This window comes from Trachypithecus francoisi, unplaced genomic scaffold (genome assembly GCF_009764315.1).
Source record: "Trachypithecus francoisi isolate TF-2019V2 unplaced genomic scaffold, Tfra_2.0 Lachesis_group10, whole genome shotgun sequence".
Lineage (NCBI taxonomy): Eukaryota > Metazoa > Chordata > Mammalia > Primates > Cercopithecidae > Trachypithecus > Trachypithecus francoisi.
In genome coordinates, this window is record NW_022681455.1 from 3,581,211 (window position 1) to 3,725,389 (window position 144,179).

A 144,179-nucleotide genomic window follows, 5' to 3' on the forward strand; every position below is an offset into this window, starting at 1 on the left:
AATAGACAAAAATAATTTTCTTTTTTCTTTTTTTTTTTTTTGAGACGGACTCTGGCTCTGTCGCCCAGGCTGGAGTGCAGTGGCCAGATCTCAGCCCACTGCAAGCTCCGCCTTCCGGGTTTACGCCATTCTCCTGCTTCAGCCTCCTGAGTAGCTGGGACTACAGGCGCCTGCCACCTCGCCCGGCTAGTTTTTTGTAATTTTTAGTAGAGACGGGGTTTCACCATGTTAGCCAGGATGGTCTCGATCTCCTGACCTCGTGATCCGCCCGTCTCGGCCTCCCAAAGTGCTGGGATTACAGGTTTGAGCCACTGCGCCTGGCCAAAAAATAATTTTCTAATAACGATGATGACGAAAGAAGCTGTGAAGTGAGTGTTAGAACTTCTGACTACTTCTAACTATTGGTCCTGCCCAGCCACTGATTAACTCCAATCATACAGTCTCAAACTGCTCACTTGACGTTTCTTTGCCTCCATTTGCCTTTCTATGAAATGGGAATTTAAAACAAAAATTAAAAAGCCCACGACTGTTGTGAGGACAAATAAAATGGTACATGGCAGAAAGTGTGCAGTAAACACCTTTGAGGACTTGCATTGTATCAATGTCGGTAACAGATACAGAGGAGACCAGCCGTTTCGGGTTGTAAATCCAGCTGATGCACGAGTTCATTGCGGGAGGCTACATAATAGAATGTGCCAATGGAGAACAAAGAGGAGCTCTCTGGGTCACCTGCCCATCTTCCAAGCCTGGTTTAGAATTACAAAGGTGTAGCCAAGAAGGAGCCCTGTTGTAGGTAAGAGCTTTGGAAACCAGATACTTCAATCTGATTAATAAGAGTAAATAATGAGAACAAAAGACTTCATGAAACCCAAGGCCTTTTCTTCCAAGGGGGTGTTGGGGTGTCCTGTTTATTTTTCTTCGGAGGTGGTTTTGTTTGGATTTAGATTTTTTTTTAAGTTTGCTGTATTCTCCCTGGCCCTCAAAGTGAACCGCAAGACAATGCAAAAGCCCAGAGGCATCCCTCCAGGTCTCCCTCTGTGACCTACTCATCTGGCATCTTGACAGCACAATAGGGAACTCAGTGCTGCTATAGTCGGAAAAATAAGATTAACTTCTAGAGCCAGGAGGTCAGCAGTGAGCGTGGGGTGGGAGAGGAGATGCTCGCCCCAGGGCTCCCTAACCCCACAGGTTCCATTATTTGTAACCCCCACTCCTACCCCACCTACTTTACCTCCCCAGCCCCTAAAGGGAGAGCTAAAGAGGGTTTTTTTTTTTAATCACTATCTGTGCTTGCAAAGAGTATGGAGCCTCATGTGATTGACAAGCTGTTCACAGGAGCACCATGATTTGCATGTTGAGTTCTGCCTCACCAGTTGTTCTAGACACGGTAAGATAGTTCAGAGAGCATCCCGCAAAACTGCAGCTCTTGGCCTGGCACGGTGGCTCAAGCCTGTAATCCCAGCACTTTGGGAGGCCGAGGCAGGCAGATCACGAGGTCAAGACATCAAGACCATCCTGGCCAACATGGTGAGACCCTGTCTCTACTAAAAATACAAAAATTAGCTGGGTGTGGTGATGCGCGCCTGTAGTCCCAGCTACTTGAGAGGCTGAGGCAGGTGAATCGCTTGAACCTGGGAGGCAGAGGTTGCGGTGAGCGGAGATCGCTCCACTGCACTCCAGTCTGGCGACGGAGCAAGACTCAGTCTCAAAAAAAAAAAAAAAAAAAAACACCCTGCAGCTCTTCTCTGTTTCTCTTCAAAACAAAAGGGATGGGACCTCAGAGTCCTGAATGTTTTCAGATACAGTAACTGATTGGATCCCCACAGCAGCCCAGGGGGACAGGGAGGAGATCCTTGTTTCTTAGCAGATTCAAGAAACAAGCCTCCAAGAGGCTCTGGAGAGGCCTGGGTGGAGGGCTAGTCCCACACCAAGGCCCTGCTTGGCCAGGCTCCTGCACATCCACTCACTGGTCCGGCCCGGGTTCCAGCACACTGGTGTTCACGGTTTCCAGCGGCCCTGTGCCTTCCCTGGAGACCAGCTCACAGGCCCTTGGTGCCGAATGCCTGCCACTCCTGCCCTGGGCTGCTCATTCCCATTCTTCCTTTAGACCGGTGCTTTTCAAACCCTCCAGCGCCTGTGAATTTCCTGGAAGCTTGTTACAAAGTAAGTTATGATTCAGGAGGCCTGGGTAGGGCCTGAGATTCTGATGTTTCTGAAGGACCATCAGAGCTCATGACCATCTGCCGGCCACTCTGAGCAGCAAGGCTGATCCTAGCGTAGGCCTCGCTTGGTCTGGGATGTGTCAGGAGATACTATGATACCGTCTCCTGGTGCCCTGCATTGGTTCATAATTATAATGAGAGTTTGTTATGTTTTCCTGGCTGGGGTGTAATCTCCACGAGGGTAGGGACTAGAGAACTGTCTCATTCCTATTTGTATTGCCAGTGCCTAGCACAGTGCCTGACACATGATAAATGCTCACTAAATACTTATCAAATGGATAAGTGAGTGAAAGATGAACGCCAACACTGGTCTTCCCACGGGAACAATGCTGTCCCTGATCTTGTGAAGGGACAGTAATGGGACGTTGGGGAAAATTTCACAACCCATCATCAAATCCAGATTTTACTGGAGACTCATATCCTAGGCCGAAACCATCTTAAAAGCGGTCACACTAAAATGTTCATGGTGATTATCTCTCAAGAATGGGATTACTGACTTTTCTTTTTCTTTGTGCACGTTTTGTGTTTTCCAAATTCAAGGCAATGAACAAGCACTAGTGCAGTAATTTGGAAATTCATCTAAGCAAATCCTTCTCTGAATTATCTCCATGGTCACTTCTCTTTCGTCACTGCAGATAAACTATCCGTGTGGCCACGGCCCATCACTTGTACTCACTCTGCCTCTGTTTCCTCAGCTACAAAGAAAGGGGGACTGCAGATGACCACCGAGACGGTCAGCAATGTGAATTCTCTATGAATGTTTTTATCTGCGTATTCCTTCTCAACCTAGCGACTCCAAAGCAATCCCAGCCTCATTCTTGACTATCTCATTTCTGCAAGTTCTTGCCAATATGAATTAGGTTTCATGCTGCCGGCTTTCTAAGGATGGAATTTGTGACTCAAGGCCTAAGCTGCCACTGAGCTATTTGCTAAATTTAAGTTGCCATTTTTGAACACCCAGACTCCTAAGAATCAATGTGAAAACCCAAGCTGGTCAGCGTTAGTCACAGCACCAAATAAGCCTCTGGGTCGGGGGGTGGAGGGCGGGTCGCTGGGGTTGTATGCCTTCACATACTGGCATTCCAGTAAACATTCTTCAAATAAACATATAAGCTGTGGGGTTATTCAGCAAACAGCCTATGGACAGCCACAGCGTTTGTACCTCCTCCGCAACCCACTGTATTTTCCCTAATGGTATGAATGCACAAATACATAAAGTGATTTAACATTATTTTAGGAGTTGAAGTTAAACAGTTTTTTTTACATTTGTTAGCACATTGAGACATTCACTCAGCCTACTTTCTGTAGGCTATCATGGGCAGAGTTAGTGAGCTTGTTTGTGGAAACTATGTAGGAAAAATAAGGAAAGTTTGGAGTTCAAATCTGAAATATTTTGAGATCAACATTGACTTGAGGCATAGTGACATAATGCTTGCCCGTAATATTTATACTGGAGCTATCTCTTACATTACGACAAACATGGGATTCCTTTGTGTGGTTAGATTAAATAAGAGATCATTATTACACTTTGATTCAGCATTGTCTTGTATTCTGAATAGAAATACAATTTCTGTGCCTGAACTTTGTTCTGACATCTTTTGAGCAGACATCAGTCTTCATATTCACCAGTAATATAAACCCCAAACAAGTAATATAACTTTAAAAATTTTACCACATGGATAGATAGAGACATAGCTATAAATATGTAGATACAGATGTGTCTTATTTAATTCCACAAAATATTTAAGATGACTTGCAAAGGTATAGATACAATAAAATATGCATAAATTAGAATTTAAAGCCTGGGAAAATGTAGAAGACAAAAAGGAGCAGAGGAAAATTGGTCCACGGATAAGCACGACATTGAAGTGCTTACTAAATGTGGGTGGCGAATGGCTTCCCTCCAACACTTCCTGACTCAGAGTTAAACTCCAAAACCTTGGCTTGACCTGCAAAGCTTCTACATGGCCTCCGCCTCACGCTGTCCCCCCATCTTCCATCTCATCCCTCACACTCCTACATTCTCTAGTCCACTCCTCCTAGATATGCCAATTCGAGACCAGCCTGACCAATATGGTGAAACCCCGTCTCTACTAAAAATACAAGCATTAGCTGGGCAGGGTGCCAGGCGCCTACAGTCCCAGCTACTCAGGAGGCTGAGACAGGAGAATCGCTTGAAACTGGAGGGGGCAGAGGTTGCAGTGAGCCAAGATCATGCCACTGCACTCCAGCATGGGTGACAGAGCCAGCCTAAAACTTTGCCCTGCGTCCTCCCAAATGACTCCCTCCCTGATCTCTGCTGGAATTCACCACCTCCTCAGAGAGGTCCTTCTTGGCCATCCACCTGAAGGAGCTCACTGCCACCCCCTGCCCATCATTCTCTTTCCCAATGTGTTTTGTGTTTCTTTAGAGTGCACGCCATGATCCATGTGTTATGACCTGTCTCATCACTAGCATGTAAATCCTGTGAGAGGAGGGCCTTTTTCTGTTGTGTAGACTGCTGTGTCTTGAGAGCAGCAAATGGTGAAGTTTGTGTTCTCTGGCCAGGGGAAGTGCAGGTATCTTGTTGGTTGAGGGCGTATCCACGTGGTGTTTTTTTTTTCTTTTTTTGAAACGGAGTCTGGCTCTGTTGCCCAGGCTGGAGTGCAGTGGTGTGATCTTGGCTCACTGCAACCTCCGCCTCCCGGGTTCAAGGAGTTCTCCTGTCTCAGTCTCGCAAGTAGCTGGGACTATAGATGTCCACCACCATGCCCAGCTAATTTTTGTATTGTTCAGGCTGGTCTCGAACTCCTGACCTCAGGAGATCTGCCTGCCTCAGCCTCCCAAAGTGCTGGGATTACAGGTGTGAGCCACTGCATCTGGCCTCCACATGCTTTTAAAAGTAGCAACTAAGCACTCGGATTGTAGGATGGACATCCTTTCACGTAAAAATTCTTGTCTGAGTCTGATAATCCTCACAACAACATCTGAGGAAAATCTTACATCTATTTGGTGATGGGATGAGGAGAATCTGCAACTGAAATTTCCAGTAGACTGGGAGCTGTTCTAATGCATGAACAGCAGAACATCAAGACTCCAACATCACCTGCTGTAAAGTTGCTCCACGGTGATCTGGGCTGGGAAAATTTCCAGGTAACATTTGCTAATTGTCGGCTAAATGCCTATACATATAGACAGTTCACCAACATAGATTTCTAGTGATCCTGCCGGGTAAACTTTGTTCTCAAATTAAAATGCCTCCAACTAACTGGTTTAGAAGTGCATTTACCAACATGATGCTTTCAGTATTAGAATAGCCTCTCAAGTCCTGCTTTCTGATAACAGAGTGAAGCAAAGTATCAGGGAAGTCACTCCTAGCGCATAAAAATGAAGCTATGTAATAAACAGAATAATTCTTAGACCACTGGGAAAACTTAAATATAAACAGGATACAAATGATATTTCAGAAGTTTTGTTTAGTTTCTTAAGTGCAATAATGGTATTTTGTAATGGAAATATTCTTGTTTTTAGGCTTTGTATGCTGAAGTTCTCGGTAATGAAGTGTTGTGATGTTAAAAACTGTCTTTCAACTGGCGTCGCAATAAATAAGTAAATAAGTAGGTAAATCTAGGAAGCATATATAGCAAAACATGAATAATTATTGTATCTAAGAAAAGGATTTAGGACTTTGTTATACTATTCTGTCAACTTTTCTGAATATTTGAAAAATTTCCTGAGAAAAAGTTGGAGAGGGAGAATAATATTTATATTTCTACTCCTTTTAATAAACAGATAATCTAAACATGGTTTCAAGAACCTATTGTCTGCCTTGAGAAAACTTTTATTTCTTTATTTTATTTTATTTATTTTTTTTTTTTTTTGAGACAGAGTCTCGCTCTGTCACCCAGGCTAGAGTGCAGTGGTGCAATCTCGGCTCACTGCAAACTCTGCCTCCTGGGTTCACGCCATTCTCCTGCCTCAGCCTCCCGAGTAGCTGGGACTACAGGCGCCCGCCACCATGCCTGGCTAATTTTTTGTATTTTTAGTAGAGATGGGGTTTCACCATGTTAGCCAGGACGGTCTCCATCTCCTGACCTCGTGATCTGCCTGTCTCAGCCTTCCAAAGTGCTGGGATTACAGGCGTGAGCCACCACACCCAGCGGAGAAACCATTTATTTCTACAGACATTCCCACAATGATATTAAGGCTCAGATACTATTTAAGCATTAGTGGCTATGATTTTTTTTTATCAAGCACATTAAAATTAGCCCCAAACTAGTTATTATTCACGGAGTCAAAGGTCAAGAAAAAGAATCAAAATTAATCAACACTGTGTCTTGTATGTAATACAAGTTCATAGAGCCATGAACTTGTAATATAACCTCATGGAAGTATCCACAGGGTGATGATAAGTGTGGCAGCAACTGTTTCTAAAGCCTCCTTACACCTGAGATGCCCTGACTTGTTGTACGCCCCTCACCAAAACACGCAACAGCCACTCAGCAAATTAAGTCCAGAATATTGCATTTGACACCCAAATGCCCCAAGATAGATAGATATTCAACTCAACTTTAATAGAATCACTTAACATTCTAGCTGAGAAGGACTTTAGTGATCATTTAACTATAGTGAATGTTGGTTGTAAAATCATTAATGCCCTGCAGGGCAGGGATGTTGTCTTGACTGTATTTGCATGAGTAGTATCACATAACAGAGACTTTCTAGACTGGTACCCAGTTGTGATTTTATTTCATGGAGTGAGTGAAAAAGGGATTGAGGTCCTTCAGTCTCATTCAAGGAGCTGTGGAGGGAGTTTTGGGTTGATGTCTACCTCATTTGGTATCCGCTCGTATCTGTGTCCAGCATCTTGTTCATTTTGTTGCAGCCTCAATCTGATCACATATTCAGCCACTTAGGACTAGGCGAGCAAGAGCTCTTGGTTCAGAAAACTAAGGCTGAATTCCATTGTCCCTTACCTGATGGAGCAGACAGGTTCCTGGAAAGATACGGTTTGACTAAGTTTCTATACATTTATTTGAATGGACATGAATTTGTAGCAGGTGATATATTTCACCACTTAGCCTCACCCACATAAAGGGGCTTGGATTTGTCCCCAACAGCATTTCTGAATAGCAAGGATCAATGCTGTTTTGGCGGGAATTGTATGGTTTGAGCCATTCAAGGCAAGTAACTTGAAGCCGTTGTGAGGCGGCTCATCCAGGTGTTTGGGCAGAGATGAGCATACCATCTCTAGGCTGTGGGCAGGTGGGTGCTCTTGGAGGTCCTGGCCCAACGAGGACAGGACAAGCAGCTTCTCACTGCCTGCAGTACATGATCCACAGACATGGTTTGGCTTCCACGAGGTGGTGGTTGGTGTATGCTGGCTGCCAGTCGGCCTTCTCCATTCCCAAGTCCCTCCCCACCCATGTCCAAGGCCACCCCTGCCACCATGTTCCCTTCCACACCCTCCCGGGGACTTCAGGCTCTTCATTTCCTCTCTTTCCAGGGCAAATTTCTTGTTTCCTCCCTCCTGTGGCCTTTCTGGTAGAATCTCAAGAGCATTATTGGGGGATGGGAAACCCTGGCTTGTTTCTCTTTGTATCACTGACATAATTTTAATTCTTCTTGAAGATGAGTCTGAGGAAGTGGGGGAAAATTTACATCGAGATGATGTTTGAAGATATCTTACTACCAGCCAAGAGAACATTAGAGTCCCATGTCACCCTCCTTTATAAAACAAATAATCACGTCCTGATTCCCTTTTGGCTTTTGTGTGTATTTATATTTTCACCCAGGTTTGCTTAGTGCAGGTAAGGGCATCTCAATGAAAGCCTCTATTTTGCCCTTCTCTCCTTCTCTCTAGTTGGCCAGAATATTTGCTTCCAAGTGCAGCCCAAATTACTTAACTTAGTTGTCTGCACCTCCCAAGTATTTCAGCTAATTATGGAATTGCTACTACTCATTGTCTTGTGACTGTGTATACCTCAGCCATGGGGCTTAAATTCTGCCCAAGCAAAAAGGGTTTGGTGAACTGAAACCAGAAAAAAGCTCAAGGCAATGGAACAAATGCCAACGTCTTGGTTCAAGGAGGGACTTTTACAGAATTACGTGCATTCATACCCGTTGTTATGATGAATTGTCCTGACACTCATCCAGACAGAAAAATAATGGAAGTTCTTTTCCCAGGGGTTCTCTAACTCAAACACTCAAAACGACCTGACCTCAGTTAGCCCAGAGCAGAAGTCACAAGGCCAAGATTCAAAAAATAAGTAAATACATTTATAAGGAGATATAAACTGCTTTCCAATTTGGGTCAATGATTGATGAAGAACTAAGAATAACTGGAACATTTGCTTTTTCTTATTTTTAAAATAATTAAAGTTACTTATAATGTTTATATAGACCTCTGAGCAAGGAGTGTGTGTGTGTGTGTGTGTGGTGTGTGTGTGTGTAAGTTTATGCTTGAAGATCTTTGTTGCTACTCCTACCCCCGTCCTCCTGTGTATATTCTAGAAACCAGTGCTAGTTCTGATGACCAACTTTGGGCTAAGCCACAGCTATATTTTAGAAGCTATGCAATTGCAGACTACTCTGCAGATTTTGCTTTTTGTTAATAACCTATTTTAAAGTTCAGCAGACTGGCATCTCTTTTGATGCTGATTATACTCCTTCTAAAACTCCACTCCAAGTTCAGCATCAGCAAATCCCAGTCTGACGGTAAGCAAGACTGTTTTCTCAGTTTGCCAGTGCGCTGCATTTCAGAGACAGGCTCAACCCCAAAGCCACTGCTTGGCAGAGCCCATGCCACGCCCTTCGGACACAGTGACAGATGGTTTTGCTTACAGACAATCCCTCTGAGATAGCTCGTCTACCCAGGCGGCTGTGTGGGCATGCTTCGGTCATGTAGCCAGCGCTCACATGCTCTCCACGTAGTTCACATCCATAACCACACCCGCATGAAGTTTAAGCACTGTCTGGTCTTCAGAGGCCTTTATGTAACTTTGTATTCAATGAAAACAGCTCTTGGTGATTAATTTTGCTGCTTTTGGCCCCTTTCAGGGAAACAGGTTTGACACATAGTCTGTATTTTTCAAAGTGGGAGAAAATGGAATTGAAAAGTGTTTTCTAATGAATTAATTCCAGTGATGTTGAGTCCAACATTAGAAGAAATGTAATTCCTCTCAGAATGCAACTGCACGCATACTGCTGAATGATGTATAATAACTATTTTATTCCAAAAAGGATTTGAAGTGGCTTCCAAAAAACGAATGACATTAATAGCTAAGGATATTGGGGAGAAACTGGGCATAGTCAATGGATTTCACCTGCCTGTGGCTGTGGTGGTTCATTTTCCTTCATGAGAAGTAAGAAATGAGGAAGGATGACTGCCCAGGGGAAAATGACACCGAATCTGGGAATACCCCTCCTTCAAACCAGAGACTAACAGGAAAACAGGCCGGCACACATTATTCAGACCATTCTCAAATGTTTAATAACTGTTTCATATAAATATCAAGTTAAACACATTTTAATAAGGTGGGTGAACATATTTGCCCATGTCCCAAATTATCCCAAATCAGACTCTCCACTGTACAAGAAGCGGACGGTGTCTTCCACCGCCGCCTGCTTCACAAGGTTTATTCCTTAATAGCCAGACTTGTCCACTGTTCTCAGCTCTGAGCTGTGAGGCAGTCAGTGTTTTCAAACAAAAGGCATTTCCAGGAACTCTTCTGGCTGAGGAAGGACGAACACACAGTTCTCTTAGTTGGGGAGCGTGGGAAGGAGGGAAGCAAAGGTGTGGGGACTTTGGTATTCTCTCTTCTTAACCAGTACTTGGTGGGTATTCTCCTAGCCGTTCAGTGGAACAACAAAATGGCAGGAAAACAACACTTTAAAAAAGTTTCTGCTTGGGTGCGGTGGCTCATGCCTGTAATCCCAGCACTTTGGGAGAACGAGGTGGGTGGATCATGAGGTCAGGAGTTCGAGACCAGCCTAGCTAACATGGTGAGACACCCCCTCACCCACCCCACTAAAAATACAAAAGTTAACCAGACGTGGTGGTGCACGCCTGTAATCCTAGCTACTCAGGAGGCTGGGGCAGGACAATTGCTTGAACCAGGGAGGCAGAGGTTGTGGTGAGCCGAGATCGCACCACTACACTCCAGCCTGGGCAACAGAGCGAGACTCCGTCTCAAAAAAAAAAAAGTTTCTATGAAAACATGTTATGAATGAGCACACTTCCTAAGGAAATGAAACTTCTAAATACGTCGGTAATTTTATTGGTGATCCGGAAGTTGTCTTTTTTTTTTCGGTTTGCTAATTATAAATCCAGATGCAAAACCTATGACTATTTACCCAATTAAGCAGTTTTTTTACATTTTTTTTTATTTTTTTAAATATATTGATCCAACCATAATAAAAACATACTCTGTAACTGTAACAAAAATATATTATCTCCCTGCAAACGTTCCTCTTTGTCCACATTTTTCCATCCGTTCACCACTCATTCCTTCAACATATTTTTATTACCAGGTAGCAAACAGAGTAAGAACGCCATCAATATGAACAGAGAATTCTTCTGTACTCTGACTGTTTCTTACATAAAGATAAACAAAGGCCAGGCGCTGTGGCTCACGCCTATAATCCCAGCACTTTGGGAAGCCGAGGTAGCCGGATCGCCTGAGGTCAGGAGCTCCAGATCAGCCTGGCCAACATGGTGAAACCCTGTCTCTACTAAAAATACAAAAATTAGTCGGGTGTGGTGACAGGCACCTGTAATCCCAGTTACTCGGGAGGCTGAGGCAGGAGAATTGCTTGAACCTGGGAGGTGGAGGTTGCAGTGAGCCGAGATCGTACCACTGCACTCCAGCCTGGGCAACAGAGCGAGATTCCATCTATTAAGAAATAAATAGGCCGGGCGCGGTGGCTCAAGCCTGTAATCCCAGCACTTTGGGAGGCCGAGACGGGCGGATCACGAGGTCAGGAGATCGAGACCATCCTGGCTAACACGGTGAAACCCCGTCTCTACTAAAAATACAAAAAAAACTAGCCGGGCGACATGGCGGGCGCCTGTAGTCCCAGCTGCTCGGGAGGCTGAGGCAGGAGAATGGCGTAAACCGGGAGGCGGAGCTTGCAGTGAGCTGAGACCCGGCCACTGCACTCCAGCCTGGGCGGCAGAGCGAGACTCCGTCTCAAAAAAAATAAATAAATAAATAAATAAATAAATAAATAAGTACTCTGTGCCTTGGGTAGTAACTAAGTGGTCAGGGTTTCTATTATCTTTTTGAAATTTAGATTTGTTAGCCTAAGAGATCATGAATCATCAGGCTCTTGGGGACTGCGGGAAAGGAAAGATGATATTCTAGAAACTGATCATCTGGTCATCGCTGAGAAGTTCACACACCAATTTTTAATTCCACCACAGTTTTGTTTTCAAAGTACAAGAAATTTGTATAGGTTGGTGCAAAAGAAATTGTTGTTTTTGCCATTATTTTAGTAGCAAAAACCACAATTACTTTTGCACCAACCTAATAGCATATGATAAGCAACCACCACTACATCCCTGCCTGGAATCAATATGAGCTCTGCACAGTGTCTCCTGACACTCGGTGTGTACCCATGGTTTCTATCCCTTCTAGAGAATGCTACCTGGAGAATAAGGTTTGGGGTCACACCCAGACATCACACCATTTGTTACTTTCCCCATTTTCTCACTCTTTTTTTTTTTTTTTTTGAGACAGTCTTGCTCTGTCGCTCAGGCTGGAGTGCAGTGGCACCATCTCAGTTCACTGCAACATCCACCTTCCAGGTTCAAGGAATTCTCATGCCTCAGCATCCAAAGTAGCTGGGATTACAGGCAGGTGCCACCACGCCTGGCTACTTTTTGTATTTTTAGTAGAGACAGGGTTTCACCATGTTGGCCAGGCTGGTCTCAAACTCCCGACCTCCAGTGATCCATCCGTCTCGGCCTCCCAAAGTGCTGGGATTACAACCGTGAGCTACCGCGCCCAGCCTCACCCATTTAAAGGGTACTTTCTTCATGGCATTGAGCTCACTTACAGATTGAGTTCATAATATTAAAAAGCATTTTGTAGAGATGAGATCTCCCTGTGTTGCCCAGACTGGAGTGCAATGGCTATTTCCAGACACATTGATACTGCACTGTGGCCTCAAACAATCCTCCCTCCTCAGCCTCCTGAGTAACTGGAACTACAAACTTGCACCACCAAACCCAGGTGAGTTCACAGTTTGAAAGGCACTGGTTTTAGACCTTTCTAGTAAATTTTAAATGGCACATTGGATTTATCATAGCAGATGACTCATGTTCTTCTTCTAAAATTCACTTACACATTTCTCGTGCTGGATTTTAGTCAGACTATAGACTAGAGAGAAAAATCATCAAGGACAGAACCCACGGATATGTAACTTTATGAACAGGAATGTCCCAAACTCCCAATCTCATTCTTCTGATACAAAGAATTATCACCATGTGGCATACTTCTGCTGTAGGAATTGCTGCTGGAATATGCTAATCATTTTAAGCAGTGAAGAGCATTGTGTCTGAAAGGCAAGTAGAGATACGCAAACACAATCAAGTCTAACAATAGATTGAGAGGAACCATGCCTACCCACAACGGATAAAGATGAAAACCACCATTTCATTCTTTCTCCTCCTTTTGACTTTATTGCTGCAGCTCAGTTTGCATCTTGAGCACCCTGGTTGCCCAGCAGCCAGGCGGGGTTCATTTGCATGTGTCTTCCCAGGTCTTCCCCTTCAACCTCTGCAAAGTCAGCCAGGCGGAGAGGGAGCAGAGGCGTCCTTGGAGGGGAGCGATTCGGAAACAGCTGCATCTTTTCTTTAAGGAAAAGGGAGGTCTCAAGATTACTTTCTTTCTATTTTTCATCACTTCTCTAATAGATGCACACTGTATTTGCATAACATTTATTTGCACTGGGAGTCCATCCCTGGCTTCCTGAAAGATACAGGAGGGCATTTGAATATGTATTTTATTCCCTGTGATGTCTGAGAGTTGAGCCTCTAATCTCATTACCAGTTTGTATGCTTCCAGTGAGTTATTCTCTGGTCTTTAGAATTGTACCTCCAATTTGTAAGCCTAGCTAACAATTACATTTTCATCGTGGAAAGATGTTAAATAAAAGATTGCTTTCAGTGAGAATTAAATCAAAGATCTCAGCATGTGCAGCTCCCAACCCCCAACCTCACTTCTCTGCTCACTTAATAGAGGTTGGCAACATAAAACTCCCTTTCTCTAGAATATCATCTTCACACAGAAAATCCTGCAGAAACTGTGTTAAAAACACAGCATTGTCTAGCCTTATTCACTAAATGCTCCAACTTGACCACCTCAAAAAAAATAATAATTTCCAGGCTTAGAGAGAGTGTTTAACGATTGAAGGACCAGCCAAATGAAATGACATGGGATCCCAGACTGGTGGGACTTATAAAGAAATTGTCCATCCCTAAAAGAGCGGGAAAACATACAGGTAGGCAGTTTCACAAAATATAATAATTTCACTAAGACAGGTCAAAGACAGTCCAAATCACGCTTCAGAACCATTCTCAGCCTCTCTTTGGGTTCTCAGTTTATGTTTAGCTGCTCTGGGTTTAAATGCTTTGCCTAGATGATTTTATTTAATCCTTACGGCACTCTGAGGACATTGATTTTTTTTTTTAATCCCCATTATACAGACAAGGAAACTGAGGTCAGTAACTTTCCAAGGTTACATAATAGGAGACACATCTGAGAGAAGGAATTGGGTCTACTGCATTGCATCTTTAAGCCTCGCCTGATCCTTCATTCATCCCTTGTGGTTCTTCCTGCCTTTACCCCAGCTTTCTAGGATCTTCCATGGCAGGACTACATTCAGATCTGGCCTCCTTCTACCTAGTCATTTCCTTCCCCTGCCAGCAAACGTGCTATTCTGGCTTCTTTCTGCCCCTGGGACCTGCTTTCTAACAAGACGGGTGTTTCCCACACCAGGTTCATCATCAGAATCATCTGGGGTGCTTATTAAAAATAGAGGGGCCTGGCCAGGGGCAATGGCTCATGCCTGTAATCCCAGCACTTTGGGAGGCCAAGGCGGGTGGATTACTTGAGGTCAGGAGTTCAAGACCAGCCTAGCCAACAGGGTGAAACCCCGTCTCTACTAAAAATACAAAAATTAGCTGAGCATGGTGGCACATGCCTGTAATCCCAGCTACTGGGGAGGCTGAGGCAGGAGAATTGCTTGAACCCGGGAGGTGGAGGTTGCAGTGAGCCGAGATCACACCATTACACTCCAGCCTAGGTGAAGAAGCAAGACTCTGTCTCAAAAAAAAAAAAAAAACAAAGAAACAAACAAGCAAACAAGCAAAAATAGAGGGGCCTGGCATTTCTCTTGGATACTCTGTTTTGTGGGTTTGGGTGGAAACTCAAAGTCTCTGTTTGACAAGTTACTGTGTGATTCCAATAATCGAGTTAAAGAAAAGATGCTATTTCCCGTAAGTGTTTGGTCTATGAACCTCTCTCACGCAATGTATAACATGAAAAGTCTCCTTTGAAATAAAAAAGCATTATTTTTACATGCCATTGAGCACACCTTATCTTAATGTTAGTAGCTTATTTTAGATCAGTGTGTTAAAGGATGTCTCACAGAGGGTTTCGAATGTAATATTGATGATGATCGTAATTTGTTTGATGCATTCTCACTTTTCTCATTTAATGGGTGGTCTGTGCTATTTAACCTACTTGAATTTTTATATGAGTGTGAGTCTGAATAACAAACAGAGGAGGATTCTCTGAAGACAATGAGTGTATTTAGGAATGGGCATCACAGTGCTGAATATGTGTGCCATGATAAGCTATGGGCATATTCAGGGAGGCACGGGAAGACAAGTGTTTTTAAAGGTAAAATGAGGAGGGTTACACAAGGTGTGTTGAAACAATTATCCTTGACTACATGGATCAATAACAAGGGTGGCATCAGTCCAAGGCAGTTGCTGAGCAGATTTCCTTGCAGAATTATTTTTTGTGTAAGGTTGCAGTGGCCTGGTTTGGGCAGAGTTTTTGTGATAATTTTTGTTACCAGACAATTGTGTATGAAAACCCTTCCTTCATGGCTTTACCCAGCTCCATTTTGTCAGGGTTTGACACAAGTGACTCCATCTTGATTCTGACAAATTTCACATTCTTTTTTCTTTCTTTCTTTTTTGAGACAGAGTCTCGCTCTGTTGACCAGGCTGAAGTGCAGTGGCACGATTTCAGCTCACTGCAACCTCTGCCACTTGGGTTCAAGAAATTCTCCTGCCTCAGCCTCCCAAGTAGCTGGGATTACAGGCATGCGCCACCACGCCCGGCTAATTTTGTATTTTTAGCAGAGACAGAGTTTCACCATGTTGGCCAGGCTGGTCTTGAACTCCTGACCTCAGGTGATCCACCCGCCTCGGCCTCCCAAAGTGCTGGGATTACAGGTATGAGCCACCATGCCTGGCCTCTTTTTTTTTCTTTTTTTGTTTTTTAGAGACAGGGTCTGGCTCTGTCACCCAGGCTGGAGTGTAGTGCTGTGAGCATAGCTCACTGCAGCCTCAAACTCCTGGGCTCAAGGGATCCTCCTGCCTCAGCCTCTTGAGTAGCTACAACCCCATATGGCTGATTTTTGTTTTTAAATTTTTGTTGTCTAACTATGTTGCCCAGGCTGGCCTCCAACTCCTAGGCTCAAGAGATGTTTCTACCTTAGCCTCCCAAAGTGCTGGGATTACAGGCCTGAGCCACCGTGCCCTACTTTCACATGAGAAAGCACAATTCATTGACAAACCATTCTTAAAATGACCTGTTATACTGTGTTTGATGAGCAAACAACAAATGGTAAAATGCAGCTTGAAGTGAATCATCCTTTGGGCATCAAGAATGGATCATGAACTCAGTTCTCTAAAATGTTCATATTTTGTCTGAAAGTGGTAAGAGAGAAGATGTCTCTTTTGTCGAGTTTTATTTTTAATAAACAGAAAAGCAATTGGATAAAAGAATCACTGTATTTTCTCTTTTATACAAGATTTTGAGATACCAGAGACTGATGTCCTTTAAGAGTTTCAATTCAATGAACGTAATGGGTAAAATATTTGAGGAATAGTTAAGATAACCGGAAAATAACATAATCATTATTTTCTTCATAAATGTCAGCGTTTCAAGTGCGTTATTTATTTAGCCAATGTCCATTTTGGGTATAAATTAATCCATATAAAACTAAGACTAAGAATAATGTCTGGAGGATGATCACTTGAGGCCAGGAGTTCAAGACCAGACAAGACCCTGGGTCTTAAAAAAAAAAGACAAAAAGAATGTAAAATTCTGTGACTGTCAGAATTACTCCACCTGGCTGTACTCAGCAAACTCAGAGGCAAAATCTGAGACTTCCTCTGCCGAGGGACACATGGCCTCACTCGTGAGTACTTAGAGGCAGCAAGCTTTAAGGGGACAATCTTGAAATAATTATTGCATGCATTTATTATTTTAAAATGAAAATGGAAGCAGGTATCATTGGCAGCTCAGTAATAGGAACTCTCTGGAAACAATCTCATGAATGCAGGTGGAGAAACATAAAGAAGGGGACCCGTGTGGCTCCTGGCGTGTCAGTGAGGGGGTCTCAGTTCTGACCACCCCTCGGAATCATCTGGAGAGTTTTTAAAGAACTGATGCCCAGGTCCTACCCCAGACCATGGAACTCAAATCTTTGGTGGAAGCTTCGAGTGTCCGGCTTGAGCTTTGCAGGTGCCTCTAAAGTGCAGCGAGGGCTGAGAACCACAGCCGCCACCAGAGGGAGGATTTCAGATGTGATGACAAGTTTAGTAGGGGAAGCTATTTTGGGGACAATCAGGCCTTTCTAAGACTGTAAATTCCATCACAAGATTCCAGCCATCTCCCCTAGGCCTGCCTCTGCTTCAGTGTCTCCAGGAAGTCCACACTGCTGTGGATTGGCTGAAGGAGCACCCCCACCACCAAAAAGCATTCTGCCTGAAGGGTTTTGGAAGCTTACCGCAAGTTCCTTTTAGGAGCTATTTGCAAATGCGGGTTTATGGAGGCTCACACCCAAATTACTAAGGACCACAACCCCACACCACTGCATTCCATTCCCCAGTACAGGAGAGCTCTCAGATCCTGGTTCCGTATAGATTATAGGGGTTTCAAGCCCAGCTCACACCCTGTGCTAACCAGCCAGTACACGCAGATGAAGACATGACTCCTGCCCTGGAAGAATCTTCATTCAGTCACAGATAGATAAATCAGGGATTACAGCTGCTGTGATGAGTTGTAACCAAGATGGCGACTGTGAGCTAATAGGTCTACTGCATCAGTGTCTAGATCCTATGGGAACCTCACCCCTTCCTCCACTCCAAAGTTACAAGGGCAGAGAGCCCGCCTTGGAACAATTTCCCCTTCTCTCCCTACACAGATATATTATACTTCATATGTGTGTGCATATGTGTATGTGTGTGTGCGTGTGTGTATATGCGCATGCATGTATATCTGCATGTGTGTATATGCATATATGTATGTGTGTTTGTATGTGTGTGTATATGTGTATATGCATATGTGTGTATACATATGTGTGTATATGTGTGTATGTATGTGTGCATATATGCATATGTTTGTGTATGTGTGTGTATATGTTTTGTTGTTGCCTACAGAACAAACACGACCACAAAATATTCCACTGAAAACGTCTTTTGACTGCAAGTGATAGTTTATTTCAAATAGTCCCTAAATGTGTCGTCTTTGGAGAGGGCTGGGCTGTGGCGGGCTTTGTACTTCAGGCTGGGATGGCTTAGGGGTGTTATTTTGAACATCATAAGGGGCCAACAGGAGCGTGTGTGTGTGTGCGTGTATGTATGTGTGTGTTGAATATGTTGGGTGTATTGTTGTATGTGTCTTGTATATATCGTGTGTATTGTGTGTGTGTTGTGTGTTATTGGGTTTGGTGTGTGTTTGTTGGGTGTATTGTGGGTATTGTGTGTGTTGGGAATGTATGTGTTATGTGTGTGTTGGGTATATGTGCTGTGCTTGTTGAATGTATTATGTCTTGTGTATATTGGGAAATGTGTGTTGTGTGTGTGTTGGGGGTGTGTATGTTGCAGGTGTGTGTTGGGTATGTGTGTGTTTTGTGTGTGATGTGGTCCTGTTGGTGTGTGGTGTGTGTGTACTGGCGTATGCATGTTGGGATGTATGTGTGTGTGTGGGTGGTGCGTTTGTTGCATATTGGATGTATGTTGCATATGTGTTGTGTGTATATGTGTTGGGTATGTGTGTGGTGTGTGTTTTGGGTGTGTATTGTGTGTGTTGGGTATGTGTGTTGGGTGTGTGTGTTGTGTGTGTTGGGTGTGTGTTAGGTGTGTGTTGTGAATGTGTGTTGGTTATGTGTGTGTGTTGGGTTTGTGTTGTGTGATGTGTGTATTGGCTGTGTTGTATGATGTGTGTTGTGTGTGTGTTGGATGTGTGTGTTGTGTGTGTTGGCTGTGTTCTGTTTGTTGCATATGTGTATTGGGTATGTGTCATGGGTGTTGGATGTGTTATGTGTGTGTTTATTGGGGGAATGTATGTTGCAGGTGTGTGTTGGGTGTATTGTGTGTGTTGGTTATGTGTGTGTTTTGTGTGTGATGTGGTCCTGTTGGTGTGTGGTGTGTGTGTATTGGGGTGTGCATGTTGGGGTGTAAGGTATGTGTGTGGGTGGTGCTTTTGTTGTGTATTGGATGTATGTTGCATATGTGTTGTGTGTATATGTGTTGGGTATGTGTATGTGTGGTGTGTGTGTTGGATGTGTATTGTGTGTATTGGGTATGTGTGTTGGGTGTATGTTAGGTGTGTATTGTGAATGTGTGTTGGTTGTGTGTGCTGAGTATGTGTTGTGTGTATTGGCTGTGTTGTGTGTTGTGTGTGTGTTGGATGTATGTGTTGTGTGTGTTGGCTGTGTTGTGTTTGTTGCGTTTGTGTGTTGGGTATGTGTGTTGGGTGTGTGTTGTGTGTGTTGGATGTGTTATGTGTGTGTTGTGTGTGTATGAGGTAGGTGTTGTGAGTTGTGCAATGTGTGTTGCATGTGTGTTGGGTGTGTTGGATGTGTTGTGTGTGTTGTGTGTGTATTGTGTATGCGTTGTGAGTTGTGTGTGTGTTGGGTGTGTGTGTTGTGGATGTGTGTTATGTGTGTGTTGTGTGATGTGGTGATTGGGTTGTGTGTGTGTTGTGTGTGTTGGCTGTGTTGTGAACATGTTTTGTGTGTTGGGGTATGTGTTGTTGGGTATACAGTGTGTTTGTTGGGTGTATTGTGTGTGAGTTGTGTGTGTTGCGTGTGTGTGTTGTGGGTATGTGTTGGGTGTGTGTTGTGGGTGTGTGTTGGGTGTGTGTTGTGTATGTTGGCTGTGTTGTATTGTGTGTTGTGTGTGTGTTGTGTGTTGGGGTGTGTCTTGGGTGTATTCTGTGTGAATTGTGTGTGTGTTGGGTGTGTAAGTTGTGTGTGTGTTGGATGTGTGTGTGCACACCCACCCTCTGTTGGGGTGGGTGGGTGTGGCAGGTGCAGACCTGCCCTGGTGGACACCTGGCGGTGGTGTGGAGGAGGCACCGCTGGGGACAGTCTCTGGCTGGGGCAGGAGAGCGGGCAGAGGCTATGTACTCAGGGCATGGCAGTGGAAACAGAGGAGAGGGGCCAGGACAGGGAACAGGAAGATGCAGGGACCTGGGAGAAGCCCACAGGCAGGGCTGTGAGATTGACTCGCCACAGTGCGGACCCTTCTGACCCAAGTAGGGAGTGCAGGAGGGGGTGCGGGACACGTCGGTGGGTTTGTTTTTTTGCCTCTGCTGAGTTTGAGGCACTGAACATTTTTGCTCAAGAGAACTTGAAACTCAAGATTTTATTTAATTGTTTATTTAAAATGTCAAGAAAATACTAGTTAAAATATCATCTAGGAGAAATGAGTGGCAGGAAGAAAGGTTTCAGAGGGACAGGAAGGGGCGACAGCGTGGAGTGGCCTCCCCAACTGTGGGTGCCCGGAGGAGACAGGTTTCTCTGTGGTGGTGCAAACCCGGGGGAAGCTGAGCCAAACCTGAGAGAAATGCATCGTGCCCGGGCCTTTCCTTTCTGGAGACACGCTGCCGGGCACCGAGGCTGTGGGTGGCTGGGGCTTGTATTCATGAGCCTGCGGGGTGGTCGTTGTGAAGGACAGCGAGTGCCGGGGCCGTCCTCTAATGGAATTCTACATCTCGCCGTGTACCGCTTTGTTCTACGCACAGAATTTCAGACAGAGCCTTTTGTGTCAGCTCTTTTCCCTCCAGATAAGTAGATCTATAAGTGGCAATTGCCAGCCCCAGGAGAAACGGTTTCCAACTCCACCGCACCCCTCCCACTGCTGACAGCTAGTCAAGAAAAGCCACTTTTGTGTTGTTTTCTTTTTCCCACCACTAACATGTAATTTTCATGCAGCAGCTCAAGGTCCTTTCCAGGAAAACAAACTGAGATGAAATCAGCAAGGCTGTGTAACTACATGTATGACTAAATGCTGATAGACTCGGCATGTGCCAAGCGTTTGTTCATCTCACCCAAGGCTGCCTACCTGTGATGGAAATGTAGGTCTTTCTTGACTGCAAACGTGGTATTTGTTCAAGTGAACCCACTTCAGCCGACAGGAAGAAAATTCCAACTCATAACTGAACTCATCTACCTTTGAAGTCACAGTCACATCAATTCATTCATACTATTTTTACACAATTTCAGAGCATGTGCCGCTTATAAAGGGTGTGTGTGTTGTGTGTGTGTGTGAGAGAGTGGGTGTGTGTATAGAGTTTTTTTCTTTATTCAGCCAAGGATTATATATATATTTATTTATTTATTTTATTTTTTTGATGGAGTTTCGCTCTTACTGCCCAGGCCAAAATGCAATGGCGCAATCTTGGCTCACTGCATCCTCCACCTCCTGGGTTTGAGCGATTCTCCTGCCTCAGCCTCCTGAGTAGCTGGGATTACAGGTGTGTGCCACCATGCCGGGCTAATTTTTGTATTTTTAGTAGATACGGGTTTTCACCATATTGTTCAGGCTGGTCTCGAACTCCTGACCTCAGGTGATCCACCCGCCTCAGCCTCCCAAAGTGCTGAGATTACAGGTGTGAACCCCCGCACCCAGCCTACTTGATTTCTTGAACTTTCCACAGCTGGGGACACCAGCAGCCCTGTCCTGCCAAACCTGCTGAGATTTGCACGATCAATATAAGGCCCCAAAATGCCCAGGACTGCAGACTATGATGTTATCCCTCTCTTCCTAGCAACAGGACACTGAACACTGGTCCCCACCAGCCCCTGATGGCCTCTGCCATTTACAAATCAGCATGAAAGGCAATATTGTGGTATCTAACAAATTGCACTCATTCATATCCTGATTCATTCTATAAACTGTTTTGCTGTGCTCTGCTTCAAATCCTGCATGTCCAAACCAGCCTGAAATTACTCAGGGTGTCTGCATTTGAAGGCAAACAGCGATGATTTCCTTCTTAAAGCACTAAGCAGGAATCCTTTGTGCCCTGCTTGGAAAAAGATCTCAACTTTGGCATGACCTGGGAAAATGCTGCGTGTGACGTGCCAGCCTCTCCAGGGCTGCTCAGCAGGGGCAACAGCCTGCCCTTTGGCTGGTGGCAGACTCCTTCCAACGCTCCGGGTCCAGACCACACTGGTTTGGACTGTCCCGGAGGAGAGGAGGCGTTAGGTAGAAAGCTGTCTTTCCCTACTGTCACGGACCCGGCACGCTCCTGTGCCCAGGAGGCTGCCGCCCACCATTTTTGCTTATTGCCAGAGCTGCCTCACTGTTGCTGTGGGGGTGCTGAGCATCTGAATCTCATCTGCCAGGTACCAGGGCTGATGTGGCCAGGAAAGGGCCAAGCAGCACAGGTCGCTGTGCGCTGGCCCTGGGGATCTCCGCGGTAATGGTGCTGTCGGCTTCTGTTTGTTCTTACCTGAAACTATCAACACAAATAGAACTTATACCACAAAATATTGAACAACATGCCAGGCACGTGCACAGAAGGATTGGACTGGCCATTTGCTGAGATGCTGGGGCAGGTACCCAAGCTCTCTGCTGTGACAAGGTCACCCTTTAAATGTGGGCTCACGGAGAGATCCGGGGGTGCTGGGGAGGGGCCAGGTGGCCAGTACCAACCGGCGTGAATGCACCACAATGTTTTCACTGTCTCCCCGGCCTTACTGGGTGGGACATGGGAAATTTCAGCCCTGACTCTTACCAGGGCTGAAAAAAGAGGTTTGCTGAGCAACTGGAATGATCCAGGAGTCTGACAAAGAGAAGATGCAAAGTAAGTTGAGCATGCTCTTACCTTTGTACACAGGTAGGGCGGAGGGATACGCGTGCCTTCACGGCAGGGCCAGTGCTGAGTGCGCACCCTACGCCCAGGGCCTCAGGTCGTGGACAGCACGCAGCCCCGTTGCACTCAGCTGAAGCCAGAGGGAGGGTGAGCCAACCGGGAAAGGGTTCCTTCGGTGCACCTTTGGAAGGGGCCTTGAGCATCGGTGGGCCCAGCAGCGAGAAAAGCAAGGAAGAACATTTCAGAGGGGCGGATCTCATGGAGTGGAGACAGAACAGAGTGCACTGACCTGATGGTGTGTAGACTTGTCTACTCGGAGCATGAGGTGCCTGAGGTCGGGTGCACCAGAAGTAGACACTGAGATATATATTCACAAGCAAGAGCTTTATCAAGGAATTAATCTTGGGGAGACCTACCTGTGAGAGTGGGGAGCAGGCCGGGGAAGGAGGCAGCGTCTCAAGGCTGCAAGCTTGGGTGGAAGTCCTGTGAAGGTGACATCAGCCCCACGCTGCAGGAGCCGTGGACCACAGGGTGTGCAGAGTCCCAGCTTCTTACACCAGCACCTGCACTGGCAGTCAGTGTTAAAGGGCTCTGGGCGGGGAGTCTAAAAGAGGCAGGTGGGAGGAAGCGGAACGCCTGGCAACCCGGAGACCTGCTGGTGAGAGAAAAGCAAGGGAGAGAGAAAAGGAGAGTGAGTAGAAGCAATTTGTATGCAGCTTTCCTGCCAGGATGGTGGGAAGCCAGGGTGCTGTTCTCTGACAGAGACCACAGGGATGAGCAGAGACTGGGGAGAAAAAATGATGATGCCAGTGTGGCATATGCAGATGTTGAGGTCTCTGGGGACACTGGGGCGAAGGCCGACACAGGGAGCTGGATGCAGGTCTGTGACTTAGGAGAGGCCTCAGGCCCCAGAGCAGCACAACCAGAGCCACAGCAGTGAAGAGGCCCCTTGGCTAGGATTTCTGTGGCTTCTCCAACCTCCCAGACACACAGGGGCTCAGTGATTGAAGACAGACAGCACCTCCAGGGAAGGGATGAAGCAGGGGTCACTCTCACACATTTGGAGGGACTGATCACGAGGAAGTCATTAAATGGTACACTAGTAACAGCTGGTATTTACCAAGCCCTTCCAATGTGCCCTGTGCCCTGCCCCATGCCAAGAGAGTCCTGTGTGCATGATCTGATTGTACCCCTCAGGGGTGGGTCTACTACTGTTACTCAAACCCTACAGATGAGGGAAGTGAGGCGTTGTCATCAAGGCCATATAGCAAATAAATGGATGAAACTTACTTTTTAATTTCCCAGTTTGATCAGTGATCCCAGATATCACTCCTTTAGGGAAGCATTTCTACAGTGGCATATCACACAAGTGTTTCTCTAGCTGTTTAGCTGCACCTCCTGCTCTTTAAACCTAGTAAACATTCGCCTGCCTGCAAATGGTTCATATATCCAGCTTGTCCCAAGAGCTGGGCTATTCAGTCTCCCTACAGCAAATCTCCCTACACAATTATTTAAAAATCATTCATTTGGGGACATTTACTCCGCCCTTTTCACCGCATGAGGCAATCTGGTTCATGGTATCTTGTAAACACTGGAAAAGAGCATTTTTACATATCTAAATGGCTCCTAAGTGCAGCCTGCGTCAGCACAAATGTATACTGAGAGGCCTCCAACGTGGGTCTTTGCTGTGTACATCATTTTCTGAGCTGCGTGTGAGAAGAGCTTCCTCATCCCTCCAAAGGACAATGACCTGGCGCTACCATTAGTTTTGTATAAACAAAACTATATAGAAGGAAGATGTAGAAGAAAAATGGAGTAGGCCGGGCACGGTGGCTCAAGCCTGTAATCCCAGCACTTTGGGAGGCCGAGACGGGTGGATCATGAGGTCAGGAGATCGAGACCATCCTGGTCTACACGGTGAAACCCCATCTCTACTAAAAAATACAAAAAACTAGCCGGGCGAGATGGCGGGCGCCTGTAGTCCCAGCTACTCGGGAGGCTGAGGCAGGAGAATGGCGTAAACCCAGGAGGCAGAGCTTGCAGTGAGCGGAGATCGCGCCACTGCACTCCAGCCTGGGCGACAGAGCGAGACTCCGTCTCAAAAAAAAAAAAAAAAAAAGAAAAATGGAGTAATTTCTGTATGGCACAACAGACGTGCTACAATAAGGCTGTGGTGGCCTGTTAGAGAAATGTATGTACTGTGAAGCTTGCGTGGATGCCGAGTGCACTTTGTCCTGACCAAACAAGGCACAACGAATCTCAACATTCTGCCAAAGGACATGGCAACGTGGCGTGGCGGTAGGGTGTGGTTGAGTGACCACATGTCTGGTTTGCCCGGAGCTGCCCAGGGCTTGCCTGCCATCCCTCCCTGGACAATACAATGTAGGATCGCCTCTCTTTTTGTTCTGATGAGGTCTCCCATGCCAAACAATCTCAGAGGACGGACACTAACTTCCTGTCCAAAGTCTCCAAGCCACCCCTTCCCCAGACTTGGGGAATAATAGGCCAGATAAGTCTCCCAAGATATGAACATCTGAGCCCTCGCTTTGGACTAATTATGATGCTGTGGCCAGAAATTTTAAATATTCACACTGTGAATATTGACCCCAAAATCTGCACCCAAAATCTGTGAAAGAACGAAGCTGACTCCCCAAAATAAACACAAGTCGAATCTGTGGATGGGACCTGATGGTTGAGCAAGCTTAGTCAGAGGCTTAGTCATCTGATTTCAGGGCCCAAAGGTGTGTCTGGGCTGAAGAAGGTCTGAGAGGCTGGACTGTCTGCCAGTGTGGAAGGAGCTGGGGCAACAAGGGGGCTGCCATGATCACAAGGTGAATGGGGGAACCATGCGTTTCCTTTGCACCCTTGCATGGTAGTTTTTCGGGAGTGGGGTGCAGATTTTGGGTTGGAGAGACGGAGCAGGGATTCCTGATTCCAACCCCTCTAGGCTGCCCAGGAGTTCACCCTCAGGCTTCCCGGGAGCAGGTTTGCATACCACTACCATGGTGCGTTGCCGTCCTCAGTTCCCGGTGCCACAGCCAGAGTCTGCACAAGTGGCATTCTGTTTCCTAATGCCTCTTTAGCTCTCACGGATGCCTCGCCTTTGGTGGTCCCCCCAACAGATCCACGGCAGCATGTGCTGTGATGCCTGCCCACCCCCGCCCTCCTCCCAGGAAATTTCTAAAGAACTCCATCTGGCGTGCAGCAGCTTTGTGTTTGTTCTTTTTATAAATATGTTCTGTGGTGAAATTCAGGGTTAGGCTTTCTGATCACATGATCCGTCCTGACTTCACAGTCATCCGTTCTTTCTGGATCAATGACATCTAAGTACTTCCATGTTCTCCAGGAGCTAAATCACAGCGCCTGCCTTCTTGCTCTGCACATGGCTGGGCGTGGCTCCCAGGACTCTCTGTCCTCTGTGGACTGGTTGTGAAAGCCACACAAGAACCCTCTCAAGAGATCACGAGTGGGCAGGGGGCCCCTCCCTGGGGCTGGGTGCAGGCCTGCATCCTGGCAAGGTATAAATAAATGGGCATCTCGACAGCCGAGCCAGGGCTGCTGAGTCTTTCTGAGAGGCAGTGTTTTTCATCACTGAGTCACCATGGGGTATGTTCAGGTGACTATCTCTATCGAGTCTTACTTCTGACCATGTATGAGAATCCTGGAAGCTTTCCAGACTCCCAGTGCCTGGACTCTACCTAATACCAAATCAGTCAGAATCTCTGGGCATCAGTACGTTTTTAAACCTTCCCAGGTGACATCAAGGAGCGGCCGGGCTTGAGCACCTGCTCTATGCTGGGACTTCTCACGCTGTAATGTGCACACTAATCACTGCGGATCTTCTTCAAATGCACATCTTGACTCAGCAGGTCTGGGGAGGGCATGATTTCCACGTTTCTAACTCGTTCTCAGGAGAGGCTGGTGCCGTTGATCCAGGTGCCGCACCTGGAGTGCAAGGGCACGAGTTCATCACAGTGTGGCAAACCATGGTGGGTTGGCCAGTTTTGTTGTTTTTGGTTAGGTGGATGAATTGTCGGGCCAGTTTTTGTAAAAAGAGTTTTCATTTTTGTTTGTGTGGTTTTTTTTGTTTGTTTGGTTTTTTTTTTTTGAGATGGAGTCTCACTCTGTCGCCCAGGCTGGAGTGCAGTGGCCGGATCTCGGCTCACTGCAACCTCTGCCTCCCAGATTCAAGTGATTCTCATGCCTTAGCCTCTTGAGTAGCTGTGATTACAGGCATGTGCCACCACGCCTGGCTAATTTTTAAAATATTTTTAGCAGAGATGGGGTTTTGCCATGTTGGTCAGTCTGGTCTCGAACTCCTGACCTCAGGTGATCTGTCTGCCTCAGCCTCCCAAAGTGCTGGGATTACAGGCGTGAGCCACCGTGCCCAGCTGTAAAAAGAGTTTTATTGACCGGACGCAGTGGCTCACGCCTGTAATCCCAGCACTTTGGGAGGCCAAGGCAGGTGGATCACAAGGTTAGGAGATCAAGACCATCCTGGTGAACACGGTGAAACTCCGTTTCTACTAAAAATACAAAAATTTGGCCAGGCGTGGTGGCACGCACCTGTAATCCCAGCTACTCGGGGGTCTGAGGCAGGAGAATTGCTTGAACCTGGAAGGCGGAGGTTGTAGTGAGCCGAGATCACACCACTGCACTCCAGCCTGGGTGACAGAGCGAGACCCGGTCTCAAAAAAAAAAAAAGAAAAAAAAGAGGAGGGAGTTTTAATGAGACACAGCCATACCCCACTCACACTACAAGGCAGGGATGCGACAGAGACTGTATGGCCTGAAAGTCTAAAATATTCACTCTCTGGCACTTTACAGAAAAAGTTTGCTGGTTTAGAACTTGCTAGGATTGGCGCGTCTGTCATGAGCTCAGCGACCTGCATGGGCAGCCCAGGTAGGTAGGCCTCCCCATCACAACTGGACGTGAGTCAGAGGGTCACGTTCCATCATACTGAGCAGTGCCCAGTCTTTTCCCGTGACAGGGAGCACCGTTCATTCACCATAGTCACCCTCCAACCAGCAGCAGTGCTGTTGACTTCGTCATGCCAAGGAATATCCAGTTCTGAGCACCTTCTGTTGTGTGTCTAAGACACTGTAGGAGCCTTTGGGAGGCAGGATGGTTTAAAATGGGGCAGAGTTCCTTATCACTTAGACGGACAGAAGGGTCAGGGTGGACTGTGACCTCCCAGTGATTGTCAGCTCTTCTGTCCTCCTTTAAAGCTTTCGAACTTGGGGATACAGTTTGGCTCTGTGTCCCCACCCAAATCTCACCTCAAATTATAATCTCCATAATCCTCAAGTGGAAAGGGTGAGACCAGGTGGAGGTAACTGAATCATGGGGTTGTTTCCTCCACGTTGTTCTTGTGATAGTGAGTTCTCACGAGATCTGATGGTCTTGTAAGCGTCCGGCATTTCCCCTGCTTGCACTCACTCTGTCCTGTCACCCTGGGAAGGAGGCACAGACTTCTCCTTTGCCTCCTGCCATGATTGTAAGTTTCCTGAGGCCTCTCCAGCAATGCAGAACTGTGGGTCAACTAAACCTCTTTTCTTTATATATTATCTGGTCTCGGGTATTTCTTCACAATAGTGTGAGAAGGGACTAATGTATTTGGGTTTTTTTGTGTGTGTGTTTAGAATTGCCAAAAAAAGTAGGGAGATGGGGATGGTTTACATATAATCTACTCCTCTTAAAGTTACTGGAGTGCAGTGGTGCAATCTCAGCTTACTGCAACATCCGCCTCCTGGGTTCAAGCAGTCCTCCTGCTTCAGCCTCCCAAGTTGCTGGGATTACAGGCGCCTGCCACCACGCCCCGCTAATTTTTGTATTTTTAGTAGAGACGGGGTTTTACCACATTGGCCAGGCTGGTCTTGAGCTTCTGATCTCAAGTGATCCACCTGCCTCCGCCTCCCAAAGTGCTGAGATTACAGGCATGAGCCACTATACCCATCTGGAATTTCTTATTTTTAAAAAAGCTTTTTGAAATATATTCACACATGTGACAAAGATGCATTAGAAAATAAAATTGCTCAGGATTCCACAACTACAAATGACAACTCTGTTAATGTCTTAATGTAGTTGTGTGTGTTCCTTACACACTTGGGTTTATGCTGTATATTCTGTAGATAATATTATATCCTGCTTTTTAATTTAATATTATATTGTGAGAATTTTCCCATGAAGCTGGAATTTATTTAAAAACATACTTTTATGACAGCTTGTCAAAGCAGATGTCGTCCCTCCTGTCATCCTGGCTTACAGGTGGACTCTGCTTGGTTTCCTTAGGATTAATTTCTAAAAGAGAAATTACTTGTGTCAAGGACACACAGAGAATGATAAGTGTTTGAAGTGACAGTTATCCTAAATACTCTAAATTGATTATTACACATCATATGCACAAACCAAAATGTCACATGTACCTCATCAATATGTATAATTATTATGTGTCAGTGAAAAACTGAATACACCGAGTTCTACTCATCATGGAGATTCAACAAGGTTAGTGAGTAAAGCCCTTGAGGAAGCTGCTTGAAGACTGTGTCTTTAAAGAAATGGACCACCTTAAAAACCTGGTCAAGAAACCAATACTTTGAAATCCACCAGTTTTAGAGTCCAAGATAAACCACTGTTTGAAACAAAGGGTTGTTTTCAAATGTATTATTTTTAGAAGAATTCAGAACATCTAAAACCAGGCTATGTTAGAAACCAAACTTACTTGGTCCTGTCAGACACCTCGATGATCCAGTTAACAAATATTCCTAAGCTATGCTTATGTGTTCAGTTCTATGCCAGAAACAGAGATATTAGACATAGCCTCGACTCTCAAGGAACGCACACCTTAGCTGTTAAGCTGGGCAAAAAAGAAGAAATACATGAGAAGCTAAATAAAAATATGTGTTTGATAATAATCTAAAGAAAGGCACAGAGAGAAGCTGAGATGAGGGAATAGCTGAGCCTCATTAGTGGCTGATCATTGAAGCAGGAATCAATCAACTTCTGCTCCTGAGGGGCCAACAAGACCATTCCGAGGGGAGCACTGACTCTAAGACAAGCCTCTATGCCCCGAAGAACTACACTGTGATGTCCAGTGGCCCTCAGGCTGTTGTTTCTTTAGGTTTGTTTTGAACTTCCCTTAAAGAATAAATACAAGAAGCAGGGCCTGGTGCACACCTGTCATCCCAGCTATTCAGGAGGCTGAGGCAGGAGGATGGCTTGAACCCAGGAGTTCCAAGATGCAGTGAGTTATGATTGTACCACTGCACTCCAACCTGGGTGACAGAGCAAGACTCTGCCTCTAAAAATGAAATTTTTTAGAAGCCATAAAAATTTCTCATTCATTCCTCATAAAAATGAAGCCATGTAAATATGACTTTTGGAAAAGAGCCGACGTTAGTGTTCAACATGGTAGAATATGGGATCTTCCATAGAGTGGTTGATGCAATGAAAAATATATACAATTGTAGTAGTCAGTTCTGCCCCTAACATTTGTGGGGTACCAGGCAAGAGTGCACATGGAGGCCCACACACCATAGGTTTAAATATGTAAAAGTTGCTTGCCAAACTGATAAATATGTCCATATCCTCCTGCCTTTGCAAATATACCTTCATAATGACCTGAAGACAAGGTTCAAATGTAAAATTTCCGGGCACTTTGAGCTTAATAGCACATGTATGTAGCAGTGCAGGACATGCCAGCTCCTGGCCTCTGGCCTGCCCCCTCCTCTTCTCACCCCAGCTCCTGAGTGGCTCTCACACACAGGCTCCGCCTGCTTAGGCCACATGCCCAAGCTCTATGCATGACTCACAACAGCTGCCCGTCTTCACCCCTCAGGCCCAAGGGTGGTGTCACCTGCAGTATGGTGCTCAACAGGAAGACAGAGCCTAAGGAATCCCTTCATGCAGGACCTGAAAGTGAGAACAGAGCATCTTGGGCAGGAAATTTGGGGTCCCAGTTACCTGGAATGTGGCCTACAGAGAGACACATGAGCTCCAGGTGGGCACGTCCTCACTCCAGTGGGTAGGGGCTAGGTTGGGACCCTGTAAAGCCTGGGCCCAGGGCAGCGCTGCCTCTCACTGAGTCTGGGCTGGCCAAGAGCCACCATTTGTGGAATGCACTCTGTGCTGTTCTGTGTGCTTATCGTGTGTTGTAATTTCCACGTCACAGAGTTTTCAGGGAGCTTGCTCAACTCAGCTAATAATGGCAGAGCCAGGATTCCATCACTGGATGGCCATCTGACTCCAGAATCCATGCTCTTCCTTGCACTGGTTTACCATTTCTCATTAAAGGCTGGGAAGCACTGGATTGGATTATCTCAGAGCCCACTCCCTTCCCAGTGATACTCTTCAGCTGTGTGAGCAGGGCAGGCCCAGCGTCACCACCTCTGCGATGAGGTGGTGGTCCAGACAGCCTAAGTTTCAGACTTGCTGACTTACATTACACACACTCCAGACTAAGTTCTGTTACTAAACACTCCAAATCTGGCTTTGTTGATCATTTGTGAGCACAGACTATGGTGTCTTCATCTGAACTTTCTCCGGATGATCTCCCTGAGTAAATGGGAATGTTGAAATGACTCCGCCCAGGTGAACTTTTCTCTTATCCTCCTGGAAATTATGTGGTTCTTTCCTGCTGCTGGCAACTCACAGTGTGGAGTAAACACATTCCCTTGGAAATGCTCTTAATTCTAGGTTTTCTAACATGAAAGTATTTTATCAAAATAATACTTGGTCTAAGCAGTGTTTTTTCCTGAGTTTCAACATCTTAGCTCTATGGATCATATTCTGACTAGGGCTATGGCTCAGTGTTGATCCCATTCCTTCATTGCTGGGTTGAGGAGCAGTAACTGAACTACTAGAAAGCCTTTCACACTTCCTCTATGCAGGTCAGCTCGGGAACTTTGATAAAGAACCTTGGGAAATGGCAACCACTGCAGAGCTCACAGCCCCTCAAGGCTCAATAGCCCCCAGCTGTGCCTGCATGCTACCAAGGCACATAGGATAACATTTCCCTAAATTAAATTTATAACGTATTTTCTATCCCTGATATTACTCCCCTAAGAGCTAGTTAATGGGCAAAGGACGGAGTACTGGATGGTAGGATTTGGGTCAGCTGGGTAACAACCTGGCACAGTTCTAAACAGTGTGGCCACAGGGGCGAGTTTCATTTGATGGTCCACAGAGGAGCGATTTCAGTATGCATGTGTTTCCCTGGGCAGTGGCAGGATGGGTTCCTGTTTACTGTTCTCATTTGTCTAGTTGTGAAAGAGTTAGTTTCATTCTTTTTGCTTGTTAACATCTTCAGCCCAGCAGCAACTTAACCTCTGGGCTGTTCAGATAGTCCTGTGAGGTGAGAGCAGCAAGAATCCAATGTGGTCATTTTTAAAATTTTAATCTCAATCTTCTTTCCTTTTAGAATACTATTCAGTAACAATTTAGAGCCGTAGACCAGCACGCCTTTAGCAGAATGACCTCATGACTCGGCATCCCAAGTTGTGAGTTCTAGTTCTGGTTGTGCCACTTCCTAACTTTCACTTTGCGCCTCAGTTTTGTTAATGGTCAATTGGAGATAGAAGTGTTTGCCTTGTGTACATGGAGAGATGGGCAGGCATCTGAGGACCATTTCGACAGTCATGAATGAGTTAACCAAGGTGATAGGAAGGTGAGCAAGACATGGCCCCTGCTCTCAGTGGAAAATCAACATGTCAATGGCTAATGATGGCCTGGTGTGTGGGTGAAAGAAATTGAGACTTTGAAGTACTTTCTGTGAAAAGTTATTATTATTAAGCATTAATAGAGTAGCTTGGAAGGTAAGATTAACCTAGCCAGTCTGGGACTCTCAGACGCTGAATTGGCCCAAGTTAATGCCAGGCACCAAGAACAGACTCACAGTTCATCTGATGGCAGCTTCTAGGGCTGAGCTTGCAAAACACAAATCTGTGTAGTCAAGGTTTTGCCTACTCTTTTTGGAGTTGTTCATAAGCATGGTACAAAAAAAAAAAAAAAAGATTCTGAGTTCAAATAAGTATGATCAATGCTGTATACAGCATGACCCTTGACAATTAATCTTCCTTCCTCCCTTCCTTCCTTCCTTCCTTCCTTCCTTCCTTCCTTCCTTCCTTCCTTCTTTCCTTCCTTCCTTCCTTTCGTTGAGTTTCGCTCTTGTTGCCCAGACTGGAGTGCAATGATGCGATCTCAGCTCACTGCAACCTCCACCTCCCGGGTTCAAGTGATTCTCCTGCCTCAGCCTCCCGAGTAGCTGGGATTACAGGCGCCCACCACCACACTTGGCTAATTTTTTGTATTTTTAGTAGAGATGGCATTTCACCATGTCTGCCAGGCTAATCTCGAACTCCTGGCCTCAGGTGATCTGCCTGTCTTAGCCTCCCAAAGTGCTAGGATTACAGGCGTGAGTCACCACGCCCAGTCAACAATTTCTTATACACATTAACAGTTAAAGATTCTGGAAACTGGAAAGTCTGGCATTAAATAAATCTGTACTTTTGCTTACCTCTATTTAATTTAAATTTGTGCATGCAAGACTTTTTCTTTTTTTTTTTTTTTTTTTTTTTTTTTTTGAGACGGAGTCTCGCTCTGTCGCCCGGCTGGAGTGCAGTGGCCGAATCTCAGCTCACTGCAAGCTCCGCCTCCCGGGTTTACACCATTCTCCTGCCTCAGCCTCCCGAGTAGCTGGGACTACAGGCGCCCGCCACCTCGCCCGGCTAGTTTTTTGTATTTTTTTTTTAGTAGAGACGGGGTTTCACCGTGTTAGCCAGGATGGTCTCGATCACCTGACCTCGTGATCCGCCCGCCTCGGCCTCCCAAAGTGCTGGGATTACAGGCTTGAGCCACCGATTCCCCTTCTATAATACCTCAGTGAGAAGTGTTCCAGAAGGCACCAGTTTGGGAAACACTGAATGGTAAATGTTATGGCAAACATCTGAGGTGATTATAAGAGAATCAGATACGATTGTAGATGTGTTGGCTCAAATCTATTTCTAGTAGTAAAAAAACAAAAACAACCTAAAGCACATGACCTACAGAATGTGGGTCAGTAAATCAAAACAAAAACGTACGTGATCATTGTATTATTCATGGTTTATGCAAGATGTAAATGTGCTAATCCATCCAGCACTCTATTTCAACTTTCTTATTACCTCACCTGAATATTTCTTACTTAAACCTGATATTTTATTTTAGAGCTAGATGTGAATCTGTCACTTTTACAAATTTGGGTGAGTCATGTGACCCATTTACTTCTGTCATTTAACATGAATGACAATACAGGACTATTTTGAGGATAAGGGACACTACCTGTAAAACCAGCTCCCCCGTGTGTGGCACACAGCAGGTCCTTTGCAAGTCACTGCTCTCTTTTGCCCTCCAAATTGTTACTAAAAACATTTGTGGTGGCTTTATGCGAAGTCGGTAGGATTTTCAAATGAAGCTGTTGCTGGTTGTCCAAGGCTGTTATAGGATTTAGGGGGAATTTTTGTTTCATGCTTCTTTCATTTGTACAGAGAAAAAAGAAAAACATAAAATTGTTGACTTCTGGTGCCACTTCCTTCTTCACCTAGGAAAGGAGACTGTGGGTGTAAGTGTGAGCTCATCACTGAAAGCTGAAGTGGCATGGCTGCCACTGTGGCTGTGGCCCACTCTGGAGCCTGGGGAGAGTCTTCTGTCTGTGGTGGCTGGCTGTGGCCAGGACTAATGTCATCCAATAGGCTCACTTCCTTCATCTAGTTTTTTTTACGTATGTGCTTATGTAACTTGTGGTGGAAAATTTTTGCCAGAAACCCAGAGGGAAGTGGCAATCTACTTTTGTTCTTATGGTGTCTTTGTTCTACAGAATCTCGTTTTTGAAAAAGTTGAGACCATCCATCCATACATCCATCCACCCACCCATTCATTCAACCGCCAGCAACATCCAACATCACCATTTACTAGCTCACCTACTGTGTAGGCTTTAACGTTCCTGCCCTCATGGAACTTATTGTCCAGAAGTGGTGACTTCAGCACTCGATGGAGGGCCCACACATTGCTATCTGTAGGCAACCACAAGGGACATTTTCTTAAGTGACCAGCAGTCTGGTATACAGCATGACTAAATTGTAGCTCTTGTCTGAAAATCTCAAAATGCACTTTCAAGAGAATAAATGAATAAAGATTGGCTACCTATTAACCACTGGTGGTCACTTAGACTTTTTATCTCCATCTACCAAGCAAAGTCTTGGGTCTGAGATCCTCTGATATGTAAGAAGTCATCTCTACTTTCAAACAGGTGCAATTGCCAGCTCACGCTTACCATTCAAGACATGTGACTCTAATGCAATATGGTTTTGTTTTACAAGGCCTAAAGCCTTGAATGATTGAAAGATGCATTCCTAAAAAACAGTGAAAGTGTCCAGGCTTCTGGTCAATTCCTGTGGGAAAAACCCATGACCAGGACTCACTGTCCTGAAACATTTCCTGATTAGGGTGTGATAAGTACAAACCTTCTGGATACAAGAGAAAAAAAGACAGACCTGTGGCAAGGGCAAAGGATGGTGGGTGCATCGAAGTGTTAGGCATGAAGTGCGTAGTTCCAGCAGCTATCTCATCTAATGCTCCCAATGATTCTATAAAGTTGATTGTATTTCCCGAAGAGGAGTCTGAGGCTCAGAGAGGTCAATTAATTGACCAAGAAACCAATCCAGGTATATCTGCCTTCTAGTGTATTGCCCTTTTAAGTTGTGCTGCATGGCCTTCTGTTTGGAAGCTTGAATACGGCAGTAAAGGCATCTGATGGATTAGGCAATTGAGCTATTGTGCCCCAATCTCATAACTTCTCTACAGCTGCAGCCCTACTTTTTTTTTTTAATCCAAAATGTGTTTATTGAGATGGTTTCCCACTCATCTTGATTCAGAGTGCTTTTAGTGCTGCTTCCTCCTAAAGGAACATCCTTCTGTAAGCCTTGCTTTTCCTCCTGTAGGCTGGCAGAGGACAGTGGAGCAGCCAACACACAAAACTACTGCTTGTGCATGGCTAAAGACCGTGGTGATTTTATAGCATCCTGGGCATTTCACATCCATGAAGTAGAAACTGGGGCTCTGCACCAGGCGTTTCTTCTTGTGTTTCCCCTTCTCCTCTTCTGGGGAGGGATGAAGGAGATCCTTTGCGAGAGGCATGTTCTTGTGTGGGTAGGTCGTCACCGCCGGAAAGGCGCAGCCCTACTTTTTTGCAGCAGCAATCATCTGTCTTCACCCCATGAGGTTGTGGATTAAGAAGCCTCCGGAGGCTCCCAGGTGGCTCTGTCCTTTACCAGCTGGGTGGCCATCGAGGGACCACTCCCAATCGTTATACCTCAGTTTCCTCAGTTTACCAAAAAGGAAATAATACTACACTAAAATGAAAATCAGAACAATAAGGAGCACTGGGATCGGAGGCGAGAAGCTTCAGCCTAAGAGTAAAGACAGACCTGTGTTTGAATCTAGTGTCTGCCATTTACACGTGACCTTGGGGAAGCTTCTTAAATTCTTTAGTCTTCAATGTCCTCATCTGATAAATGGAAAAACAACAATACCTCCCTCGGGGTATTGTGGCAAGGATTAAATGAATGTACGTAAACACCTAGCGCAGTGACTGGAAGGCTGTGATTACTCAATAAAGTTAGCTACTGTTATTACCCAGGTTGACTAACTCAGAGGGCTGTTGTAAAGATTACTCATTGTGTTACTTATCGTTAGTGGTGGCAGTGGTTGTAGTTGTAATGAGTGTTTACTATTAATATTTTTTTTGTGGTTACGTGCTTGAAGAAGGGCCAAATGACACACCTATATCTTACCCTGAAATACATAGATCTCAACCAAATATCCCTAGATCTCAGGAGCAAAAACTACGAGATAAGAGCAAGTTCACCAAGAGCGGCTGTTACAGGTGAAGTAAGCGTGTGAAGAAAATATTGGGCCTTCCCATAACACAGTTGATCCTCACCCCCGGCCACTGCTGGTACTCACCAGCATTTATTCACAGGCCAAGGATTTGTGCCAATCATTTTGGCTGGAGAAGTGTGCCAAAGGGACCATCTGGACATCAGGAAAAGAACAACGCAGGATGGTGGTGTTTGGGTAACGCACCACAGAAGCTTCAGGCCCACAGCTGTCCCTGCTGGAACTCCCCTGGTGCGCTCAGCCCTCCAAAAGCAGACAAAAATGCTCTGCAAGGAAATGAAGAAGTTCACAAAACAGGCTGGTCTCTCTCCACAATGGGTTTGCAAATTGTGGCCCGCATGGAGACTATTCCTTTTCTCATGCCCATGGCAGTCATCACTAACCAATGATGTTACTCTTTCCTGCTGAGCCCAGACAGTGCTTCAGAATCCTTCCCAACAAAGCACACCTGGCACACGTGCTGCTGAAAGATCAGCATTTTCCTGCAGGATGAAGTCTAGTGGTAACCTCACTTCAAAATATCCGCCTAGCAGTCTTCCAGCATTTCTAAAAATGGTGGCAACAGCAGGCCCTACTGGTTTCCTATCTAACAGTGACTCACCTATTCTTGGTCTTTCTTGGCAGAGTCTACCTTGCACTATGGAGGCTGAAATGTCAGGTATTCCATTTACCAGTCTCCTCTGCAATTAGGAAGGTTACATGGCCTATTCCTGGCCAGTGAGACACAAGGGAACTCTTTCTATGTCACTCTGGTGATCGTATTTTTGCTGATAAAAAGAGATGTGCAAAGAGAAACACAACTCTTGGGACTTGCATATGTGAGGCTGTAATGTCTGGAGCTGTGGCCATCATCTCCTAACCATAAGGACCTAAGCCTAAAGGCAAAAGTCTGTGCTCTGTGGATGGTGGAGCAAAAAGACAGAAGGCACCTGGAATTTTTTTGTTTTTTTTAGATGGAATCTCACTCTGTTGCCCAGGCTGGAGAGCAGTGGCATGATCTTGGCTCACTGCAACCTCCACCTCCCAGGTTCAAGCGATTCTCCTGCCTCAGCCTTCTGAGTAGCTGGGAGTACAGGCATGCACAATCATGCATGGCTAATTTTTGTATTTTTAGTAGAGCTGGGGTTTCAGCATGTTTGCCAGGCTGGTCTCAAATCCTGACCTTAGGTGATCCACCCGCCTTGACCTCCCAAAGTGCTGGGATTACAGGTGTGAGCCACCATGCCCAGCTGGGATCTGGATCTTTAAGAACATTCTTTGTCACTAAATTTACCAAATTTGGAACCACCTACTCCTGGACTTCTCATTATATGAGAAAATAAGCCATTCTTATTTAGGTCAATTTTAGTTGGATATTTATTTATTTATTTTACTTTTTGAGATAGAGTCTCACTTTGTGGCATGCAATGGCACGATCTTGACTCACTGCAACCTCCGCCTCCCAGGTTCAAGGGATTCTCCTGCCTCAGCCTCCTGAGTAGGTGGGATTACAGGCGTGCACCACCATGCCTGGCTAATTTTTGTGTTTTAGTATAGACAGGGGTTTCGCCATGTTGGCCAAGCTCATCTTGAACTCCTGACCTCAAGTGATCCACCTAGCTTGGCCTCCCAAAGTGCTGGGATTACAGGTGTGAGCCACTGCGCCCAGCCTAGTTGGATATTTTATTACTTGCAACCAGAAGCATTCCTACTTGATTTGAATCTGTGTTCTTATGTTTATGGAATCCCCTACCTTAAATAGCAGAGCACACTCCTGGTAGCAAAGCTATTGATGCCAATTGCTCACTTTCTCAGCTTCCTGTGCGATTCAGAATGGACGTATTATGTAAGCTCCACCAATCATATGCACCCATGCCAAGCCTTGCTTAAGAAGCTCATAGCATATAGAAATAGAGGTGGTACACAATCCGTGCTAGTGAAGGAGCCAGGAGCTATGTCCAGTTTCCGCAGGCAGTCTTGACAGCGGCTCTGGCTGCAGCTGCAGCTGGAGTCTGGTGATGTACAATGTCAGGAGTGCCGCTAGTGTTGGCAGTGCCCTGCAGCATCACTGGTGGCATTATTTGGAGTGGGTAGGGGAGGATTTCCTGGTTGCATTACTTCCAAGCCTGGCTCTCCATCCTACCAAGAGAATTTTTGAGCTTTTCAATGTCCTTTTAATCAATCCCCAGCTTGTTTAAAATAGCAAAATTGGTTTCTGTTGCTACAACTAAGAAGCTTAACTGATAACTCATATCCAATGGCAACTATGGATGACACCATCTGAAAGAAGTCCTTCATCAGCAAACTGCTCGCTTGCCATCTCATTTGAGTGCATAAACAGATACATCTCTAAGTCCTGGTGCGTAAACAATTGGAACATTTTCACTTTTATTAATTTGGATTTCCTTGGTGAGGAAGATATAAACTCAACAAAATTGTTAAAAGAATCCTCCAGAAACACACATGAGACAATTTTTTCTACTTCCTGGAAGGAAACAGGAGCTTAGCCTCTGTCTTTTTTGCGGTTGCTCAGTGTCCACAGTGACGCAGTTACCATGGTAAGAGCTTCCTTTTGAAAGCAGAGTGGAGTCAGCCCATTCAGAACGTGTTCTAGCAGGCATGTGATTCTTTCCTGCTTCCATAGACACCAGTTTCGTTGTAGGCTCCATGTATTGTTGTCTTCTTCCTGAGACCTTGGGCTGGGGCCAGCAGAGTGGGTTTTGATAACAGCTGTTTCTCTCCTGGTTCTTTTTTGATTTCTTTGATATATTAGGCTGCGAGGGAAGATTCACATCACATGCCGAAGTGATGTGAGAGCCGGGAGCAGAACCAAACCTCCTGCTGGAAGATTCTTATGCTGTTCAGGCCTCGAGGGTAGATCAGATGCTGTTCAGGCCTCGAGGGTAGACTAGATGCTGTTCAGGCCTTGAGGGTAGACCAGATGCTGTTCAGGCCTTGAGGGTAGACCAGATGCTGTTCAGGCCTTGAGGGTAGACCAGATGCTGACACTGGCCCTGTAACCATTCAGTAGTCTGTAGACTAAAACTCCTACCATAGGCCCACTTGCCTCAGATCTTTATTTCCTGTTCCTCTTCTCATCCTTAAACCCTTTCTTCTTTAGTTAGTCAATAATAATAATAATAGTCACCTTTAATAAGTACATACTATCAACCTTCCCACAAGCTATATGCTTTGTATACATTATTTCATTGAATCCTCCTACCTCCTCTGCCAGGTAAGTATTATTATCCCCATTTTACAGATGAGAAAACTGAGATGTAGAGGGGTTAAGAAGTTTACATAAGGTCCCTTTGAGAGGTTGACATTATTTGTGATCTTCTCCTATGTCCATGCTTTATTTCCCAGACAGACTCTTTGAAAGCAGGAACCAGGTCCCATTGATTAGTCTCACACCCACAGTGTTAGAAAGCCCTGATTTGTATCATTGGCCTATTTCCATTGTCTCAATATGCCCATCATCACTCATTTCAAGCTACCAGTGTGAACTCACTGGGAGCAGATGTGCACAATGGGCTCCCACAAGCCAGGGAAAGCCAGCTATGGCACCTTGCTGGCCCCTGAGATATGCATAGATATCTAAGGGGTCTAACTCCAAGCTCTGCTTGTCTGTTTGGATAGGATTTGGCTCTGTCATTCTCTAATAGTTGTTAAAAGCACAGTACCTTGGAAGAGTCTGCTAATAAGGGTGGTGGATACTTCACCCAAATCTTACTCTGTGCCCTCTCAGGGTAGGACACTCAAGATATGTGCCCGTCCCGAGGGGGACACACCCCTCTGCATGAGGTGATGTTTAGGCAGAGGGAAGTGGCATCCCTTCTAAATAAAAGCAAAACAGCTAAAACAAAGCCTTTTTGCTGTGATTTGGAGTTATAAGGTGAGGAATTTCTTCTAAGAATGATTAACCATAAAGGCATGCAAAATATGTCTGACCGAACACAAAGTTTAATGATATCGTATTCTTCCTGCCAACGACAGACCTTTTCATCATTCTCTTATGTCTGAGATGCTCTTTTTTAAATGAAAACAAAACTCCTCTTGTTTAAGATATGATCACACTTACCACGCTTACCCTCACCAACAGGAAGGTGTTTTAAAATACGTAACAGTAAGAGATGCTGGATTCTATGTTTCTAAAACAAGTGTGATTAGAACAATAAGTAAATATGTACATTGTGTGGTTAGGAGGGTAACAGATTTCTGGTTCTTAGTAAATCTCCAAAGAGTTCCAAATCTCTTAAGTTAATGAAATTGGAAATTATATTTGGCAGCTCAGTAATAGAATGACCTCATAGGTACACATGCTTAGATTAGAGAACTCATTCATTCTTTCAACAATATTTTATTGAATGTCTCTTAGGTGCAAGACACTCCATAAGGGTCTAGGGATATAAAGAAGAGAAAAACCCAGGCCAATGACTGGGGATGAAGTGGCTAAGGGAGGCTTCCAGGGGTTGGCAAACCACAATCTGAGGGTACAACCCAGCTGCAGCCTGGGGTTTACTGGAGCGTGGCCACACCTGCTACTTACGCATCCGCTGTGGCCACACCCACCACTTACGCATCCGCTGTGGCCACTTCAACTCAGGCACCCAGTTGAGCAGCAACTGGGACAGAGACCACTTGTCCACGAAGCCTAAAATACTCACTGGCCCTTGAGAGAAAGAGTTTTCCAGCCTCTGGTCTGAGGAGAGAGAATGTAGCCCACGCTATGGTGCTATGGGGACCAGAGATGAGGAGACAGAGTGGGAGGAACTTTAGAAGGTAGAATCTGTCAGTCAGGGAGCAGAGTGTAGGACCAAGGATCATACCCAAGTTGTCAATGGGACTTGGAGGGAGAGCCCTCTGCTTCCAAGCCACTTCCTTCCCACCCCATGAGCCCTGAGTACACAGCACGCCCAGCATTTCCTGCTTCTTAATAAAGCAAACTATTTATATGCTTCTCAAAAAATCCCTTTATTTAATGTGAATTTTTTTCCCAGAGGTCTTGGGACAGTAAGTCTAAAATGAACACCTCTCTTTTTAAAAGTAACAGTTTATTGGAATATTGTCAACTGCTTTATCCAATGCTGCCATAGCAATCCAGGGGAGGCCAGCCACTTAAAGAAAATAGAGCAATATTGAACTCGGTAAGTTAAAACCTGTAATGGTGTTTTTCACCATCATTATCATGACTGTACTAATCCAAAATAAGGCACTCTCGGATAATTAATCTTTCATAGATAAAAATTTAACAAAGCAGTAGCTAGGTTACTTGACAGTAAATCTTTGCTTTATTTCTTTATCTTAATTAGAGAAATAATGATGGGTTAGGCTAAAGGCAGGTGAGTCAGTCTGCTAGGAGAAAGGTGACCTTGAGGATTTGTTAACTGTTAACCCACCCAGAGGTCCTAAATGTCACACACTTCATGAATTATGCCACAGGAAGCTCATCAGTGCCAAACAACCTAATTAATGACTATTGGACCCAACAAACATGACTGAGGCCCTCTGGGTGTAGGCACTGCTGTACCTATGCCCTGCCCTGGGGTGGCAGAAATACCAACAAGACCAGCCACTGCCCTTTAACGAGCTCACAAACCAGTGTGAGAGGACGGAGCTTCCATGGGTGTCCCAAGAAGTCAAATGTAAGCCCTTTTTAGTAGAAGTGGAACCATCCTGACAGCGAGTGCTCTGTCTTCCCATCACGTCTTCCCAATTCTCCTGCCAATAGCACCACTAGTCTCCTCCTGCCTCCCTGGCCCTGCCCCCACTAAGTGATTGGAATGGAAGCCGCTGCCAAACACAGAACACTTCCCCGCCCCGGTCCCACTCGGATGCCTCCGTCCTGCCCCTGGGCTCCTTATGAATGAAGTTTGATCCCTGCCTCCTGGCATCGCTGCCCTTCCCACAGTTTGGTTTTGAGACCCATACATTGCCCATATTTGCATAAATTAGTTTGAAGTTTCTGGCCCTTGCAGAAAAATCCTTACGAATAAGAACGTGGCCAAGAAAGCCCAGGAGAGGCAGTGGCCGTTTCCAGCTGGGCGCACCGAGAGGGTTTCTGCAGACAGGGGCGGGAGGGGGTGCCCAGCAGCAGGCACTGCACGGGCAAAGGCCAGGCAGGGTATGGCGGATTTGGGGAACAAGGCCATGGCTGATGCAACTGGGATCTATTTGGGGGAGAGAAGAAGGCCACAGCTGGAGAGGAAGAAGAAAAAGAAACACAATTTAAAAGCCAGAATATCGGTGATAAACTTCCAATGCAGGTGAGAAATTCCCCAAGTCAGGGGTCAGGAGTGCTCTCGCTTTAGCCCTCCTTGGGTACAAATTACTCTTCGAGAAGTGGCAATCTTCGGGCAGCATTAGAGAGCAGAATGCCATGTTCAGCTGGTTTTTCTCTCTCCTTTCTGACCTCTCACTTCTTGGTATCTCTGTAATTAGGGCTTGCTTACCTGTTTCTGATTGCCAGTGTCAATGACGAGATATCTGGGAGGAAGAAGCTGTTTAACATGCACTCTACTCTGAAATATGGTATTTTTGTTGGGCTTTAATTTGCCTGTGGCTGCTGCTGACAAGTTTTAAAATGGATATTCTGGGTCTGGCCCTTGAAATATAGAAGCTACACGTGAAAGCCACATTTTGTGTGTGCTGCTCACAAACGAATGCACTCCATCCTTAAATGTGAAGACCTCTCAGATCTTTGGAAGAAATGGACTCTCTTTGTCTTTGTTAAAGCAGGAGATCTTAGTGAAAAGTATTGCATAGGGCCGGGCGCGGTGGCTCACGCCTGTAATCCCAACACTTTGGGAGGCCGAGGCGGGCGAATCATGAGGTCAGGAGATCGAGACCATCCTGGCTAACACGGCGAAACCCATCTCTACTAAAAATACAAAAAATTAGCCAGGTGTGGTGGCACGTGTCTGTAGTCCCAGCTACTCGGGAGGCTGAGGCAGGAGAATCGCTTGAACCTGGAAGACAGAGGTTGCAGGGAGCCGAGATCGCACCCCTGCGCTCCAGCCTGGGTGACAGAGCGAGACTCCGTCTCAAAAAAAAAAAAAAAAAAAAAAGTAGCGCATAAGTTTTGAAGGCAGCTTCTGAAAGTCTGAGCCTCCTACACGTGGCTACAACAAAATACAGAAGCGGGGAGCACACCTAGGACCTCTCTGCACTATTTTTGCATCTTCCCCTGTGTCTGTAATTAATTTCAAGATAAGAGTTGTTTTAAATGGGGCAGAGTCTGCAGTTAAATATATATGGGAACTGCTGGACACTGTATCAACTGCTAGAGACCCACAAACCACAGGACCGTTTCGAAAGTTCTGAGAGGTCCTGCAGCCAAATAACAAGATTCTTTCCTGGGAGTAACAACTTAGTACCCCCTTTTGATATGTTTAGCTACATGCTGCAGAATTGAATTGTTGGTTTTCTCAAAGAGGTCAGTTTTTGAGAGACCAGAATCAAAGCCTGGAGGGGCCGTGGGCAGAGATTAGAATTCACGCACGCGTTCCTGGCTGCCTCTCCTGAGAAGTATGTTTGGAGCCTGCCAGCCCTGCAGTGTGCCAGCCCTGCAGTGTGCACAGGCTCAGACACCTGGCATTCCTTCCCGTTATAAACGACGCTGTTGGTGAGGCCTGCAAACACTGGCCTGTAGTACCTGGAGGTCAGAGGGGTGAGAGTGAGCCCAGTCCATGTGCAGGACAGTGAGGAGGCCAGAATGACCAGGGCAGAGAGGGCAACACGCTGGGAAAGTGATGGACATGGGAATCTGTCCAGTGCTAATTGTGTACTATGCAGTGAGGCACTTGCAGGAATACGGCAGCTGTTGGCCTTAAGCAGCCTAATTGACATCTAATTGGTTGGAAATATTGGGACAGATTAAGCCAGTACACAAGGAACTATATTACAAAGGAGAATATGAATGCCCTAACATGCCACAAGGATCCAAAGAGAAGGAGCCATAATTGCTTGGGGCAGAACTATTCTAAGAGGCTCCGTGGAGGAAGTGATGTTAAGGAGGATCTTGAGGAATGAGTAGAATTTCAAAGGCAATGTCTATGTTGTATCAGCTCAGACTACTACCGACTGCAAGGAATGGAAACCCCAACTGACAGGGTTCACCCAGTTAAGCATTCCTGCTGTTTGACCATATCATATGAAGTCTGGAAGTCAATGGATGGATCTTAAAAATAGGCTAAGAGATCCAAAGTCCACTCAAAAGATTATGTTCTGTGCAACTCCATTTATACGCCGTTCTAGAAAAGGCAAAGCGATAGTAACAGAAAATACAGAACAGTGGTTGCCAGGGCCTGGCAAGGTGTAGTAGTGGAATAACTAGAAAGGGGCACAGGGGACTTCTGGGGGGTGATAGAAACTGGGAAAGAAAAGAAACCATTCCCCTGAGGAACGTGAGCCCCTTTACACTGTCGGGTCCAGAAAGACACTGAAATGTGACAGCAGCACTGTATGCTGGACATGCCCTATAGGCAACAATGCATAGCCAATCACTAATCAATGCTATTTCTGTAAACCAGTGAGAATTCCTAACAAACAGCTTTGGTAATTGACCCCTCTCCTGACTCGTCCTTTTTTCTTTTGAGACGGAGTCTCACTCTGTCGCCCAGGCTGGAGTGCAGTGGCACGATCTCGGCTGACTGCAAGCTCCGCCTCCTGGGTTCAAGCGATTCTCCTGCCTCAGCCTCCTGAGTAGCTGGGACTACAGGCGCCTGCCACCTCGCCCAACTAATATTTTGTATTTTTAGTAGAGATGCGATTTCACCGTGTTAACCAGGATAGTCTCAATATCCTGACCTCGTGATCCGCCATCCTTGGCCTCCCAAAGTGCTGGGATTACAGGCATGAGCCACCACGCCCAGCCTGTCTTTTTTTAAAAAACAAAAGCAATAACAAAACTCAAGCCTCTCCTGTGTTCTCTGGAGCCCTTCTTAATGTGTCTTGGGCTGCAGTCCTCAACCTTGGCCCAGATAATTTCTGTATTAATTTTGCCTCAATTTCTTTCTTTAAGTCAACAGAACATTCTATATGTTGGTTGCAATGGTGGTGACATCACAATACATTTGGCAAATCTATAGAACTGCACCTTTAAAATAGGGTAAATTTTTATATATCTCAATAAACTTATTTTTTATTTACAAAAGAATATGTATCCATTGAAAAAAGAAAATGAAATAAAAATACAAAAAGCCCAAAAGAGGAACATTAGAATTCCCCCCCACCCCCCAATGTTGATTGAGGTCTATCCTTTCAGTATCTGCTATAATCTAATTGGGATTATGCTGTCCATGTTTTATAATCTTTTTCTAAAACTTAAGTTTTAGTGTCTTAGGAGTACCCCACCATGTGAATATACCAAAAGTTACTTAACCAGTCCCCATTTTGAGGAAATTCATCATTTCCATTTTTTCCTGATACAAATAATCCTCTGCTGCATCAGTATCCATAAGATTAGGGGATCGTGCATAGACCCATAATGTTCCCTAGTTGATGTATTTGGTGAAAAGGTGTGACACTTTTAGAACACTTTTTTTTGAGATAGAGTCTTGCTGTGTCACCCAGGCTGGAGTGCAGTGACGCGATCTTGGCTCACTGCAACCTCCACTTCTCGGACTCAAGCAATTCTCATACCTCAGCCTCCCTTGTAGCTGGGATTACAGGTGTGCACCACTGTGCTTGGCTGATTTTTGTATTTTTAGTAGTAATGGGGGTTTTGCCATGTTGCCCACACTGGTCTCGAACTCCTGGCCTCAAGTGATCTGCCCGCCTCATCTCCCAAAATGCTAGGATTATAGGCGTGAGCCACTGTGCCTGGCCCTTTTAGTGACTAAGACACACATGTCTTGGCACACATGAGTGTCATATCATCTCTCTTGGGAGATTCTATTTTTAAGTCATTGCAACTCATGTGAAGTCGCATCTCAGGAATGCAGGAGCTGGGCGAGCTGTGGAATGTTATGTGAGGAATATGTCCAAGTTTCTTGAAAGTTTCACAAACTGCTTCTAAAGGCAATTTCAGAAGGAGGGATCTTCAGGGTTGCTCTGAAAAATCAACAAACTAGGTACACAGCCTCACAAGACGATGACGTCTTTGAAAAACAGTTCTCAAGTAGACAGAGAAATCCCATACATTTGCTCTGTAGGAGAGGAAAATAATAATTTTCTCTGCCCTCCTGAGTCTTAGCTGGGATGGACTCCTGTCCATCCCAGGAGATGGACAGATTAGCAAGAGAAAAACAAGCAGAAGCTTACTAACATGTTTGTCTCATAAGCACATATGACAAACACTAACGTGTTTGTCCCATAAGCACCTCTCTGGAGGTACCCAGAGATGTGAGTAACTCTCAAAGAGGTGGCTTAGAGTTCAGGCTGAAATACCGTCTTCACCTGGAACAAAGAAGGCAGGGTGTAAGAGGAAGTTGTGAGGATGGACCGGGAAAAGCACAGGAAACAGGGTGAGGTTTGCCATACAAATTTAAACCCGGGCCTTCTCCATTGATGAGAGTCTCTTGATGATTTACAGCCATTTCTCCTCCTGGTACTGAGAGGGGAGCACCCTTACAAATAGGGATTTCCGTGACAGGTATACATTCCCCTACAAAAGGGTAACTTCTCTGTTTTCAGAGCTTCTCCTGTGTCAGCAGTTTCTCAAAATAATTCTTTTGCCACAAAGACATATTTTAGGGCAGCCTAGTCTGGTCTCCTACAGCCATGTTTTGGTGGTCCTCTGCAGCCCCTTTGCTAACAGGTCAGTATTAGATTGCTGCACTTTCATCTTGGATAGGTGTGTCTATGTGTATTTTATATAGGAGTGTTTACTGTGCATGAATTACTAATTTACATAAGGACCATAGCACTTGTCCTCACGTGACAGGAAAGGGGTGCAGAACCCTCTGTATTCACCAGCATACCCTCATTATGACTCAGCACAGGGCACAGAACCCACCCGTGCAGGAACTGCTCATCTTGCCTGCAAATCGCCAGGCTTGTGCCATCACCACCTGGGATGAGTAACCTGGGAGTTGTTTTTGTTTTGTTTTGTTTTGTTGTTTTTTGAGACAGAGTCTTGCTCTTGTCACTCAGACTGGAGTGCAATGGAAATATCTCAGCTCACTGCAACCTCTGCCTCCTCGGTTCAAGCAATTCTCCTGCCTCAGCCTCCTGGTGATTACAGGTGCGGGCCACCATGCCTGGCTAATTTTTGTATTTTTAGTAGAGACAGGGTTTCGCCACGTTGGCCAGGCTGGTCTTGAATTCCTGACCTCGTGATTCACCTGCCTCGGCCTCCTGAAGTGCTGGGATGACGGGGGTGAGCCACCGCGCCCAGCCCCTGGGAGTTTTAGACTCCTGTGCGTCAGCCCCCAAGGTGAGCTGTTTCAGGGCAGGGCTGCTTCTTCCCGGATACTTGGATTCATTTCCCGTGGCTGCTGTAACACATTCCCACCAACTTGGGTGCCTTAAAACAACAGAAATTTCTCATCTGGTATTTCTGGCTGTGAGAAATCTAAACTCAGGGTGCTGGCAGGGCTGAATGTCCTCTGCAGGCTCTGGGGAAGGGTCTGCACCACGGGTGTCTCCCAGTGCCTGGGACCACTGCCAGTCCCGGGCACTCGGCTTGCAGCTTCCTTGCTGCAGTCTCTGCCTCCGTCTTCACAGGCTGCCTTCCCTCTGGTCGTGTCTACCTCTGTCTCTTCCCTTTGTGTAAGGACATCCATCGGTCACATCGGATTAAGGGCCTGCATGACTCTAGTGTGACCTCAACTTGATAACATGGTCAAAAGCTTCATTTCCAAAGAAGGCTGTATTCACAGGGACTAGGACTTCAACCTACCTTTTTAGGGGGACACCATCCAGCCCACAATAATAACTTTACTTTGTCTCAGCTAAGCCAGCTTCTCACAATTACTGTTCATAGCCAAGAAACTTTATCATAAAACACACATTAAATGTCAGCCTCTTCTTTTTTCTTTTTTCTTTTTCTTTCTTTCTTTTTTTTTTTTTTTTAGACAGAGTCTCGCTGTGTCACCAGGCTGGAGTGCAGTGGCGCGATCTCAGCTCACTTCAACGTCTGCCTCCCAGGTTCAAGCGATTCTCCTGCCTCAGCCTCCCAAGTAACTGGGATTACAGGTACATGCCACCACACCCAGCTAATTTTTGTATTTTCAGTAGAGACGAGGTTTCACCATGTTAGCCAGGATGGTCTTGATCTCTTGACCTTGTGATCCACCTGGCTCAGCCTCCCAAAGTGCTGGGATTACAGGCGTGAGCCACTGCACCCGGCCAGCCTCTTGATAGATTGTAAAAATCATTCATTCTCAGCTGGGGGCAGTTTTCCCCTTGGGGGTATTTAGCAATATCTGAAGACAATTTTGGTTGCCAGGATTGATTGGGGGTGGTCATGGTGCTACTAGCCCTAGTGGGTAGAGGCCAAGGACACGCTCACCATCCTGTTATGCCCAGGACAGCACTCACAACATGGAAGCACATAGTCTAAAGTGCTGGTGGCACTGCAGTTGAGAAACTGATGTGAACTCAAACATCCCGCATTGGTTAGCACTTCAACATGTCTTGTAGGGGGACACAGTTCAATCTATAACAGATCTCCCATTTAATTTCATTCTGGCCTTACCCCAAGTTAGACATCTGAATCATTACAGTGATGATAAATGGTTGCTCAAATGCAAGGCAGTTTTACTTGGGGGCATGGATGAAAGCTAGATGTCACAGGAAATGAGAAGCCTCTATTTTAAATATTGAATCTGTGTTAAAATCTTTTTTTTTTTTTGAGATAGAGTCTCACTCTGTCGCCCAGGCTGTAGTGCAATGGTGTGATCTCAGCTCACTGCGGCCCCCGCCTCCCAGGTTCAAGCAATTCTCCTGCCTCAACCTCCCGAGTAGCTGAGATTATAGGAGCGCACCACCACACCCAGCTAAATTTTTATATTTTTTGGTAGAGACAGGGTCTTACCATGTTGGCCACACTGGTCTTGAACTCCTGACCTCAAGTGATCCACCCGCCTTGGCCTCCCAAAATACTGGGATTACAGGCCTGAGCCACCTCGCCCGGCCTAAATATTGAATCTTAATCACTGATTTCTGTGAACCCCTGCAGCAAACAAAAACACTAACAGTGCTGGGAGCAGATGTGTAGAAAATGTCCAACATCGTGTTGTATAATTAGGAAATGCCACTTTATTAGAAAAAATGCCATGTTCCGTGAAATTGGGGGCCGCATCTGTTTGTTCACGGCAGTATCACCAGCTCTTAGAGTGGGGACTGACACACAGTAGGAGCTCAATAAATACACTTTGGGTATTGGAGGAGGAATTTTGAGGAAAATCCTTGCCTCAGAGGCTTCGCCCTTTACTACTCAAAGCGGAAATGACTGCAGCCCCCTTTCCAGGATGTCCTGGAGGTGGTGTTTGCGAGTGTGAATTGCTACGTGTGCAGATGACAGAGCAGAAGCACGCATGTGTATGAAGAGGACAAAGTATTACTCAGATCACACATAAACATACACACAATTATACAGTGTCCACCTCTGTAAACCTCCTAAGAGAATCGTGAAGAGAACATGGGCTGAAAATGGGGAGTCTAAGCGGAGGGGCCAGACAGTGCCTGAAGGAAGACGACCTGTAGCAGTAAGAAGGGCTGTTTGTGAAGCCAGGACCGGGGAGCAGACAGGCGCTCAGGAGGCTCCACAGCCACCGCCGCAGCCAAGGTGGTGCTCCGGGCCATGCCGTCTGTCTTCCAGCTCCAGCCTGGTCTGGAGTCCTTCTCCTCCACACCACAAGGTGGTCTCCTTTCTTCCTGCCCAGCACCTTTATGTTCTTTAACTCAAAAGGCAGTGGAAAGGCAAGACAAGGGCCCTAAGAGAGACCTGGGGAACTCGGAAGCCTTTGACTTTGTTCTCAGTAATTCTTAGTCGGCCTTGGGTAAATCTGTGGGCAGCAAAGTCCAACACAGCCGAGATAAAGAATTTTCCCACTGTGGCAGGAGAGGCCTTTACACACTGGGTGTTTCAAAGCAGGGTTGGGACAATCCCTAGTAAGGCACGCAGGGGACAGCCCTGCCTCTCACAGCCTGTCCAGCAGCCCCCACTTGCTCCTTGGGCCCCCGGTGCTCACGCCAGCCGATGCCAGGTCTCAGGACACCCGCCCCCTCCATTCTGTCCTGTCTAAAGCGTCTGACCCAAACACTAACCTCCCCTGGAGTTCAGGAAGACTCCGCTCTATGGATGCAGCTGACCAATGGCCCAGGCAGGAGCGGCCGGTTCAATCTCATGTCCTCTGGGCTGCAGTCTCCGCCTCAGTGGCTTCCTTGGAATCTCACCCTCCCAAGGTAGTCCGACCACACTGGGGCTTCTGAGTCCCCCTTAGACTCAGCAGGGGTCTCAAAACAGGGGCTGAAGCATATTAGAGTTTTGCTACAAGTAATAATAACAATAAATGTAACCCTAATTATGGACTTACCACTGTTCTAAGAACTTTACACACGGCCGGGCGCAGTGGCTCACACCTGTAATCCCAGCACTTTGGGAGGCCGAGGCGGGCAGATCACCTGAGGTCAGGAGTTCGAGACCAGCCTGGCCAACATGCTGAAACCCCGTCTCTATTAAAAATGCAAAAAATAGCTGGGCATGGTGGCAGATGCCTATAATCCCAGCTACTCAGGAGGCTGAGGCAGGAGAATTGCTTAAACCTAGGAGATAGAAATTGCAGTGAGCCGAGATCTCACCACTGCACTCCAGCCTGGGCAACAGAGCAAGATTCTGTCTCAAAAAAAAAGAAAAAAAAAAAAAAAGAAAAGAAAAGAATTTTACACAGATAAATTCATGTCATCCTCCCAATAACCCTGAGACAGGCTATATCAGTGTCCCCACTTTTCAGATGAGGAAACTGAGGCAGATGTCAATTAAAGCGCTACTTGACACAGCTAGCAATTAAATAGTAAAAAGATAGTGAAAAGATAATTAGTAAAAAGGTAGATTAAGTACATTTTTGTGGGTTCATTTGAAAAGTTAATCTTCCATTTGTGATACCGTTTCTACAGAAAATGCTTTTGAATTTCAAACAATTACTTCCTAAAAATCTTTGAACCAAAGTCAAGCCTAGGCCATCATATCCATATTTTAATAGTGGTGTTTTGGGTTTTGAAGTACCTTGGCAAGAGAGCCTTCCTTCTGCCCTCCAGCTCCTACCACACACCCGCCACCTCCTCTCACACCTCCTCCCCTGTATCTCCCCCACTCCACAGCCTGGACACATTTCCATTAGAAAGTACTCAAACTTTTTTTTTTTTTAGACGCAGTCTCGCTTTGACACCCAGGCTGGAGTGCAGTGGCGTGATCTTGGCTCACTGGGTTCAAGCAATTCTCCTGCCTCAGCCTCCTGAGTAGCTGGGACTACAGGTGCATGCCACCATGCCCAGCTAATTTTTGTATTTTTTTTAGTAGAGATGGGGTTTCACCATGTTGGCCAGGCTGGTCTCGAACTCCTGACCTCAGGTGATCCACCCACCTCGGCCTCCCAAAGTGCTGGGATTACAGGCATGAGCCATCGCTCACACAGATACATCTTTGCAAGAGCAGATCTTAATGAAAGAAATTACCACAAAATTATCCCTAAAGTTTGCCAACAGGATGAAGTAAGAATAAGTCAATTTGTTTGCGATAATAAGAAAGTCTGGAAGCTGCAGCATCTCCTTAGGAGTCATGAGTGGAATAAATGAAACTTCAAGAGGGAAGCCAATGGCAGGATCCCAGGTGGGTGGGGAGGGAGAAGGTGGATGAAAGTTGATTACAAACATGTCCAGTAGCAAGTGGGAGTGGGCAGCCTGAGCCAGGAATTCCCAAAAGGTTGAGGGAGTTGTGCAGAAATGAGTGAAGGGTCAGAACCCAGTCGCTGGGTCAGATTATAGTAAGGTCCTCCTGTGTCAGAAAGTGAGATTCATTATTTTCAAAGGAGTGGCTAGAAGAGGCCATCCTTCCACACAGCTGGGACCCAGTCTTCTTTATGGTGAAGAAGGGTTGGACATCACTCTTTGAGCCCTTTAGCTTAGAGTCTGTGAGTCAGAAGAGTTTGTCTACGAGCAGAGACACTAGAACCAAGCCACATACAAACACATTTTCATAGTGTTTAGAGAATGTATGGCTTGCATATTACGGCTTCAAAGTCAAAATACAACTCCAAACGGCAAACAATTTAGTAGAGTCATGAAAAAGCAAGTGAACCTGCTGTAGGATTGGCAACGCATTGAGGAGGCCAGCCTAGTGGGCTCTGGCAGGAGGAACAGCTCAGCAGACAGGGCAGGGGACAGCATCTGTTCAGCACGATGCTATCTGGGGCTGACCAGAATGGCTTCATGAGTGTGCCTGGGTGTGCATGTGTGCGTGTGAGTACATGAGTGTGTGTGCACACATGCTTGCTGCAGTTACTCGCTACAGTGCTTGTTTTTGCCAAGTCCTTAGCTCCCGAGTTGGTGCCTGTGAAGCTGGTGCGGTCTGCAGATGAGTTTTCCCTGTTTGGGCTCCTGGAGGCTCCAGCTGTGCCAAGCTAGGGTATGGCCACTGGTGACTAAGCAGAGAAGCATGTGTCCAGCTGGGTGTGCCTCTCTGGGCAGCTGCAGAGAGAAGTAATAGGCTTCTTTGCCTGCAGGACAAGCCCCTTGTCAGTCTGCAAAGAAGTGGCTGGTTCCTCAGCCAGCCACAGGGAGACCCGAGGTGTAGAGAAGAACTTCTCCGACCCTGAGGAGCTGAGGGGATGCTCTGTAGCATCGCAGGGGAGATTATGGAGGCGACCCACGCTGTACAGCACGGCTGCAGGGAACATACGGGGGACTGCTTCCAGGACTCCGTGCAGATACCAAACTATGGATGTTCAAGATGCTTATGAAACCACATAGTCTTTACATATATCCTATGCACATCCTCCCGTATACTTTATTTATTTAATTAATTTATTTACTTATTTATTGTTTTTATTTTTTAGAGAAGGATTTCACTCTATCCCCCAGGCTGGAGTACAGTGGTGTGATCATAGCTCACTGCAGCCCCAATCTCCTGAGCTCAGGCAGTCCTTCCACCTCTGCCTTCTGAGTAGCTGGGACTACAGGCCCACAGCACCAGGCTGGCCTAATTTTTATACTTTTTGTGGAGACGGGATCTTGCTATGTTGCCCAGGCTTGTCTTGAACTCCTGGCCTCAAGTGATCCTCCTACCTTGGCCTCCCAAAGTGCTCTCCTGTATACTTTAAATCATCTCTGGAGTACTTCTAATACTTAACATAAATGCTATGCAAATAATTGTTATACCATATTTTTTGTTTGTATTCATTTTATTGTATTATTTTTATTTTTTTCCCAAATATTTTTTATGTGCAGTCAGTTCAATCTGTGGATGTGGAACCTGAGATTTAGAGGATGGACTCGACCTGTGTGGTCATCACCTGGACTGTCCAGCCCGCTTCAGTGCTTGCTACGTGCCCCTTCCCAAAACCGATACTGGAGCCCTCCACCAGGCCACTTAGTCAAGGCTACAGCTTGACTCCCTGTGGCCAGGAGTCCCCAACTACCCATAGCCATGGGACAGGGGAGGAAAAAGCAGGTCTTCTTGGCCTCACTGCCCACCCACCATGTTCCTCGGCCCCCTGCAGCCACAGCTATCCTTGACCCCACTTGCAGGCTCTGTGTTTTAGCACACTGGGCTGCTATAGCAAATTGCCATGGACTGGGTGGCTTATAAACAACAGAAAGTGATTGCTCACTGTGCTGGAGGCTGGGAAGTGCAAGGTCAAGGTGCTGGCAGATTCTCAGGGTTCTGGTGGTCAGAAATCTGAGATCAGGGCTGCCAGCGTGGTTGGGTTTTGGCGAGGGCCCTCTTTGTGGCTTGCATGTGGTCATATTCTTGCTGTGCCTCCAAATATTGGGGGACTGGGAAGCAGGAAGAGAGAGAGAAAACTCTCCAGTATCCGTTCTTATAAGAGCACTAAATCCCATCATGGGAACTCTACCTGCATGCCTCAGCTAACCCTGATTGTCTCTCAAAGGCCCCATCTCCAAACACCATCGCACTGGGGGTTAGGGCTTCAATGTGTGAATTGTAGGGGGATACATGCAGTTCACAACAAATATCTACCTTGCAGGGCTGTTGTGGGAATTGAAGAGATAGTGCCTCAGCCTGGTGCAGTGCCTAACGCCTGTAATCCAAGTACTTTGGGAGGCTGAGGCAGGAGGATCACTTGAGGTCAGGAGTTCGAGACCAACCTGGCCAACATGGTGAAACCCTGTCTCTACCAAAAATATAAAACAAATTAGTCGAGTGTGGTGGCGCACGCCTGTAATCCAAACTCCTCGGGAGGCTGAGGCAGGAGAATCACTGAACCTGGGAGTTGGAGGGTGCAGTGAGCTGAGATTGCACCACTGCAGTCCAGCCTGGCGATAGAGCGAGACCCTGTCTCACAAAAAAAAAAAAAAAAAACGGGAGAGAGTGAAAGATAGTGCCTCTCTTATAGTGGGCATTGCCCTCCTCCAGCCATCGGTAAGTAAATATAGCACATAGAATTTAGCTCCACCGGACTCAAGTGGCCATCAATAGGGGACTAGATAAACAAGCATGTTAAACTAGCTAAATAAGCTCAATGTGACAGAAAAAGGAGTAACGGGCCAGGCGCGGTGGCTCAAGCCTGTCATCCCAGCACTTTGGGAGGCCGAAACCAGTGGATCACAAGGTCAGGAGATCGAGACCATCCTGGCTAACATGGTGAAACCACACCTCTACTAAAAAAACACAAAAAAAACTAGCCAGGCGAGGTGGCGGGCGCCTGTAGTCCCAGCTACTCGGGAGGCTGAGGCAGGAGAATGGCGGGAACCCAGGAGGTGGAGCTTGTAGTGAGCAGAGATCTGGCCACTGCACTCCAACCTGGGCGACAGAGCGAGACTCCCTCTCAAAAAAAAAAAAAAGAAAAAGGAGTAACGAATTCCAATGGTACCAACATGGAGCCATCTTCAGTATACAGCTTCAAGCTAGCAAGAAAAGATACAGAATGCTGCACATAGGAAGCCACTTTTGTGTACAAAAGGGTGGGAAACAAGAACACCCGTTTGTATTTGCTTGTGCTTCAATGAGGGGAAATGGGAGAGACTGATAAAAGGCATTACCTGTAAGAGAACAGCAGTGAGAAAGAAACGGGTAAGAGCAATTCTCAAGTTATAGCTTTTAGAACATCTGGGTTTTGAATCGTGATATATTTCTATATAAAACGTTAAATTACAACAGATGAATAAGTAAAAGGTTTGCTGCATTCCAACATCCACTGTGTGTAGGGGCAGGGCCTAGAGATGGTTGAAGCATGTTACCGGTGTGGGAACTGAACCCAGAGGGTCCCAGGACTTACCTAAAATCACACCGTGGGTGGCAGGATGAGAATCCTCATCTACTGACTCCTGCTGCAGGGTCCTCTCCCCGTCTCAGCTTTCCATGGTTAAGGCTCTGTATTCACTCCAGGGCTCACTCAGATGGAGTGGAGAAAAGATAAATTAATCCTCTCTAATTTCTCACTATCGGGAAACTTCCAGAAACCAGGGATATAGGAATAGGAAAAATATAAGTTCCCTCCTGCCTAACAGATACAATCACAGGGTTTCCTGAATGGCTCTCCACCTTTGCATGGAGTCACCGTCGAGGGAGAGGGCCCCCAGAGTCACCTGCCCTCGCTGGTCCAACCGAGCACACAGGATACGGCTGCTTCCTCCCTGGCTGCTTTCCTCTGGTGACTCAGCAGGAGAGCTCCTGAAATAGCAGCCCTTGGGTAGGGAAGCTCGGGGAAGCCCTGGTGGTCTGGGGGAAGCACTCTTGTCACTGTCCCAGAGATAGCGCTCCCAAAATGTGTTTTCACCTTCCGGCCAGTGGGGCACTCCAACCCATGGGGTTTTAGGGTGACAGGAAATTTGCATTGGAAAGCACCTGAGAAATCTCTAGATCAGTGCTCCTCAAACCCGAAGTGCTCAGAATCGCGTGGGGTCTTGTTACAAAGCAGAATCTGAGTCAGTAGGTCCAGGGTGCGGCCTGAGATCCTGCATTTCTAACACGCTCCCAGGGGAGGCCCTCCTGCTGGTCTTTTACAATTTATGGAAGAAGGAAAAGAAGTCCCAAGAGATAAAGGCTCCACCAACGTTCTCATGTCCCATCTCCTACCTCTCTGTGAAGGGGATACTTTTCCTGCCGAGTCGCCATGCCTTGAACTTGGACCCTTTTTAAAGGAAAAACAAAAGCCGTGGTCGCTGGTCCCCAAGATTGTGTCTCATTCTCATTCTTTATAGATTACAGGCTTCTAATCTACTCTAAAGTCTTTTTCTATGCCTTTGGCTGGGTGTTCGCGGGCTCCCACGATACAGCACGGAGTGAGGTCCTGCCAGGGAACAGGTCCTGCCTGGGAACAGGTCCTGCCTGGCCATGCGAGGGTGGGAGTGGGGCAGTCGGCTGCCTTGGGGATGCAGGGCACTGGGGACATGGGGAACAGGGGTCCCACCACCGCCACTGCTGCTCCCGCAGCCACTTTTGCCGCCACGGTCCCTGCCCCTGCCCCCGCTTCAGCCATGATGGCAGGAGCAGCTCTAGATGGCCCACCCACCACTGCCATTACCAGCACTTTGGAGACCAAGGCAGGAGGATCACTTGCAGCCAGGAGTTCGAGACCCACCTAAGCAACAGAGTGAGACTGTTGTTTCTACAAAAATAAAAATGTTTAAATTAACCAGGGATGGCTGCTAGGGAGGCAGAGGTAAAAATTGCGTAAAGCCATGACTTTGAGGTCGAAGTGAGTGAGCTATGATTACACTACTGCACTGCAACCTGGGTGACAGAGTGAGATCCTGTCTCAAAAAAAGCAAAAAAGAAAGAAATTGATAGATAAATGCATAGACAGATGACAGATACAAGCTGCCAAGCAGAGAAAAGGGTCTCTCCCCTGTTGGAGTTGAAACGGGAGAATTGAAAACGACTGAATTCGTGGAAGCAAAGAGTAGAATGGTGGTCACAGTCTCAAGTAGCTAGGAGGAATAAGTTCAATTTTTTTTAGATTGATTGCATAGTGTGGTGAATATACTTAATAACTGAGCACTGTACATTTCAATATCACTAAAAGAGTTCATCTCAAATGTTCTCATCACAAAAAGTGCCAAATATTTGAGGTGATGAATGTTAATTAGCTAGATTTAATCATTTCACATTGTATTCAAAATCATAACATCACTTTGTGTCCCATAAATATATAAAACTACGGTTTGTCGAAAATAATTTTAAAATTTTTAAAAAGAAAAACAGGAGACTCAACACAGCAATTGTATGGCCTTGATTCACTCCAGATCTTCCGCTCCAGAAACCTCCACAGCACTCAGCATCTGAAGGCAGCAGAAGCTGCCCACTGCTGCATGCCCCAGCTCAGCCCTGCCTTGCAGCCAAACTGTGCCAGCCACAAAAGCAAGTGAGGACCAACCAGACATCCCAAGTGCTTACTGGACCAGGCAGTTCCTGTGAGTCCATCAGTGACTTCCGAATCCTGGACTAGGACGTGCTCATAGCAGCCCCACAGAGGAAACTAGAATGCCCACTGATAGATTCCTAAAGCTGGAAACCAGAAACTGAAGCCACTCTCAAAACGCATAGACTCTCAGAGCGGGAGGGAAGGGAGGCCACAGCGAGGTGGCGTGATTTCTCCTAGGTCACAGAGTGCAGATCGTGCTGCTGCTGCATATCTCACTGTTTCGGTCACACACCAGTCCAAGTCGCTTCAGGATGAGGCCCTGGATTATCAAATATCTTGTAAGTGGATGGACCCTGGTTCTGAGTCTAGTACTAATGTTTTGTTTGTTTGTTATTTGTTTGTTTGTTTGTTTGTTTGAGATGGAGTTTCACTCTTTTTGCCTACGCTGAAGTACAGTGGTGCAATCTCGGCTCGCTGCAACCTCTGCCTCCCAGGTTCAAGCGATTCTCCTGCCTCAGACTCTAGAGTAGCTGGGATTACAGGCGCCCACCACCATGCCCGGTTAATTTTTGTATTTTTAGTAGAGACGGGGGTTTCACCGTGTTGGCCAGACTGGTCTCGAACTCCTGACCTCATGATCCACCCGCCTCGGCCTCCCAAAGTGCTAGGATTACAGGCATGAACCACCGTGCCTGGCCGTGAACTAATGTTTTATTGTGCGCTTAATAAATACTTGTCAAGTGAATGAGTCCTTGAATAAACCAATAATTCACACACCCCTGCATTCTAAAACTCTAAACAAATTCGATTTATGATTCTACAAGGTTCCAATAGATTTAGTTTTAATATATTAAAATCTCTCAAGTTCTCCTGCCCTCAAGCTAAAGGAGCATAGAGAGATTGTCCTTAATAGGCATTAGGGATGGCAGCCCCCACTTTCTGCCAATGGGGCCATGTACGGGATGGAGAGGGTGTGGGTGGACAGGAGGTAGCTGGAGAACCAATGGGCTTAGGCCTTACCTGATATCAGACTTAAAACTAAATGACATAAACGAAACTTCATGGTGTGAGTGTATTCATCTGTTGAATGTCAAATGCAAACATTTATAATATATCACAGTTTTGATAACATTGTTTTGGCATATCTTCCAGTTTTAAATGTATCAGGGCAGTACATTCATTGCACCTGTGCCTGCGCTTACACACATGCACACATGAGATCCAACCCTAACACTTCTGGCCTTGTTCTGAAATGCCCAAGAGCTTCCTGCTTTCTGGGTCTTGACAGTCTTGTTTATCAGGATCTCTTCCTATGTCCTGCAAGGAAGCGACTGCTGCTGGCCACAATGTCTATAATCAAAGCTAAGTCAGGATTTGCTGGCTCGAAACAGAAGCAGTCATTTGAATGCTAAAAAACATATGACAGGGCGGGGCATGGCTCTTGGCTGTAATCCCAGCATTTCGGGAGGTCAAGGCAGGAGGATAGCTTGAGTCCAAGAGTTTGAGACCAGCCCAGGCAACACAGTGAGACCCTATCTCTACAAAAAAGAAAAAAAAAATAGCCAGATGTGGTGACATGTACCTGTGGTTCCAGCTACTAGGGGGATTGCTTGAGCCAGAATTTCAGTGCTGCAGTGAGCTTAGATCTTGTCACAGGACTCCAGCTTGGGTGACAGCAAGACCCCACCTAAAAAAAGAAGTCTTGATATGCTGTGATACATACACACACATGTAATATGCTGTGATACATACACACACACATATATGTGTATATCATATGTATATTACATGAATATATGTGTGTGTATTTCACAGCATATCAGGACTTGGATAGGTCTTAGACATCTCCTAATCATGGCCCTTTCATGTTACAGGAAAGATCCGAAGAGAGGGCATAACTTTCCCAGGTCTAATTGCTGGCTTGTGATAAGACCTGGTCTCCAGAGGGATTTTTTGATCATAGTTTGGTGTCTTCAACTGTCAGGAAGACAGAATTAGAACCAGGGAAAAGCACATCACATTCCCAGGAAGATTGTACTCATTTTTCATTTGTATCAAATATCAAATCGTTGAGAACAATCTTTGCTAATATAGCCATCCTTGTGGAATTGCCCAAATACACGATAAACCAACCATCAGAAGCTTTTGCCGCAGGACGCATGGGGAAGAACACGTCAGATCCACTTACTGGCTCTGGAGGCTTCATGGGTACACCTCTTACCTTTTAAGCTTCATTTTTCTTGTCTATAAAGTGGGGCTGACAAAAGTGCCTAAGGTTTGGGCCGGGCGCGGTGGCTCACACCTGTAATCCCAGCACTTTAGGAGGCTGAAGTGGGTGGATCACCTGAGGTTAGGAGTTCAAGACCAGCCTGGCCAACATGGCGGAACCCTGTCTCTACTAAAAATAGAAAAATTAGCCAGGTGTGATGGTGGGTGCCTGTAATCCCAGCTGCTCGGACAGGAGGCAGGAGAATCGCTTGAACCTGGAAGGTGGAGGTTGCAGTGAGCACCACTGCACTGAGATTGCGCCACTGCACTCCAGCCTGGGTGATAGAGCGAGACTGAGTCTCAAAAAAAAAAAAGTACTTAAGGTTTGTTACGAGAATTAAGTGAAACTATGCATGTAAAGGCACTTAGCATAGTTTCTGACACATCTTCAGTGTTAAGTAAATTTTAGCAGAGGTTATTATTGTATTGTTGCTGCTGCTTTTGTTACTATACAGATGAATCCACTTCTCATGTAGGTGCCCTGCCCTCTCTCCCACCCGACCCTTCCCTCTTAGGAGGGGTCTCTTATCCCCACTCCCTGAGTCTCTGTGGCTCTCAATATTTATTACCAAGCACCTGCTTAAAATTACTGACTCTCTTGTGCCCCATGATTTGAGGTTTTGTCTGCCAAATTATATTTATCAAGAAATATTCCTTTTCCAAGGTCTAGTAGGATAAAAATGATCACAAATTCTTTCTCCATTCTCTGAATCCATGACTTGATTTCATAGTAGAATATGGTGGAGGTGATGCTGTGTGACTTCCAGACAGGACCCAAAAGGCCTTGCGGCTTCCACTGGTGCTCTCTTGGAATATTGCTATTGCACATAAGAAGCCTGGATTAGCCTGCTGGAAAGCCAGTTAACAGCCCCAGCTGACTCTCGGCCATGGGAGTGAAGGTGTCTTAGACCAGGCCCGGTAGGCCCTCCAGATGACTTCAGCCACATGAGTGACCCCAGATAAGACTGGTAGAAGAACCACCCAGTTGGTCCCAGATCACAGAGCAGAATCTTTAGCAAATAAATGACATTTGCTTTATGTGACTAAACGTTGGTATGGTATGGCGTACCAGGCCGCAATGATACATCACAGAAATTGTTTCCAGAAGTGAGATGCTGGCATTAAAAAGAAAAAAAAAAAAACTGCATGTACGTGACATCATCTTTGGGAATAGTTAGGCTGAGTTTGGAAAAGTGAGGAGGCTACTAGCAACAGTTGGAGAAATGACAGACAGACTGTTCATGGAGGGTGAAAAACCAATGAGGAGATTCTTATTTCAGGTTGGAAAAAAGGCAATACACGTTATATAGTGACAGAACAACTGGGAAAATGTCACCTGTGGTAACTTAGAAACCGAAAAACGTGCTTATGAAATTTGTAGCTCTGGTTAAGTACATCTCTAACACAGAATGTTGACAGCCTCGTGAATGTTTTTAGCAGAATATAGACACTGCAAAAGAGAAATGAGCTAAGAAGAAACTGTTGAGTTTGCAAACAGAATTTAGAAGAACTATAGAGGGCTCAGGACTTAGTGGGTTAGAAAGTAGAATTCAGCTAAACTTTAGGGCATTGTCTCAGAGTGGCTTGACAAGAACAAATAGAAAGAAATCTGTCTCAAAACAAATGTATAGTGTGGCTTTTGGGGCATGGAATGTATCCTATGTGATTCATGGGAAACCTACACAGTCTCAAAAGAGTTGTCCTGGTGAAGGCACCACCAGCTCGGACTAAAAGAAAACAAGACAGTTCACATATAAAAGAGAACTCCAGACTCCCAAATTCTTTCTTTTTTTTTTCAAGACAGAGTCTTGTTCTGTCATCTAAGCTGGAGTACAGTGGTTCAGTCATAGCTAACTGCAGCCTCAGACTCCTGGGCTCAAGAGATCCTCTTACCTTAGCGTTCCAAGTAGCTGGAACTAAAGACACATGCCACTATGCCTGGCTAACTTTTTTTTTAATTTGGTAGAGATAGGGTCTCACTCTGTTGCCCAGGCTTGTCTCAAATTCCTGGCCTCAAGCAATCCTCCCACCTTGGCATCCCAAATTTCTATGAGCAGGCAGCAGACTTGAGAAAGGCACTAAGTTTCAACCGTAGACTTGTTATTATAGAGAAGGAAGGACCTCTTGGAAAGTAGTTAAGACCTCAGAGGGCTGAGCCATGAGCCACTGAGAACAGTGGACTAGAGAGCCACTTCCAGAGAGCAGAACTAGGCCCCAGCTAAGGATCAGCCCTGACCACCATGGTGGATTTCAGAATTTCTGCATACTCGTGATTGCCAAGAGCCGCTTGTCTTTCCCCTCTTCAGTTGTGAGTGCTTACTGCAACTACCCTGGCCCTGTTTCCCCACTATGTATGTGTGCGGGGGCAGGGAATTTGTCCTTTTAGTTCACAAGCCTCCAGATTGTAAATGAAAAAGTATCTGAGACGAGTCTCAATCAATTGAGAAGGTTATTTTGCCAAGGATAAGGATGCACCCATGACACAGCTTCAGGAGATCCTAATGACACGTGCCCAGAGGGTCAGGGTACAGCTTGGTTTTATACACTTTAGGGAGACATGAGACATGAGACATCAATCCATACATGTAAGATGTACACGGTTCAATCTGGAAAGACAGGACAACTCGAAGCAGGGGCTTCCAGGTCATGGGTAGATTTAAAGATCTTCTGATTGGCAATTTGTTGAAAAAGTTATTATCTAAAGACCTGAAATCAATACAAAGGAAGGTTTGGGTTAAAATAATTAGGAGTTGTAGAGACAAAAGGGTTATCATGCAGATGAAGGCTCCAAGTAGCAGATGTCAGAGAAAATAGATGGTAAGTGTTTCTTATCAGACTTAAAAGAGTCTGTTCTGTCAGTCTTAAGGTCTCTGTGTTAGTGTTTGTGAAACATATCTGACCCTTACTTTCCATCATGGCCTGAATTAGTTTTTCAGGTTAACTTTGGAATGCCCTTGGTTGAGAGGAGGGTCCATCAGTCAGTTAGGGGGTGGTTAGGATTTTATTTTTGGATTACAAGATCAAGAGAAATTGTACCCTTCCACGATACTCTCCTATATCTGCACCTGCTCCAGGGCACTAGATGACAGGTTCTGAGCCTAGTTCCGTGATGGGATGACCACGCCCTGGTACATGGTCTTGGGATGGGGGAGTGCATTTTGCCAGGGGAAATGACGTAAATAACGATGGCCATAGGGTGAAATGGGACGGGTTAAAAATAGCCACAAATTCTTAGCAGCTCCTCCCTTCAAGAGATAAAGTTTATTTCTCCACCCCCTGAATCTGTCCTGGGCTTTTGACTTTCTTTAAGGAATAGAATGTGCTGGAAGTGACCTTGTGCAGCTTTGGAGCAAAGCTGTAAGAGAGCTGCAGCTTCCACTCTTGCTCTCGTGGAATGCAGATGCTGCTGCTGCTGCCACTGTTTATGAAACTTAGGCTCACCTGGCCACCCGGAGGAGAGTCAGGGCTCCCTAAAGGACCCCCTTCCCAGCTGACCAACACCACAGCTGACCCCTAGACATGTGAATGAGGCCACTGCAGACCATCCAGGCCTAACTAACCCACCAGGTAACTACAGACACGAAAGTGACCCCAGCCCAATTAATTTCAGCCCAAATTGCTGAATCACAAGATTGTGAGCAAATACATGGTTATTTTAAGCTACTAAGTTACAGATTGCTTTGTTACATGGAAATAGATCATTAAGATGTAGGAAAATAACCAGTTATCACAGGTAATATATTTTTTAATACAAAAAAAAAAACAGGATATTGCTGCTAGCCTGTGAATAATTTCACTTCACTTGCCCCTGCTCCTCTTCCTATCTGTGGATGCTACAGACTCAGACTCAGGAGAGCACGGGAGGGAGTCATCATCTTCATTCCGATACTTCAGTTTCCCAAGGTGTTTCTGATGTGGGCTTAAGACACCACCTTTCCCTTCACTCCCATACAGATCTGGAAGCTTAAGGATCTACCCTGATTCTCAAACTTTGCAGCACATTAGAAGCCGCCCTCTAAAGCTGTGCTTCTGAAATCTTACTGTTCAAACGAATCACCCAGGGGCCTTGTTGGTGTGGATTCTGACTGCATGTTGTGGGCTGGCCTGAGAGTCTGCCTTTCTCACAGGTACCCAGGTGATGCCCTGCTGGTGTCCATGAACAACACTGGGAGTAGCAAGGGTGGAGGGGGGATGACCGAAACACAGAACAGCGGGGCTCAGCCTCGGTTGTGTTGAAAGGGCCTCTGGAGTGTCATAAGATGTTGATGTCTTGCCCACATTCCCAGAAATTCTGACTTAATTGGTCTGGGTGTGGCCAGGGACAGGATGTCTAAATGTTCCCTTGGTGATTCCCACGTGCAGCCGAGGCTGAGGGCCCCTGCTCTGAACGATGAGTCCTGGCTCTTTGGAAAGGGCCCCACCCATGCAGCCAGCTCTCACCACACCTGCGAAGACTGTGCTAGACCCGCAGTCAGCGAGCTCTTTTAACCCCTTCAGTGCACGTGGAGCCAGCCAGAAGACTGCTAGAGAACAGTGAGTGGTAACAGCCGCAGCCTGTGCTCCCAGCAAAGCAGGACACAGGGAGGAGGCACGGAAGGGCTGACCACAGCTGTGTGGGTGGTCACGGGGCTGAGCCTCCCTCAGCCTCGCCTTCCTCACCTGTGAATGGAGTCTTCAGGCCACCTTTGTGGGGTTGTCTGCCAAGTACCTGACTCAGGCTACAGACCCCATAAATGGGAGCTATTATCTATAAATAGGGCATCCATAGACCTGAGCAGCCAGTTGTGGAGAAGTTGAGAGCAGCTGATGTCTGGGATTCACGTTCGCCAGTGTGAAAAGCCTGCATGGGAAGCGATTCCTTCTGGTAAATGCGAGACCCTGCCATTTTCTGTGAGGGTTTAGTGTTATTATTACCTACTGCTGCCGTGCCGTGACGTCAGGGTGAGAATGGCTTCATTTTAAAGACTCAGACAGTGAAAACCGAAGTATTTTAGAATTGAATGTCTTCTTCAGAAGGTACTCTTTCTGTGTTTTGAAGTGAGAGAAAGTTATTTTAAAAAAATAAAAGCAGGCCGGGCATGATGTCTCACGCCTGTAATCCCAGCACTTTGGGAGGCCGAGACAGACGGATCATGAGGTAAAGAGTTCAAGACCAGACTGGCCAATATGGTGAAACCCCATCTCTACTAAAAATACAAAAATTAGCTGAGCCTGGTGGCGCGTGTCTGTAATCCCAGCTACTCGAGAGGCTGAGACAAGAGAATCACTTGAATCCGGGAGGTGGAAGTTGCAATGAGCCGAGATCATGCCACTGCGCTCCAGCCTGGAGCTCAGCAAGACTCTGTCTCAGAAAATAAATAAACAAATAATAAATAAATAAGCAAACAAAAAAATGGAGTATGCTTTATTGTATAACGGAGTATACTGAATAAGCCCCATGCCACATCCACCGGAAACTAGTTAAAGACTGGGGATTTATTTGTTCATATTAAAAAGGCAACTTTGTATACAATTCTTGGGAGGTTTGACTTTGCTCTGCTGCTCATGAAATATGGAATGTCTGTCTCTTGGGCAAGACAGTTCCAGCATCCAGGAGGATGGGGAGGGCAGAGGAGGGTGTTGTGGTGTTTGCTGGGTAGTGGTGGCTCTATGAGATGGCACAGAGAGACAGTGTGGCAGGAAAACAGGTGAAGGGAGACAAAGAGGCAGACGATTCCAACGGGACCATCCAGAGTCCAGGGGATGTGGCTGTTGCACCCCAGCACCCCACACAGAGCCTTCTCACAATACCGTCTTCTTTCTTTTCCGCTCTCTTCCTTCCTTTCTCCCCCAAGACCTATACTCTTCAAATTACAAAAGTACCAAATATTGCACACATCCAAAAGTGAAAAATGAACCTCCTCTTTCTACCCAAGCCCGTGAACAGTGGTTCTTATGGTTTAGTACGCAGAAGAACCACTTGGGGAGCTTGTAAATAAGCCAGGATTCCTGTGACCCATGCCCAGAGGGTCTGATTTACCAGGTCTGGATTAGGGTCTTCATTGTTAACAGCCCTTAGCCCCCAGGAGTGATTCTGATGTTAGTGACCTTTGAATTCCGCTTTAAGGTGTGTTGTCCGGAGCTGGCTGGTGCTGGCTGCTAGGAGTAGGGTGTGTATCCTTTCTCTTTTCTTTTCTTTTCTTTCTTTCTTTCTTTCTTTTTTTTTTTTTTTTTTGAGACAGAGTTTTGCTCTTATTGCCCAGGCTGGAGTGCAATGGCGCGATCTCACTCACTGCAACCTCTGCCTCCCAGGTTCAAGCGATTCTCCTGCTTCAGCCTCCTGAGTAGGTGGGATTACAGGCACCCACTACCATGCCTGGCTAATTTTTGTATTTTTAGTAGAGATGGGGTTTCAGCATGTTGGCCAGACTGGTCTCGAACTCCCAACCTCAGGTGATCTGCCCGCCTCAGCCTCCCAAAGTGCTGGGATTACAGGCGTGAGCCACCATGCCCAGCCAGGTGTGTCATTTCATATTTAGCCATGCTGACCTGGAGCACATGTGAGCTGGTGCTGTGTGACCTGGAGCGCACACACACGGGACTACATTACATGTGATACATAGTTCTCCCTGTCTGGCCATGGACCATAAGCTAGAGCCCATCTGTTACAAAACCTGCATTTGACTAGACAAATTAAGAGTAGGATTAGAGAATCCTCATACACTGCTTTCTGCAATACCAACCCATCTATTCTTGCTGTCTGAAAAAACCTGCCCACACAGAGTCAAACAAAGCCACTCCTCATTGCCAGTGATAGGCTAGAGTTCTGGCTGGTCTTTATCTGCAGCTGGCAATAGATTAGGCTTCCTGCTACCCTACAAATAGCCTTTAACCTATTCCCTTGTGGTAATTAATATTTTGTGGTGAGCCAATACCTGCACAGGCATGTTCCATGCCTGACCGGTCTGAATACCAGGATTCATTCCCTAATAGAGCCAACTGCATGGCCCCAGGGACTGAGTTCCACTGTGGAAAGAGTAAAGGTCGTGACGCCAAGTAGGCCTGAGTTCAGCTGGGTGCCCCTTTCACCAACTGAATGCATGTGGTCAAGTCAATTAACTGCACACAGAACCTCAAATTTTCACCTGTTAAATGGATATAGCAATGCTCTGCTTACAGTAATGGTCATGAGGGTTAAATGAAATGACACAGAAAGAAGTTTACCCACAGTAAGCTTTCAGCAAATTCATTCATTTGGCAAGTATTTATTGGGTACCTGCCTATTGCACCCTGATGGATTGCTAGCCAGACTCTACTTCCCTTGGCCGTAGCAGTGCTGGACTGGGCCCTGGAGTGTGGTGTAGTGGTGAGCAAACAGAGACAAATATCCCTGTTGATGGAGCTCATGGTCTGATGGGAGCCATCATTACTATCATTATTGTTCCATGGTCATCTGTTGCTCTAAGACTGTAAGTTGACTCGATCTTTGTGAAAGAAGGAAGTGAGGCAGCTAAGCAGGATTAGGAGGCGGTACACTCAGGAGACTTGTCTTGCACCAAGAATATGGATGTGCTCCAACCTTATTGGAATCCATCACAATCGGGATGTTGACGAATTCAGGTTTCCACATACAACTCTTTAGATAAATGGCTAAATATAAGCCTGTCCTATACCAACCATAGTAATCAATCCTTAAAGAGGAAGCAAGACAGATCCCCTTGCCTGTGCTCATCTTTCTTAGTCGGGGAAATATTGAAGGGGTGGCCCCTGGGTTCCCATCACCAAACTTGAAACCAGCCTGCTGAAGGTTGCTGACCACGTGGTCAATGAGATTCTGAAACCAAGTAATGTATTGTAGATGGATGTTTCCTGCGACTGCATGGTTTGTTTTGTTTTATTGCATACATTTCAAAGTATTTAACATGTGGCCAAGAAATTGTGTTCAGAAAATTGCAAAAGAAAACTCAAGAGAATAAGGCCTCCAGAAAAAAAAATAAAACATGTTTTTAGGGTAATGAAAGCCAGGAAAAATAATTAATAGTTATTAAATCAATTTTGAATTAGATTGTTATTTCAATTCCTTGTGTGAATGACTAAATCATAAGCTACTCACAAGGGATGGAAAAACTGTGAATGGAAAGCCAATTCCAAATTCAGCACGTTTAGATGTTCTGTTATATTCAACGTGCTGATAAAGCCCTTGATGGAAATAAATACACATATATTCCCCAAGTTTAGTACGCAGAAGAACCACCTGGGAAGCTTGTAAATAAGGCAGGATTCCTGCGACCCATCCCCAGAGGATGGGAGTTTTAGTAAAACCAAGTTTTACTAAAAGAAAATTCATTTCTTCCCACTAAAAAATGTGGAATAATGTAAAAGATGTATATTGGCTTGAAGAAGGGCTGCCTTCGTAGCTGCCCCGCACCCCTCGTGTCTGGGTGGAACTCTGCTGGGCTGAGGTTCTGGACAGTCTGCGTGGGATAAGGTCTCAACCTATGGGGTTGAGCTGCCCACTCACTTGGTAATTCTGCAAATGGAATCTAGTGTGTGTGCACTTGTTTATTATTTAAAATCACATTTATTGGCCAGGCGCAGTGGCTCACACCTGTAATCCTAGCACTTTAGGAGGCCGAGACAGGTGGATCACCTGAGGTTAGGAATTTGAGACCAGCCTGGCCAACATGGTAAAACCCCATCTCTACTAAAAATACAAAAATTAGCCAGGCATGGTGGTGCATGCCTGTAATCCCGTCTACTGGGGAAGCAGAGGCAGGAGAATCGCTTGAACCTGGGAGGTGGAGGTTTCAGTGAATCGAGATGGCGCCACTTCATTCCAGCCTGGGCAACAAGAGCGAAACCCCGTCTCAAAAAAAAAAAAAAATTACATTTATTCAGCACCAATTCTATGGTACAAATTAGATGCAAAAATGAGCTGGCCTTGCCCTGCACTCACAGAGCCTGCAGACAAGGAGATAGGGAACTAGAAGTCAGTGTGGTCTTGCAGGACCCTCTGAAATCTAACCCAACTGCATGACCCAGCAAAGGCTGCAGGGAAACTAAGAACAGAGGCAGCCCTGCTGATGCATTATTCAGCCAGAGTGCCCTCCCCACAGCCGCCAGCCAAGCATGTGTTCTGCCAAGAAGAGACAATTAGGTGGCCACACTGTGGTAGGGCAGACAGCTCTTGCAGCTCTGCATGAAATGGGCACTGAGGTGAGTGAGTACTTCCCTCTCCTGTTTTAGACCAAGGATCAGTCAACTTGTTCTGTAAAGGATCAGATAGTAACTGTTTTGATGTGTGTGTGCTGTGAGGTGTGTGCTGCAACGCCCCCCACCACTCTGTCGTGGTGGTATGAGGGCAGCTGCAGGCACAGCTCACGGAGGGGCGCAGCTGTGTTCAGTAGGACCCCATTCATAGAAAGAAGCCAGCAGAGACCCACGGGCCCTCAGGCTGCATTTATGGACCCCTACTTGAGAGCCAGGCCAGGCCAAATTCCCAGTTGCCCTTTATTCAGGGGGAACTATGTAAACATCAAGAGACTACTTTCCAAAACTTGTTTTAAAAAAATCTCAAGCACATAAAAAAGCACATTGTGCTTCTCGGTGTTTGTTTTTAAGAAGTGTTTTTCCACAGGTATTTTAACTGAAGGGTTTTGTTTCTTTCATTTCTCCTGGTGCTTCTTGGCGACAGAGTCTACATACCGACATTTCACCCTTTCCTCGCCCTTGAGAGTAAGACTTCCAAGATTAAGTTTATTGTACTCGGGAGCTGGCCAAGCAACCACATAGCTCCTGTCTCCTGCCTCCAAATCCTCAAGGCAGTGCCAGCTGCATTTTTCCAGGCCCGGACAGCATGCCAGAGGGGCGACGTCACAGCCTGGGCAGCCAGGCCTCCGTTTCCTGTTTCTTTCCTCCTGAAAGACACATGAATCATATCAGCTTTATCATTTGACTCGGAGCTCATTTCCCTGTTCCACAAATGCCTGGAGTTAGAGACAGTGAGAGCCAAGTGTAATCAAAACATGAAGTCCTGAGTTGCTTTCTCCCCTTAAGAATGGAACACATGTTCTCCCATCTCAAAAGAAAGCACATCAGCTGGCTTAATTTGGAGTCTTTTGGCCTGAGCACTTGGCTCCTGGGTCAGATACTGGTGATCTCATCTGAAAAGCTGGGCCCTGCCTGTGCCCAAGGCAGGTGAGGTCCCAGCTGTGGTGGCAGCAAGGCCCTTGTGTGCGTCCACCCCTGGCACATGGGGACTCTGTGCTTAGGGGCAGGGTTCTCCTGCAAGTAATCCTAGCCGAGTGTGAATATAGACAGCAAGCTGTGATCACATCGCAGCCTTTCCCTGGGCATCTCACCATCCTTGCTCTGGGGTGAAAGTGCTAATAGGAAAGGAAAAGTCTAACAAATAATTTGGACATATGAATTTGAAACTAAAATATCAATGACTTGTAAATATGAGGAAGGGACCGGGTGGGTCACAGGCAGGAGCTATCCAGATATTGCTCTTACCTGCTCACAAACACATATTGCTAAATTTATTGAACACTTACTACGTGATAGACCCAGCTTTAAAAAGGATTTTACCTGCACTAACTCATTTCATCTTCACAGCAATGCTGCCAGGTAGATAGAGTTGTTGCAGTTTTACAGATGAGGACACTCAGGTCCCAGGAGGTATCTTGCCTAAGGTCCGACAGCTAGCTAAGGTCAGAACCCAGACTGATGGCAAAGATTCTGAACAACTGTGAGTGTATGTGTGCTGTGCGATCTCAGAGAATAATGTGATAATAAGCAGATCCATTATTAAAAATGCATGTATGTGTTTCAGAAACTCCCTGTGTATTTTGTGTATTTTAGTATAATCATATTTGGCATGATGAGATTAGATATTTATGCTTATTAGAGCCACACTAATGAAAATATACAACTGGCCAGGCATGGTGGCTCACGCCTGTAATCCCAGCACTTTGGGAGTCCAAAGTAGGTGGATCATGAGGTCAGGATTTCAAGACCAGTCTGGCCAAGATGGTGACACGCTGTCTCTACTAAAACTACAAAAATTGGCCGGGCACGGTGGCTTTTGCCTGTAATCCCAGCACCTTGGGAGGCCGAGGCAGGCAGATTACCTGAGGTCAGAAGTTCGAGACCAGCCTGGCCAACATAGTGAAACCCCATCTCTACTAAAAATACAAAAATTAGCCAGGCGTGGTGGCACACGCCTGTGATGCCACCTACTCGGGAGGCTGAGGCAGGAGAATTGCTTGAACCCGGGAGACGGAGGTTGCAGTGAGCCAAGATCGTACCACTGCACTCCAGCCTGGCCGACAGAGCGAGACTCTGTCTCAAAAAATAAAAATAAAAATAAAAAATTAGCCGGGCATGGTAGCAGGTGCCTGTAATCCCAGTTACTCGGGAGGCTGAGGCAGGAGAATCGTTTGAGCCCAGGCAGCAGAGGTTACAGTGAGCCGAGATCAGCCACTGCACTCTGGCCTGGGCAACAGAGTGAGACTCCATCTCAAAAAAAAAAAAAAAAAAAGAAAAAAGAAAATGTACAACTCAATATATATATTATCTAACTGTCAATACCTGCAAATATTACTATGTAACCCTCCTGGATCCTCTGTGTCCCAGGTTGGGATCTGCATCCCTGGCTGGTCCCAGAACAGACCTCTGCAACTGTAGATGTTATCACTTCACAGGCTGGTCTTCTTGGGCTACAGTGTTACTTTGACCAAGTAATGCTAAACGTTTTCTAAAAACGTTGGTTAGGCCAGTCTTACCCACATTTAACTGGCTTTTCTGCATCTTCTTTAAAAATAGTTTGAAAAAGTTTGTGAAAATTGAATTCTGATGTCTCCCAGCATTTGTCTAACTAAGGGGAGGAGATGTTTATTGGCCTGGAGGGTTGCAGAGGTCAGACAGTAGCTTACCTTAATTAAAGTACTGTGGGTCCCCCTCAATTAACCAATTAGCCTAGTGAACTCTGAGTTTCACTGTCCCATTCCATCTGCTTCTCTGACAGCTGTTCCGTATCCTCTCAGGGAAGCAATCTGTGTTTAATTTTGACTTTAAATGAGAAACTGAAATTCACAAGTGTATGTTTTGTACCTATTTTGTATTATGGCAAAATACCCATAATGTAATTTATCATCAACTATTTTTAAGTATACAGTTCGGTGGTATTAAGTTCATTTACATTGTTGTACAACTGTCACCCCCATCCATCTCCAGAACTTTCTCATCTTCCCAAACTGAAACTCTGTCCCAATTAAACAATAACTCCCATCCCCCAAGCCCCTGCTAACCACCCTTTTACTCTCTGTCTCTGCCAATTTGGTTACTCTAGGCACCTCGTATAAGTAGAATCATACAATATTTGTCCTTTTGTGATTTGCTTATTTCACTGAGCATAATGTCCTCAAGGTTCATCCATGTTGTCGCACATGTCAAAGTGTCCTTCCTTTTTAAGACTGAATAATACTCCCTTGTGCAGCTGAACTGCATTCTGCTTATCTGTTCATCTGTGGATGGACACTTGTGTTGCTTCCAACTTTTGGCTGCTGTGAATATGCTGCCATGAACACGGGTGGGCACACATCTGGTTGAGTCCTTGCTTTCAATTATTTTGGGTATATACCCAGAAGTGGAATTGCTGAAATTGTAATTCTATTTCTAATTTTTTGAGGAGCATCATACTATGGTGTTTATTTTTTTAAGGGCTACATAGAATGGACAAAATTATGGTTACGTCTAAAAGAAAGATAAAAATAAACCTAGGTTTCATGACAAATTTGAAGTAATTCACCAATGGGACTGCAGTTTTGCCTTTTCTTTCTCATTTATCCACTTACTTGAGAAGTTTTTTTTACAAGCTTTCTTCTCTTTAAGGATCCAAAGTAAGGTCTAGTATTTTTAGCAGATTATGGGTATTATACTAAAGACTAAATAGGAAAGGAAGAAAGCTGTATGAGATGTGCTGTTTGGAGAAGATTCTGAAAGAGTTAAGTTTATTGCTCGACTCTCCATCTCCCTGGCATATTCACCAAAACTGCACTAGAGTCTTTCATATTTGCAGCCATTTGTTCCCTTGACAGGCATGAAGCTTCTGCCATCTGCTCAGGGACCATGCAGCATAATACTTACTCTTCACCGTCTTGTTCCGTAGATACCTGGGTTCGTGTCTCCCTGCTCCAACCCACACAGTGCATGCTTGAGCAACCCCAAGAATCAGATGGTGAGCAAGATGAGTGTGAGGCCTTCTGTGGGCTGGTGAGGCCGTGGAGACCTGCAGAGCTCAGAGCTTATCTAAGGGGCAACCACTCATCCCTCCTGGCTACTTATTGCCCTGTGGGAATGCAGGTCCAATTTTCCAGATCTTCCTAATTTCCAGGAAAAACAAGATCTCCAGCTTCTAATGTAAAATCTTCCAGTTTTAAATTTTAGCCACTTATTCAGAAAAAAAAATTAAACATGGCACAGGCCAAATAAAAGCATATTTGCAGATCCCTGCAGCTGGAGAGCCATGAGCTTTGACCTCTGCACTCATTGAAACTCTCTCCTGGAACTCTCAGGACATATCTGGTAAGCATCTTGTTTTCCCCACGGTGTCTATCAAGAGGGAAAGAATGAAAGAAGAAATGGAGGTAGAGGTGGATCTCCAGGAAGCTAATGAAGCCATAGCTTCTTGGCTCCTTCTTTCCCTGGGGCCTTGTGTTTTGGAATGCTTTCCTTGATGAGGATTGCTGTGCCTTTCCACTCTGGCTTCCCCTTGTCTAGTGTGGCAAAACTACAAAGGGAGAGTTGAGTTGAGGAAACATTCGGTTTGAGTTGAGAGGGGTATACTTTTGTGGTTAGCACAAGTAGTGCCTTCGGCTGCAGCAAGGTTGCTCCCCTCTGGCCATTGTCTGGCATAAGGTGAGAAGTTTTGGGGGCCAAATGATTGGATGCACCCAGAGCCCAAGCCCCAGATTCCACGCCATATCTGGAATCCTGGAATTTCCCGCCCCACACCTGGAGCCTGCATCAGAGCCTGCTTGGGGCCCTCATCTCTATTTACCTTTCTAAGGACAACACACTTCACTGCTGGTGAGTTTACTGGTACTCTAAGAGGTGGCCAAGAAGCGACTGTCTACAGGGAGTGTGGATGTAACTCGGGTCTGCATACATGTGAGGCCTGGCAAGGTGCAAAGTGCAGGATGGAGCCTGGGGTGGGTAAAGGAGGTGAGAGGCCAGGCTTCCATAGGAATTCTAAATCCAAACCTGGCCTTTAAGCTCATTATAAGGGCGTAGTTTTCATAGAAAGAGGAGAGAACACATTTACTTAACCATTCATTAGCGTTCTTTATGTTATTTAAAGCCTTTACGCATTTAGACATTTCGTCTATATAGGCCATTTGTACTCAAGCCCAGGGCATCAGAAATATTAGAAGTGCACCTGGGTCATAGTGATTTTGCCCATAGTTGTTTTTGTCACTACTGCTGTGTAAGTATTGCTCCAAAACTTAGTGGCATGAAACAATCATTTTATTATGCTCATGGATTTTGTGGGACAGAAATTTGGACAGGGCACAGCTTGTCCCTGCTCAGCAACTTCTGGAAAGCTGGGAAGACTCCATGGTGGGGGTGACCCTACTGACAGGGGCTGGAATCAAACGGAGGCATCCACACTCATGTCTGGTGGTTGACACCGGCTGCCAGTGGGGATTGTAGCTAGGGCTATCAGCTGCATCCCCTAAACATAGCCCAGGCTTCCTCAAAGCTTGGGGGCTGCAGAGAAGTTAGACTTCTATGAGAGTCAGAACACCAAAGATGAGTATTCCAGGGACCAAAGCCATAGCCACTTCACCTTTGCGATCTTGCATTCTGCTGGTTACAACCAAGTCACAGTCGCACCCGGATTCAAGAGAAGGAGATGTAGACCCACCTCTTAATGGGGGGAATATCAAAGCATTTTGAGGGGCCTATGTGTTAACTACTACACAGGTTAAAATATTGCCAGCCATCGTGGTGTTGGGATGGCTTCCAGGAATATATCTAATGGCAATTCAAAGAGCATTTCAAGGATATTTGAAATTCCCTGAAATTTTATAGTTACACTTGAAAGAAACTTAGCAAAGGTTTTCCTCGTATTTGACAAAAATTCTAAAATTTATGTCACTACCAGTCATGAATTGTTTTAGTCATGGATTTTCAAAGCTGAAACTTTTCTGAAACATTAACAATAAAAATTGTTTTTCATCAACCATGCTATAGGAAAGACTGACTTCTATCTTTCTACTCTCTATAGAAAATATCACAAAGGTGTTACCATATGGAGAGGTGATGAGGAGTGTGCTACCCAAAAAGTGGTGTTTCAGGCTCTTGTATAATCACATGAACATCTTTAATAAGATTCTGGATACAAGAATTTAAAGTAGTAATTAGTCTCAAAAAAAAAAAAAAAAACCCAACATGGGTAAGAGTAGTCCAGGAAAACTTCATGGAAGATGAAAGAAACAGAATTTCAGTAGAGCGAATGGAGGCTGGGGGCAGGACTGAGTCAACTGGTCAACCAATGTTGGCAGTTACACCTGATATCAGTTCTGATTGGCTCGGTCTCCACCCTCATTGGTTAGTGCCTGCCATAGCAGTTGGTAAATGTTTTGCATATCATCCCTGCCTGTTAGAGTGAAGAATATTAGCAAAGGCACTGAGAAGCAATAATCGTGGCCTGTTTATCAAACGGTAAGGAAATTAGACTGGCTTGAGTCCATTGGGGGCAGCTGTGGGAAGTACAGCTGTTTAATTAGAGTAAAGCCTATTGCGAAGCATGTTGAATGTCAAGCAAAGGAATTCATACATATTCCTGAAAGCAGTGGGGAGTAATGAACCTTTCAGTAAAATAATAACAACTTTTAAAATTTTGTTTTAGAAAGACTACTGTAGTAGTTGAATGAGGAGAAACTAGGAAGACCTTTTCAGAAGGTGGTTGTAATATTTCAAGTAAGAATGATCAGAAATGAACTAAGTGCAGAGGAATTTGGGTTCCTTAACTCGAGTTTTGTATTATTAGCTTGTAAATGGATCATGTATGGAAGACCTCTCATGCCCCACTTAAAATGTTCTCGTCCCCACTCCTTCCAGCCACTGCTACAGTGAACAGTTTATCCAACCAGCTTCACACAGCAGCACGCTGAGAATGCCTCTTCTCACTGCCCGTCCCTGGCTTCTCAGATGCGGTGACTGGCTGGGGTGTCTCAGGCAACCCATGGGGCACTCATACACCCCAAAAATGTGGGGTAACAACATCCTGTGAAGGAACCGTCTTCACTGCGGATGGGAGCTCTTGAGTCAAAGCTTCTCCTGTTCTCCCCACCCCACAGTTCTGAGACACACTCCAGAGACACACTTCCTTGGGGGAACGCAGGCTAAGGGAGAACAGGATCCTCCTAATTCTTTGGTGCCACCATAATGGAACCTCACATGCTGTTCTGTCCACAGTAGGGGCTTCAGATCTTCATGACTCACCCTTATGTTGAATAGTAGTATCTCCTTTGACCTTTTTAATCTTTCTTTTTTAAAATCTGAGACAGAGTCTCGCTCTGTCTCACCCAGGCTGGAGTACAGTGGTGCATGATCTCGGCTCACTGCAGCCTCCGCCTCCCAGGTTCATGTCTCAGCCCCTGAGTAGCTGGGACTACAGGCCTGTGCCATCACACCCAGCTAATTTTGCATTTTTAGTTGAGACGAGGTTTCACCATGTTGGCCAGGTTGGTCTTGAACTCCTGGCCTCAGGTGATTCACCCACCTTGGCCTCCCAAAGTGCTGGGATTACAGGCATGAGCCACTGCACCTGGCAACCTTTTTAATTTTTAAAAACAGATTTGTAGAACTGACTCGGTCCCATATAGTCTGCAGTAGTTTTAAGCCTGTAGGGTGGTAATTTAGGATACTGGCAAGAGCAGAGAATTTAGAATCATAAGATCTAGATTTGAGCCTTGCTACCAACTAGATGAGTGACCAAGGGCAAGGCATATACCTCTTGGAGTCTTCAGGATCCTCGTCTGTAAGATGGGTGTGTTAGTAGTTACCGATCTTCACAATGTTCTTGTATCAAGCAGGACCATGCGTGTGTGGTGAGCATTTGCTAATTTCAGCGCTCAGCTTCCATTTTCCCTTCCTCTTGGTTATGTGATTCCAGTTTTTGTTTGAATGGCTATCACCTTTCCCCAGGGCATCCTGTGTTTTACCACCATTCTCCTCTCTACCCCCAGCTTTAGGGTAGGCCCTAAATAAAATATTTTTAATCTAAAGGGACTATTCATCATTTCCCTGGCTATATTGATTTTAAAAAGCAAGAAGAAATTTACTGGCAGATCTGATCACCCTTCTGAGGGAGCAATCAAGTAAGACAGCATGTAGCCCCTGGAGACTGCTAGAAATCATCATGTGGCCCTAAGGAGTGCCAGCCTAACAATGAAGCAGAAAGAGGGATGGTGAGATTACTGAACTTTTGAGTCAAGTCACATCCAAAGCCCACGTGACCTCTGATCTTTTCAGATAAATGAGTTATTAAATATTTTATTTAAACCAGTGTAACTCAGGCTTTCTCTTATCAGGGACAGAAAGACTCTCAACTGACAGAGTATATAAGCAAGCTTTGTAACTTGCAAATGAATATAAAACATTTTTAAAATTATTTTTCCACTGTGAATTAGCAAGAATACCTATGACCCATGAGGCAGGTTGAGAAAAATTTCTAAGCTTTTATTTTAATTTAGTCCCCTTTTTTGGAAAAAATTGGAACCGACTGACAGTATGTTCAGAACTAGATCCCAACAAGAATAATTACATATGTAAAAAGAAACAGGCATTTTAAAACCTATACAACTGAGTGAGTTGTGTGTGACACTGAGTGAGAATATGATACATTCTTATATTCAAATATGTACAAAATTCATAAGTCATAAGAGTAAAGACTGTCAGATTTGGCTCCATAAAAATAAAAATACAAAAACTTATATATGGCAAAAAAAAAAAAAAAGAAGAAAAGAAAAGAAAAAAGAAACCCACAGAGTTTAATGTGAGTAACAAACTGAGGGAAATTTTTGGAGCTTATATGAAAGATCAGTTGATAGCCTCAATATACAAAGAGTTCTTATAAATCAATAAGAAAACAATCTTAATTGGTAAAAGATTTGATCATAAAATTTGAAGAACATATGAAAAGATGCTAAAGTTAAGATCAAAGTCAAGGGCTATCAGGTTTAAAAAGGTTACTAATTATAATCATCAAGTTCTAGGCACTATAAGAATTATCTCACAGAGATGCATATACAAGAATGATCATTATAGAGTTAAAAAATAAAAACCAATGTTTAACAATAAAAACTGGTAAAATATATTTTGATATAGTCTTATATTGAAATATATGTTGGAACCATTAAAAAAGATCAGGTAGGCCTTTTAGTGTTACCATGGAAAGAAGTATGCTATATTTTGAGGATATTAAACAACATACAGAATGATCCTATTTATATTAAAATATACATTAACATATGCTTTAAAAGTCTGAAGGTAAATGCCAGCAATTAATAATGGTTATATCTCAGGTGTAGAATTGCATAGAGGCCGTTTTATGTAAAGCTTTCACAAAATTCAAGCAGTACAAAAATATTTTTATTTTAAAATAAATAAGTGAGGAGATATCAGAGAGAAATTCAGTTTGGGTAATCTGCAGCCCCTTGATGGTAGAGTGCGTTCCTCTTGTCCTAGGTTTCTGCATGTCAGTGAAGTGCCCAGCAGGTGACAGTCCTGTTGTGTTAGGGAAGGGTGGAAGGAAGGAGGAGGAGGAGCATGAGAGAAGGAAATATTTTCCCCAATCAGGAAACCAGAAATGGAGAAATTTCACAGGGAGCTCCAGGGGAGCATAAGGAGTTGCATTTCTAGCGTTCACTGTCCTAGAGTTGGCTCCTTGAAGCCTGTGCAGTTGCCATTGCTGTTTTGCCAGGTTCTGGCTGCAAGGCCCAGTGACTGCCTCCTTCTCCACTATTGCCCAACCCGGGGTTTCTGGTAACTGATCTCATCCCTCCTCTGCCCTTTGGACTTGACTTTGGACTAATTTGACAACACATCAGTCAGCCCCCTTATGAACAGCTAAAGTCTGATGTGATCCATGAGATTAGGACCTTAGATGAGTTGGCATCTCTTCACTTCCACCCCTGCCAGAAGAAACTGGAGTTTGGAGTCTCTAGATAAGAAGCCACAGGAGGAACGACACAACAAGCTTTGGGCTCGCTTGTTTCATGTCTTGTGATCAACTTAGATGAGTTATGAGAAAGTTCTGTCGGCTGAATCCTAGCCTTGCACAACTCAAAAGGATCAGAAATTCTCAGTGTGTGATTCTTTAGATAAAAAATGAAGCTTAGAAAACTTATGTAACTTCCTGTAAGCCCATAACGAATTTTGCAGTAACGCCAACATGAGAACGCAATTCTCCCGACACTGTGGACTCCCGACCTCAGGCAGGGCTATTTCCACTCCGCATGCCATGTCTTTGGCCGCTGCCTTTCCAGCTGCAGGATTCCAGAGCTTCAGGGATTTGTGAAGAGTGAACTTTGGCACCTTCACTCAAAATAGAGAATTGAAAACGAAAATGTAGCACTGAATGCTTTTACTGTAATGTCTAGTGTTGTCAATGTCAGTAGTATTACAGTGTCATATCATCAATGTGATATTTGTTCATTCATCTATTCATTCATTCATCAACATTTCTGAGCATGTATATCATGCCAGACCCTGCAGCAGAAAAAAATAAAATAAAACCACACAGCAATAGCAAAGGGGCCATATAACCCAGCAATAATTTTAAGCCTTACATCCTTATTCAGTCAGTCTGGTCCTGTCCCCTAGACCCCCGGCCTTTGGTCTTGGCAACCCTTGTATAGAGAATTACTATATCATTGCACAACACTCAGTTTACTGGAGACCCTCTAGCAACATTCAATTGCAATCAACTCTTGGAGGCAAACCCTGTGAATATGGTAGCTGTGTATGGTGGTTGCATGGATGTTCTCAAGGATAAAATGCAGGAAGCTTTCACTGTTTACATTTCATCTGCCACTGGAATCTCAGTATCCTTAGCATCACTCACAGTAAGTTCTTCCAGGGAAAACAGTATGCACCATCTAGCAGACACCAAGACCCAATCTTAATACCTTGAACAATTATAGATAATCCCACTGGCTCGGTCAAGACCCAGCAAGTTAATTTTGGTTACAAAGAAAACATGGCTGCGTGTTAGTAGACTCTCAAACTATTATATCTTAGGAACAGTGTGTCTGAAAATGGGCTTCTTTTTGTGTCAGAATGGCTATCTGTACATGTTTTGAGGAAGCATTTGGGCAAGCCTGAAGGCACAATGCTGTTGGTGTCATGATCACTGACACCACTGACAGCCAGTTATATTGCACATGTGGCCCAGCATGTGCCGAGGAGCCTGAGTCTACTGAAGGACACTACGTATTGTAGCCAAGGGCAGAGGGAGGCATGCTACGGTCCCCGAGATCATCTTCAGCACTCTGAAGGGTAATAATCCTCTGCCTCCACCATAGATTTGCATTATCAAGAGAAGATACGGGCATCTCATCGGCTTTTGGAAAATCTGGGTGACAGACTAGTCTGATGTCTTAAAAAAAGAACGTTGAAGGAAGTCCAACATTTAGATGGAAAGAAAAGGATACTAAACCTCACAACTTACATAAAAATTAACTCAAACTGGACCACAGATCTAAATGGAAAATGTAAACTATAAAACTTTTGGAAGAAATCATCAGAGAAAATGTTTGTGGCCTCGGTTTAGGCAAAGAATTCCTACATAAGATATCAAAAGCATGATCCATAAATGAGCAACTGATAAATTGAAGTTAATCAAAATTAAAGCCGGGCGCAGTGGCTCAAGCCTGTAATCCCAGCACTTTGGGAGGCTGAGGCGGGTGGATCACGAGGTCAGGAGATCGAGACCATCCTGGCTAACACAGTGAAACCCCGTCTCTACTAAAAATACAAAAAACTAGCCGGGCGAGGTGGCGGGCGCCTGTAGTCCCAGCTACTCGGGAGGCTGAGGCGGGAGAATGGCGGGAACCCGGGAGGCGGAGCTTGCAGTGAGCCGAGATCGCGCCACTGCACTCCAGCCTGGGCGACAGAGCGAGACTCCGTCTCAAAAAAAAAAAAAAAAAAAATCAAAATTAAAAATTTTACTCTACAAAAGATAAGAGAATAAAAAGAGAAGCTAGATTGGTAGAAATTATTGCAAATCACATGCCTGATGAAAGACTTGTACTCAGAATACAATATAAACTTTCAAAACTCAATAGTAAGAAAACAAACAACCCAATTAGAAAATGAACAAAAGATCTGAACAGACATTTTACTAAAGAAGATGTATGATAGGAAGTAAGCACATGAAAAAATGCTCAACATCACTTGCCACTTGGTAAATGCAAATTAAAACCACAATGAGATGCCACTACATACCTATTAAGTAGAATGACCAAAAAATATATATATATAAAACAACTCATAATATCCAGCATCTTAGCTCATTTTATGTTGCTATAATAAAATACCAGAGACTGGGTAATTTACAAAGAACAGAAATTTATTTCTTACAGTTCTGGAGGATGGGAAGTCTAAGAGCATGGCACTGAGGCATCTGGTGAGGGCCTCCTTGCTGCATCACAAGATGGCAGGAGACATCACAGAGAGAGAGAGGCCCACAAGGGAGAGCTGAACTGGCTTTTATAACAGACCCTCCCTTGTGATAACTAACCAGCTCCCATGGTAACCCATTAATCCTTTAGCTCGTTAATCAATTAATTCATGAAATGATTAATCCATTCATGACACAGAGCCCTCATGACCCAATCGCTTCTCAAAGGTTCCACCTCTCAACATTGCCACACTGGGACCAGGTTTCCAACACATGAACTTTTAGAGGACTTTAAAACCATAGCACTAAGGGCTGACAAGAAAGCAGAGGAACTGGAACTCATATATCTCTGAGAACGATAACTGATACAGTCCCTGTAGAAAACAGTTTAGTAGATTTTATTAAGTTAAACAAAGACTCATCATATAACCTAGTAATCCTATTCATAGGTATAGAAATGGAAACAGAAAAAGAAAACAGAAGCTGCGACTGGGACTGGTAGTGCATGCCTTGGGAGGCCAAGGCAAGAGGATTACTTCAGGCCAGAAGTTTGAGGTTGCAGTGATCTATGATTGCACCACTGCACTCCAGCCTGGGCAACAGAGCAAGACCCCATCTTTTTTAAGAAAACTAAAAAAAACAAAAGCTAGAAAGAACCCAATGTCCTTCAAGAAGTTAAGGAATAAACTGTGGTGCTTCCATACAATGGAACACTACTCAGCAACAAAAAGGAATGAACTGGCCTGGTGTGGTGGCTCACTCCTATAATCCCAGCACTTTGGGAGGCCAAGGCGGGCAGATCACCTGAGGTCAGGAGTTTGAGACCAACCTGGACAACATGGTGAAACCCTGTCTCTACTAAAAATACAAAAATGGTCTGGGCATGGTGGCTCACACTTATAATCCCAGCACTTTGGGAGGCCAAGGCAGGCAGATCATGAGGTCAGGAGATCGAGACCATCCTGGTCAATATGGTGAAACCCCAGCTCTACTAAAATACAAAAAAAATTAGCAGGCATGGTGGCGGGCACCTGCAATCTCAGCTACTTGGGAGGCTGAGGCATGAGAATTGCTTGACCCTGGGAGACAGAGGTTGCAGTGAGCTGAGATCACACCACTGCATTCCAGCCTGGGTGACAGAGCAAGACTCCATCTCAAAAAAAAAAAAAAAAAAGAAGGAATGAACTACTACTGATACATGCAACAACATGGATGACAATCAAATGTATTATATTGGAGTGAAATAACCCTGACTTGAAATTTACATATTGTATGATTCCATAATGTGACATTCTGGAAAAGGCAAAGAATATAGGTATGCATCAGAGTCTGTCTGTGTTGCTATAAATATCTGAGATTGGGTGATAAAGAAAAGGGCCTATTTGGCTCACAGTTCCACAAGCTGTACAAGAAGCATGGCATGAGCGTCTGCTTCTGGGGAAGCCTCAGGCTGCTTCCACTCAAGCAGAAGGCAAAAGGGAGCTGGTATGTGCCAAGGTCACATGGTGAAAGGGGATGCAAAAGGAGAGAGGGGAGCTGCCAGCCTCTTTTTAACAAGCAGCTTTCTCAGAAGCTAACAAGAGCTCACTCACCTCCTCCTCCAGAGAGAACATTCATCTATTCATGAAGGATGCACCCCCCACAGCCCAAACATCTTCACTAGGTTCCTCCTCCCACATTGGGATCAAATGTCAACATGAGGTTTGGAGAGTCAAATATCCAAACTAAGCGGAGTGGAAGGTATATCAGTGGTTGCCAGGCGTAGCCATGGGGAAAGAGTGTGACTCAAAGGGATAACACAAGGAGTTTTCTGGGATGACAGAACCATTCTGTTCCTACTTGCGGTGGGGATCACATGATTTTATGTGTGTTAAAACTCATAGAACTGTATACCAAAAATATTGCTATCTTTTGCTATATTTCGATTTGGTTAAAATATTCTGTGAAGAATATTTCATGGCAAGACTTCAGCAATACCTCACATATACTCCCATAGGAGAGCAACAGCAGTCATCAACAAAGCATCCTCCCTCCCTCCCATACCCCATAGTAAACTATTAATATCAACCACGACACTGGGACATGCTAGCCAGGAAGTCATACGCCAAGGGTTTCTTCGGAATAAACCGCAACACAACAAAACATAGGGTCAGGAGTGGTGGCTCAAGCCTGTAATCCCTGCATTTTGGGAGGCCAAGGCAGGTGGATCAGGAGTTTGAGACCAGCCTGGCCAACATGATGAAATCCCATCTTTATTAAAAATAAAAAAATTAGCCGGGCATTGTGGGGGGTGCCTGTAATCCCAGCTATACCCAGAAGACTGAAGCAGGAAAATCACTTGAATCCGAGAGGCAGAGGTTGCAGTGAGCTGAGATCGTGCCACTGCACTCCAGCCTGGGCAAAAAGAGCAAATATCCTCAAAAAAACAAAAAACCACAGCATATAGTCAGGGCTGTGGAGTCACGGCATGTAACAGTCATAAAGTCTAGGATCTAACCAGCTGGTGTGTTGCACCTGCCCCGCCTCCAACCAACAGAGCCGAGCACCACTCAAAGGCCGGAACATGTTCTTTGGACCTCAGCAGGCAGAATGCCCCACGTTGGAGCATCAGCAAATGAGCTCACAGGGTGCAGTGGTGCTTCTGAAGCTCAGGTCAGCTGGAATAAATCACGGATTTTCCGCCACGTGTGCCCGGAACAGCACCTTTGAAATCAAAGTGAAAGATGAGCATGATTTAGACCTTACCAAAAATTACAGGTGTCCAGGCATTTGTCAACACTTACATAACTATACACCAAAAAGAGCAAATGGTGCTGCTGTACATACATTTAAAAATGAATGAAAAAAAAAGCTTTAGGGAAAAGCCTAGCTCAAAGTGTAACTAGGGATAAATGTTAAGCAACTGGCTCATGTCTTATTTATTTGGCCCCAAATTAGAGCAATGAATGGCAAGAATATATACCATGAAGTTGTTTCCTCTTTTGTGGATTTCTTACTGCAATCAATGGTGCTTCTAACAGAAAATACAAGTCTGCAGATAGTTAAGAGATGGAGAGGGCGGGCCGTGGGTCTGACCTGTTAGGAGCCGCAGCAAGAACTGTCCTGTTTATACATTGCACAACTGTCCTGTCACTGGGGCAGTATCTTCCGTGTTTACAAGCTGTTTAAAGAATAAACCCTAACAGCGATGAGCCAAGTAAAATACAGACTGGCAACCACAGAGGATAACCCAACTGCCCTGGGGCTGGCGGGTCCCTGGAGGATCACAAGAGCTCTGGGAAAATTACTAAGCGGTCTGGTTTTCCATGAAGCTGGGGGTGTGAGTGGGTTTATCAAAAGCTCCGGGGTGCTCCAAGGTGGTGGTTCCCTGGGCAAGCAGGCACAGTCACAGGGGAGACCTCAGAGCGGCGTTCTCCACAAAAGGGCTGAAAGTGAAGGGAACAAATTTACATAGAGTCAAACAGCACATTCTGTCTCTGTTGATTGTTATAATGTTGTCAGACACAACATAAATAACTGATGAACATATTAACACCATAAATGAGATAACATCCAGCACCTCTCTGATTTGTTTTGTCTTCAGGGTTCCCCAAGAGTGCCTGGACCTTCACACCTTCACTTGCTTACCCAAAGTCAATAATAGGTTCAGGCATTTTCTTTTCTTTTTTTTTTTTTTTTTTTGAGACGGAGTCTCGCTCTGTCGCCCAGGCTGGAGTGCGGTGGCCGGATCTCAGCTCACTGCAAGCTCCGCCTCCCGGGTTGACATCATTCTCCTGCCTCAGCCTCCCGAGTAGCTGGGACAACAGGCGCCCGCCACCTCGCCCGGCTAGTTTTTTGTATTTTTTAGTAGAGACGGGATTTCACTGTGTTAGCCAGGATGGTCTCGATCTCCTGACCTCGTGATCCGCCCGTCTCGGCCTCCCAAAGTGCTGGGATTACAGGCTTGAGCCACCGCGCCCAGCTGGTTCAGGTATTTTCTAAAGCACTTTCCTATCTTAGAATTTCAATTCCTGAACTTAATTAGACAATCGGTCATCATCTGCTTCAAGCGCCAGGAAGTTGTTATCTCAGGGTGGCCTCCCTCTACCAGTCTCATTATCCAGGAATCCTGCAGCAGTCATCCTGGAAAGCAGCTCCAGGAACAGCCTTGCCTGCTGCAAACCCGGCTGTCCCTCGGCCTGCTGGCCTCTGTGTGATGTTCCGCCGGGTGCTCAGTGTTGGCTGTGAGCAGTGTGCACTGTGGCCATCCCTGAGCCCAGTCAAAGGTCCAGCAAAGCAGCAGCTGCTGCCCCAGCAGAGGAGCGCTTCCCCCAGAATCACTCCAACTGGGGGGGAAATAAAAGTTTCAAGACAATCATTGATCCCAGCGTTGTTCCCTTCCCGGGGCCTGAACCACCTGCTTTCAGTCTGACCAAGGAAGAAGAGCACAGAGGTGTTTAGATACCAATCATCTTTGCTAAGGACAGTATTGGAAACAACAGGAGAGCACTGCCAGAGAGCCAGCGTTGGCTTCGACACACATTTTTCAATTGCCTCTGTGGGCTGCAGCTGTGAAATGGAGTGTGAGAAGCCACATCCATAGCACTTTCCAAAAAAAGAAGAAAGGTCCTGGAAAAACTGGCCAGTGTCATATTGTGATGCTTTCTACATGTTTCTACATAAAACAATGCTTTCCTCTTCTACGTTCCTTTAAAAGGACAGTGGGAGGGGGGACATTCCTGAGACATTTAGTACATATGCTATTCCAGGCAGGCTTCTGAATTTTTCTTTTTCTCAGACTCTTTTCTGTGTAGGTATGAGCTCCTAGCCACTCTCCACAGCCCCTGCCTTCTGTCATGCCCCTCATTTCCCTGGTGACACCTCTAAAAGCTTTCCCTCAGGTGATGCTTTGCCACTTCAAAACAAAAGAGGTACTGCCCTGTGAATGAGCATCAGAGCTTCTCTCTGCTTCTGCCCTTCTCCTGAGATGCCTCTGGGACCCTAGCTACCTTCACCCAGCTATAGCAAGCCCCGTAGTGGTGAAAACACCCCCTAATTTTATTTTTGAGAAAATTGTAAAAGACATAAAAGCATACTATGAAAATAACACTTGCCGTACGTTTCTAAAAAATACTTTTCATCCACTGAAGGACCCTTCTAGGTCTAGTTCACAATCAATATTTTATCTGCAGAGATTCAGATGTTATTAGTGTGGTAAGTGACACACATAGAGATTCTACTGTTAAGCTACCTTTGAGAAAGGCCTATTTTGTCCGTTTTCATGTATGTATTCATAAACTGCTGAATTCCATTTGTAATATTTTCTTTTTTTTTTTTTTTTTTTGAGACGGAGTCTTGCTCTGCCACCCAGGCTGGAGTGCAGTGGCCGGCTCTCAGCTCACTGCAAGCTCCGCCTCCCGGGTTCACGCCATTCTCCTGTCTCAGCCTCCCGAGTAGCTGGGACTACAGGCGCCCGCCTCGTCGCCCGGCTAGTTTTTTTTTTGTATTTTTTAGTAGAGACGGGGTTTCACCGTATTAGCCAGGATGGTCTCGATCTCCTGACCTCGTGATCCGCCCGTCTCGGCCTCCCAAAGTGCTGGGATACAGGCTTGAGCCACCGCGCCCGGCCCATTTGTTAATATTTTCTTTGGGCATTTTGCCATTCTATTTATAATTAGGATTGGCCTGTACTTTAATTTCTTGCATTTTTCCTGTCTGGCTTAGAAACTGACAACATCTATAATACCCTCTTCTTCAAATGACCTGGCCAGACATTTCAGTCTATCATAAGAAAAATTAAATCTTCATCCACCAAAACAAAACGTCAGCAGATAAAATTTAAAATGGATTAGTCACAAAATAGCAATGTAAGAATTATTAGAAAATAAGGAGGTAAACACCAGAAGCAGCAACTGAAAGGACTGGAGGTGGTTGCTTCCAGGGAAGAGAAAAATAGACAGGAAACTGCTCGCTTTTTCGTTTGTGAAAATAACCCTTCTAGGATTACTTTTCTTTTTAAACCAAGAATATAAAACCAGGTTCCATTCTTTTACACCGTTTTATCAAACATGTATTACGTTGATACAAATGAAAGAAAAACTTTAGGTCTTACAGCTCAGAGACATTGATGGTGCGGAATTGATTTTGAAATTGTGGCATCTCGTAGGTTTCGTTTCTCTCTCTCGTGGTCGGGGTTTTTCCCCCGGGGAACACATACAGAAGTTATAGGTCGCTTGTTCAAGCTTTTCCCTTTTAGTATATTTTGTACTTCCCTGTCTCTGAACATGTGAGGGTTCTTCCCGTTAACCCTACCTGATTGCAGGCTTTCCACCAAGCAAAGTTTGGAAGACATTTTTAAACCCTTTATTAGAAAGCATGCAACAATATTATTTAGATATCGTTTGAAGGACTTCCGGTCTTGTGGTGGAATTCTGAATTCATGCACTAGTTCTTTTTCGGCACCTGGTTGATGTGAGGTGCAGTGGCTTTGCTTTGACAACTGGTTCAGGATACCGTGGTGGTGTTGGAGGGATCACTGAGTGGAGATGCTATTGGGGCGTGTAACAGGCCGGGCCCACCATCATTTCAAGGCTGACTCTGGAGAGGACAGTATACGTTTAAAATAGAATTCAGACTGGTGGAAAGTAACATAAAAACCGATCACGACAAAAGGTGTCTTCTGGGGGGGTTTGTTATTTTTGCTTGTATTGAAAACTAAGTTCTTTTTTCTCCTGTTAAAACAGTTTTTTAGTTTTGTGAGATTTTTAAAACGTTGCTGCTGTTTGCATATTTTAGTTTGTGACTAACCCTGGAGGAGGGCACATTTTTTTCTAAATTAGTTTGTATATTTAATCAGCATTTCTGAATCATTAGAACAGAATGCTGCTCCCTCCCCACTGCTGTATTGTTGCTATTGATACTTTTATTATTATTATTATTATTTTTTTTACAATAAAATGTACCACATTTATTTAAATCAATGACTATGATGATTATATAAAAACAAGAATACCGGGCGCGGTGGCTTATGCCTGTAATCCCAGGGCTTTGGGAGGCTGAAGAGGGCAGATCGACTGAGGTCAGGAGTTCAAGACCAGCCTGACCAACATGGTGAAACCCCGTCTCTACTAAAAATACAAAAATTAGCCAGGCATGGTGGTGGGTGCCTGTAATCCAAACTACTCAGGAGGCTGAGGCAGGAGAATCACTTGAACCCGGGAGGCAGAGGTTGCAGTGAGCAGATTGTGCTATTGCACTACTCCAGCCTGGGAGACAGAGCGAGACGCCATTTCAAAAAAAAAAAAAAAAACTTAAATGAAAAAAGTCATCAAATGGGATGCAAAGTTTGACTAAAATTGCTAAATATATACAGATCTATGTGCACATAAAATATTGGAAGGGAACTCTCAAACATTGATAGTTATGTTACTTATATATTCATGTTGACTGAAATTTTTATTTACATTTCTTTTCAAACTTGTCTGTAATATGCCTATTTCCTCCTTTATGACAAAACCTATTTAAAAAACAAACCCACGCAGTAGCTTACACCTGTAATCTCAGCACTTTGAGAGGCCGAGGCTGGCAGATCATGAGGTCAGGAGATCAAGACCATCCTGGCGAACATGGTGAAACCGTCTCTACTAAAAATACAAAAAGAAAAAAATAGCCGGGCGTGGTGGCGGGCGCCTTTAGTCCCAGCTACTCGGGAGGCTGAGGCAGGAGAATAGTGTGAACTAGGGAGGTGGAGCTTGCAGTGAGCCAAGATCGCGCCACTGCACTCCATCCTGGGCGACAGAGCGAGACTCTGTCTCTAAATAAATAAATAAATAAATAAAATAAGAATAAAAGCAAACCACAACGTCTGAATCAGGTAAGAATAACTAGAACAATCATTCTTCTTTGTTATATTTATTCTTCTTTCTTAAAGTTTCACCATTTGTGTGGGCTCAGGTCCTTGACCTCATTTTGTTGATAAAATTTAAGAGCTTAAAGCAGTAGCTTTTAGTTTGGTGGGTACTTTTCACTGAGAATTAAGGCCGAATGAGGAAGTTACCATCTTGGAACTTAGGGGAAAATTCTAAAGAACAGGGTATCAGACTTTTAGGATAAATCTTCTTTCTAGTTGTTTTTCTTGTTAAACTTTTCAGAGAATTTGAGGCTCAACCTTTTAATTCTGGGAGCTGGTATTTGGAGGTATTTGGAGGCCGTGACTGAGTTCAGGAGGTGGATGCTGGATAATGGGAGGGTGGATGATAAGGTTTAGGGATTATATTGACATTCAAGTTCTGATTCGATTAGAGAAAGAGTGAATGTAACATTTGTGGCCAAACTATTGTCGATTGAATTAAAGTTTAGCACGTTGGATCATTTAATTGAAAAAAGACGTGGCGAGGCTATCTTATTTATGTTAAGTGTAATAAAGGTAATTATATGGGAAACCTGAGAGAGGAGACTATTGGTAACTTTGTCCATCTGTGGGTGGTGATGGTGATGGTGGGTGCTCGAGGCTTCCTCTAGGAGATGATATTTGTGCTGATCTTCAGATATAGCACAGCAAAAGGCAGGACTTTCTAGAAAGAGTATGTCCAAAGGTAACAGTTATGAAAGGGCATCTTTTTTTTTTTTTTAGATGAAGTCTTGCTGGGTCGCCAGGCAGGAGTGCAGTGGCGCGATCTTGGCTCACTGCAACCTCTGCGTCCTGGGTTGAAGCGATTCTCCTGCCTCAGCCTCCCAAATAGCTGGGACTACAGGCACTCACCACCACGCCCAGCTAATTTTTTTGTATTTTTAGTAGACACAGGGTTTCACCATGTTGGCCAGGATGGTCTCAATCTCTTGACCTCGTGATCCATCTGCTTCGGCTTCCCAAAGTGCTGGGATTACAGGCATGAGCCACTGCGCCTGGCCCAAAAGGGCATCTTCTATTCAGGTGCAGTGAAAAAGCTGGGTGAGTGCTGCATGGGTCCACCTATTAGAGACCTTAGAGGACAAACAAAGTGATTCTGATGTGGCTCTTACAAGAGAAGTTGGAGTTTTTCAAGTAGGAGAGTAATGTTATCAGATTCATTTTTTATGAAGATACATTGTATAGAAATTATATAAGAACAAGAACACAGGCATGCCTCGGAGATATTGTGAGTTCAGTTCCAGACCACCACAAAGACAGTCACACAAATTTTTTAATTTTCAAGTGCATATAAAAGTTATGTTTATACTATACTGCAGTCAGTGTGCAGTAGCATTTTGTCTAAGAAAATAATGTGCATAATTTCATTAAAATACTTAATTGCTAAATAACGCTAATGATCCTTTGAGCCTTCAGTGAGCTGTGCTCTATTTGTTGGTGGAATGTCTTGCCTCAGTGTTGATGGTTGCTGACTGATCAGGGTGGTGGTTGCCAAAGGCTGGGCCTGTGGCAATTTCTTAAAATAAATCAACACTGAAGTTTGTCACATTGATTCTTCCTTTTGTGAAAAATTTCTTTGTAGCATGTAATACTGTTTGAATCAACTTCTTTCAAACTTCTGTTAATGTTGATATTTTACCTCCTCCCCAAAACTGTGAATGTCCTTAATGGAACCTACAGTGGTAAATGCCTTCCAGAAAATTTTCAAATTTACTTTGCCCAGATCCATGAGAGAAATCATTATCTACAGCAGCTATAACCTTTGGAAACGTATTTCTTAAATAATAAGACTTAAAAGTCAAAATTACTCCTTGATCTATGGGTTGCAGAATGGATGTTGCATTAGCAAGCACGAAATCAACTTTAATCTCCTTGAGCATCTCCATCAAGCTCTTAGGTGACCAAGTGCATTGTTAATGAGCAGTACTATTTTGAAAGGGATCATCAGAGCAGTAAGTCTCAACACTGATCTTAAAAATATTCAGTAAACCATGCTGTGAACAGATGTGCCGTCCTCCAGGCTTTGTTGTTCCATTTATAGAGCACAGGCACGGTAGATTTAGCATAATTCTTAAGGGTCCTAAGATTTCCAGAATGGTAAATGAACATTGGCGCCAACTGAAAGTCTCCAGCTACACTAGCCCCTAGCAAGAGAGTCAACCTGTCCTTTGAAGCTATGAAGCCAGGCATTGACTTCTCCTCTCTAGCTATAAAAGTCCTAAATGGCATCTTCTTCCAACAGAAGGCTATTTTGTCTACATTGAAAATCTATTGTTTAGGGTAGCCTCCTTCATCAATGCTGTTAGCTAGATCTTCTGGATAACTTGCTGCAGCTTCTCTATCAGCACTTGCTGCTTCACGTTGCACTTTATGTTATAGAGATGACTTCTTTCCTCAACCTCATGAACCAACCTCTGCTACCTTCAGACTTTTCTTCTGAAGCTTCCTCACCTCTCTCAGCTTCACAGAATTGAAGAGACTTAGGGCCTTGCCCTGGATTAGGCTTTGGTTTAAGGGAATGTTGTGACTGGTTTGAATTTCTATCCAGACCACTAGAACTTTCTCCATATGAGTAATAAGGCTGTTTTGCTTTCTTATAATTCATATGTTTACCAGGAAAGCGCTTTTAGTTTCCTTCAAGATTTTTTCCTTTGCATTCATAATTTAGCTGTTTGGCAAAAGAGGCCTAGCTTTTAGCCTATCCTGGCTTTTGACATACTTTCCTCACTGAGCTGAATCATTTCTAGCCTTTGATTTAAAGTGAGAGACGTGTGACATTTCTTTTCACTTGAACACTGAGAGGCCATTGTAGGGTTATGAATTAGCCTAATTTCAATATTGTTGTGTCTCAGGGACTAGGGAAGCCTGGGGAGAGGAAGAGAGATGAAGGAACAGCCAGTCAGTGGAGCAGTCAGAACACACATAACATTTATCACTCAAATCAGTAAATGTCTTTGTCTTCTATGTGCACACTTCGGAGTGCCCCCAAACAATTACAGTAACCTCACAGAACGATGATCACAGATCACCATAGCAGACAGCATAATGAAAAAGTCTGAAATATTGCAAGAATTACCAAAATGTGACACAGGAACACGAAGTGAGTACATGCTGTTGGAAAAATGGAGCCAGTAGGCGCTTAATGCTGCATTGCCACAAATCTTCAATTTGTAAAAACAAAAACAAAACACACAGTATGCCAGAGCTCAATAAAATAAGATATTCTTGTATTCTGGTGATGAGGCAACAATGAGAAGGCTTTAGATTTTTTAAAAATGCTAATTTCCTAGATGAAGGCAAGTGGTGGGGAATGGGAGAAAAAGGAAAGTGTGAAAGGCTCTTCTGTAATCGATTCCACGTGAAGGAACGTCCTTCCAGGAAAAGGCCTAGGTTTCTGGCTTGGACAATTTGATGAGTGCTCACACCCGCTATTCTCCTCTGGATATGTGAGTGCCATACGTAACTATCATATGATTCACGCTTCTTGGTAAGGTTATGCTCACAGGCATTGTTGCTCTTAAGACGCGAGTAGGCTGAACTGCAGTATGTATTTCACAACCAGCTTTTCCAAACCAGGTCCCAGGAAGCACTGGTTTCAGCGAGTGTTCCAGATCTCCTGCAGGGGAGAAACGGTCACAAAACATGAACTGGTCTGCCCTGCCCTTGGAGAGTTATAGTGGAAACTGGCATGTTAAAGGCTCACAGTAAAGACACTGCTATACTTTAACTCAGTTTCCCATGGTTATTAGAGCTTAGAACCCGGGGGAAACTGCTGTATAGAAGAGGTCAAACAAACTGAGTGCCATGAAATTGGGGGGCGAGTAGGGTTCCATTATCAAAGAATGGTTGTTATGTTGGGGCCATAAGAAAGAATTACAAGCAGTGGTGTGCAGGTAATGTTCACGAGACGGCCACAGCGGGGTAGCATCAGAGGCGGGAGGCGACGCGGGAGGAGGAGGGTTGGAGAGCAGGGCTGCAGCCTTGCGGGGCGGTTGCAAGGCTCTCTGGGTGGCCACAGCCGCTTGCGCTACGCCCACATTGCTTCTGCGTGTTTACAACTGGGCACGAGAAGGCTCAGCAAGCACGCACCGCAGGTGTGGGCCCTCCCTGCCCACAGCATGAAAGCAGGAGCTCCGGCCAGCATTGGCTGGGCCGGGCCAGAGGCGCCTCCTCCGAGCTCCTCCCCGCGCTGGCCCGCCCCACAGGAGCACCGCCCCTACCAGGAGCCCGGCGCTCTCCCGAGGGCCCGCCTCCCCGCCAGGGGGCGAGCCGCCTCCACTTCCTGTTTCCGCAGCCGCCCTACCGGGAGCCCGGCGCTCGCCCGAGGGCCCGCCTCCCCGCCAGGGGGCGCACCGCCTCCACTTCCTGTGTCCGCGGGTGTCGCGAGAGCCCGGGACGGGTGGGCCTTTGCTGGTGGGCGGTTCTCGTGGAGGTCAACTCCCGCGTGTCTCCGCTCGACAGGGTGCTTGGGCAGGTAAGGGTCCGCTCAGTAGCCCAACCCTCTCTGTATGCAGCTCCCCAAATTCAGCGCAGCGCTCAGGCATGGCAGCCACCAGTTACGTGGGGCCATTTGCACTTGCATTTATTGAGGTCAAAGAAAATGCTGGAAATTGGTGCCTGGTGACACCGTCAGGTTGGTGGTTACCCTAGCAGGTCGGCCCAGCCCCTAAAGGCTTCCATCACTGCCGAAAGCCCTGTGAGGAGGCGCAGAGCTTTGCATTCCCCGCCGTTGCACGGGCCCCGCTCTACTTGCGTTTTTCCTCTTTGCTGCAGAGCCCATCGGTAGGCGGGGGCCATGGCGCAGTACAAGGGCACCATGCGCGAGGCAGGCCGTGCCATGCACCTCCTCAAGAAGCGCGAGAAGCAGCGGGAGCAGATGGAGGTGCTGAAGCAGCGCATCGCCGAGGAAACCATCCTCAAGTCGCAGGTGGACAAGAAGTTCTCGGCGCACTACGACGCCGTGGAGGCCGAGCTGAAGTCCAGCACGGTGGGCCTGGTGACCCTGAACGACATGAAGGCCCGGCAGGAGGCCCTGGTCAGGGAGCGCGAGCGGCAGCTGGCCAAGCGCCAGCAGCTGGAGGAGCAGCGGCTGCAGCAGGAGCGGCTACGGGACCAGGAGCAGCGGCGCGAGCGCAAGCGTAAGATCTCCTGCCTGTCCTTCGCGCTCGACGACCTCGATGACCAGGCCGACGCGGCCGAGGCCAGGCGCGCCGGAAACCTGGGCAAGAACCCCGACGTGGACACCAGCTTCCTGCCCGACCGCGACCGCGAGGAGGAGGAGAACCGGCTCCGAGAGGAGCTGCGCCAAGAGTGGGAGGCGCAGCGCGAGAAAGTGAAGGACGAGGAGATGGAGGTCACCTTCAGCTACTGGGACGGCTCGGGCCACCGGCGCACGGTGCGCGTGCGCAAGGGCAACACGGTGCAGCAGTTCCTGAAGAAGGCGCTGCAGGGGCTGCGCAAGGACTTCCTGGAGCTGCGCTCCGCCGGCGTGGAGCAGCTCATGTTCATCAAGGAGGACCTCATCCTGCCGCACTACCACACCTTCTATGACTTCATCATCGCCAAGGCACGGGGCAAGAGCGGGCCGCTCTTCAGCTTCGATGTGCACGACGACGTGCGCCTGCTCAGCGACGCCACCATGGAGAAGGACGAGTCGCACGCGGGCAAGGTGGTGCTGCGGAGCTGGTACGAGAAGAACAAGCACATCTTCCCCGCCAGCCGCTGGGAGGCCTACGACCCCGAGAAGAAGTGGGACAAGTACACCATCCGCTGACACCCGCCTGCCAGAGCGGAAACCAGGGGAGACCCTCCTTTCTATGCCCCGCCACCAGTCACCTGATTTCGTGACCTTGATTTCTTCCCCCAAATTTAATAAAGACAGAGGGTTCTCGTGATTCATATTGGTTGTCCTATTGCTGATGTTATGCTTTGGTTGTTTGGTTGGTCTTTTCTGGGTATTTTAGTGTTGCTACCTGGATTTGCTGCCCTGCTCTGCTGAGCTGTATTGAAACCGTGACTGGGCCCACTGTGAGACAGAAATGAGAAGAGGAGGCACATTTTTTACCTCATGGTTATGAGCATGGTCTTGGGGGCCACACTGGCTGAGTTTGATTCCCGACACAGCTTCCTCCTTGCTGTGTAGTTTTGGGTAAGCTATTAAACCCCCATGCCTCAGTTTGGTCACCTGTAAAAGGAAATAACAAGAGCAGTTACCTTAAAAGATGGATGTAAGGATTGAGTTAATATTTGTAAAACACTTAGCACTTAATAAATGTTTTTTGTTATTATTATGGTTTTGGTTAATTTATTTAAAAGACTTCAGTGACCTAGTTCAGAACCATTTGAGGGCAAAGGGGGACCTGCCCATCACTGGTCCCCGGATCAGCAGTTGCCAGCAGGAGGGGGCTTGCAAAGGTTGGGGAGCAACCCCCCTCTAGTTGCCTTTAGCTAGGTTGTTTAGCCCAGAAGTTAGGAGGACTGGGAGCTAATGCAAGCAGCCTGCAGGGTCAGTATCATTGATTTTCCTTTTGCTCCAATATGACTCCAAAGGGCACAGTTACAGATCCTGTCTTTATTGAACATGTTTGTATTTTATTCATTGTGGATTATTTATGTTAATTTTGATTTTTAAAAATACTGTATTCAGGCCGGATGTGGTGACTCACGCCTGTAATCCTAGCACTTTGAGAGGCCAAGGTTGGTGGATCACCTGAGGTCAAGAGTTTGGGACCAGCCTGGCCAACGTGGTGAAACCCCGTCTCTACTAAAAATACAAAAATGTGCCTGCAATCCCAGCTACTCGGGAGGCTGGACTTTCACCTTAACCTTAATTCCCGAGGTTGGTGCCTCACTCATCCTGGTCCCAGCCCAGAGTATAGGAGGGACATTTAGAGTTCTTCCCTCAGCCCGTAAGCAAGAACTTCCACTGAAACATTAGCCCTCTAGGGCAGTGGGTCCCAATGGCTGTCCCATTGGGTCATCAGGGAAGCTTTTAAATTTTCCAATTCAAAGGTCACACCCAGAGCCAGACCTCGGGGTCAGAAGTGGACATCAGTGTTTTGAAGCTCCCCAGCTATTTGGTTGGCGAACAAATGCTCTATGGCTGCCTTCTCTCCACCTCTTATGAACTCCTCCCCCTGAGTTTAGGTGCAAGTAGGGTCAGGGCCCAGGACAGGCTCTTGGCTCTGAACACTTCAGTAGGGTGTGAAGCAGATTATTCTACCTGAAGTGAGACCCTTGGACCAGCAGCATCGGCACTTGGGAGCTTGTTAGAAAAGCAGAATCTCAGGCCCCACCGCAGACCTACTGAATCAATGTGTTTTCCAGCAAGATCCCCAGGTGAGCCACAGGAACATGACGCTTTCTGGAAACTGGCTGGCTGGATGTCTGCTATTTATTCTGCCCTTGGAACACAGCAGATCGAGACCTAAACTTGAGGGTACTGATAGTAGAACCCCATGTTTTTGGTTGCTTGTCTAAGCCATATTCACCAATCTAGTTTTCATTTAAAAGTTAGTATGCTGCTGGGCGCAGTGGCTCACACCTGTAAAAATCCCAGCCACTTTGGGAGGCTGAGGTGAGTGGATCACCTGAGGTCAGGAGTTCGAGATCAGCCTGACCAATATAGTGAAACCCTGTCTCTACTAAAAATACAAAAAAATTAGCCAGGCACAGTGGCGGGCACCTGTAATCCCAGCTACTCAGGAGACTGAAGCAGGAGAATTACTTGAACCTGGGGGGCAGAGGTTGCAGTGAGCCAAGATTGCACTCCAGCCTGGGCTACAGAGCAAGACTTCGTCTCAAAAAAAAAAAAAAAAAAAAAGTTGGTATGCTGACTACAATCTAAATCCTGCCTTATTTCTTAATTGTTTTGGTATTACTTAGACCTAGGTTCAACTGCACATTACAAAATACACAAAGTACCTGTAGTTTAAGCAAGCCTATTTCTCTGCTTCAAAGAAGTCTAGAGGTTAAAGTTGGCTAACATCAAGGACCCAGGCTGCTTCTACCTTGTTTCATCATATGTGTCTTCCATATCCATGGTTACTTCATAATCCAAGATGGCAGCTCCAGCTTTAACCACCACATCTACATCCTGGAAAACAGAAGGTAAGGGGAGAAAGAAAGTTCAAAAGACTTAAAACAGCTGTCTCTCAAGGAAGAGTCCTATAAGCCAACAAACACTATAGTGGTTGCTGGAACTTGGTCACCTGGCCACACCTAGCTACATGGGAAGCTGGTAGATACAGTCCTTATCTGGGAAGCCAAGTTCTATTACTATGGGAAAAAATAGCAGAAATCGGGGGATAAATACAGTTTCTGATATAGTCTATCCCTTTTGCTACAAAAAATATCCAAGTGTATCCTTTCCCCACACATAGCGCACTCAGTCCTAATGCAAAGAAGACTACCACAAGGGCCCAGTAGTTATATCTGGGGAGACATACAGGCCTCTCCTTCAAGCCTGAATGTGGCTCTTTGTCATCTAGCTACTTAAAAACTAAAGAAGAAGCAATCCGTCCTCTCACGTACCTGATGTGCAATGGTGAAACAAATACAAACGTTAGGAAAAGGATGCAAAGCACCAGCAAGAGCCAGTTCTCTGGCCACTGTCAGCTTCTGCTGGGAAGTATTGCAAAGACTCTCTGTCTGCCTTGGAGGTATCATCCCTTGGTTGCCCTGGGTCCACTGTCTGGGAGGAACTCCCCAGTTCATTGTCCCTCATACCCTCTGGCTTTGCCCTCCTGGCCCTCCATGACCACATCCAAGCCCCATTTGGCAGAGCTGCAGATCTTTTGTTGCCTGCTTCCTGCTGATGCAGATTTGGGAACCAGAGATTGCTTTCATAGGTTTTTCAGTCTAGGCTAATGGGTTCTTTTTTGATAATTCAATCCTCTCAAAAACTTAGATGGATTTCTAGTCAGTTCCATGTGCAATGAATTAATCCCAGCCCAAGTTATTTTCTAGACATGATGGTAAGTATGAAACTCTGGTTTTTACTTGCTGGCTTCTGAACTCTCTCCACCCCACTCCCTAAAGTTAACGAGGGATACCTGAAAACAATAGACTGGGGTGGGAGGATGAGCCCATTAGTGTCCTCTCCAGCTTTATATGGCACCCAGCATCAATCTTATCTCCTGCTGAGGCTGTAGCTTTGAAGCCACTTATGGTAACTTCAGTTGGGCGTAATGAAGCATTTGGCTTTTTATGTCATGCAGAGCTCCAGACTTGGACTGAAGTCTGTAGGTGAGGACCCCTGGCTGGACAAGGCTATCTCTCCCAGCACTGCTGGCAGACAGGTTAGCTCGTGCCTGCATGCATGTTACTCAGGTCTCTGCTGAAAGCAAGGAGAAATAGCCAACACACAACAACCTTCTGAAATTTTTCTAAGAATTCCCTATCATTGCAGCCATGGTGGGTACCTGGCCGGCCTTGCATGCACAGCAAGAGACAGGGTGACCAAATGTGCCTGGGACGAGCCAGCAGCTTCTGTCACAGATGGATCCCAGGGGAGGATGGGGTCAAGTGCATCCTCAGACTCCCAGGTGTGCCAGAGTACTTGACATGCCATATTTCACCAGTCATCAGAGCAACCCCCTGAGATTGTTGGCACCATTTGTCTGATGAAGAAATTGAATCTCAGTGGGCCGAAGTCACTGAAACGGGGTCATACAATTTTAGAAGTGGGAATTTGTTGTATAAAAAGAAGTATATTTGGTCTTTGTCCCAGGTTCCTGGTAAAGAGCTCCTTAACCCCTTGGAATTTTCCTGAGTGATAGGAGTGTCTTTTGATATTCATAACAAACCCCTTCCAATGACACCTGTGTTTACCCTAATGAGGTAACCTAGGGTGGGGCCCCTAGTTAGCTTCAGAATAGGGATGCTTACCAGAAGAACAGTGACCAGAGGATTGGAACTTTCAGCCCCACCCACCAACCTCCAAGACACTTGGGAAGGGAGTGGGAGTCTAGAGGTGACACTCTTCAAAAACTCTTTTTTTTTTTTTTTTTTTTTTGAGACAGAATCTCGCTCTGTCGCTCAGGCTGGAGTGCAGTGGCGTGATCTGGGCTCACTGCAAGCTCCATCTCCCAGGTTCACGCCATTCTCCTGCCTCAGCCTCCTGAGTAGCTGGGACTACAGGTGCCCGCCACCACACCTGGCTAATTTTTTGTATTTTTAGTAGAGACAGGTTTCACCGTGTGAGCCAGGATGGTCTCCATCTCCTGACCTCGTGATCTGTCCACCTTGGCCTCCCAAAGTGCTGGGATTACAGGCGTGAGCCACTGCACCCAGAACACTCTTCAAAAACTCTTGAACAACAAGATATGATGAGCTTCTGGGTAGCGAATGGATCTCTGTGCAGGGAGGGTGGTGTACCTTAACTCCACAAAGAGTCAAAGCTTCTACACTCAGGACCCTTCTGGACCTTACCCTATGCACCTCTTCATCTATACCCTTTGTAATATTCTTTAAAATAAACCAGGAAATGTAAGTTGTTTGCCTGAGTTCTGAGAGCTGCTCTAGCAACTAGGGTCATGGAAACTCCCAATTTATAGCCTGTTGATCAGAAGTACAGGAGGCTCAGACACAATTGGTGTATGAAGCAGGGGCAGTCTTGCGAGACTGGGCCCTTAATTTGTGGGATTGAAGCCATCCTCACGGAGTTAACAGGAATTCTGGAGAGAATTCCTATTATAATAAGCATTAATCAGACTGCATTTGACCCACTTCCTTGTAACTGAAAGGCATTAGATACTGATCATATGTATCCCCATTGTTCCTATACGTATCATTTTTGACGCTAAACTCCTAAAGCTTTTGTTTAAGTATTGCTTAAGTGTCTTTCACATCCCGAATCCCAGCAAAACACCTGATGCCAACCAGTTTGGAGACCCACAAGGGAATGGAATCGGCAAGAGAATACCATTTCTTCATTTCCCTGTCCCATAATTTCAACCTGCACTCTTTGACCAATCAACAATCTCCACACTCTGGCCCACCACAAAACCCTTAAAAATCCTAGTCCCAAACTCCTTGGAGAGATGGATGTGAGGTTTCCTCTTTTCTATTTGTTTGCCAGCCCTACAATGAAATCTCTCTGCTGCAACCTGGTATGTCGGCATATTGACACCACCAGGCACAGCAGGCAGTGGACCTATTATGGTTACAGGATCTGATGCTAACAACAGGCAGATAGTGTCAGAATTGAACTGAGTTGTAGGACACCCACAGTTGGTGTCAGAGAATTGATCATAGTAGGAAAAAACCCACACATCTGATGTCAGAAGTGTTCTGTGTGAGAGCGTAGTCACAGTCTTTTCTCAGAGACTTGAACCCAGACCTGTATGTCTTCAGCATCTGTGATTTGTAACTGCATGTTTATTCACTGTCATTAAGCATGCACATTGTCTAAAGATACAGTGCTACAGGCTCCTGGGAAAAGCAGCAGTCTCCTTTTCTCCTTCTCACTTCCAGTTCCCTGAAGGTAACTACTTATCAATAGATCCTCTAGAAATTTATCTCTGCATCTCTAAACAACATGTGTATCTTGCTGCTACTTTAGTTTTCGGTTTCAGGCATTACCTTTGGACTTCCTATTATAGATGACAAGAATTTAGCATCCTTTCTCCCCTCTACTTCTCTATCAACCCTACCACACATGTGAACACTCTCCACCAACCATCCTTCCAGTATAAGTAAAAAGTAATTTTGATTCGATCAATATTCATGTGCTTGCAATATTATGATCATATACCTGCTGCATAGTATATTATAAACAATATTTTGTCATTTTTGGAATTAATAATTTTATTGTTCACAGCCACTCTTATTGGTCTGTGTATTATTGGCCAACTGCACATTCTTCAGTTTGCAGAATCTTGCAAAAAAACTAGTAGGAGTGAACATTCAATATACTGCAGGAACTATTCTAAGCACTTCAACTGTGTACATTTTTTTCACCTTTTATTTTACTTAGTTTTTAGAGACAGTGTCTCGCTCTGTCACTCAGGCCAGAAGGCAGTGGTGTGATCATGGCTCACTGCAGCCTTGACTTCTCAGGCTTAAGCCATTCTCCCACCTCACCCTCTCAAGTAGCTGGCACTACAGGTGCACGCCATTTCACCTGTTTAATTTTTTTATTCTTTGTAGAGACGTAGAGTCTTGCCGTGTTGCCCTGGCTGGTTTTGAATGCCTGGCCTCAAGTGTTCCTCCCACCTCAGCCTCCCTAAGTGCTGGGATTACTGGTGTGAGTACCTGCACCCAGCCCACTTCAACTATTTTTATTAATTTCATCCTTATTCATGTCCTATGAAACAGGTGCTTTTATTCCCACTCTACATATGAGAAACAAAGAGACTTAAGTGATCTCCTCAAAGTTATACAACTAGTAAATGCAGAGCTGGGATTCAAACTGTGATACTTCACTGCTTCCATTTTTGTACACAGCCCTGAATTTTGGGGGATTCAACCATTTTGGTGGCCACAGGGAACTCTCTAGAATGGACATGCTATTTTTTCTGCCAGGCATACATTCCCCTAATTTTTTTTTTTTTTTTTTTTTTTTTTTGGAGGACTTCCACATTACCTCTACTGTTGCCCCATGTGGCTTAGGAGGTAGGGTTTTTACTCTGTGTACCATCTTTGGGCTTAGCATCCAGTTTGTCATCTTCCTAGTCAGCCTTTTTTGTGTGATGCTAGGAAAGGGCACTAATCCCATCAAGGGGGCCCCACCCTCATGACCTCATCTAACCCTCAATTACCTCCCAAAGGCCCCATCTCCAAATACTGTCACATAGTGGGTTCGGGCTTTAACATATGAAGTTGGTGGAAACACAATCCAGTTCATAGCACTCGCCAATGGCTGCCGGGGTTTGGGTCATGGAGCCCACGGGAGGATTTTCAGCAAGGAGGAGGTCAGCAAGGAGGAGGTTATCCACAGGGGGCCCCAACACCAACACCAGGCAACATTGAGCAGGGGATAGCGCTGGTGAGGCATATCCCTGGGTAAAAGGGCACTTTTGGTACAGATTTGAAAAGCTATTTCTACCTTGAGTAGTTTCCAAATAAAATGGAAAAACCTGGATAAATAATGCCTGGCACCATTAGCATCCGGCGTGAGCTGACAACTGAACGAACCAGAGAGTCCCAGCATGTGAGCGCACAAGAGGCCCTGACAGCCATCCCCAGAGTTCCCAAATGCTGCTCCGTGGCATTTTCAAAGGTCTCTGGAGAAATGAGAACCAGAAGAATGATGAGATAAGTTTTTATAAAGCTAAGGGTTTTTTCCCATTTAAGGGAATAAAATTTATGTTGTGTTTTCTCATTTTTATATCTTTTTATTTGGTACTAAAGTTTTCTTATAATGAAATTATAGTTATTGTAGATGCTAAGCATTTTTTCTTTAATAATTTTATTTGGCCATAGTAAAAAATGATCACCCCTGAAAGTTGCTGTTATCACTGGCATCTCAACATCTGGAAACCCCTGAATGAGTCCAGCTTTTTAATTTAACAGAACAGAAGTGAGGCCTCTGGCAGGGAAGTGTCTTGCCCAAGGTCACAAAGCTGGTTAGCAAATACGGGCATTGGACCTGAGAACTTGATGCCCATGCTCCCTCCTGCCCTCCTCCTCTTCTCAGGGGCACTGCACTGGTATAATATGAGGAACACCGTGTTCCTCATATGATTGGTGAGATTTCTGATGACCCATAAAACGCGTAAGGAGAAAAAAAGTCTCGTGTTGACGTCAGCGACCAAGGGAGCCCATCACCTGCAGTCCTGAGGCTGTACCTGTTAAGGAGTCCTACTCTGCTCTCCTAACGCCTGCATTCACTATTGGGTACTGCTGTGTTCCCTCCCTTTGCCAACTAGAAAATCTTTGATTTGTTTTCGGCCGGGCGCGGTGGCTCAAGCCTGTAATCCCAGCACTTTGGGAGGCCGAGACGGGCGGATCACGAGGTCAGGAGATCGAGACCATCCTGGCTAACACGGTGAAACCCCATCTCTACTAAAAATACAAAAACTAGCCGGGCGAAGTGGCGGGCGCCTGTAGTCCCAGCTACTCGGGAGGCTGAGGCAGGAGAATGGCGTGAACCCGGGAGGCGGAGCTTGCAGTGAGCTGAGATCCAGCCACTGCACTCCAGTCCGGGCGACAGAGCGAGACTCCGCCTCAAAAAAAAAAAAAAAGAAAAAGAAAATCTTTGATTTGTTTTCAACTGCTTTTGTGGGATGGATAAGGCAATCCTCATGCAATGAAGGAAAAATAACGTTGGCTTGAAGACTGCCCACTCTGAACGTCTTCCTATATTGTTATTGTGGAAAAACCCCACATAGAGGTGAGCTCTCAGGAACATCACAAAATCTCCTGTGTTCTCGAAAAACCATGATTAATTAAGCTACTTCAGAAAATACTGATAGACTGACAGACGCCTAACTAGCCCGACACAAGCAGATGCCACTATATTGATCTGGGGGCTTGGGGATCAGGATCTTATTTGTATTTTTCCTGATTCCTCAGGATCTTATTTGTATTTTTCCTGATTCCTCAGAATGAGGGACAGGGGTTTTATGTTCTTAGCTGGAGGACTGCAGCAGGGAAAGGCATTTCCTATGGACTCATGTATTTTTGCCAAGTAAATGTCATAGTAAATAATATTACACAGAAAAAAGAAAAATTAGATTTTTCTCATACCTAACTCAAACTGGAAATTTATTTTTCTCCAATTTATTGCCTTCAGACCAATAAGTCAGAATTTTGAGAAACAATATGTGTATATGTATATGAACATGAATATATGTGTATGTGTGGATGTATATGAATGTGTATATGAATATGAGTGCACATATGAATATATGTATATAAATATGTGCATGTATCTGTGTATACACACACACACACATTTCAATCTCCAGGAGAAACCTGGACGGCTCCCGGGATCACCATGGAGATCACCAGGGATCTCCAGGAGAAACTTCACAGGCTCCAGGGATCACCATGGAGATCACCAGGGATCTCCAGGAGAAACTTCACAGGCTCCAGGGATCACCATGGAGATCACCAGGGATCTCCAGGAGAAACTTCATAGGCTTCAGGGATCACCATGGAGATCACCAGGGATCTCCAGGAGAAACTTCACAGGCTTCAGGGATCACCAGAGAACTGAATGTGTTTAATTAGGGCAGCATTACAAAGCGGTTATGACTGATGAGCTGGAGAGACTGAAGTCACTAAGAAAGCAGCAGGATTTAACTCCACTTGTGGGAACCAGCCTCCAAGAGGACTCCCAGTGATTCTTCGTTTTTTTTTGGTTTTTTGTTTTTTTTGAGACGGAGTCTCGCTCTGTCGCCCAGGCTGGAGTGCAGTGGCACAATCTCGGCTCACTGCAAGCTCTGCCTCCCGGGTTCACGCCATTCTCCTGCCTCAGCCTCCCGAGTAGCTGGAACTACAGGCGCCCGCCACCTCACCCAGCTAAATTTTTTTGTATTTTTAGTAGAGATGGGGTTTCACCGTGTTAGCCAGGATGGTCTCAATCTCCTGACCTTGTGATCCACCCGCCTCAGCCTCCCAAAGTCCCCCGGTGATTCTTTGTCGGTTTCATGCCCTATGTAATCACTAGGACATGGATGAGATGCGAGCATGTAACATACGATACAAGGTCATGAAAGGCATTGTACCTTTCATGTACTACCTTGCTCTCTTGGATCACTCATTCTGGAGGAAGCCAGCTTCCCTATCATGAGAACACTCAGCTGGAAAGGGCCACCTGGCAAGGAACAAGGAACAAAGACCACGTGCTACCAGCCAACAAAAATTGGGCACCAGTCCTGGAATCAGATCCTCCAGCCCCATCACGCTTTCAGATGACTGCAGCCCAGCCAGCAACTCAGCTCGTCTCATGAGGGATCCCATCTGTATATAATTAATATATATGTATTAACTGAGACATATTTCACATGCCATAGAACACATCCAAAGTACGTAGTTTAATGGTTGTTAGTATATTCACAAAGTTGTGCAGACATTACCACAATCTAATTTTGGAACTTTTTTTTTTTTTTTTTTGAGACGGAGTCTCGCTCTGTAGCCCGGGCTGGAGTGCAGTGGCCGGATCTCAGCTCACTGCAAGCTCCGCCTCCCGGGTTCTCGCCATTCTCCTGCCTCGGCCACTGGGACTACAGGCGCCGCCACCTCGCCTGGCTAGTTTTTTGTATTTTTTTAGTAGAGACGGGGTTTCACCATATTAGCCAGGATGGTCTCGATCTCCTGACCTCGTGATCCGCCCGCCTCAGCCTCCCAAAGTGCAGGGATTACAGGCTTGAGCCACCACGCCCGGCCATTTTGGAACATTTTTATCACTACAAAAACAAACCCTCTACCCATCACCAGATACTCCCCATTCTCACTCTCCTCCCCAGCTCCAGGAAAACAGTAATTATTTGGTTTCTATAGATTTGCTTATTCTCGCCATTTCACATTAATGGAATCATTTACTATGTGGCCTTTTGTGTCTGGTTTCCGTCACTTAATATGACATTTTCATGTTTACCCATATGGTAGCATGTATCAGGGTTTCCTTCCCTTTTATGGCCAGATAACATTCTAGTAGATACAACACATTTTGTTTATCCATCATTCACTAGTTATAGGACATTTGGGTTGCTTCCAATTTTTGGCTTTTATGAATAATACTGCTAATGAAGATTTGTGTACAAGTTTTGGTACATAAATATTATTTCATTTCTCTTGGGTATATCCCTAGGAGTGGAATTGCTGGGTCATATGGTAACTCTATGTGTTATCTTTTGAGGAACTGCAAGTCTGTTTTCCAAAGCAGCTGCACTATTTTACATTTCTAGCAGTATTGTATGAGGCTTTCAAATTCTCAGTTTCCTCACCAGTAGTGTATGAGGCTTTCAAATTCTCTGCTTCCTGAATTCTGCTAATTCACCAACACTAATTATTATTATCTGTCTTTTTTATTATAGCCATCCCTGTGGGTGTGAAGCAGTATCTTGTGGTTTTGATTTTCATTTTCCTGATGGTTACTGATGTTGAGCATCTTTCAATATGCTTGTTGATCATTTGTATATCTACTCTGGAGAAATTTTTATTTATATCCTTTGTCCACTTTTTAATGAGATTACTTGTGCTTTTGTTATTGACTCATAAAATTTCTTTATGTATTATAGATACAAGTGCCATATCAAATATATGATTTACAAACATTCTCACATTCTGTATGTTGTCTTTTTCTTCATGGTATTCTATGAGCACAAAAATTATAATTTTAATGTAATCCTGTATATATATATATATATTTTTTTTTTTTTTCTTTTGTTGCTTGTGCTTTTGGTATCATATCTAAGAAAACATTGCCTAGCTCCAGGTCATGAAGAATATACTCCTATTTTCCTTAAAGAGTTTTATAGTTTTACCTTTTACATTTATGTCTTTGATCCATTTTGAGTCTTTTTTTTTGGTATATGGTGGGAGGTAATTGTCTGATCTCATTCTTCTGCATGTGGATATCTGGTTGTTCCAGCATCATTTGTTGAAAAGACTTTTCTTTCCCCATTGGATGGTCTTGGCATCCTTATCAATAATTTGGGTTTGTTTCACATAGGTTTATTTCTAGACTCTCATTTCTATCCCATTGATCTATATAGCTATCCTTATGCCACCACTACACTGTCTTGATTACTGGTGTTTTGTAGTAAGCTTTGAAATAAAGAAGTATGTGTCCTACAACTTTGTTCTTCTTTTTCAAAGCAACAAATTCCTAGTTTATAAGTTTATCGAAGAATGCTTTTATTTAATCTTCAATTTTAAAAGATAGTTTTGCTGGACGTAAGATTCTTGATTCACTGGTTTGAATTTTTTGTTTTTCCCATCACTTTGAATACAGCCTTCTGGCTTCTTACTTTTGATGGGGAATCAGCATATTGAGGATTAAGTCAATTAATTTTATTTGAGTTCCTTTGCCTATGATGAGTCGTTTTTCTCTTGTGGCTTTCAAGATTGTCTCTTTATTGCTGGCTTTCAATGTTTTGATTATGATATATCTGAGTGTGGCTCTGTTTAAACCCTACTTAGAATTAATTGTATTCCTTGGATGTATAGATTAATTCTTTTTAAGGAATTTGGGGTGTTTTCAACCATTATTTCTTCAGACACGTTTTCCGTTCCTTTCTTTCTTTCCTTTCGTTCTGGTACATCCAGTATGCATATGTCGGTGTGCTTAACGGTGTCCCACATTGCTCTGAGGTTCTGTTTATTTTTTATTTTTGTTTCTCCAATTCATAATCTCTATTGATCTATCTTCAGATTTGCTTATACTTTCTTCTGCCAGCTCAGATCTATTTTTGAGCCTCTCTAGTAAATTTTTCATTTCAATTATCATACTTTGCAACTCCAGAATTTTTATTTCATTCAGTTTTATAACTTCAATCTCTTTATATTTTCTATTTGGTGAGGTATTACCATCATACCCTCCTTTAGTTCTTTGGCCATGGTCTCCTTTAGTTCTTTGAACATGTTTATAGTAATTGCTTTGAAGTCTTTGCTATGCCCAATGTCTGCATCCCTCATGGGCTATTTCTATTGCTTGTTTGCTTAGGTCACGCTTTCCTGTTTCTTTGTGTGTCTTTTTTTTTTTTTTTTAGACAGTCTTGCTCTGTCACCCAGGCTGGGGTACATTGGCATGATCTCAGCTCATTTCAGCCTCTGCCTCCTGGGTTCAAGCAATTCTCCTGCCTCAGCCCCCTGAGGAGCTAGGATTACAGGCATGCACCACCATGCCCAGCTCATTCTTTTTTTTTTTTTTTTTTTTTTTGGTATTTTTAGTAGAGATGGGTTTTGCCATGTTGGCCAGGCTGGTCTCCAACTCCTGGCCTCAAGTGATCCGCCCATCTCGGCCTCCCAAAGTGCTAGGACTACAGGCATGAGCCACTGTGCCTGGCCTCTTTGTGTGTCTGATAACTTTCATCAAATATTGAACATTTTAATTAATATATTGTAGCAACTCTACATACTGATTTCTCTCCCTGTGGGGACTGTGTATTTGTTCAGTGTCTTGCCCTGACTAGTTCAGCAAAGTCTAGTCTCCTCCATTGGGCAGCCTCTGATGTCTCTGCCCAAACATTTTCCCTCTCAATTTTATCTGTACGCCTGTGGTTTTCTGTGGGTCACCCCGGGTCAGCTCAGATGGTTAGTCAGTCTCTGATTTGTCAGAGGTTGTACTTAAGCCCCTGAACCAGTCAGGTTTGCACCACTGGATCTGTGTGTGGCTTCGAGACTGCTTTCACTGTTCAGGGAGTTTGTGAGTTTGACTCGTGTTCAGCCAAGGAATAGTAGCTCAGAAGTTCCTCTTCATTCACCCTTCAGAGGACTCAGCTCTGGGCAAGCACACAGAGCTCCTGACCACCTGGGAGGACTGTGGGTTTAGCTGGGATCCCTTTGGTTGTCTCTTTCTTTGATCTCCGCATTAAGTTTCTGGCTAGTCTGCCTCTATTGGTATCACACTCAGTTGTTAATCTCCGCTAATTGCTAGTTGACTGTTCTATTGTTTTCAATAATTACCTGGGGCCCTAAATTGCTCAACAGTCTAATCCAATTAAAGTAGAGCCCCTTGGCAAGGACGGTGTGTTGTGAGTCTTGAAACTGGCTCCAACGCTTTCCTTGGCAGAAACTTAGCACTAGGGAGCAGGAGCTGGAGATGCAAGAAGATGGGGACCCGGCAGCCCTACCTGGGTCCTCTTGACCAAGAAGGAGCTGCGTGTGTATGGGAGGTGAGAGCTTGTGCCATGACAGCTCAGTATAGATCTTCTGTGAGCCACAGCTGGGGGCAGGGAAATGAAGGATAGGATTTACCAATATTCACCAGCTACCAAATCTACCTGGAATAGTTCTTTCACCTCCAGAAGCTGGAAGAGATGGAAGCTGCCAAGCCCACCAGAGCAGTTCTCCCACAACACAGTGCTGGAGGGAATGGGAGACTGCATTTTTTACCAGTCCCACCCAGATCCTTTCTCTGTAGGGGTGGGAAAACAGGCTCCACTACCTGGTGGCCACCACCATTCAGTATAGGATTTCTGCAGCATGGAGCTCTGGGAAATAGATCTACCGATATTCAACGCCTGTGGAATCCACTGGGAATAGCTCCTCTACCCCAAGGAGCTGGGGGAGACGGAAGCTGCCACTCAGCTTTCAAATTCTTTGGAGCAGCTCCTCTGCAACACAAAGCTATGGTGATGAGGGGAAGCCCTAGCTCAGTGGATAGCCTCCCTCATTCTTACTGTGTTTGCGTAGGTTTGCTTTGTTGTAAGCACTTTGATCCATCTTCAGAGATTTTGGCTGATCAGATTTTGCTTTGATTAGCTTAATAGCTGTCCTTCTGGGAGAGAACTTTCCCCAAGTTCCTCACACTGCTGCTCTGCTCCAAGGTATGTTTTTAAGCAGGAAAAAAATCTGTGAGGAAAAGCAATATATATAATGTGCCACTATTGATAAAAAAGGACAGAGGGAGAATGATAGATATATTCACTCATATTATGCTTAGAATATCTCTGAAAGCATATACAAGATTCTGGAAGCCACTGTCTGGTTCTGGGGAGTGCAATAGGATGGCTAGGAGACAGGCATGAGAAAGAGACTTCCCCCAGTATATCCAGCTGTACCTTTTGAATTGTGAATATGCAAATATGTTACCCATTAAAATATAAAACTATAATTAAAATGTTGAGGCCAGGCACAGTGGTTCACGCCTGTAATCCCAGCACTTTGGGAGGCCGAGTCAGGATGATCACAAGGTCAAGAGATCAAGACCATCCTGGCTAACATGGTGAAACCCCATTCCTACTAAAACAAACAAACAAAAACCAAAAAATTAGCTGGGCATGGTGGAATGTGCCTGTAGTCCCAGCTACTCAGGAGACTGAGGCAGGAGAATCCCTTGAACCCCAGAGGTGGAGGTTGCAGTAAGCCGAGATCGTGCCACTGCACTCCAATCTGGGCAACAGAGAGAGACTCCATCTCAAAAATAAATAAATAAATACAATTTGAACTGATTTTTTAGAAAACCACAAAAAGTATCCTAAGTAACAAGAGCTTGATTTTCAAGGAGCAGATTGAGGACTTCAAGAGGTATTGGTAGATTATTTTAAATATTTTTGATTATTTTTAAATGGGCAAACAGAAGAGTAATTAATATAATAAAATAGAATCAGACCATTGTAATACTCAGACCATTAATAGAATAAAATGAAATAGTTAAATAAAGAAACCTTCCCAATTATCAGATCAGGGCTAACCTCTCCAAAGTTTGTCCTTGAGGGAGAAGACCTTAAGTCAGGTAAAGCTATAAGCTTTATATAAGTTCCAGTCAATTTCCATGACTTAGATGAGGAATACCTCATTGAATTTTAGAATAAACATTTTATTTGACCCATGACAGGGTTGAAGTTTTGGTCCCTTTCCTCTGAGAAAGCTCTCTGATCCATGTGAGTTTGTCCCCATGCTCCCCAGCAAACTTCAAAGCCAACATACTGAGAAACACAGGTAAAATGATCCCTGTCAAGCTCCACCCTGCCAAGAAAAATGTCCCAGAACACTATTTCTCTAAAATAATGAGTGTTGACATGATTTACCCTATGTATTATTTTTTAGGGTCACTTTTAGACAATATAGTAGGGTATACAACCATTAATCAATTTCCTATTTGGGTACATGAGAATACTTTCTAATTTTACCCTATTAAGAATGAAATTGAAATGTCCACCTGATAGTCAAGTCTTTAGAAATATCTATCACTATGTATTTAGAATAAATTTTTGGAGCAGAGTTGCTCAGAACAAAACATATAGAGATATTAGGAATTTTTAATAAACATTACCCAGTTACCTTCTGCAACATATTAAATTCTCCAAAGACATGGCCGGGCGCGGTGGCTCAAGCCTGTAATCCCAGCACTTTGGGAGGCCGAGATGGGAGGATCACGAGGTTAGGAGATCGAGACCATCCTGGCTAACACGGTGAAACCCCGTCTCTACTAAAAAATACAAAAAACTAGCCGGGCGACGTGGCGGGCGCCTGTAGTCCCAGCTACTCGGGAGGCTGAGGCAGGAGAATGGCGTAAACCCGGGAGGCAGAGCTTGCAGTGAGCTGAGATCCGGCCACTGCACTCCAGCCTGGGCGGCAGAGCGAGACTCCGTCTCAAAAAAAAAAAAAAAAAAAAATTCTCCAAAGATAGTCACAATACATCTCTCATCCTATACACGCTTCTGCAATGCAGTGTGGACTTGTTATTCCTCTGTCAAAACGTATTCCTCTCCACCTGCTTTGGTGGACCTTGTGACTGCTTTGAGCAATGCAATATGGTGGAAGTGATGCTGTGCCCATGGATGTAACTTTTAATTGGCCTGTCAGCTTCCGCTTCCCGCCCCTTGGAAAATGTGCATTAAAAAGGCACACTCTCTTAAAAACTAGCCATTTTGCTGAAAAATGGCAAGTTACATGCAGAAGCTATGTGTAGATGTCTCACTTGAGCCCAACCTGAGCTCCCAGCCCACAGCCAGTGCCAACTGCCAGCTATAACCATGTATGTGACCCATCTGGGATGTGCGAGCCCACATGAGCCACCAGATGACTCCAGTCCCAGCCAACAACATGCATAGCAGAAGAACCATCCAGCTAAGCCCAATGGTCACACAGAATCATAAGAAGGAATAAAATGGTTGTTGAATATTGTTTTAGGCCACTGAGTTTGGGGTTCGTTTGTTACTTAGCAATCAATAACTCAACACTCTCCAAAAACACTGCTCCAATTTATATTCTCATCAGCGGTATATAAAAATGTTTCTTTCCCCAAATCCATGCCCACTCTTGGTATGTTTTTTCATCTTTGCAATGTAATGGGTGAACACTGCTTCTTAATATTGGTTTGGGCCAGGCACAGTGGCTCACGCCTGTAATCCCAGCACTTTGGGAGGCTGAGGCGGGCAGACCACAAGGTCAGGAGTTCAATACCAGCCTGGCCAATATGGTGAAACCCTGTCTCTACTAAAAATACAAAAATTAGCCAGGCATGGTGGTGCGAGCCTGTAGTCCCAAATACTCAAGAGGCTGAGGCAGAAGAATCACTTGAACTAGGGAGGCAGAGGTTGCAGTGAGCCGAGATCGTGCTACTGCACTCCAACCTGGTGATAGAGTGAGAATTTGTATATATATACATATAAAATAAAAGATTATAAGGCTAGACAAAACAGCTTCTGCCTGGTTTTGGTAGCACTCCCCTTATTAGAGTGTGAAGATGCATACCCAGAAAGAAGTCACTAATATCATGACAGTATTTTGTTAATTTACTTATTTTTCTTTCCTTTTTCTTTTCTTTTTTTTTTTCTTCCAGACAGAATTTAGTTCTCTTTGCCCAGGATGCAGTACAGTGGCGTGCTATTGGCTCACTGCAACCTCCACCTTCCTGGTTCAAGCGATTCTCCTGCCTCAGCCTCCAGGCACACACCACCATGCCCAGCCGATTTTTGTATTTTTAGTGGAGATGGGGTTTGCCATGCTGGCCAGGCTGGCCTCGAACTCCTGACCTCAGGTGATCTGCCTGCCTTGCCCTCCCAAAGTGTTGGGATTACAGGCATGAGCCACTGCGCCTGGCCTATTTCGTTAATTTCTAAATAAACGACACAGATAATATGCTCCTTGTCTGTGCCAGGAAGGAGCAGATTTAGTGGCAGGTAGAGCAGGGAGAAGCGGCACATAGGTGGACGCTCAGCTTTTCACTTGCAGGAGCAGCAGAGTAAACTCGCTTATGAGCGCAGATACCACGGAGGGAAAGACGCTGACTGAGCCGCACAGTCATTACCAGCCTGTGTAGAAGAGACAGAAAATCATGGTGGACCACAGTTCTTCCTTCTTGCTCCTGTGTTGGACCGACTCCACTTCTGACACCAAATGTGTGGGCTTTTCCATAGCACGATCGGTGCTTCGGCGCCAAGGGGGCAGCTGCCTTTCCTTTGCTCCTGGAACTGACTCCCGGGAGTTAGCACAGACCCCACAGGGTGAGAGCGCAGCCCCATTCGACAGCTCCCTCCTCACACTACTGCTGCACATGAGTGGCCTGGGCTCCCATGCTTCTGTCCGGTGAATACAGATCTAGGTGTTCCCACGACCCTCCCCTTCAGGCTTGATAATTCACTCACAGAACTCAGGAAAACGCTTTACTTGCATTTACTAGTTTGTTGTAAAGGGTGCAAGGAAGAACCGCGAAATAGAAGAGGCGCACAAGATGAGTGATGAGAGGGGCTGACATGGAGCTTCCTGATCCTCTGTGGGTACCACCCTTCCAGCACCTCTGTGTTCACCACCCCAGAAGCAAACCGCATTGTTCAGGGATTTGGGGAAGTCTCGTTATGTGGGTACAATTGATTAAATTCTTGCCTGTTGGTGACTAAAAATCTCTGGCTCCTCTCCGTTCCTTGAAGGTCAGGATTAGAGCTGAAAATTCCCCCTTTCTAATCACATGGTTGATTCCTCTGGCAAGGAGCCCCCAACAGGAGTCACCTCCGTAGCATAAACTCAGGTGTGATGAAAGAGGCTCATTATAAACAACAAAAAACACTCCCATCACTCAGGAAATTCCAAGCTCTGTGCCAGGAACTGGGGAAAAAGACCAAATATATATCCCTTCTTGTTCCACAGTCCCGTATAAGCAACATCTACCTAAGCCACTGGCTTCTAAATCTGTCTGGCCATGACTCTTAAATATATTTTATATCCCAGCCAAGTACACAGTCACCACCCACACATATCTATGTATGTGCACAAAACTGTATGTATGTTCCATAAAACTGAAACCAGATTTCACGTAAGTTCTAGTAAATCATACTCACCCTTACCATATACAATAGACCAATATTTTCAATTCAGTTCATTCATTCCTATTCCATTCTGTTTCTTCATCTTCCTTTACATTTTAAATGCTGGCTTCAGCCCACAAAACTGATTTCTCAACCCACTAATGCATCCCAAGTCACAGTTCAGAAAACACTGTGTTCTCCATGCCAAGACTCATAATATCTCCTCTCTGAGACTTTACAAAGCAAAGAGAGACAGGAAGACACCCTCTGCAGAGGCAAGTAGCCTCCTGGACCAGCAGGAAGTGACATGAGCATGAGATGTAAAGAGAACAGAGCTTGGTGAGCACCAAACCATCCAGAACCAGAGCAGATGGCAAAGGCAAGCCTCCATCCCTTTCAGACAGGTTTCTCCTTGCCAAACTGCTGAAGGCATGTTTTTCAGGCAGCCTCTTGTTTCCAATGGTACCCAGCGACTGTCTTGGCCCCACACCTGCTCTCAAGTTTGTTCTTGAGTCTCTGTGGAACCCTCGGCCAGTTGCACTTCTGCCCAAGGCCCTGGGCTCGTCCTGAAAAGGCCAACTTCACAGAGTCAGTGGCCTCACCTCCTGACACTCCAGAGCCAACGAGTTGACCCTTACAGAGGTCTCTGACCTAACTAGGGAGTTAGTCAGAAAAGAGGGTTCTGCCTCAGCAGTGGAAAAGGGATTTGTGTGGCTTCATTCTGACTAGAAGCAGCAGTCCTGTTCCAGAAAGGCTGGCAAAGGGCTTTGTTCTTAGAGATGTATGCAGCCCATGAGTCTGGAGACAGATGTTCTTTGTTATTCTATGAAACCATATGGCTTTTTACACGTTCTTTCTTCTTTGCTGGGTTAAATTGCTATGGCATTGTCTCACTTCTAACATCTGTGTGATGAAAATGCTCATTTGAGGGCTTGTGGAGCTTGAATAGCGTCCAGGCTGCCGGGGACTTGCTGCCCCATGTAGGAGGGAGAGAGGCAGGGCATTGCTGGAGCGCAAATTAGGTCAATTCACGGAGCACAGGAAATCAGCGATGCAATTGGTGTTTAGAGGAAGAGAATTCTGACTTAACTCTCCTGGAATATGGTTTAACCTGGACTCCTTTGCCTCCTCTAGAACTTGTATATAATTTTTAGATGATATTTATAGGGTTTTGTTTTTCATATTGTAAGTTCAATACATGCTTAGAAAAGAAATAAATCACTCATAATGCTACTACTCAGAATAAACCACTGTTATTATTTTGATTTTTCTTCTTCCAGTCATTTTTGTCCCAGGTATGTATGTGTATGTAAACTTGACATATATTTTTGTCATTAAACTTTATATAAGTTTATATGCAATTTTGAAAATCTGTCTTTTAAGTTTACCATTATATTAATACGTTAAAGGGCAAATACCTCTTTTATAACATCTCTCCCCTCCTATCACTCTAGCCAGCTTTAATGCTTCCAAATGCCTAAATGCCACCTCTCCATGTAGAGACAGTTTTGCTTCTGTCTCTCCATCATGAGGCAGGCTTCAAACAGGAAGAAATCAGGACACTAAGGTTCTCCGAAGCCATGCTCTAGACCCACCAGAGGCTAACAGGAGAGAATGACGTGGCATTCAAACTGAGCCTTTGTGTGACTGAAGAGTGTTCAGGATTTCGCCTGGGCCAGATAATCCTTCAGGGTTTCACCTGGGCCAGATAATGGGCATGAGATCAGTTCCTTCTATGTTTCTAGGAACTGAGGGCCTGGAACTGCCTTGAAAGCGAGTGCAAAGCCATCTCCTCCTGCATAAACGGCGATCTTAGGATTGGAGCTACAGGATAGGGACATTTCTCTCTCCTGTTGCCAGAAGGACCCGTCTATAGAGCCCACACTAGAAAAGGCCATTTGCAGAGAGAAAAAGGAACAGGTACTAGAACAGGGCCACAGTCTGCACGGAGGAACCTGCCTGATGGGAAACATGGGGACTGGATGAGGATGCAGCAGGCCTACTGAGGGTTCCTTCCCAGAATGCTATCCCCCAAGAGCCGTTGTTTCCTGCTGATGCTGACCTCGGGTGCAGTGTGTTCCTGCCTCTTAAGTCTCCTCTACGACTGCATCCCCTGGGCCCCACCAGCCCCAGTCCACACCCTTCTGACTCAGTAAATGCAAATATTTAACCAGGAGATAAGGGCCTTGGTCTGCTTGACACATTAGTTTTGTTTTTTAAAGAGAGATATGTCTTTCAAGACAGCACATTTCTGACTGTATCAACCATCTAACGCCACTGATAATATCTGATGTTGTGTGCTATGAAGTGACAGAGTTAAATACTTTGATCTTCCAAACCCCCTTCCGTCTTTGCCGAATCGTTTCCTTCTTTGCTTCTTTGTGCTAAATATTAACTGGGTCAGATGGATCATTCTGATCTGTGTTACTCAGTAAAGATTCAAGTCCCGCCTTCAGATGGAAAGTCCAAAGAAGCCAAGATGAATCTCAACTTCAATTATAAATAACTCGCAAAAAAGGGAAAGGAAATGAGATCAAACTTTAGTCATTTTCTTCAGGACAGTTTTCTCTTCTTTTTCATTGTGTACAGTTTCACATCAGGAGAATTTCTGTTGCAAATCAGATCCAGTTCTACCTTTGAAAGAGGCACCAAAATACAGCTCGTGGGAAGAAGCAGCATCTCACCTATGAGGATGCACTTGAGGACCAGCTAGTGGCTGAGGTGGGAGGATTGCTTAAGTACAGGAGTCTGAGATCAGCCTGGGCAATGTAGCTGAGAATTTATTGCATTGTTCTTCTTCTTCTTTTTAATAGATAGTCTCCATCTGTCACCCAGACTGGAGTGCAGTGGCACCATCATAGCTCACTGCAGCCTTAAACTCCTAGGCTCAAGCGATGCTCCCACCTCAGCTTCCTGTGCAGCTCCCCACCCCAAGATGCCTAAACTTTGGTGGGCATGAATCACAGGGGGAGCTCCCCAAAATCTACAATTCTGCCAGGTTCTCACCCTAAGATGCTCAGTCCAGAAGAACTCCAGGTGATCCTATTGAAAATGAGTGGGGCCCAGTCTTTGAGAAACATTGTGGCAAATAAGAGGAGAAAACCACTGTCTTTAGCAGCCCATTAGCCTCAGTGAGGACAAAAAGGGGGTTGAGAGGCGGAGATATGTAGGCAGTAATACAGACCTCTCATTTAAGAAGTTAGTGGGCCAGGCATGGTGGCTCATGCCTGTAATCCCCGCACTTTGGGAGGCCAAGGTGGGAGGATCATGAGGTCAGGAGTTCGAGACCAGACTGGCCAACATGGCGAAACCCCATCTCCCTCTGTTGCCCAGGCTGGAGTGCAGTGGTGCAATCATAGCTCACTGCAGCCTTGAATTCCTGGGCCCAAGCAATGCTCCCACCTGAGTGGGTCCCCACCACAAGATGCTTAGTCCAGAAAACTACAGGCATGCACCACCATGCCCAGCTAATTTTAAAAACTTTTTTTTTGGTAGAGATAGGGTTTTGCTATGTCGCCCAGGCTGATTGCCAGCTCCTGGACTCAAGCAATCTTCTCACCTCCGCCTCCCAAAGCGCTGGGATTGCAGGTGTGAGCTCCATACCTAGCCCTAGTGCATTGTTCTTGATGTTTGTTTTGTATTAAATATGATATGTGTGTGTGTGTATCTGTAATTTCATAAATGTTTATTTTTCTTGCAGAAAATTCGGACAATAGAGATAAGCAGAAAGGGGGAAAAAGGCACTGGTAGTCCTCCCACTCGAAGACTTAGCTCCAAGAGTGCCTGACAGCTCCTGCTTCCCAGCAGTCACAGCCTTGTGTTGCACCCTGCCACATGGGGTTAGGGATGGCTGATGGTATATGATGAACGTGACCAAAGGTAACTTCTGAGGCTAGATCATGAATGACACTGCAGCTTCCACCTATAACCAGGGTTTTCAACAGCCGTGCTGTTAACGCTTTGGACCAGATAGTTATTTATTGTGGGGGCTGTCCTGCACATTGTAAGATGTTTAGCAGCCTCCCTGGCCTACGCATCAGATGTCAGTAGCACCCTTTGCTCAATAGTAAACATGAAATAACATCTCCAGGCTTTGCCAAATGTCCTCAGGATGAGGGAGTGTAATAGTCCATTCTCACATTACTATAAAGAAATACGTGGGACTGGGTAATTTATAAGAAAAGAGGTTCAATTGGCCCATAGTTCTGCAGGCACAGGAACCGGGAGCATGGCAGCATCTGCTTCTGGGGGGCCTCAGGGAGCTTTTGCTCATGGTGGACAGCAAAGCAGGAGCAGGCACGAAACATGGTAAAAACAGGAGCAAGAAGGTGGGAGATACCACGCACTTTTAAGCCAGATCTCATGAGAACTCACTACCATGAGCAGGGCCCCAAAGGATGGTGCTAAACCATTCATGAGAAATCCACCGGGATGACAATTTGTCATGAGATCTGGACGTGGACACGACCAAACCGTATTAGGGGCAAAACTGCTCCCAGCTAAGAACCACAGACCTAGACTCTTGGCTTGCAAGCTCAGGGGAAAACAGCCAGCATGCTGTGGCAACAAGCAGCGCATGTGGAGAGGAGCTGAGGTCTCCAGACAGCCACTGGCACCCGCTGGCTGCCATCGTGAGGGTGTCGCCTGCAGAGTGGACCCTTTTGCCCTGCTAAGCCTCCAAGTAACTGCCAGCTTTATGAGACACCCCTTGACACTCCCACATTCCTAACCCGTGGAAACTGCAAGATAATAAATAATGATTATGCTTTAAAAGCCACTAAGTTCATGGGTAATTTGTTTAATTGACTTCTTTGTTGAGTAATTACTCTTGTTGTTTGCATACTGAGTCCGAATTCCTTTTCCTTCTTTGGGAACATTTCTCTAGGGTCTAGGTCAAAGAGTGAAAAATGAGATCAACTGGATTGTTTACTTATTACATAAAATCATCCTGTGGAATTAAATTATTTGTAACATTTCAATTAGTGGATGGAGAATATGTTGCAAACACCAGCCGCTGAGGTGTCTGGTGGAACAAGAGATGCTGGCCCCAGAGTGAGCCTCAGCCACAGCGTTCTGTTTTGTGAACTACACTCCTGTCTCCAAAGCCACAAGATCATCATTTTTAGGAACCAGCTCCTCTTTGTCTGGCCGGGTCCATGGATGAATTAATAATACGTTTTAGAGGATCTCAGTCTTTGTTCAGCCCCATGTAATGAGTAAACTGAGGAAGAGCAGACTCAAGTGAATTACGCGAATTCAGATTGATTATACATGGGTCTGACCTTACCATTCACAAAACCAGATCTTGATGGTTATTTCCCAACCAGGCTGAACGCGCTGCTCCTGCAGTGAGGCGTGTATTGAGATGGGACGTCAACTTTGCCAATCCCTAGAGCAATTCACTGGAGCCTGCTGCTGTGGCTGCTCCCACTGCTCTGGATTAAACTGTGGGGCCAGCTGGTCCTGACATTTTGGAAAGATAGCTTGGGGTCTTTGTTGTTGTGTTTAAAAATATATATATATCATTTGACAGTGGAGTAAATTCCCTGCATCTCCCTTTATGGGCAACAGTGAACAGAAAGGGGTTTTCAGCTTTGGTTTTTAATATTGTCAACAAAAATGTATGATTCTATTCCTCACTGTTGTCAACAAATATGAAGATTACTCCATTAGCAAACTGTCTGCTGATTTTAGAATTACTAAAATCCAGTTATCCAGTTCTACAGGTATAAATTTATGCCAATGATTATCCTGAGAATTTATTATGGGAGAGAAAACCAGAAACTAAGGAGCAAAGAACAATAGATTCTAATTTCCTTTGTTTGTTTTTAAAGTTCTACCAGCCAAGAGATTTCCTCAAGTATTTATTTGAGGAAAAGGACAGAGAGGAAAGAAAGGGGAATTTTTAAAATAGTATTTTGGAATATCCTGGTATGAGCAGGGCACACTGCCAGACTCTTAGCTTGTATTTTCTCATTAGCTTTCACTAAGGAGGTAGTGGTCATTCTTCCCAGTTTTAGATGAGGAAACTGAGGCAGTCATAGCTTCAAGAACTGTCCAGATTTCTTAATGATTGAAGTAGGATTCGCCCCTAGGTCTGCCTTGTTCCTAACTGCGATTTTTTTTTTTTTTTGAGACGGAGCCTCGCTCTGTCCCCCAGGCTGGAGTGCAGTGGCCGGATCTCAGCTCACTGCAAGCTCCGCCTCCCGGGTTCACGCCATTCTCCTGCCTCAGCCTCCCGAGTAGCTGGGACTACAGGCGCCGCCACCTCGTCCGGCTAGTTTTTTTATATTTTTTGGTAGAGACAGGGTTTCACCATGTTAGCTAGGATGGTCTCGATCTCCTGACCTCGTGATCCGCCCGTCTCGGCCTCCCAAAGTGCTGGGATTACAGGCTTGAGCCACCGGTCCGGCCTCCATCCAGCTCTAGAAATCTAAATGTCTTCTTTATGGAAAAACTGCAGAGGTGCAATGTCAGCTTGACAAGTCTACCTGGGATTAGATGTGTGTTTCTGCCTAGAAGGCACTATGTCTGCCTTGGTATATCCCCCAGATTTTGGTTCAGAGTGAATGTCCCAGTACATATTCTCTGAATGAAGAAATGAATTTTGCCTACTATTTCTCTGACTACTTCATTCACTGACATTCCACTTACAGTTCTGGGCAAATCAGACATACTTAGCTCTCTTTACAGAGTTAAAATAATATAAACAGGGAGGAAGAAAACTACCTAGTGTTCTCAGGCAGGGTTGTGACCAAATGCATTTAGTGCACAAGCAATAAAGTTCCAGATCACCCTATGGGTCACACTTTCCCTCAGAAATTTTGCAAATTATGTTTCTGTTTGTTTGTTTGTTTAAGGATAATGTATCGTCATCAAGATTTATATATATATATATATATGTATATTTTGAGACAAAGTCTCACTGTGTCGCCCAGGCTGGAGTGCAGTGGTGTGATCTCGGCGCACTGCAAACTCTGCCTCCCGGGTTCAAGCAATTCTTCTGCCTCAGCTTCCCGAGTAGCTGGGACTACAAAAAGTCACAACGCCCAGCTAATTTTTTGTGTTTTTGGTAGAGATGGGGTTTCACCGTGTTAGCCAGGATGGTCTCGATCTCCTGACCTTGTGATTCGCCCGCCTCAGCCTCCCAAAGTGCTGGGATTACAGGTGTGAGACACTGTGCCTGGCCAAGATTAAATAATTTTTAAAACAATATATATCCTCACCATTTTTGCATATTACCTTTAACTTTTTCCAGTACATCAATATTTAGCATAGTTATCAGCAGAGAATACCTACTTCCTATGCATTTTTTCATAAAATTGTAAAATGTCTTGTGTTTCAAAATAGACTTCGTAATTGTAACTTTAATGATGACATAATATTCCATGATCTTGATGTACCATCATTTACTAAGCCATTTCCTGACTGTTGGACATCTGGTCTGTATGAATCAGGCTTTTAATAAGATACGACTTGTGAGAAGATCTAGAATATTGTCAACAGATGGCTTATGAAAGTGCCTTTGATATTACAGTACATCTATTTATGATTCTGTAGTAAATAAAATGTAACTAGGACTGCTCCCAAATTGGGCAGTGATGTGGGTGGTACACATACACACAGAATTTAAGGCACCTAGGGTGAGATATGAAACTCAAAAGGATAAAATTCAAAATGTAAGTGAGAGAAAAAAGGCCGAATAGAGTCAGATACACAGATAAAGATATTTTACTCAGTATCGTGTTAGAAATTCCATGCATCAGGAATTTCAGACTGCTGAATCCATAGTTCTATTTAGCTTTGAAATCTTGGTATTTGAATGTGCCTTCCACATTTTATATCCTTTATACTGCTAGTCTTTCTCAGTTTCTCCCTAAGATTATTTTAAGTTCATATTCTGAAATTATAGGGATGAAAGGTAGGAAGGGAAAGTAGCATGGTAAGGGATTTTCCCCAGTTACAGAAAAAAAGAAATAGGGAATCGCAGCGGCAGATTTTGACTTATGGGATGGCGAAGGTACGTGAAGCAGCTTGAAGAGGAATAGAAAAAAGGAAAGAACGATTTCTGTAGTCTGTGTTATTAGGAATAACAGAGCTACATCTGCTGCTTACACTTCATGCCAGACACATTCTTTGAGGCGTTGGGACTACATCTTGGCTCTTCAGGGCTGAAGTCGTCTTTTCCTAAGAACCAGATTTGCACCCCCGCCCACTGTTTCCAGTAAAGCAATGGGGCAAATCCCATCTCCCTGGAATGTTCTGTTCCAGCAGCTGGAGTGACAAACTGCAGAATATCATTCACACGGAGTTGGCTCTGATAAGAACAAATGTTTCTTCATTTATCGTCCCTCTCTTTGCTGATGATCCTGCTTGACTTTGCATCCACCCTGAAAATTTGCCCAAGCTTTTATACGATGAGAAGGTACTATCTGCTAGAAAACATTTTTTGTAGAGCACTTTATTCTAAGACAGCCAGTGGCAGTTCATGCAACTGTACAAAACCCAAGTCCTGGCTCCACGCAGGGCCATGCTGGGTCTTCATCCTAGGTCCTTTTAAATGTCTCTTGGAGAATGTTTCTGTAATAGGAAATGCATACTTATTTCTCAGGGCTTTATCTGCACTGTTTAAATGACAGTTCTCTACAACCACTACAGTAAGAAAGTGATCAAATTCTATCATGCAAATGAATATACTTAATTATGTAGAAGTATATTTTTGTTACATATCAGTAATTACTCTAATAACAAATCAATAAGCTAGTAGATTTCCAAATAGGTTTCAAGATTTCTAAGAGGCAGACTAAAGGTGATTACTGTTCTCTTTACTAACATATACATCATGATATTATAATAATGGTAAGTATAAAATTAACCCAATTTCTGTGATTCATTTATTACTCAACAGATATTTGAGTATTTTTACTGAAATATATTTTGGTATTTGTTATGCCAGGCACCATTCCAAGCAGGGAGATCTAGCAGGATGTAAAGGGCAAGGCCCTGTTCTCATGGAGCTCATGGTCTTGTGCAGGAAGATGGCTAATAAGTAAATGAGACATGATCAAGGTAATTACATATGTTTGCACTAAAAATATTTTATTTTATTTTATTTTATTTATTTATTTATTTATTTTTTGAGGCGGACTCTCGCTCTGTCGCCCGGACTGGAGTGCAGTGGCCAGATCTCAGCTCACTGCAAGCTCTGCCTCCCGGGTTTACGCCATTCTCCTGCCTCAGCCTCCCGAATAGCTGGGACTACAGGCGCCCGCCACCTCGCCCGGCTAGTTTTTGTATTTTTAGTAGAGACGGGGTTTCACCGTGTTAGCCAGGATGGTCTCGATCTCCTGACCTCGTGATCCGCCCGTCTCGGCCTCCCAAAGTGCTGGGATTACAGGCTTGAGCCACTGCGCCCGGCCTAAAAATATTTTAACAGAGATTTAACATTATTTCATCTGGTCCTTTCAAAAACCCTGAAAGGTAGATTAAGAAGAGATTACCAGTGTATAGAAAAGTTGTAAGAACAGTACAAAAAGCTCCCTTTTCCCCTTCACCTAGACTTCCCAATTGTTAATATTGTTATCAACTGTGTAGTTAATTGTTCTTAATTGTTAATAACACTACATTGCTTCATCACCTTCTCTCTATATATGCATATATATCAAATATATATGTATGTCAGTGTATATATATATGTGTGTATGTGTATATATATATAGTCAGGATATGTCACCTATCTCATACAATGGGTTGTGTATATATACACTGACATGTATTGGCTATATATATCCTGACATTGTGCCTGGGTGGCTTATAAACAACAGAAATGTGTTTCTCACAGTTCTGGAGGCTGGAAGTCCAAGATTAAGGTGTCAGCAGGTTCAGTGTCTGGTGAGGGCCTGCCCTCTTCCTCATAGACCGCACCTTCTCCCTGCGTCCTCACATAGAGGAAGGGGAAGCTCCTTCACGCCACTTGTGTAAGGGCACTAATCCCATGCATGAGGGTGCCACTCACCTCCCAAAGGCCCCACCTCCTAATACCATCACCTTCGTGATTAGGTTTCAACAGATGACTTTTTGGGAGACACAACCTTTAGACCATAGCAGTGCCCTCATCCCTAAATATCCTACTGTGTACCTCTTAAAAACAAGGACACTCTTTGTCACCCCAACACAAGATTGTCCAAGTCAGGAAATGAACACAGATACAGCACAGCCATCCAATCCACAGACCTGGTTCAAATTCCACCAAGGGCCCACCAGCCTTTCCTGTGCAGGCTGTGAGACAGCACGCCTTGCACTGAGCTTCTGGTCACCTCAGTCTCTTCCCATATGGAACAGCCCACAGTCTTTTTCTGCCTCTGTGCCCTTGGCACAGGAGCACAGGTCCTTCATCCCATGGGCTGAGACCCCCCGGCACTCAAGGCTGTAATACCACCGAGGAGATGCTGTGTCCTTCTTCGTGCATCAAACCATGAGGCGCATGGTGCCACCTGTCCTACCTGAGATGGTCTCACCTTAATTACGCCGTCAAGCTGTGTCTGCCGCCTCCCCCTTGCATTTGGTAGTGGTCTGTAGGAAGGTAGTCCAGTGTTTTGCCAACATCCTGTTTCTCATCAAACCTCCACACACCAGGAATACCCACATGGATCAACAACTACTGTTACTGTTGCCTAAGAGTGATTATCTATTTCCATCATTCCCTCTGCATTTACTAGTTGGCATGCTACTACAAGGAAGAGCTTTTCCTTCTCCTCATTTGTTTATTTATTGAATTACTTTTTTTTAATGAGTATGCATTCATGGATTCCTATCTCATACAATGTATTGTAATCCAATTATTTATTTTGATGCTTAAATTATTCTAAAATTGGCCTGTGAGAGCCCCCTCAAGCCCCCAGTTAAAGGGCCTAGTTAGGTCAGGCTCATCCTGGGAATTCTCCCTTTTGATTGACTCCAAGTAAACTGATTAGGGATCTTAATTATACCTGCAAAATCCCTTTATCTTTCCCTTATAACTAACCTAATTACAGGAATGAAATACCTGCCTCTTTTTGATATGTCCCCATTATTCTTATTATTCTTGGGTGCTTCTTTGCTATCTGGCACAAAAATATGTTCCCGAATTCTCTTGGACTTTCCCCACCCCTGTGCTGGAATCGGCTATTTCTCCAACCAAGGCCTGAGTGCTGGCTGTGCTTGTGCCTGCCAGGTCGTCGTTGCTTCTAGGCCCTTCCAGCTGACAGAGATAGCAGGTATGTGCATGTATATATGTGCACACACATATATATTCACACATAAATATACATACATGCACATACATCTATAACAATTCTCTAACTCTGGGTGTATGTAAGATACAGATATGTATCTCATGAATTTATACCTCTATGTCTAATTTGAATTCGATACCTCAAGGTTCTTTCCAGTCTCCTCCATTCCTCAGCCTTATATGACAAAGAAGGTGAAGAGTCCTGGGGAAGCGGGAGGGGCCTGTCCAGAGGGGTTGGTCAGGGAGGGCCTCCCTGAAGAGCTGAGCTGGGTGAGGATACACAGTGGAGAGGATTCCAGGCAGAGGAGCAGCAAGCACAAAGCGTCAGGAGTCAGGGCAGGGTCAGGGTGGCCGTTGTGTGCCGAGCAGGCCGAGAGTCTGCTGGTGATGCCTAGTGGGGTGACAAGGCATTGGAGGATTTCAAGGAAGGGTGTGACATCATGTGCTTTGTATTTTAAGCCGTCACTCCGGCTACAATGCCGAGAATCGATTGTGGGAGGACGGGGTGAAGAAGAGCACAATGCATGCTTGCCGTTGTAAGCCATGGACTCATTCACCCCACAGCCAGCTCCTGAAACTAGGGTGGCTAGGCACGTCAACAACGCTTACCCACTCACTTATTTCTACTCCGGGCAGGGCCTGTTGGGTGATGTGAAGGATGTGGCTCCACAGGGACACAAAGTCCATCCTCCCTCTCCTAGCCTCTAGGTCGGTTCTTGCATGGTTAGTAATCAACAACCGTGGGCACCTCAGAGATGTTTGATGCTTGAAAAGTTGGGTTCTGGGGGAGATCCCTGGGATGGAAGTGCCGGTGCCGCCTCTGAGCAGAGGACTGTGGCTCCCTGGATATATCTCATCCCCACCACCGGCACTCCAGTTTGGTCCTGGCATTTTACAGGTACAGAAACTGAAAAGTCATGTGACTGCCCGTGATCGCAGTTACTGACCACATCCACTCGGTACTGCTTTCCAGCGTACAGTTCAATGTTTCACAGCTCCAGGTACACGTAACTCAGCTACCTCCCTCCTCCCTGGCACGCATCTGCATGGACACAAAAGATGAAAATTGCATGCCTGACTGTGTGAAGAGAAGAGGTCTCTCCCTTTGCACCCACACTTGGAAGTTTGTGTGCTGCATTAAAGTGCGCTTTTTAACCCATGCTTTTGTCTCCTATGAGGGGAGAACGTGTTTTGTAGGACGCAGCTCTGATTTCCCTGGGGCTCTTCCACTGGATCCCCTCAGTTTGATATTAATTTAGTCAAATAAAACAAGGTCACCTGCACCTTGTCCCCCACACAGTGCTTTCCCTCCATGGATGGATACCTTTGGCCTCTTTGACCTGTGCAGAGCAGCTGCCAAGGTGCACTGGATACATGGACAATATCTGCCTATATTGCAGCAGATGCTGAGCATAAACACCCCAGTGACTACCAGGGCTACAGTCATCTTCTACTGCTGTCTAACAAATGACCACAAACTTAGCCACTCCCAGTAATCCAAACTTCCTAACTCACAGTTCCCATGGGCCAGGGATCCAAGCACACATCCGTGGGGTCTCCTGCAGGGTCTCACCAGGCTCAAATTCTCACGTTGCCCAGGGCTGCAATTCTCTCTGAGGCACAGACTCCCCTTCCAAGCTCCCTGGCTGTTGGTAGAATTCAGGTCCTTGTGGTTGGAGGATGCAGCATCTGAGCTCCTAGGGCAACCTGCACTTCCCTGCCCAGTGACCCTCTCCATAACATGCAAATCTTTGGGGCCAAGGGAGGTGGTTTCTGCTACTTCAACTCTCTCCTCAGGAAGCCCCCCAGGTAAAGGGTCTATTTAGGGCAGGCTCACCTTGGGAAATCTCCCTTTTGCTTAACTCCAAGTTAACTGATTAGGGACCTTAATTATACCTGAAAAATCCCTTTATCTTTCCATTATAAGTAACCTAATCACAGGAGTGACATACCATCAAGTCCTATCCACACTCAAGGAGAGATTCCAGAGAACACCCTCCAGGAGAAGGACTCGTGGGGCCATCTTAGAGTTTGCCTAATTGAGTTACTTACTCCTGCTACCTTACTTTTTAAATTTTGAAAAAATCATGTTAAAATACACAGGACATAAAATTTACCACCTTAACCATTTGAAAGTGTATGGTTCAGTGGCATTGAGTACATTCAAAGTGTTGTGCAGCCATCACCACCATTTATCTCCAGGACTTTTTCATCATCCCAAATGGAAACTCTGTACCTATTAAACATCGACTCCCCATTCGCCTTCCCTCAGCCCCTGGTGACCCCCTAGCCCCAGTGTTTTGTGCACTTGTTTTCTCCGACACACATGGTGGCAGGAGAATTCTCAGATAAAACTACGGATTCTTCTGCCTCACTTCTCACACTTGCGATTTTATCAACCTAGAGTTTCTTAAGCAACTCAAAATAAATATGCATCTGGGCTTGTTCTTCAAAAGACTTATGTAGCCAGTCCCTACTAGGCTGGGACTGTGAGCTCTGGCTGGCCTCTGCACTGGGCAGAATAGAGAGAAAAAGTCAGATGTTGGAAACAGGTCACGCTGCTTTGCGGAGATCAGCTCGGTCGTGGAGACCCTAACCCAGCTAGAGGAATTAAAGACACACACACAGAAATATAGCATGTGAGGTAGGAAATCAGGGATCTCACAGCCTTCAGAGCTGAGAGCCTTGAACAGAGATTTACCCACATATTTATTAACAGCAAGCCAGTGATTAGCATTGTTTCTATAGATTATAGATTAACTAAAAGTATTCCTTATGGGAAATAAAGGGATGGGCCCAAATAAAGGGATGGGTTTGCCTAGTTATCTGCAGCAGGAGCATGTCCTTAAGGCACAGATCGCTCATGCTACTGTTTGTGGTTTAAGAATGCCTTTAAGCAGTTTTCGCCCTGGGTGGGCCAGGTGTTCCTTGCCCTCATTACGGTAAACCCACAAACCCACAGCCTTCCAGCGCGGGCGTCATGGTCATCACGAGCATGTCAATGCTACAGAGACTTTGTTTCTGGCCAGTTTTGGGGCCAGTTTATGGCCAGATTTTGGGGGGCCTGTTCCCAACACTGCTTGATCCCATACTCTCTACAACCTCATACATAGCGTGCACTGAAAGCAAACTCACAAAGTCAGCAGTATGGTACATTTCCTTTAATTTAGGAAAGGAACTGAGTCCAGACTAAATGAGGAACCTCATGCCTCTCTGGTGTCTCAATTTCCCACCTAACTAATGGGATCCGCAAAGTCAACATTTTTAAAAAATCACATGCTCCTTGTATAGACAGAAGGAACATACCAGAAGAACCTGGACAGGTTTTAATACTTTGAGAATTAATGTCCCAAACTGCACCAAAAAAAGATAATTCTGCAGTCTTTTTGGAAGCTTCTCTCCTCATAAATCTGTTGTTTTTTAATGGGGTGATGAACATGACATTGATTCTAGGGTTTGTAATAGAAACAGTAGGTCATAGGTACAGTTTTGCTCCCTTCACTCCGGGAGTCTTAGGCACAGCTGTGTCCAAGGGGAATTGCTTCCCTTTATTTGGGTTTGCATGGATGTTGTACTTTTGTGCCTTGCAGATTTCCACAGCTTTGTTAGCAAGGCATAATTATTTCCAGACAAGATGCTGGCTCAGATGACTGCCTCATCCTTAATGTGGCTTTTGAGTTTCGCAAGAGGCAAACCCAGAGCTTTCCTCCCTGTGCCTTCTGTGCATCCTGGTAACGTGGCAAAGAGAAATCACAACTAGGAAACAAGTCATCATTTTAGGCGATTATAAAGCATTCCAGAATAAAATAATTTGTTCAAATTCCAAACCCACATGTGTAGAAACTGTAATTTTTTTTTTTTTTTTTTTGAGGCAGAGCCTCACTCTGTTGCCCAGGCTGGAGTGCAATGGCGTGATCACGGCTCACTGCAACCTCCGCCTCCCAGGTTCAAGTGATTCTCCTGCCTCAGCTTCCCAAGTAGCTGGGATTACACACATGCGCTACCACGCCCGGCTAATTTTTTATATCTTTAGCAGAGACAGGGTATCACCATGTTGGCCAGGCTGATCTCAAACTCCTGACCTCATGAGCTGCCCACCTCAGCCTCCCAAAGTGCTGGGATTACAGCTGTGAGCCACCGTGCCCAGCCAAAACTGTGTGGATGGCAACTTTCTTCCGCAAACAGAATAAGGGATGATTGTGCCAATGGCTTCGGCTCTTGAAATACACCTGGGTCTGGAGGCAACCCTGCAGTGATAGAACATTCAGCAACCCATCTGTGTGTGAAAAGCCTGCAGGTAAGAGTGCCATACGGCAAAGAATGAGCAAACTGGAGAAACACACCAACGCATTTCCATTCCCCAGCCCTCTGAAAACCCACAAAGAGAAGTTCAGCTGAGCAGCTAGAGCTTGCTGGGAACCAAGGAGTCCACTGAGTGACCATAACCACTGAAGAGCTTGCATTTGCATTGGCTTTCCTTAGAGATTTGGTTTTAAATGGCAAAACAAATACAAATTCAAGAGACTTCTTGCTTTAAAAAAGCGGGGTGGGGGTGGGGGGAAGGTGGTATTTATATTGCTGCAGCAATATTTTTAATGTACTTTAAGTTGAAAGAAAACTCCATTAAAACAGGGAATAATAACCAGTCCCTAAAGATCTGTTTGCAGCTCTTTTCACTTCCTCCAGAGTGAAAGAAATTCCAGTTTCATGATGTCACTGCCTTAGCCAGATCTTTCTGAGGCTGCAGCTGTTCAGATGGATGCGGGTTCTGTTTGTGCAGTTTCCTCCTGTGTTTCCTAGAGGTGAATGAGGAGGACGGGCCATGGCAACATTCGACAAGCTGGCCTCACCCAGCACATACACATCTGCCATCTCTGCAGTTCTGACCTTGGCTGGCCTCCCTCCACTTTGAGCCTCATCTTCATCTTCAAGCAGTGGCTGGAAGTTACAGCTGCAGCAAATGTGCAGAATATGAAAAGAATTTAGAATAGAATTAGACCAAGAATGATGTTGTTAAATCCAGCCGTGTGCTCCAGAGACCTGGCGAGGTTGCAGGCATCTCTAAGTGGACAGAAGCAGGTAACATATGACCAAATGTAGGGGCCAGGACTAGGAGCTGACCTGTTCGCAAGACAGTGACTTAGCAAGTACAAAATCAATAAAAATCATCCTGACCTCTCTACTTCTAACTCCCGTGTCCAAGCTAACATCCCTGCTCATCATGCAACCTCAGCTAGCTGGTAAGGAGGCCCCAAATTTCACTTGGAAATTCAACTCCAAATTTATTCTGAATCTTTTTTTAGTGGGAAAATGACTTGTAATCCCGAAAAGAGACAGCATTAAGTATAAAAATGATGAAGATGAATCAAATCTATTTCTGATATTTTGGGGTGAGGAGGTAATCTGTGGATATTTGGCCTTTTCCTTATTTGTTACGTTTAAGAGGATTTTGTGTGCTGGAGTTGTCAGTCAAACTTGTAATTCTAACTTAAAATGTGGAGTTAAAAAGTTGATGTAGAGTATAATTTTATGTTGATATGTCAAGAGTATATGAAATTTATTATATGTCTAGATTTTGTTATATTTACAGGAATTATTACTTAAGTACTTGGGAAGATTTTTTTGTTGTTGTTAATCAGACAATTAAGGAAGTCAAATGATTACATTTACAAAGTCTGTTCAAAAAGTTTAATGCAATTTGTGTGTGTTGATGGGACCAAAGTTAATCAAAGGCTCTCTTTAAAAAGTATTAAATATTACTATATTAATTTTTAGAAATAATATTTGCAGGTTGAACGGCATGTATAAATGACATGAAGAACACTGCCAATGTGTTAATTAGACAACATTTAAAATATTCACCAATTCTTATTATGAGAGTATTTCTTTCAAGGTACTTTACCAAATATCATTTTCTGTCATTGAAAGGATTGCTTCAGCCTTGACTGATGTGCACATGCTCACAACAGAGGCAAAGGGCAGTAGAATGAAGGCCCAAGGCTGTCACTGGTTAGCCTGTGGACTCGAGTCTCAGTTTTATCATCTGTAAAATGGCATAATAGTACATATATCATGCAGCCAACTGCAAGGACAGGATGAAATGTTGTGGGTAAAGAAAGCCCCCTGCCAACTACCTGGCCCAAGGCAGGCACCCCACAGACAGTGCTTGTGCTTGTCACCTCACTGTGAGATGTGCAATAATAGTCATGTAGTACTCTTTTTCTCTGAGCCATTGTTTTCTTGGATTATATTGACAATTTATATTGTAAGGAAACCTCCCAGAGTGACCCTGTTGAGATGTCAGAACTATCACAGCACATGGCAGCCTGAAGCCCTCTAACGGCTTCGTCTCAGTCAGAAGAGGAGCTGAGGTCAGACTGTGGCCTCCAGGTCCCTCAGCAGATGGCTCAGTGCTTTCCTGGGACATACTAGGCCCTTCCATGGCAGGTCTTTGTGACAGCTGTTCCCTCTGCCTGGAAGCTCTTCCTCAAGAATTCTGCATGACTCATCTCTTCCACTTTCAGGCCTCTGTTGGAATGTCACCTGAGCCCCCTATTTAAAACTGCACCCCACCCAACAGACCCATCCCAGAAATAAGTGCACCCCTTGTGTCAAAAGGGGTGGTCTGAAAGCTTAAGAAATGGTAAAAGGATTCTCCTCATGGTTTATACTTTGTTGCTAGGCTGCAATTTTTTTTTTTTTTTTTTTTGAGACAGAGTTTCGCTGCTATTGCCCAGGCTGGAGTGCAATAGCGCAACGTCAGCTCCCTGCAACCTCCGCCTCCAAGGTTCAAGCGGTTCTCCTGCCTCAGCCTCCCAAGTAGCTGGGATTACAGGCACCCACCACCACGCCTGGCTAATTTTTTGTATTTTTAGTAGAGACAGAGTTTCACCATGTTCCCCAGGCTGGTCTCAAACTCTTGACCTCAGGTAATCCACCCACCTCGGCCTCCCAAAGTGCTGGGATTACAGGTGTGAGCCACCATGCCCGGCCTTTTTTTTTTTTTTTTTTTTTTGAGACAGAGTTTTGCTCTTGTTGCCCAGGTCGGAGTGCAATGGCGCGATCTTGGCTCACTGCAACCTCCGCCTCCCAAGTTCAAGGGATTCTCTTGCCTCAGCCTCCTGTGTAGCTGGGATTATAGGCACCCACCACCATGCCCAGCTACTTTTTGTATTTTTAGTAGAGATGGGGTTTCACCATCCTGGCCAGCCACCGTGCCCAGCCTGCAATTTGCTTTTAAGTCTTCTTACAATGTTCAGAGACCAAAGATCTTTCTCTTGCAAATGGACAATCGTTTTGCTGCTGTGTTCCTAACAGCTAAAACAGTGCCTGGCACTCAGAAACAACCAAGGATTTGAATGAAAGAGTGGGCCAAGACTCAGGCAATGTAGGTTTTTATCCCAATTCTGAGACTTGCCTGTTTTGTGACCTTGTAGAAATCATGACCTTCTTGAGTCTTCATTTCCTCCTCTCCAAAATGGACCTAACAATCTGTCTCCCGTTGTCTCGATGGGACTGCAGGCAGGATTAAAGGAGATGTAAGTGTACATGTACTATAAGGCCCTGCAGAAACGTGACAGATTATTGTCATTAGTTGGGGACATTTGCAAAGATTGCCTACATGCATACTGTTTTAAATGTTTTTGAATTGGGAATTGTCCCCCCTGTGGCCTTTGTATGAAATGAGATTGCTACATCAAGTATGACAAACATGTCCAGCACCATCAAGTGTTTGGCCCTGTGGCATAACATGAGGAAGGAGGAAGGATGGCCCACTGCAAATTTTCTCAAGACTGGTGAAAATTGGGGTCAACTGGAAGATTCTGGAGATCTATCAATGAGGCCAGATTAGCACCATTGGAATTTGCCTCATCATCCTATAAATGCCTGGGCAGCGTCCTCTTAGAAGGATTGTACTGAAGGAAAGAGACTTGATCAAGTACATTACTTCTGATAACACAACAATCCCATGGGTAAGTGCACTCCTTGTGTCCAAGGCATGGTAAAAAGACTTCCAAAGGATTCTCCTCATGGTTTATATTGGCTACCTCAGTCTACAATTTTTTTTAACTCCTCTCATGAAGTTCAGAGACCAAGAATCTTTCTCCTGTAGATTGACACTGTTAATCACAAGCAAGCCCAGGCTTGTGTTCAGAGACAAAGTCAGTGTGACCGGTGACTGTTACAGCAATACAAAATAATGGTGCCAGGCGCGGTGGCTCACGCCTGTAATCCCAGCACTTTGGGAGGCTGAGGCAGGCGGATCACAAGGTCAGGAGATCGAGACCATCCTGGCTAACACGGTGAAATCCCGTCTCTACTAAAAATACAAAAAATTAGCCGGGCGTGGTGGCGGGCATCTGTAATCCCAGCTACTTGGGAGGCTGAGGCAGGAGAATGGCGTGAACCCGGGAGACGGAGCTTGCAGTGAGCTGAGATTGTGCCATGCACTCCAGCCTGGGCGAGAGAGCGAGACTCCGTCTCAAAGTAATGATAATAATAATAATAATAATAATAATAGCAGCAGTCCCACTAGCCGAGGCCAGCATCGAATAGGGCAAGTTACTCAAACAGGTCACCCTAGCGACCTCTCCAAACGCCTGTGCTTAAACTAAGTTAGGGAGCCCGGTTTTGAAGGATGTGCAACCACGTTGTGCCCCTAGGGCTCACCAGACTTCAGTGTCTAATGCAGCTACCCTCACCATGGCCCAGGTTCCCAGGGAAATAAAACGTGTAAGTTGCCAACACAGGAAATGGAAGTCATCCTCACTGCTCTGCAGAGATTTAAAAATTACAAACTTTTCATTAGCAGGAGCTAAGAACAAGAGACAAGTGCCATTTTGGGGAGAGACCCACAGACACGCATGGAGTTGCACCCCAAATTCTCTCCCAGAGCAAGCGTTCCCCAAACTCACTCCCCTTAAAGATCTCCTGAGTCAAATGCACTTAAGCACAGAGTTCACAGTGCTCCTTCAACTTTTTCAGAAGAGCAACAGTTTAACAGCTAATCACCCTAAACTCCCTCACAGCAGCCTGAGGCCTACGGAAGCTCTCCAGGTGGGCTGCACCATGTTGTCCTCCCATCACTGGGCAGCCCATCTCCTCAATTTGTTGGCCTCCCAGTTGGTAGAAGAGAGAGGGTAATGGTCCTTTTGCTCATGCGGCCTCTCCCCTACTTCAATGCCCACCATTTGGTTTCATGCGAGAACCTTCATTACATATTACACACCACACAGGCGCTGGGGATACCAAAATAACAATGACAGACTGGCAAGGAGTCGGGTAAACAGACATGTAAGTGACAAGTGCTGTGACTGTGCAGAGCAACAGGGCAGAGAGCTGAAGAAGGAGGGAGAGAAGTCCTGGGGCTCTGTCTACACAGCAGCCATCACTGAGGGTGCACCACTGCCCCCCGTGTTCCCTGGGGCCCCAGCACACTCCTCTGAGTGCTAGCTGGAGCAGGAGCTGTGGCCACGTTGACCAAGACCGTCCTCGAGGGGAACCTCTGCCCTTCTTGGCGAGGCTGGCCTGGGTGTGGACACTGCTTTTCCTCTTAGTTCTTCTGAGGTGAGGTTTTCCAGTAGAAATGTTTACTAGGCAACTAAAGGAAAAAACAAAAGCAAACAATGAAATACAGGGGTATATAAAGGCTAGCCTGCAAACAAAGGTGCCACACCCCAACATGACAGACACTAAACTCCAGCACAGGCCAGCCTGGCCAGGGTGGCTGCTTAGCATGCGAATCTCTTTACCATCTTCACCTCACATGTGTCCAGGGGCACGAGGCCAAGCTGCCAACAAGCCCAGTGAAGGTAGATTGGTCTCACGAGACTCATGGCCCACTGAGACCTGCAGTACATTCCAGAAGCTGCTTCCTTCCTAAATTCTGCTCGCGGATGGGCTCGTGGCATCCACACCCCGGCTTCCACTGCAGTCCACCCATCCTGGCCATGAAAGTGGAAGATCTTAACAGTTGTTGGTTTTGTTGTCATTGTTTTTAAGGTCAATGGACATTTGAGTTGTGTCCGAATTTGGCAAAGATTTATTTTGATTATGCTGGTATAAAATCTGTTTTCTAATTTATTTTATTTCTCAATCTCATCTCAAGAGGAGATATTGTGAAATATGTATCTGTTCTTCATCCCCTGTTTCCTGGCATACAACTCCTAAAATCCTTGGAATCTCCAAATGTCTTTTTATAATTGACTTTTATGATGTCTTTTCATATGCTAATAATTGACTGATGGCTGGGCTCCCAGACAGTTTAAGGATGGGACTGTTCTCCAGAAAGACCAAGGCAGGATCAGCACTTCCAGCTCCAACCCTCAATGTCCAAGGAGTGGAGGGAGCTGGAGGTTAAGCTGATTACGAATGGCCAATGGTTTTGTCAGTCATGCCTACATAATGAAGTGTCCATAAAAGGTCCAAAGGAACAGAATTTGGAGAGCTTCCAGGTAGCTCATCAGGTGGAGGTTCCTGGAGGGTAGCAAACCCCTTCCCCCATACGTTGCCCTACACATCTCTTCTTCTGTATCCTTTGTAACGTCCTTTGAGTAAACTGGTAAAGGCATTTCTCTGAGTTCTGTGGGCCACTCTAGCAAATTAATCAAACCCAGAGAGGGGATTGTGGGAACCCCAACTTGAAGTTAACAGGTCAGAAGTTCTGGACGCCCAGAATTGCGACTAGTGATTGGGAATAAGGAGGGCAGCCTTGGAGACTGAGCCCTGTGAGATCCCACACTATCTCCAGGTAGACAGCATTGTAGTTGAATTAGAGAACACCCAGCTGGTGACTGTCCCCTGAAGAACTGCTTGCTTGTTTGCAGCTGGGGAGAAATCTCCCGCATTTGTTCACAGAAGTCTTCATCTGCGTTGATTGTTGTGTTGTTGAGTGAGAAAATAGGAGAAAGCACTTTGAGCTTGTGTGTTTTTTCCACACTTAACACTGTGGAAAATGAAAATGAAATCCTGTGCCTCTCAACCAACTGAACCAATCCCCTCTTGGCCAAGGGTATCCCAGGGAAATGAAAACTGAGTTCCCCACCATGACAGCTGGGAGGTCGGATAAGCCCCTGCTAACCGTCCTTAGGCTTTCTTCCCTAAGGTTAAACAGAAACCAGCCCTTCGGAAAGACCATCCAGATATCAAGGAACCGCCTACCGCTGCACCTCTGTTGAAGTTTGGACGAAACAGCCCATCAGTGTTCCTTCCAGAGAAGAGACCGCCAACCACAGAGTGGTTCCGGCTGGTCTACAGAGGATGCACAGAGAGGGATTTTGTGTCCCCTCTTCGTCTTTTGATGCCAGAGGGCAAATACTCCACCCATCGTGTTGACGCTGCCATTTTTTGAATGTGGAGAGGCAGCGCGCTCGGTTGCGCCTGCGCAGGTTACCTCGCTCGTAAATATTTATGATCTTCCTGTAGCTTATTGAATATGTATATTTGGCCACGATGCTCAGCATAAATTCCTTAGTGTCCCCACCCTTGAAGTGTCTGTTTCTGGATTCTGGCCGGAGGCTATGCTTTGCGCCTGTCGGAATGGCCACCTGGCAGGCTGCCACCCTTTATAAGAAAGGAAGCTCTCCTTTCCAAATTTATGAACCTTGTTATTCTTCCACTGACACTCCTCTTCATATGGACTTAATTGGGACCCATAAATTTAGTCTGGGGCAACTGGAAATACAAGGAAGCAATGCTGAATTCTAGAAGTTATCCTTGAGATTGTATTCACTTAGTGAAAATATAGGGCAGAATCTGGAAGTAAAGTGGTACTCTCAATACAGTGAGTAGTCCACAAGCCATCTAAACAAGGGGTCACGGTTCTGGTTTTGAAACAAGGCATGAGTCTGAATCCCAGCTCTGCTTTTCTAGCTGTGCCTGACTAGTGCAAGCCACTTTGCCATGTGAGCATCTTAGTCCACCCACACCATATAACAGAGCACCGTAGACTGGGTGGCTTCTAAACAACAAACATTTATTTCCCCCAGTTCTGGAGGCTAGAAGTCCAAGATCAAGGTGCCAGTGGATCTGGTGTCCGGTGAGGGCTACTCACACATTCTTGCTATGTCTTCACATGGTGAAAGAGGCACACTAGCTTAGGGGAGAGAATTCACCCTTTCCATACCCTTTGGCCTCTCCTTCTTCCACTATGTAAGGACACAGCAACAAAGTGCCACCCTGGAAGCCGAGAGCAGCCCTCACCAGGCATCGAATCTGCTGGTGCCATGATCTTGGGCTTCCCAGCTTCCAGAACTGGGAGAAGTAAATTTCTATGATTTGTAAATTACCCAGTCTCAGATATTTTGTTATAGCAGCACAGATGGACTAAGACACCAGGCTAGAGAACAAGGTTTCTCAAAAGTGTGGTTTCTGTCCTACATCAGTAAAGGCCACCCGGGCTCCTTGTGGAAGATACAGATTTCCAGGCCCCATCCAAGAATTTTGAAGCCAAATAGCCAGAGTCAGGCCCCAAATCTGCATTTTGAAGAAGCGCTCACTGAGGCACATGTGCACCAAATTTGGGGCCTCTGCTTCAGAGGGAAGGCAGCAAGTTTGCAGCCTGTGAGTTCTAAGTCCTGCAGCACATCACCCTAGACCCTGTGACTCCAGGGAAACACAAGTAAATCACTCATCACTTCTTCCACTCACTGACAATAAAAATAGTTCTTGTGGGCTGGGCACAGTGGCTCAGGCTTGTAATCCCAGCACTTTGGGAGGCTAAGGCGGGAGGATCACTTGAGGTCAGGAGTTCCAAACTAGCCTTGCCAACATGGCAAAACCCTGTCTCTACTAAAAATACAAAAATTAGCCAGGCGTGGTGGCATGTGCCTGCAATCCCAGCTACTCAGGAGGCTGAGACAGGAGAATAACTTGATCCCAGAAGGCGGAGGTTGCAGTGAGCCGAGATCACACCACTGCACTCCAGCCTGGGCGACAGAGCAAGGCTCTCTTACAAAAAAAAATAAAGAAATAGTTCTTGTGAAAAACAGCTGGAAAAAAAAATCTTTTAAAACACTTTGTACCTGCACATAAGCTGTGCTCACTACTGATGCCAACTCCAAAAGACAGAAACATCCAGAACCCAGAGTTGATGTGGAAGGCAGGGGAGAGGGAGTAGACAAGGCTCCAGCCCTCTCCCTGCAGCAGCCACGACAGCCAGGCCCTTAGCTGTTAGATCCACCAGGGTGACCTGGAAGACTTGGTTTGAACAAAGGGCTTCTTTGGTTTTTAACCTACTTTTTGTGATAAATGACCATCTTTAGTTTCCTAAAATAAATCTACATTAGCGCCGAGTTGACAAAAATGCCCTGGTTGGGCAACATTGTGGAGCAGCAGATTTTGCTGTTAAGGCCGTACCTGCCTCCGCACCTGTTCTCAGTGCAGCTCTGCTCGCTAAATACCTGTCTCAGGACATTTTCTGCTCTATAAGTTACTCTATTATATCTAAATTTAACTTCCTGTATTGTCCGTTTCAAGGGAATTTGTATTTGAAGCCTAATCTTTCGCTGCGGAATACAATTGCAAGAGGAAGTATTTTCTTCCATGCTGGGCTCCCGAAGACAACACTATTAGCCCATTTTCTAGGACAGAAACCATTTCCACCCAGAAAGTTCTTTGTGGTAAAAGGTTAAGCAATGTTTTAGTGATTCAAAAACCAAATCTAGGCAGGAATATTCCTCTGAGGCATTGTCACATGTGGTCACTTCTGCAGACTGTATCCCTAAAATCACTCCCACCCTTTCCCCCCTTTGCCTTTCTTTGCTCTAGAAGATGAAAAACCAAAATCCTCCATTTCTCAGACTCTTGCAGCCAGAGGCTGGTGGGGATGGGGGAGAATACGACAGTTCTATCTAGTAAGATGCCGGTGGAAATCCCTAGAGAGGCTGTCCCTCCCCCAAAAAGAAGGGCAATACCCTTCTATAGGAAAGCACTTTCTTTTTCCACTGTATACTCTCCATTTCTTTCTGCCTGGAATGGAATTGTGACTACTGGCAGAGCAGCAGCTATCTTGTGACCGTGAGAGAAAAAATATGGAAAGGAAATCCAATCAGCTCAGGATGAGAAGAGGAAAACACACAGTGAGACTCAGTCCCTGAGGCCTCTTGGAGCAGCTGCAAAAGTTCTGGCCTGTCCTCCTAGAGACTCCTTTTGTGAGGCAAATGAACCTTGTCTGTTTTAGGCCAGTCTTGGGGAGGGCTTCTGTTACCTAACACACTTTCCTAGCCAATAAGCAAGAGCTGACATTTTTTACTATGGTTTGTCTCACTTTTTCTCCAGGCAGTAAAATGATAGATCTTAAAGGGGGTGAGGCACAGACATCCCCTTCCATCCACTTCCGTGTAGACCAGCTGTGCCATGAGGTCTATAGCCCTGATGGAGGTGTAAACATCCGTGTGGCTCTGACACTCTTCAACTAGAATGCTTCTTGGATTTGCCGTAAAATAGAGCTAAAAGAATGACAGGTGAAGTCGTAAGTACATGCTATGTGCTGAGCATTATTCTAAGTGCTGTACAATCAGTATTAACTCATTTAATCTTCTCAACACCCCCTAAGATGTATTATTTATTAATCCCAGTTTACATATAGATATTTAAAGCTCAGAGAGTTTAAGCAACTTGTCTAAAATCACACAACTGGTGGAACCCAGCACAGGCCTAAGCTGGCAGCCTGGTCTCCTAATCCTGGTGTGTCTGGAGTCGGCTCCTTCTGGTGGGTCTTCTCGGTCTGGCTGACTTCAAGAATTAAGCCGGGGACCTTCTCAGTGAGTGTTATAGCTCTTACAGGTGGTGCACACCCAAATAGTCAGCAGCAGCAAGATTTATTGCTAAGAGTGAAAGAACAAACATTCTACAGCATGAAAGGGGACCCCAGCGGGTTACCACTGCTGGCTCCCGTGACCAGCTTTTATTTCCTTATTTGGCATCGCCCATGTCCTGCTGATTGGTCCATTTTACAGAGAGCTGAGTGGTCCATTTTACAGAATGCTGATTGGTCCATTTTTACAGAATTCTGATTGGTGCATTTTCAATCCTCCAGCTAGATACAGAGCTCTGATTGGTGCATTTACAATCCCCTAGCTAGACAGAAAAGTTCTCCAAGTCCCCACCTGACCCAGAAACCCAGCTGGTTTCACTTCTCACTGGTACTTTCTGTCAACCAGAGCCAAATAATTTTTTCCAACCAACCAGGCAACTCACAAGATCAGTGAGTTCCTGGGGTATAATTTTCAGGCATCAGGCTTCCAGAGGTCAGAATTCTGGCCAGCCGTGATATTCTTCCTCCAGTGAGGAACCCTCTGGACCTGCTCCATAGCCAGGGCAGGACCTGCCTCCCAGCAGAGCAGAGGTGATCTAGTCAGGAGCAGGAGAAACGATCTTCAGACTGGGGGACCCACTGTCCCCCAGGTTTCCTGCCTGTCTTTCCTGCAGGTCTCAAAATCTATCTTGAACAAACGCTTAATCATTTATTTTTAAATAAAAAAGAACCACTATTGGGAGAAGGTAGTGCTTGATTTTTTCTTCTTGACAGAGTTCATTCCAGAGCCTGTATGAAGGCCTAGATTCTGTGTGTTTGGTTTTGTTATCTCTGTGCCCTACTAGAGTTTTATTTATGGTTGCAAAGCTACAGTGCCTATAAATTAGACTTCCACACATTTTCTTTTCATATTTTATCTGAAAAGGAAATATCAATTGCATGCTTACTACTTGATGAAACTTACTAAGCAGATCTTACAATTGCACACTATACCTAGAGCTGTTATGTCTTCTGTTAAGATTCCCACCCCACCTGGGGAATAAAAGCAATTTTTACAAAGTTAATGTGAAAAAGAAAAAAATTCATTTTTGCTTCATTCTAAAATCTCCAGCTGGCAATGGAGAGAAGATCAAATTGTTTTAGTCAGCTGTGGCTCCCTCCTCCTTTCTGAAGAGCACTAAATATGCGTGCTTAGTTAGGTCCATTGTTTTGTAAAATCACATCTATTTGCTCTGCTATTGTCGCCGTGAAGCGTGAATATAGCATGCTGCCTGCTGGGCTGGAAATACACCCGTCGAGCCAATCCCATACTTCATTTATGATCTATTATTCTCCATTATTCCTGCAGAGCTTCTGATTGCATTTCTATTAATCATTCTAATTTGCTCTTCATTATGCTATTTGCCATTCAGTGTTGGGCCTCTACTCGGTTGGCTTCCAGTGTTTAGTAACTTATGTTGAGCTGCAGCTTTCTTTAAACTGGTGCCGCTTGAGAACGCAGACACCCAGTATCTTTGCTGCCTCCGAAAGGGGCACCGCAGAGGCCTCATGCGCCCATCTCATGTGTATGGCCAACAAGTTAGGGCCCTTTACTTATAATCTAGTATGGATCCCTCGTCCGCAGCTATTTACTAAATATGCACTGGCTGCCGGGCCTGTGCCAGGTGCTGGGATAATGAGCCTGCAGGAGCTGAAGCCTGCTGTGGGAAGTGGGCCAGGAGCCCAGGGCACATCCCCGAGTAGACCCTACAGGACCCTGTGCCAGTTAGGACGCGTTGAACTGCAAGTAATGGAAACTCACCTTCAACGGAGCAAAAGTCAGGGGAAACTGACAGTTTCCTGAAACAAAATTCAGGAGATAAGGCTCTCCAGGGCTCATGCATGTGAAAGTCAGGACTCAAGATCATTTTCACCTTTCTGCTCCTTCGCCCTGCTCGCCCACCCCGCTTCCCCCACGCCGCATTCCAACTTCTCCCTGTGCTTACAAGGTAGCTGAAGGAGTTTTAAGTGACACGTCCAGACACAACTGTTTCACAGAAACAAGATAGGGGTTGACATTTCTTTGTATCTCTTGTTGAAAGTGAAGAAATCTTTCCTAGGAACACCCCAGCAGCCTATCCCTTGGGTCTTGTTGGACAAAATCGCATCATAGGCTCATGTTTAAACCAACCACTGGCAAGTTATATGAGCTGGCCACAATTGGCTAGGGCCCATCGGGAGCTTGAAGAGTGGATGAGGCGGTCTCCCCTAAACATGAGGCTGCACAGGGCAGATGAAATAGCTAAACAAAATCAAGGCTGTATTAGGAAGCAGAAAAGGAGAGTGTCATGGTCTAAGTGTTTGTGTCCCTCCAAAATGTATATGTTGAAACCTAACCCCCAATGTGATAGTATTCAGAGGTGGGACTTCAGGAGATGATTAGGTCATAACAGCTTCGCCCTCATGAGTGGGAGTTAGTGCCCTTGTTAAGGAGAGCCGAGGGAGTGTTCGCCCCTTTGATCATGTGAAGACAGAGGAAGTAGTAGCTCTCACCAGACACCAGATCTGCTGGCACCTTGACCCTGGGTTTCCCAACTTCTGGAACTGTAAGCAATAAATTTCTATTGTTTACAAATTACCCAGTCTTAGGTATTTTGTTCTAGCAGCACAAATGGAGTAAGACAGAGAGGTGATGGATGTTGGGTAAGTTACCAAAAACATCTCATTACTTTCTTTCCACCTACAGTAATGGTTCTTCTAAATTTAAAAAAAAAAAAAAATCTTTTTTTTTTTTTTTTTTTTTTGAGACAGAGTCTCACTCTGTTTCTGTCATCCAGGCTGGAGTGCAGTGGTGTGATCTTGGCTTACTGCAACTTCCACCTCCCGGGTTCAGGTGATTTTGCTGCCTCAGCCTCCCAAGTAGCTGGGACTACAGGCACCCGACACCATGCCTGGCTAATTTTTGTATTTTTAGTAGAGATGGGGTTTTACCATATTGACCAGGCTGGTCTCGAACTCCTGACCTCGTGATCCGCCCGCCTCGGCCTCCCAAAGTGCTGGCATTACAGGCGTGAGCACCTGCACCCGACCAAAAAGAAAGATTCTTAAATGGGTGTGGACTTTACTATTTTTATAATAATGTTCTTTTGTGGGTAGTTCTTTTATAACTATAAAACAAAAACTGATTTAAAAATTAAGGACAAAGTTACAAAACCAATCAAAGTTAAGTTGTCAAAATTAAAATTATGGACAAGTGGCATTGTTTTGCTGAAATCAATAGCCACTCCCAACATAAATAAGTTGCGATAGCAGCTGCTGTGTCAGTATGTGTCTCATGATCATCCCGCCTCCTTTCCACTGTCCCTGCATTCATGCTTCTGTGCAGTTTTCTTGAAACTGCAGTGCCACTTAGTTTTACTGGGCATGAACTCAGCCTACACCTGTCCCCTCCTCTTTGGCCAGTGAAAATGACTGTAGTTATTAATGTTCACAGAGTACTTTTCAATTATTGTTATTATTATTGTTGTTG

General features: G+C 45.2%; 2 protein-coding genes and 2 long non-coding RNA genes across 12 annotated transcripts; 1 reads left to right on the forward strand and 3 right to left on the reverse strand.

The window, feature by feature from the left end:
- Positions 1–9,680: 9,680 nt before the first annotated feature.
- On the reverse strand, positions 9,681–56,246 carry LOC117086638. Of its 7 annotated transcripts, XR_004438495.1 has the most exons (6): positions 55,865–56,168; positions 22,966–23,204; positions 22,562–22,743; positions 12,856–13,057; positions 12,628–12,761; positions 9,681–9,935 (listed from the first exon to the last, which is right to left on the reverse strand). It is a non-coding gene; the product is annotated as an uncharacterized LOC117086638 (long non-coding RNA). The 7 variants fall into 7 exon arrangements; XR_004438496.1 differs by lacking the exon at positions 12,856–13,057; XR_004438498.1 differs by lacking the exons at positions 9,681–9,935; positions 12,628–12,761; positions 12,856–13,057 and adding exons at positions 20,102–20,466; positions 56,175–56,246 and having other exon boundaries at positions 55,865–55,980.
- On the reverse strand, positions 35,412–35,756 carry LOC117086636 (40S ribosomal protein S27-like). Its single transcript, XM_033216078.1, has one exon. It carries the CDS (start codon positions 35,718–35,720, stop codon positions 35,466–35,468), a length of 255 nt encoding a protein of 84 aa, XP_033071969.1. The 5' UTR covers positions 35,721–35,756; the 3' UTR covers positions 35,412–35,465.
- A 13,052-nt stretch (positions 56,247–69,298) lies between the features above and the next one.
- On the forward strand, positions 69,299–96,071 carry FAM50B (family with sequence similarity 50 member B). Of its 3 annotated transcripts, XM_033216081.1 has the most exons (3): positions 69,299–69,415; positions 73,371–73,786; positions 94,555–96,071. In XM_033216081.1, the coding sequence occupies exon 3, from the start codon at positions 94,577–94,579 to the stop codon at positions 95,552–95,554; it is 978 nt and encodes a 325-aa protein (XP_033071972.1). In that variant the 5' UTR covers positions 69,299–69,415; positions 73,371–73,786; positions 94,555–94,576; the 3' UTR covers positions 95,555–96,071. The 3 variants fall into 3 exon arrangements, with proteins under 3 accessions (XP_033071972.1, XP_033071971.1, XP_033071970.1); XM_033216080.1 differs by lacking the exons at positions 69,299–69,415; positions 73,371–73,786 and adding an exon at positions 75,829–75,928; XM_033216079.1 differs by lacking the exons at positions 69,299–69,415; positions 73,371–73,786 and adding an exon at positions 94,132–94,255.
- On the reverse strand, positions 78,646–82,420 carry LOC117086641. The gene is made up of 3 exons (XR_004438501.1): positions 81,854–82,420; positions 79,703–79,807; positions 78,646–78,997 (listed from the first exon to the last, which is right to left on the reverse strand). It is a non-coding gene; the product is annotated as an uncharacterized LOC117086641 (long non-coding RNA).
- Positions 96,072–144,179: the final 48,108 nt, after the last annotated feature.

Excerpts from the sequence above, each read along its gene's own strand:
- LOC117086636 (XM_033216078.1), bottom strand. The coding sequence starts at position 35,720 with ATGCCTCTCGCAAAGGATCTCCTTCATCCCTCCCCAGAAGAGGAGAAG.
- FAM50B (XM_033216081.1), top strand. The coding sequence starts at position 94,577 with ATGGCGCAGTACAAGGGCACCATGCGCGAGGCAGGCCGTGCCATGCAC.